The sequence below is a fragment of the Nicotiana tabacum genome, chromosome 19 (assembly GCF_000715075.1).
Source record: "Nicotiana tabacum cultivar K326 chromosome 19, ASM71507v2, whole genome shotgun sequence".
Taxonomy (NCBI): domain Eukaryota; kingdom Viridiplantae; phylum Streptophyta; class Magnoliopsida; order Solanales; family Solanaceae; genus Nicotiana; species Nicotiana tabacum.
This window is the reverse complement of record NC_134098.1, coordinates 147,457,618-147,601,796: the sequence shown is the minus strand read 5'-3', so window position 1 is coordinate 147,601,796 and position 144,179 is coordinate 147,457,618. Positions and strand designations below refer to the sequence as shown.

At 39.1% G+C, this 144,179-nt stretch overlaps 4 protein-coding genes and 1 long non-coding RNA gene across 5 annotated transcripts; 3 read left to right on the top strand and 2 right to left on the bottom strand.

Annotated features, from left to right (window-relative positions):
• Positions 1–22,353: 22,353 nt before the first annotated feature.
• Positions 22,354–24,123, bottom strand: LOC107831852 (xylulose 5-phosphate/phosphate translocator, chloroplastic). The gene has a single exon (XM_075238863.1). It carries the CDS (start codon positions 23,853–23,855, stop codon positions 22,584–22,586), a length of 1,272 nt encoding a protein of 423 aa, XP_075094964.1. The 5' UTR covers positions 23,856–24,123; the 3' UTR covers positions 22,354–22,583.
• A 52,515-nt stretch (positions 24,124–76,638) lies between these two features.
• LOC107817977 (AUGMIN subunit 7) lies at positions 76,639–87,236 on the top strand. Its single transcript, XM_075238862.1, has 9 exons — positions 76,639–76,943; positions 77,022–77,107; positions 77,795–77,856; positions 84,116–84,207; positions 84,339–84,464; positions 85,890–85,980; positions 86,106–86,213; positions 86,417–86,515; positions 86,850–87,236. Exons 1-9 carry the CDS (start codon positions 76,810–76,812, stop codon positions 87,045–87,047), a joined length of 996 nt encoding a protein of 331 aa, XP_075094963.1. The 5' UTR covers positions 76,639–76,809; the 3' UTR covers positions 87,048–87,236.
• An 809-nt stretch (positions 87,237–88,045) lies between these two features.
• Positions 88,046–89,353, top strand: LOC107817976 (aspartic proteinase CDR1-like). The gene has a single exon (XM_016643874.2). The coding sequence runs from the start codon at positions 88,046–88,048 to the stop codon at positions 89,351–89,353; it is 1,308 nt and encodes a 435-aa protein (XP_016499360.1).
• Positions 89,354–98,561: 9,208 nt separating this feature from the next.
• Positions 98,562–99,468, bottom strand: LOC107770698 (uncharacterized). The gene is made up of 2 exons (XR_001644670.2): positions 99,339–99,468; positions 98,562–99,106 (listed from the first exon to the last, which is right to left on the bottom strand). It is a non-coding gene; the product is annotated as an uncharacterized LOC107770698 (long non-coding RNA).
• A 1,261-nt stretch (positions 99,469–100,729) lies between these two features.
• LOC107770696 (aspartic proteinase CDR1-like) lies at positions 100,730–102,118 on the top strand. The gene has a single exon (XM_016590031.2). It carries the CDS (start codon positions 100,730–100,732, stop codon positions 102,032–102,034), a length of 1,305 nt encoding a protein of 434 aa, XP_016445517.2. The 3' UTR covers positions 102,035–102,118.
• The last annotated feature ends 42,061 nt before the right edge of the window (positions 102,119–144,179 follow it).

Here is a 144,179-nt window from a genome sequence, read left to right as displayed (position 1 = left end):
CTATTTGTGCTTTAACCTTCAAAACATTGCCTTGTTGATGATTCATGAGTGTGTGGGTAATTGTTGGTCCAAATTGATGTATGTTTGATTCACCTTAGCTTAGCTGGAATAGCTCTTTTCATGTGGAGGTGGGAATTACCTTATTTGCTTGAGGACAAGCAAAATCTTAAGTTTGGGGGAGTTGATAAGTGGAGATTTTGACTATTTATTTGAGCCTTTTGACTTTCATTTTAGTTCAGAAATGCTTAAAGTATTCCTGAAAACTGATGAAATATTCTTACTTGCAGGAGTATTGAAAAATAATCCAAACTGATGAAATTCAACTCAAGAAGGAGTGATTTTGAACTAGGACAAAAATCAAGCAAAAAGGGCTAAAGTGCGGACCGCAAAATTCTATCTGCGGCCACAGAACAAGAAGAAATTTTGACACTGCTGCAATGCAATGTGCGGCTGCAGAAGTCAAGGTTCAGAGAATTGGGAATTCAAGACAATCAAGATCTGCGGACCGCACTATAATTGTGCGACAGCAGAAATCAAGAAGTGTGGCCGCACCCAGAATTGTGCGGTCCGGAGAACTCAAGAAGTGCGGCCGCACCCAGAATTGTGCGGTCCACAAAACTCAAGAAGTGCGACTGCAGTTCAGAATTGTGCATCTGCAGAAACCACTCCTGTCAAGAGCTGCAGCAAAGTGCGGACCGCACACAAAATTGTGCAGCCGCAGAACCTCCGAAATGGTAATTTTGTCCGAAAATTTTAGCTGTGTATAAATAGTCTTTTTTGACGAAATTAGATTAAGTTTTGAATATCTGAAAGTTGGTAGCCGTTTTTATTTATTGTTTTAGGAAACCTTATCATAGCTTATCAATTTTACATTGGATTTTCATATATTTATTATTAAATATGAGTTTAATCATCTTTTCTTCTTTATTTTCTTCATCGCCCACTATGAGTAGCTAAATTTCTAGTTAGGGTTGTGACCCAACCCTAGTGTGGGTACATAATGGGTGTTTAATTTAGGGCTTGTTTATGGTTGGGTATGTAATATTTAGCCTAGTTTTTGCTAATATTGTAGAATTAATGGTTGCAAACATTGATTCAAGCCTATTTGACTTAGTCTTTACTTGAGAAAGAGAGACTTAGTCTAGAAAAACTTGGCTAACAAGAAATTGGGATGAACTCAAGAAATTGATAGTCCAAATTAAAGGGTTGAATCTAGAGATAGTAAAACCCGACTTGAGCATCTATCAACTGTTTTGTGCATTACCCATTTGGACTTGAGAAATCCAAATTGGGTAAAACTACTCTAATACCGAGAGGTATTGAGTGCGTAATTGTGTGTTGATTTCTATAATACACCCCGACCAACAAAACCCTCTCTAAAGCCCACAACCCGTTAGGCAAACACCTAGGTGGAAGTCACAACCCTAGATCTTTTACATACCTGAAAAACAATACCAAAAATATTATTCTCTAGCTTTACATTTACAAACCGTAGCATAATTTAGAAGTAGAATCAAAACATAATTTGTGAAAGTGCATCTTAGACACTTTACGCGCTTAGTCCGAATATATACCTAATCCCATCTACGCTCCATATGGATTTGATCCCGACTCCTAGTTGGTCATTATTATTGCAACCGACCGCTTTACAACCCCAAACTGAGGTGTGATTTGGGTGAGACCTATGTTTCGCAAAGGGAAAGTAGTCACCACGGCTATCAGGAGGCATTGGAAGTAGGGACTCAGCTTCCGAGTAGCAACTATGAGAGCTAAGGCCAGTTTCTCCAAATGTGGGTAGCGAGTTTCTGCTCCCGTTAAAATTTTAGTAACATAATAAATAGGTGATTGCGTACCTTCGTCCTCTCGGACTAAAACCACACTTACTGCAACTTCCGAGACCGCGATATAAACTAGCAACGTTTCACCTTCTTTTGGATTTGAAAGCAATGGGGGGCTTGACAAGTACTTCTTTAAATCCCTCAAAGCCTACTGGCACTCCGGGGTCCATTCAAAATTATTTTTCTTTTTGAGAAGTGCGAAGAAATAATAAAATTTTTTTGATGACCGGGAAATGAACCTGCTCAAAGCTGCTAATCTCCCCGTAAGCCTTTGGACTTCCTTCACGTTTGATAGTTGGTCCAGGATGTCTTCTATGGCCTTGATCTTATCGGGGTTTACCTCAATTCACCTTTGTGATATCAGAAATCCCAAAAACTTACTAGAGCTGACCCCGAATGTGCATTTCTTGGGATTAAGTTTCATATTATGCTTCCTTAGGATGTCGAAAGTTTCTTGTAGATGTTTAAGATGATCATCTGCATTTAAAGACTTAACGAGCATATCGTCTATATAAACTTCCATAGTTTTTCCTATTTGATTTTCAAACATCCTGTTCACGAGCCGTTGATAAGTGGCTCCAGCATTTTTCAACCCGAAGAGCATCATATTGTAGCAATATATACCGAAATTTGTTATAAACGAAGTCTTTTCCTGATCCTCAAGGTTCATATTAATTTGATTGTACCCGTAATAAGCATCGAGGAAACTCATTAACTCGTGCCCGGTCGTGGCATCAATCATTTAATCGATGTTTGGCAGTGGGAACGAGTCTTTCGGGCACTCCCTATTAAGATCTTTATAATCTATACATGCAAAACTTATTGTTCTTCTTAGGAACTACTACTGCATTGGCTAGCCAATCTGGATATCTTACCTCTCAGATCGAACCGATATTAAGTAAGCGGGTTACCTCTTCTTTGACGAATTTATTCCTGGCTTTGGCAATCGGGCGCTTCTTTTGTCTTACCAGAGGTATGTTGGGATTCAAGCTTAACTTGTGTACGGCTACCTCTATCGGGATACCTATCATATCCTCATGCGACCATGCAAAACAATCGGCATTAGATTTAAGGAATTTAATAAAGCCAGACCTGAGTTCTGGGTGTAGTCCTGTCCCCAAGTGGAATTTCCTTTCTAGGAATTCTTCAAACAATGCACTTACTCCAACTCTTCTGTTGTGGACTGCGTTGCATCCGTCTCTTCTGGAACTTGGAAATATCTCGGCACCTAATAATATTCTAACGCCTCTGCCCTAGGCTAATTTCATCTAGTTTGGGAGTAGGTGCTGGTCCCTTTAATTTCTATGCTACGTGTTCCTTTCCTTTTCTACTGGAGACCAAAATTGCATTCATCTCCCTTGCCGTCGGTTGATCACCCCTTATCTGCTTAATTCCTCCGGGCATTGGAAACTTCAGCAATTGATGGTATGTTGATGGTATAGCTTTCATCTCGTGCAACCATGGCCTTCCCAAAATGATGTTGTACCCCACATCACCATCTACCACTTCGAAAAGAGTTTTTTTCATTACTCCGACATTCATGAGTAATAAAATTTCTCCCCAGGTTGTCACGCTTGCGAGGTTGAATCCGGCGAGGAGCTTTGTGGACGGAATAATGCTTCCTGTGAGTTTAGCTTGCTCCAATACTCTCCATTGTATGATATTAGCCGAACTTCCTGGATCCACTAGAACACGTTTAATATTAAAATCTAGCATAATTAAAGAAATTACCAGTATGTCTTTGTGTGGTAGCAGCAATATGTCTGTGTTCTCCTCGGTAAAAGTGATATCGTCTTTCCCGAAGCCTTTGCTATGAGTTATTGATAATTTCATCTTTTTTGCTGATAAAAAGGTGACTCCGTTAATCTCGTTCCCTCCGAAGATCATGTTGATTGTTTGACACGGGGGATCTTCTTATGCTTTCGAGGGTTCTGCGTAATCCTGGTTACAACCATAATTGTTCTTAGCTCGGTCACTCAAGAATTCTCTAAGGTGACCATTCTTCAATAATGTTTCCACTTCTTCCCGGAGGTGTCGACAGTCCCCTGTCCGGTGGCCATTCGCCCCGTGATATTCACACTACAAGTTGAGATCCCTCTGGCTGGGATCAGATCTCATCGGTTTCAGGAACCGTGCTTCTTTGATATTTCTCATGGCCGACACCAATTCCACTATACTGACGTTGAAGTTGTATTCCGATAACTTGGGGTAAGAAGGATTTCGTGACCCTGGCGCTTCTTTATCCTGAAGCAATTAATTGTTCTGACCTCGATCAGTCCTCCTATCAACGGCGAACCTGTCCGCTGTCCGTAAATCTCTGCTGCGGCCTTCGGTCCATTCGTAAGGCAAAAACCGGCCCCTCAAAATCCGTCTGTCCATGTCATAATCATCCTTTGATTTTTCTTTGTTCTTTTTTCGTCCTTTGGTCGATGATGGTAAACTAACCTGATCATTTTCTATCCTTATTTTTGATTCTCACCGGTTGTAGACATCCGCCCAGGTCGTTGCTTGAAACTCGAGCAGTCTTTCCTTCAATTTTTGGGAAGCGTCTGAACTCCTCAAATTCAATCCCTTGGTGAATACTTTAGCCGCCCATTCATTAGGTACAGCCGAGAGCAACATTCTCTCCTTCTACAATCGGGTAACGAACTCTTGTAGAAGCTCGGACTCTCGTTACGCAATCCTGAATATGCTGGCCTTTCTGGCCTGTACTTTTCTAGCCTCAGCATGAGCCTTAATGAAAGAGTCTGCGAGTATTTCAAAGGAGTCTATGGAATGCTTGGATAACAGCGAATACCACGCCAAGGCTTCCCTCTTGAGGGTTTCCCCAAATTTCTTTAGCAACACAAATTCAATTTCATGAGGAGCTAAATCATTTCCATTCACCGTCATTTTTTAGGTGGTAATATGCTCCTGGGGGTCTATAGTTTCGTCATACTTTGGCACTTCAGGCATTTTGAACCGCTTAGGGATTAACTCTGGTGTCGCACTTAGCTTGTATGGAAATTGAGTATACGTTTTTGAGTCCGGACCTTTCAGCACTGGTGGCGTGCCCGGGATCTGGTCCATGCAGGCGTTCACTTCCCTCATAAATCGTTAAAGTTCATTCTTGAAAGGTTCATTCTCGTTATTAAGGTCGGATCCGCTCCCCCTGCCCCATCAGAGCAAATTTCACCCCTAGGACTGTTGTTGTCGACTCGCTGCGTTGTTTGATTCGTGGGAGCCCCAGCAGGAATCAGATCTCGTCTATTTGCATTATTCGAAGCTCCCGACAGCGCCTGCTTCAACTCTGTCATAACCTTATCCTGTCGCGTGGGGTGGCCTAGAATGATCGCTTGTTGCTCTTACAAGACCCTTACCGCGTCAATGACATATTTCTCATCAGCATCATCGGGAGTTGTCTTCTGAACATGTTGAGGATATTGCATGTCATGCACCAGTGTGGCGCCATTCCCCTCATTGTGGGTGTCACTGATTGAGTCCTCGAAATGAGGTTGATCCCCTCAAATCTCGGCGTTGTGCGTGCTGTTAACACTGTTATCTGCCATTTCTTATGATTTTTCCTAAGACAAAATAATCAAAATACGTTAGTAAAAAAGGTAAGGATCAATTTAATTGCACGGCTGTCTAGGCCCCACGGTGGGCGCCAAACTATTTACCCGTAAAACGGTATAGTTCAATTTATTTGTGGTTTCTAGACAACTGAATTAATTTGATCCTGAAATAATAAAATAATCAAAGAATTATGCAAAGTCTTAGGATGTAGATGAAATAGCAGAAGCAACAATTCCAGGAACGGGATTTTCGGGCACAACAACAACGAAATCCAAAAAGCAAGAAGATAAGATTGTATTAAGCTTTGTATAGAATATAGCGTAAGTTTGCCAGAAAATTCGTGTCCCTTTAGAATGATAACTGAGCTCACTATTTACAGCTATGTCTAGGGAAGGAGGTCCTAGGCTCGTGCACTTCTTTAATGTCAATTATGAGGATCATTGATGAAGATGTAACGGTGAACATAAATGCCAAAGTCTCTGTAACAGTTAATCGCTCTTAATGCCATGGAATATTCTCTATTAAATGCTACCGGGCGAAGAGCATTTATCACATCTTTATGAGTGTTATTCTTTCCGGTGACAAACGAAACAGTTGCCTTCGGTCTTTGACCATCCTCCCATCTTGGGTTCCACATGTCCCTTTTTTGGACGGCCACGTGTCATAGCATATTTTACCCTATACATTTTTCCTATTTGATTTTCAAACATCCTGTTCACGAGCTGTTGATAAGTCCCAAAGGGCATCACATTGCAGCAATATATATCGAAATTCATTATAAATGTAGTCTTTTCCTGATCCTCAAGGTTCATCCTAATTTTATTATACCCGGAATAAGCATCGAGGAAACTCATTAACTCATGCCCGTCAATCATTTGATCGATGTTTGGCAGTGGGAACGAGTCTTTCGGGCACGCCCTATTAATAAAATAACCAAAGAATTATGTAATACTTAGCCTTACTGTTTACCCGTAAAACGGTACAATTGTATTTATACGTGATTTCTAGACAAGTAAATTAATTTGATCTTGAAATAATAAAATAATCAAAGAATTATGCCATACTTAGCCTTAGGATGTAGACAAAACAGCATAAGCAACAGTTCCGGGAACGGGGTTTCCGGGCACAACAACAACGAAATCCAAAAAGCAGGAAGATAAGATTGTATTAAACTTTGTATAGAATGTAGCATATGTTTGCGAGAAAATTCGTGTCCCTTTACAATGATAACTGAGTTCACTATTTATAGTTATGTCTAGGGTAGGAGGTCCTAGAATCGTGTCCTTCTTTAATGTCAATTATTAGGGTGATTGATGAAGATGTACCGGTGAACATAAATGCCAAATTCTCTATAATGGGTAATCTCTCTTAATGCCATGGAATATTCTCTATTAAATGCTACCGGGCGAAGAGCATTTATCACATCTTTGTGAGCGTTATTCTTTTTGGTGACAAACAGAATAGTTACATTCGGTCTTTGACCATCCCCCGTCTTGGGTTTCACGTGTCCCTTTTTTGGACGACCACGTGTCAGCATATTTTACCCTATACAAGTATGTCCATATATCCATTTTCACATCCTCATTTCCGTTATTTTCAACTTCCAGACATGAGAGTTCTTTAACTATCTACACTTTGCCGCATGTAACATAGTCGGTCTAACCACCACTATATATAACTTACCTATAAGTCTTGGTGGTACCTTCTTATCACACAAGACACTGGAGGCAAGCCTCAATTTCATCCATCCTACTCCAATACGGTGTGTGACATTCTTATCAATCTCCCCGTCATCTTGGATTATCGACCCAAGGTACTTGGAACTACCCCACTTTGGGATGACTTGAGAATCAAGCCTCACCTCCCCTCATCCTTATGAGTTACACCACTGAACTTGCACTCTACATACTCTGTTTTAGTCCTGCTCAACTTGAACCCTTTAGATTTCAGAGTCTGCCTCCAAACCTCCAGCCTAACGTTAACCCCACCTCGCGTCTCGTCAATCAACACTATATCATCTGCAAATAACATGCACCATGGCACCTATCCTTGAATATGTCGCATCAATACATCTATCGCCAAGGCAAATAAGAATGAGCTAATAGCTTATCCATGGTGTAACCCCATAATGATCGGAAAGTATCACGAGCCCACTCCTAACGCTCTAACTTTGGTCTTAGCTCCATTATACATATCCTTAATCACCCTAATGTATGCGACAAGGACACCTCTTGCCTCCAAGCATCTCAATAAAACCTTTTGGGGACTTTGTCGTATGCTTTCTCCAGATCTACGAACACTATATGCAAGTCCCCCCTTCTTCTCCCTATACTGTTCCACCAACCTCCTTGTGTAGCCTTAGTAGAGGCAAAGATTTACACGACTTCCCACAATGTTTTAGACAATAATCAGTGTTAGGGATGTCCATATTTTCACAAAAATCAAATTATTGATGGAAACCAAAACTTTTAGTATTTTGGTTTTAATATTTCTATATTTGGTATGGTATTCGATATAACAACTTTTACTATGAATAATTCTTCAAATAAAATATCGAAATAGCTAATATCGTACTGAAATACATTGTTATGTACAAAATTACATAATAAGGCAAGCTAAAAATATAAACTAGTGCTTGATAAAATTAGTGTCTTAAACGTAAATTTTAATAGAAATGGTTGCAATTCGAGCTATTTTGTACGTATTTCTATCATTCACAACAAAACGTATTTTAGGAAAATTTTCAAGGTTAATATAATATTTTGTAAAATGGCTAGTGATATTTGTTATCCTAAATTTAATTTGTCGAATGGATACAAATTCGTTTTAAATTAGTCATTCATGACAAAGTGTTTACCCAAAAAACGGATAGAGTTGAATTTGTACGTAGTTCTAAGGATACGTGGTGCAACTCAATACAAATCGTAGAGATAAATAGAAATACCCAATATGGATCGCAAAGAATGCTAAATAGATAAGATTGCAAAGAAGATAAAATTTAGGACTAAACAAATGGAATCAATTTAAGACGCTTGAAAGAACAACTCTTCACTCTGGGAGAATATGCTATTTGGATTACAATATAAGCATAAAAACCTCCCTCTACCGAAATGATAACCATCCCTTTTATAGTAGAGGGATCTTACTTTAGATATAATTAAAAATACATAGTGGCAGACCCATGATAAATAAGCTTTTTCATAATTCCTGCCGAGATTCTCTCCTCTAGTAGGATTGCAACGGCTCTTGTCTATGAGCTCGATATTGACTTGAGTTTTTGGTCTTGACTCAAGCTCTCGATCTTGGCTTGAGATCGATTCTGACTTGGACCCTTGAATTGATTCGAGATCGATGTTGGTCGGCCTCTAGATCATGAGCTCGATAACTTCACTTTGCATCATAGCTTGATTTGGATTCGGGCTCGATAAGGATATCGGCCCCTCGGGCTCGAAGCTTGTTTGTACCATCTTCAGAACCTGTCTCGAAGTCTCGCTTCGATTGATTATGTTTCGAAGTCCATCGATCATACGAAGGCCGAAATCTATTTTGACCGTATACAGATAGTCCCCTCGTTTCTCAGGAAGAATATGGTGAGAAACGATATGATTCTTTAACGGCTCGATCGGATTACAAGCTGACGTTTATATTAGGCTCGACCATGACGCACGTGATAGCTGTCCTGTCGATTTAGTTTTTCAAGGTATTTAATGCATGTCAGACGGTGGTCGGCCACCGCTAAAACTGAACCGCCATTGCCTGAACCTATAAATATCCCTTTCTTTTATCATTTAGTACTTTTGCAACTCCAATCTTTCAAATTTCCCTATTTCTTTTTTGTATTCTCTGAGTTCATTCACAAATAAATGGTTTCTTTTGCAAAATTCTTCTTCCAAATTACCAAATCTTCGTCACCTTCTTTAAATCCAAAATGGTGAAGACATCCAAAACCTTCCCCCAAAATGAAAAAAGCTTTTTCTTCCCAATCCGCCGCCGATAAAACACCGGTGGATCCTCGTCCTGAGGAGTGCATTCCAGCGACGTGTGTTCTTACCTCTAATTTCAAACTCGATAAAGGTTTGCTGGTTCCTGGCCGATGTGAGCCCGTATCGAGATATATTTGTTCGATAACCCGGGAGCACATCGAGCAGATAAAAAAGGATTGTAACTGGGAGAACAAAGAGGTGGTAGTGCCATCTCCCGAAGAGGACATTACTACTCACGTGAGAGGGTTTTTAAGAGTGTATACTTACCCTTTCACATTGGGTCCCCTCGACCCTGTTATCATAGATTTTTGTCGTAAATACCTAATAACCCTAGGCCAGATACATCCTTTCTTTTGGCGGATCTTTATTTTGATCCGATATTTTGTAAGTAAAATCGAGGGGATGCCTTTCACACTTGATCATCTTGTCTGATTATACCTTCCTTGTCTTTTTCGAGGAGGGTTAATAAAACTCCAACGTCGAGCTACCAAGGCTCTATTCTCGAGTATAGACAATGATAAGGATCGAGGCTGGATGGGCCGGTTCGTTCGAGTGAGGACTTCGGACTTGATCCCAACCGAAAAAATGCCTTTCCCCGAGGAGTGGAACATGAAGCGTAAGTGTAATTCTGTTGTTATCTCCTATTATGTTGTTCTTTCATTTCTTTTTTCACCAATATTCCCTTTTTGTGATGCAGAGGTTCCCTGGATGCCCGGCGCAGTGCCCGATCTCAAGAATTGGGTACGTGATCTGGTTTCGACCTCCTCATATGCCGAGCGATCATGGTGCGACTTGTCAAAGGGCCGATGGGAGGCCAAAAATCACGGTGAGCACTTCTCTCATATCCTTTGGTAATTCGAATAAGATGCCTTTCGCATACTTCAGTAAAACTTTTTGCATGCAGGTATGGGAAAGGATGCGGTTTTGAGGCCCTCGTCTACCAAGAAAGAGGCTTCGGCCTCTGTCCCAAAGCCGGTGAAAGATAATAAGAGGAAAAGAGCCTCCGCCCTCGAAGATCAAAAACCGAAGAAGAGGACGACTCGTAAGCCAAACAAGAATGTCATTCCTTTGACCGTAGAATCAGTTCTACGTCTGAGGGATGAAGAAGAAGAAGAAGAAGAAGAAGAAGAAGAAGAAGAAGAAGAAGAAGAAGAAGAAGAATAGAACAATGGGTCTGCTCTGGGGACCCGAACAAAGAAGACCACCGACGTTCCACAGGCAGCTGGATCGATGGTGGTTCATAAGGCTCCACCTCGAATATAGGATATATCGAAGAGAGGTTCGGGCAAAGTCCCCGAGTTGCTGGAAATCGACGATGTTTCCCATCCAAGCCGACGGATGGGGGATATGTCTGAAGGGACTCTTCCCAAATCTTGTCGAACCGGAGAGAATGCCCAGATGACTCATTTGGGGAAGTAGCAATCGAAGGCTCGCCCACCTTCCCTGTTTTTTCCGCAGGGGCAATTCGGGAGGCCCAATCTTTGGGGGCCCTCGAATTAGATAGGCCTCATGATGGAAAGGACCATTTTCGTGACATGTTCATTGGCGTTGAAGACACTACCGATACAAGTGATGCATCAGATCTTTTTCACGGAGTACAGCAGGCCTTGAATCAGGTAGGCCAAAAATCATATGGCGTTACCTTTAAGTTTGCTTTTCTTTTCTGAATTCATTTCTTCTTTCTTTGTAGGTTGCGGCAGTTCATTGAGAATCATGTTCTCGGTCCCGAACCGAGCTGCGTCGATATGAGGCCGAGCTTCAACGGGTTACGGAGAAGAGGAACTCCTTAAAGCTCCTTTTGGGCCAAAAGGGAGAGGAAATAAAAGACCTCTGAGCTGAGTTGGCCAGGGCTCACCAAGATCAGATCGATTTCTTTGAGCAGGTAATAATGCTTTTAAAAGCCTATGGGCTTGATACCGGAATGATGGCTAATATTTCGGTCTCATAGCTGCAGCAAAAAATCGAGATGATCGGAAAACTCTGTGAAGAGTCGATGTGATAAGAGCAGAGTCTTTGAAGTGGAAATAAGGAATGGACAGCTTTGCTGCAGAGAAAGAAACTGCTCAAGCCCAATTGTCATCGGTTGAAAACCAACTTCAAAAAATGAAGGAGAAAGGCTCGGTCCAAGCAAGAAGGATAGAGGAGCTCGAGGCTCTATTGGCCTCTGTACTTGCCAAGGTCGAATCTGACGCCGAGAAGGCAAAGGCCGATGCGGATGCACTTGTGGCCATCTATCGGGCCGATGCTGAAGCTGCCCAGGTCCAAGCAAGAGAGGCAGCCGAGACCACTGATACTCGAGCACATTGGGTCGCTGAACTTGCTAAGTGCCGATCTCGGAGGGAGACCCTCGAGGAGATCCATGCTCGAGGTTTCGACCTCACCGAAGAAATAAAAAGGGCCAAAGAACTCGTAGCTGATGCGGAAGCCTTGGTTTCCGATGACGATGATGATGACAATGATGATGATGACGGGGGTAAGAGCGGTTCCGAGAACGGGGGGAGCCCAATAGAGAAGAGACTGTTCCTGGGGATGACCAGGAAGCTTAGTCCTTAATTTTTTACGTTGCAATCAATCATGTAAACAATTTTGTATATAAAAATATCCCCTTTTTTTTGCCGACTTGCTCCTGTTTTGTTTCCTATCTTGTGAAGACTTTATCCACACCTTATGAATATTTTCACAAGGATTTAAGCAACTTTAAACTTGAAATAAGGTAGCCCGTATGATCGAGTGAGTGCTTCGAACTCGAAATAAAAGTAGCACGTAGACTTAGTAGAGTGAATGATTCAAACTCAAAATAATGTAGCCCATAGGCGTAATGGTCAAATGAGTGCTTGCTCAAACTCGAAATAAAAGTAGCCCGTAGGTTTAGTAGTTGAGTGAATGATTCGAACTCAAAATATTGTAGCCCGTAGGCGTAATGGTCGAGTGAGTGCTTGCTCGTACTCGAAAATAAAGTATCCCGTAGGCTTAGTAGTCAAGTGAATGATTCGAACTCGAAATAATGTAGTTCGTAGGCGTAATGGTCGAGTGAGTTCTTGCTCGAACTCAAAATAAAAGTAGCAATTTTTAGTAGTCGAGTGAATGATTCGAACTCGAAATAATGTAGCCCGTAGGCGTAATGGTCGAGTGAGTGCTTGCTCGAACTCGAAATAAAAGTAGCCCGTAGGCTTAGTAGTCGAGTGAATGTTTTGAACTTGAAATAATGTAGCCCGTAGGCGTAATGGTCGAGTGAGTGCTTGCTCGAACTCGAAATAAAGGTAGCTCGTAGGCTTAGTAGTCGAGTGAATGATTCGAACTCGAAATAATGTAGCCTGTAGGCGTAATGGTCGAGTGTGTTTGCTCGAACTCGAAATAAAAGTAGCTTGTAGGCTTAGTAGTCGAGTGAATGATTCGAACTCGAAATAATGTAGCCCGTAGGCGTAATGGTCGAGTGAATACTTGCTCGAACTCGAAATAAAAGTAGCCCGTAGGCTTAGTATTCGAGTGAATGATTCGAACTCGAAATCGGAGATTTATCCTAATTTTGCTTACAAATAGAGGAATTTTTCTTGGATATAAGATATCAGAAAAGAGGAGAACTTTCTTTGCAAGTCATTATACATGTGTTCATGTTTTGCGTCAGGGCTTGGCCAACTACATGAGCATGGTTCGTTTGACCATTTGGCTCTTACAACATTTTCCTATTAGAACCCTGTTGTTGTGAAATAACTTTCTTGCATCAGAACTTGATATATTTAAGGGCTAATGCCCCCCAGTATTCGAGGTCGATTGCAAAGAGGCCTCGGATACTGTCGTGTTGTTTCCAAGTATAGCACGATCATTGGTTTCCTCATTAAAAACCTTGCCGAAAAACCCATTTGGGATAAAACTGGTCTAAGGAAAAAAGAGTGCAACGCGTGCTTTCAGACCTAAGGCTTCGTATTGAAGGATCCATCTTAGCTCCTGACCGGACTTCTGCAGGGGTTAGTTTTGAAATGTAAATGAATATGAGAGGGTCGTACCTTAACAGTAGTATCATTTTAGATGTGATACATTCCAATTGCTTGATAGTTGTTTGCCGTTTATAATACCGAGCTTGTATGATCCCTTTTCGATGCTCTCGAGAACCTGATATGGTCCTTCCCAGTTTGGTCCTAGTTTTCCTTCGTTTGAATTTCGGGTATTGAGGGTGACTTTCCTTAGCACTAACTCCCCGGGCTTAAAATGGCGGAGCTTGGTTCTTCAATTGTAGTATCTTTCGATTCGTTTCTTTTGGGCGGCCAATTGGACGAGAGCAGCTTCTCGTTTTTCATCCAATAATTCGAGGGTAGTGTTCATAGCCTCGTTATTTGATTCTTCTGTTGTGTATCAAAATCTGGCACTGGGTTCATCGACTTTGACTGGTATCAAGGCTTCGGACCCATCTACTAAGGAGAATAGGGTTGCCTCCGTACTAGATTTTGACGTTGTTCGATATGCCCAAAGGACTTCGGGTAGGATTTCTCTCCATTTTCCTTTAGCGTCGTTCAGCCTCTTCTTCAGGTTTTGAATGATAGTTTTGTTCGTTAATTCGGCCTGTCCGTTCCCACTGGGGTGATACTGTGTTGATAATATCCTTCTTATTTTGTGATCTTCGAAGAATTTCGTCACTTTGCTGCCAATAAATTGTTTCCCATTGTCACACACTATTTCGGCAGGTATCCCGAATCGACATACGATATGATCCCAGATAAAGTATATAAACTCTCTCTCTCTTACTTTCTCGAACGCATGTGCTTCAACCCATTTAGAGAAATAGTCAGTCATAAATAAAATAAATTTAGCTTTACCTGGGGTCGATGGCAGAGGGCCTACGATATCTATTCTCCATTTCATGAATGGCCATAGGGATAGGACTGAGTGAAGTTGCTCTCCGGGTTGATGGATCATTGGTGCAAACCTTTGACATTTGTCATATTTTCGAACAAATTCCTTCGCATCTTTGCCCATATCGATCCAATAATACCCTGCCCTGATTATTTTTCGGACTAACGGATCAGCACTGGAGTGATTCCCACAAGTGCCCTCGTGTACCTCACGTAGGATGTAATCGGTATCTCCTGGACCTAAACATACTGCCAATGGTCTATCGAATGTCCTTCGGTATAGCGTTCTATCTGAAGCCAACGTGAACCGAGCAGCTTTAGTCCGTAGGGCCCTTGAATCTTTAGGGTCCGATGGGAGCCTTCCGTTCTTTAAGTATTCAATATACTTATTTCTCCTATCCCAGGTTAAGCTCGTAGAATTTATATCGGCATGACCTTCTTCGATCACGGATCTCGAGAGTTGAACGACAGTCTCCGAGCTCAAGTCACCTTCATCGACCGATGATCCCAAATTCGCAAGTACATCAGCCTTACTGTTTTGCTCTCGTGGAACATGCTGTAAAGTCCATTGTTTGAAATCGTGCAAAGTGACATGTAGTTTGTCAAAATACCTTTGCATTCTATCTTCTCAAACTTTGAAGGTTTTGTTTACTTGACTTACTATCAGCAAAGAGTCACACTTAGCTTCAATGACTTCTGCTCCCAAGTTTTTAGCTGGCTCGAGACCTGCAATCATGGCCTCATACTCGGCCTCGTTGTTAGTCAACCTGGTAGTTTTAATAGATTGCCTAATAGTGTTACCCGTGGGTGGCTTTAAAACTATGCCTAGCCCGGACCCCTTCGCTTTCGAAGCCCCATCCGTAAAAAGGGTCCATACCCCCGATGAAGTACCCGATTTTAACATGAGTTCTTTTTCGACTTCGGGTACGAGGGTTGGCGTGAAATCGGCCATGAAGTCTGCTAAAATTTGAGACTTGATGGCCGTACGGTGTTGATATTTGATATCGTACCCACTAAGTTCGACGGCCCATTTGGCCAATCGGCCTGATAGTTCGGGCCTGTGCAAAATATTACGAAGCGGTTAAGTGGTTAATACGCATATGGGGTGACATTGAAAGTACGGTCTTAACTTTCTAGAGGCGCTTATCACTGCAAGTGCCAATTTTTCTAGGTGCGGATACCTAGTTTCTGCTTCTCCTAAGGTCCGACTTATATAATAAACAGGAAATTACGTACATTGCTCTTCTCGAACTAGGACACCGCTTACTGCGATTTCCGATACTGCCAAGTACAAGCAAAGTTTTTCGTCTGTTTTTGGAGTATGAAGTAGCAGTGGACTCGATTGATATCGTTTTAGTTCCTCTAATGCCTGTTGGCATTCTGGGGTCCAAGCAAAATCGTTCTTCTTTTTTAGTAGAGAGAAAAATTTGTGACTTCGATCTAATGATCTCGAAATGAATCGGCCTAAGGCTGCAATCCGTCCCGTTAGCCTCTGTACAGCTTTCATGCTGTCCACGATGGTGATGTCTTCGATGGCCTTGATTTTATCGGGGTTAATCATGATTCCCCGATTTGACACCATGAAGTCGAGGAACTTGCCCGAACCGACCCCAAAAGCACATTTTTTGGGGTTGAGCTTCATGTTGTATTTCCTCAAAATATCGAACGTTTCCTGCAAATGGGTCAAATGGTCCTCTACGCGCAGGGACTTAACTAGCATGTCATCAATATAAACTTCCATTGATTTACCTATTTGTTCTTCGAATATTTTATTTACTAGGCGTTGGTAAGTAGCCCCTGCATATTTTAGCCTGAAGGGCATCACATTATAACAATATGTTCCATATTTGGTGACAAATGAAGTCTTTTCCTGGTCCTCCGGGTTCATCTGGATTTGATTATACCCTGAATAGGCATCGAGAAAAGTGAGGATCTCGTGGCCGGCCGTGGCATCGATCATGCGATCGATGTTGGGCAGCAGAAAGGAATCTTTGGGGCATGCTTTGTTCAAATCCTTATAATCCACACACATTCTAAGTTTGTTCCCTTTTTAGGCACTACAACTACATTGGCTAACCATTCGGGATATTGCACCTCCCGAATGGACCCTATCTTGAGAAGTTTGGTTACCTCGTCCTTTATGAATGCGTGCTTTACCTTGGACGGGGGTCTCCTCTTTTGCTTCATCGGTCTGAACCTAGGGTCCAAGCTTAGCCGATGCATCGTTATGTCCGGTGGGATCCCTGTTATATCTAAATGGGACCAGGCAAAGCAATCATTGTTATTGATAAGGAATTGAATAAGTTTCTTCCTGAGTTCGGGGCTCAACCCCATTCCCAGGTATACCTTCCGTTCGGGCCAGTGCTCGATTAGTGTGACTTGCTCCAGTTCCTCAATCATTGATTTTGTGGTGTCAGAGTCATCGGAAATCACGAAGGATCGAGGGATCCTCTGATCATCATCTTCTTCGATCTTCTGGTTATCTGGTTGGGTCAAAGCCGATGTTTGTGATTGCTATTTGGTATCTCGCTCCCCTTCTGAGCCCGATGTCTTTATTGGCGAAGGAGAGGATATTGGTTTCGCTTCCTCGACGGTGAACATTTTTCTCGCGGCTGGTTGTTCTCCCTACATTGTTTTGACTCCTCTCGATGTTGGGAATTTGAGGACCTGGTGTAGGGTCGAAGGTACAGCTCTCATGTTGTGGATCCATGGCCTTCCGAAAAGGGCGTTGTATCTCATGTCGCCTTCGATTACGTGAAACTTCACTTCCTGGATGATTCCGGCCATGTTTATTGGTAGAATTATCTCGCCTTTGGTGGTTTCACATACCATATTGAATCCATTTAGAACCAGGTTTGCGGGTACGATCTGGTCCTGCAGGCCGAGCTGTTCTACGACCTTCAATCTGATGATGTTAGCCGAGCTACCTGGATCAATCAACACACGCTTAACTTTAGTTTTATTCATGAGTACAGATATTACCAGTGCATCGTTATGAGGTTGTATGAATCCTTCTTCATCTTCATCGTTGAAGGACAAAGTTCCTATGGGTGTGTATTCTTGAGTTCGAGATCACTTTTCTCTCACAATCGATGTCTTAGTGCGTTTAAGCACTGGTCCCTGAGGGGTATCGGCGACGCCGATGATCATATGAATGATGTGCTGTGGTTCTTCTTGTTCGTTTTGCTTGCCGAAATCCCTATTTTTAAAATGGTTCCTCGCCCTATCGCTCAAATATTCTCGAAGGTGCCCTTTGTTGAATAACCGGGCTACTTCCTCTCTTAGTTGCCTACAATCTTCCGTCTTGTGGCCATGGGTGCCATGATATTCGCACATTTGATTGGGATTCCTCTGAGCAGGATCGGTCTGCATAGGTCGAGGCCATTTAGTGTCTTTAATGTGTCCGATGGCCGAAACGATGGCGGATGTATCAATGCTGAAGTTATATTCCGATAACCGAGGTGCTTCCTTAGATCTGGCAGGCCTATCGAACCTACTTCTGTTCATCAGCCCCCGGGACCCTTGACCTCAATCACTTCTTTTGTTATTCTGCCCGATGTTATGTCTCGATTCACTAACTTTGTGGCTTCCGTTGTACGGTTGGTATCGATCCTCGATCGGACCTCGTTCTCAATTAGTATCCCTTCGAACAACGGGTTCAGACCCCAATTGATCATCTTCGACCCTAATTTTTTATTAGTACTGATTGTGCACGTCGGCCCACGTGATGGCTGGGTATTCGATTAGGTTATGCTTTAACCGCCATGAAGCCGTCGAACTTCATTCGTTCAAACCTTGAGTGAAAGCCTGAACAGCCCAATCGTCCGTGACTGGTGGCAAGTCCATTCGTTCCATTTGAAAACGAGATACGAACTCCCTCAGCATCTCGTTATCCTTTTGTCTTACCTTGAAGAGGTCCGATTTCCTTGTTGCAACTTTTATGGCGCCGGCATGTGCTTTCACAAAAGAATCTGCTAACATGGCAAATGAGTCGATGGAATTTGGTAGTAGGTTGTGATACCAAATCATTGCCCCCTTCGAGAGGGTCTCTCCAAATTTTTTTAACAACACGGATTCGATTTCACCGTCTTCTAAATCATTGCCCTTGATGGCACAGGTGTAAGAAGTGACGTGCTTGTTGGGATCGGTCGTTCCGTTATATTTGGGATTTCGGGGATACGGAATTTTTTGGGGATTGGTTTCGGGGCTGCGCTCGAGGGAAAAGGTTTTTGCACGAATTTTTTCGAATCCAACCCTTTTATCATTGGTGGAGCTCCCGGGATCTGATCGACCCTAGAGTTATAAGTTTCTACTTTTTTATCGTTGGCTTCGACTCGCTTTGTGAGTTCCTCGAGCAATTTAGCAATTTCGGGAGTAGTCCCCGATTATTGCTCATTTGACTTCACTATAGCTGGCTCCATTCTGTGGGTGATTTCTCGAGGTGGATTGGGCTTCGGCCTGCTTTGTAGCTGGGTTTGGCTCTGCAACTGAGCTATTGCTGCCTGTTGGGCTTGCAACATTTCGAAAATCATACGCAAGCTAACACCGTTTTCCTCGACGTTATGGGTATCTCGAGCTGCAGATCGAGTACCACCATGAATGCTATTCTCGGGTTCAGCATGTAGGTTCGCTTTAATGGCTACATGTGAATTGATATCTATTGGTGCTCCGATTCGAGCTCCAACGGCGTTTACAAGTGGTCTTTCGATACTGGGTGTCAAGTTGTTGTTTTCGTCCTGAAGACCGGCTTCGTTGTCGATTGGTGAAGCCATTTGATTGGTGGTCAGTCGTAGCTACTTCGAAATTCAAGATTTTTCCGGAAACAAGCGCAAAACACAATGGCGTATTTTTTCAGATTCGTATCAAATAACCACTGCTATCCTTAGCCCCACGGTGGGCACCAAACTGTTTACCCAAAAAATGGATAGAGTTGAATTTGTATGTAGTTCTAAGGATACGTGGTGCAACTCAATACAAATCGTAGAGATAAATAGAAATACCCAATATGGATCGCAAAGAATGCTAAATAGATAAGATTGCAAAGAAGATGAAATTTAGGACTAAACAAATGGAATCAATTTAAAACACTTGAAAGAACAACTCTTCACTATGGGAGAATATGGTATTTGGATTACAATATAAGCATAAAAACCTCCCTCTACCGAAATGATAACCATCCATTTTATAGTAGAGGGATCTTACTTTAGATATAATTAAAAATACATAGTGGCAGACCCATGATAAATCAACTTTTTCACAATTCCTGCCGAGATTCTCTCCTCTAGTGGGATTGCAATGACTCTTGTCTATGAGCTCGATATTGACTTGAGTTTTAGGTCTTGACTCGAGCTCTCGATCTTGGCTTGAGCTCGATTCTGACTTGGACCCTTGAATTGATTCGAGATCGATGTTGGTCGGCCTCTGGATCATGAGCTCGATAACTTCACTTTGCATCATAGCTCGATTTGGATTCGGGCTCGATAAGGATATCGGCCCCTCGGGCTCGAAGCTCGTTTGTACCATCTTCAGAACCCGTCTCGAAGTCTTGCTTCGATCGATTATGTTTCGAAGTCGATCGATCATACGAAGGCTGAAATCTATTTCGACCGTATACACATAGCTTCTCATAATATTATATTATATCTAATAATTTTTTTTACTTTCCTTTCCAAGCAAAGAACGTGAACCTAGTTTTAGAAAAAAACATCATTAACGTTTTGATTTAGTTTGCTCTCTTTTATTTTTTTCTTTTTTGCTTATCTGAAATATAATCACGATTACAAGTTTGGTTAATAGAATATAACTTTAACCCGTGAAAATCCAAAATATGAACTTAAATATTTCAAAACCGTTTCAAACCTACCCATAACACCCATGTAATCATTTTAACGCTAGATCAATAGGCCAATGTCTGAGCTTAACTTTCTATGCGCACAATCTGTATAGCTACTTGTGCAAAAACTGAAGAACCAATGCAAATTACTCCGCTCGTTGACCGACTGTAACACCTTTTGGACCAAGTTAGCATTTTGCTTTTAACTTTGCGCTGATCCAACACATTGTCTAGGTAAGAGAGGTAAACTCCAGAAATTTCTCGTTCTGGATCTTTAAGAGGAAAATGCCAAACATCAAATGTGACTCCTCATAATATGTTTAGTATTGGATCCAGAATTTTAAGTTTATGGGTTCCTTTAAGTTAATATACAATCATAACTGGATTACCGGACTGGGTTCCAAGCTAAATATTCTTATATATCTAATAAATTTTTTAATACAAATACCGGATCTAGACAAAAGTTACTGAGTTCACGGGAACCCATATCTAATTCACTGGATCCGCCCCTGCACTCGGGAGTCATTTGGTTTGAAGACAAGTTATGCTTGGATTAGTTATCCTAGTATTATATTTTATTGATTGTTTGGTATGTTGTATTAATCCTGAAATTGTCAATTTTACTGTTTTATCCGGGGTAACTTATCCTGTGATTACTATTCCACCCTCTGGCATGTATAAGTTGTTCTGGTGTTATTTTTAATCATGGGATAATTTATCCCATGATTAGTAACCAAACAAGGGATAAGGCGGTACTAACTTTTGATACAAGGACTATTTTTGCTAATCCATCATACCAAACAACCCCTTAGTAGTGATCTTCAGAGGCACTAAACATTGACTCAGGAATATTAGCTTAAGACCACTATAGTCAAATATTTTTTCTTGGAGCACTTAATCAAGGTAGTGAAATATTCATAAACTCTGCATCACAATTAACCTCAACCATAGTACCATTCCTTTCAGTAACCATAGTCAACCAAGCTAAAGACTGGATCTACAGCAGGCATCAGTTACTGGCTTACAAAACACTATCTTTGTTAAAATCACCAAGCAACTGCTTGCACTTAATGAAAGACAATTATTCATTCCAGAGCTATCTGATACTACAGGAAGTAAAATGACATTTTTTGATAAGTATTAGAGGCTGACAAATTTTAGACCATAATTCTCATAAATGTGATAATTGTTAAATATAGGGCTGGTTATTTGATGTTCAGAAGAACTGCTTTTCCCACTTCTTTCCTACCAGCCTATCTCTCAGGTAGCTAGAGAAGAGAGATATAACTCCTTCCTCTTTCTCATTGTCGCAAAGTATCTCCGACTATATCGTATACTTTCTTGACAAATCAAATGACATCATTTTTGGTTCAAAGATATCAAGTAATGTTGGAGGTTAAAGAAATCATGTCACAAAATGCCTACTACCAAAAGGTGAAAAAAGAAGAAGGCAATAGCACAATATAATAAGTTTGACGAATACCAGCCACTTGAAAGCGCTGCACTTAGAGATTTGAAATCTGCTAAATGTTCATGTCAATCATGGGACAGAAGTATGTTTCAAAAGGAGCTACAGGCTTAAGGTGCATATTTTTCACAGCAGAGAAGGAGTTCAAGAATCATTGAAAGCAATAACTAAATGGTTGAGATGTCACAACAGTAAAGTCATTTGTACTTAATTCTGACAAGAGCAAGCAATTATGCAATACAAATCAAATGCGAATTTATATAGATCATAGCACTTGCTATTACTAAATAACCTTTGTTTTTAATTCATTGTAGATAAGCTTATCACTGACATTATAACATCCATCCTCAGAGAAATATCTCTTTCATTGTTTATATTGCTAAAGCAACATAGCACCATCTTAGGTACAATAATCACATCATTTTTCTATGTCACATAATATACAATGACCTTGTAATAGAAACATAAACATCTATACATCTATGAGACTATGACTACTCAAATAAAACACACACAAACACACTCATACACAAAATTAATATGCTAAGTTGCTAACTTTGATATAATATTCACGAATCCATTCACAAATAAGTCGGTTCTACACGATTTAGTTGGGGTGCCGGGGAGGTAGAGGCATCCGCATGCATACTGTTTCAACAAATAAGGAACCCAATAAGACTAGCTGTAACCTAAAATTACACAAATTCAAGCATGCATTATGTCCTTTTGACATTAGTAATGTCTTATATGTGTTCATTTCTGCAGAACTGAGCCTACAATAATAATTGGAAACATGTAAGCAGGATAAGTTTGATAGAACAGCAAGGTATCCACCTAAACTCAATCAAAATCGATTTGGAACATCATCGCCGAAGTTTCAGAGAGATAGACTCAAGTATAAGCCACTAGATAAACCATGGAAACAAAAAGGCAATACAGTGAAAAGGAGGCATACATCAGACAGGAAATCCTGGAATTGATAAAGTTTCTTTTTTGAAGTAAGAAAAATCAATATCCATCGATCAAAAGTGCCTGAGTCCTACAGAAACAACCGTCTTCCTATTCCTTCTTTTCCACTGCCTCTTTCTTTGGTTTTTTAGCCGTTGCCTGTGAGTACAAGAAAGTTCCAAATATGGCAATAGCGGAGCCAAGTGCATTTAGAGGCCTGACTGGATTCCTGAATACCAACACAGTGGCGACAATCACCACCACTCTCTTCATTGTATTACCCACCGAAAACGTCAGGGGACTAATATCATCCAGCGCTTGGTAAGAAGATTGGTTATATAGATGGTAGAAAATTCCGGATAAGAGAACCCATATATAAAATGTAGAAGGTTTTCCTATAGTTGCAAGAGCTTTGTGATAACCTGTGACCCATTGGGAACCTTCCACAAACACTGCTACTGGAAATAGATAAAACAATGATATTATACTTATCCAACCATACAGGTTCAAGCCATCCACTTCCTTAAAATTCTGTAAGCTCCTTTTCGAATAAATGTTGCGAAGAACAAACCCGACATTACTGATCATAGCACCGGACAAGCCCCCAATATTGAAGGACACTTCAGTAACAGCAGCCAAAGAGCAACCAAAGACAATAGGAAGAATTGAAAGCCAGACTGCTAGAGGATATGTATCACCAAGAAATGACGAAAACACAACAGAGAAAACAGGTTCTGCAGACTTAATAACATGAGTGAAAGAAACAGCCACTTTAGAAAATGAAACACAAGCTGAGATATGGCCTATAGTGTGAAACAAGGCAGGTCCAAGAAGGGCAATGATGAATGATTTGTTTATCTTTGGACAAGGTTGCAGCTTAAAAGACCACAGAATTAACATCCAAACAGAACCACAAAATAGCTGGAAAGAAGCAAGAAGCCATGGATAAGGAAAGATGTTCAATACCTTCTTGTTATATATGTTAAACACAATGTTCTGAAAGTACCACAGACCAAAAATGAGAGCCAGTTTCATATTCACTTTAGGCTTTGAAGCTTCAATCTCCCCATCTGGGCTCACTTCTTCTGGGGTTCCAGAGGCTGCTTCAAGTATCTGAGTTTTATTTCTTGAAGAAAATCCAAATGGGTGTCTCAAGATTTTGGAAAAATCCAATCTTGATTGAGAGATCTGAGAACTGGGATTTGCAGAACACGTAAAAGGGTGGCCATTTCTAGAACCAGAGGGTTTGGTGAAAGGGAGAGCAGGAGAGCACAAATCTCTCAGCTTTTGGTTTCTGCTTACCAGATTTGGATCAAAAGAGTACTTGAGGAGGGATTTGGAGAGAGTGACATTAGTGGATGGAAGAAGATTTAAAGTGAGCATCTTTGAATGAACAAAGCAGATTATGGAACACAAAAAAGCAAGAAACTTTAAAGCAAATAAAGATATGGGACAAGATATTTGGGCAACAAAGGTACAAATAAACTCTCAAATGTTTACCTGGTGGCCGCCACCTACCACAACCTAGGGACACTGACAGTTGTGTTTGAACACAGATTCACAGTTTGTTCCGTGAAACGAAGTTCTAATTTACTTCTTTTTTTCCTCTCCCCTTTTTTGTCTTTTTCCTCCCACAATTTAACAAGTGTCTCGTTCTGTCCCAATATGTCTGCCCTTCTGAATAATAATTTTGTCCTCCAACAATACAACCATGACTAACTATTAATATTATTGTAATAATATTAAGATTATTTATCAAATATTTATAAATAATTAAATAATGCTTTATATATATATATATATATAATATATATATATATATATATATATATATGGAAAAAATTTATTGAGTTCACGTAAATTCATAGCGAAATCCTCTACATCTACCCCTAAATGAAATACTTTTGAATATTCTTGATTTCAAGCAATAGAATAGAAAGAGAGAAGAAAAAAAGAATTATTCTAGCATGAAAGTCAAAATTAGAGCTAATTTTATATATGTGATGACCCAAAAGGTTATTTTTAAATTGAATAATTAATTATGTGTTCTAAGATCTTGAAAAAACACTATTTATCATTCCTCGACTTGCGTGTGCAGTCCGTATAATTTTCCGAAAAGTTTTCATATGAAAAATTGATTAAAATGTGAAATAGAGCCTTAAAACTCAATCGAGTTGACTTTGGTCAATATTTTGAACAAACGGGCTCGGATCAGTATTTTAACAGTTCCAGTAGGTCTGTATCGTGATTTGGGACTTGAGCTTGCCCGAAATTTAATTTGGAGGTCCCTAGCTTAAATTATCGCCAGTTGGCGAAAACTAGAAGCCTAAAGGCTTAAAGATTTCAAAGTTTAACCACAAATTGACTTTTATTAATATTGGGGTCGGAATCCAGTTCTAAAAAATTTCATAGCTCCGTTATGTCATTTATGACTTGTGTGCAAAATTTGAGGTCAATCATACTTGATTTGATAGGTTTCGACATCGAATGTAAAAGTTGAAAATTCTTAAGTTTCATTAAGCTTGAATTGGGGTGTAATTTATGATTTTAGCATTGTTTGATGTGATTTGAGGTTTCAAATAAGTTCGTATGATGTTTTAGAACTTGTTGGTGTATTTGGTTGAGGTCCCGAGAGCCTCGGGTGAGTTTCGGATGGTTAACGGATCAAAAGTTGGACTTAAACAGCTGCTGCAATTTTTATTCTGCTGGAAATTCGGGGGCAGAAATCGAAGGCCGAGGACCGAAGGCCGAGGATCGAGGTCATGATCGAGGGCCATGATCGAGTCCGAGGATCGAGGGCCGAGGGTCGAGGCCGAGGATCGAGGGTCGAGGGCAGCGTGGACAAAACTGTAAGTTATAAAGCAGGGGATTTCGTCCCATTTTCCATTTTTGACAAATTTGAACTTGGGGAGAGGCGATTTTTGAGAGATATTCAGAGAAAACATCGGGGGTAAGTGTTCTTAACTCAAGATTACCCGAATCCATCATTTGTTTTCACCATTTAATTAGTGTTTTGAGATTGAAATTTGGAAATTTTTTAGAAATCTCATAGAAACGATTTTTTGGGATTTCAGTGTGGATTCGGAGTTGGATTTGAGTGAAACTGGTATGGTTGGACTCGTAATTGAATGGGTTGTCGGATTTTATAAGTTTCGTCGGATTTTGAGACATGGGTCCCACTGATAATTTTTTAGATAAATTTCGGATTTTAATCCAAAAAATAGTAAATTCATATGAAATTAATTCCTACGATTTATATTGAGTATATTGAATTGTTTATGACTAGATTTGAGGATTTCGGACACGAATTCGCGAGGCAAAGGTTTATTGAATTTTTGAATTAAGTTACAAAGCGAGGTAAGTGTCATGGTTAACCTTGACTTGAGGGAATAGAACCCTTAAATTATTTGCTATGTAAATTTCATATGTAATGATGTATAGGCAAGGTGATGAGTGACTATACTTTATCAAATTAATTATTTGCCTAATTATTTAAACATCTTAAATTGTTTTAAGACACGAATTAATTATTATAATAATTATTTCTCACATATTTCTTACAAATATTAATTCTTAAATTTCTGCAATAATTGTTACATGCTTATTTGATTTATATGTATTAATTGCTACTTGACATTTAGCATATTAAATATTAAACTGTCTATTTTCTCCCTGATTTCCTCAATAAATTGCTACTTGTCATTGTTTGTTTCATAAATAAATTATAATTATTGGTTGCTTGTTGTCTTATAATTTCATAATAATTGTTGTATTTATTGGAGTAAATTCTTTTATAAGAATTGGTAAATGAATATATTGGAGGAGCGGGTTGCACGCCGCAATGGAAATAAAAGTGAATATATATTAGAGGAGCGGGTTGCACGCCGCAACAGAATTGATGAAAATGAATATATTGGAGGAGCGGGTTGCACGCCGCAACATAATTGATTTAAAAGATATAATGGGATCGGGTTGCACGCCGCAACAGAATTGAATATGAATATATCATAGGATCGGGTTGCACGCCGCAACGAAAATTGATGGAAATAATAATTGGTTATGACTGATGAGTTAGCTTCAACTGTTAAAATGAGTTACCTAATTTATTTCTATTATTGTGGTTATTACTATTATTGTGTATAGGTTAATGTAAGTGGCCTGCCTTAGCCTTGTCACTATTTCGTCGAGGTTATGCTCGGCACTTACCAGTACATGGGGTCGGTTGTACTGATACTACACTCTGTACTTCTTGTGCAGATTTCGGAGTTGGTCCCAGCGGCGTACCACAGACTTGCTCGGATTTCAGCTATTCAGAGGAGACTTGAGGTATAACTGCACAGTGTCCGCAGTTCTGAAGTCCTCGTCTACTTTATTTTAGCTGTGTGTTTTCTTTCAGATAGCTTTATTTTATTCAGACCCTTATTTGTATCATTCTAGAAGCTCGTGCACTTGTGACTCCAGTTCTGGGATGGTATTTAGATATCACGATTATTATGGATTATTCACTTTACTTCAGACTTTATTTCCGCATTTGTTTCCTTGTTATTAATTAATTTAAAATTTTGTTAAAATGGCTAATTATATTCTAACGTTGGCTTGCCGAGCAAGTGAAATGTTAGGCGCCATCACGGTCCCGAAGGTGAGAATTTCGGGTCGTGACAGTTTGGTATCAGATCCCTAGGTTACAGAGGTTTCACGAGTCACGAGCAAACTTAGTAGAGTTTGAAGGATCGGTACGGAGACGTCTGTACTTATCTTTCAGAAGGTATGAAATTTAGGAATAATATCACTTCTTTCTTATCTTGTCATTCGATTTTATTTTATCATCGATGATTGAACCATTCTATTCTTATTCTCTCGCAGATGGCGAGGACATGTAATACATCTACCGACGGACAGGGACCAGAGCCCCCGGTGGCAACTATGGCCAGGGGTAGAGGTTGAGGCCGATGTCATACTATAGGCAGAGGCAGAGGTAGAGCTCAGTCTAGAGCTCGAACAGCAACACTTGTTGTAGAACCTCAGGTGGATCTTCAGGAGGAGGTTCTAGTTCAGACTGTACCAGCTGGACCAGTTCAGGTCCTGGAAGGATTCATAGCTACTCCAGTACTTCAGGACGCTCTAGTCTGTTTGGTAAGTCTTATGGAGGGTGTGGCCCAGAATGGTACATTTTCAGTGGCACCAGCCGTCTCACAGGCTGGGGAAGGAGCACAAACTCCTACTACTCCTGCTCCGGAGCAGATGGCTCCCCAGAATCAGGCTCCAGTAGTCCTGCCAGTTAGGGTAGTTCAGCCAGTTGTTGCGACACATGTCGGTGATAGGCCCTCCATGTCTTTTGAAGCCTTATTGAGACTAGATAAGTTTATTAAGTTCTTTCCAGTTCACTTCAGTGGTACACCTTCTGAGGACCCACAAGATTATCTTAGCCCCTGCCATGAGGTGCTGAGGAACATGGGTATAGTTGAGACCAATGGGGTCGATTTTGCTGTATTTCAGATGACGGGTTCCGCCAAGAGGTGGTGGAGATATTATACATTGACCAGACCAGTTGGATTGCCTAAACTTACCTGGAAGCAGTTCTCGCAGCTATTTCTGGAGAAGTTCCTTCCTATCACACCGAGAGAGGATTACCGCAAGCAATTTGAGCGTCTAAAGCAGGGCAGTATGACTGTTACTCGATATGAGTCCCGTTTTGTGGATTTAGCCCGTCATGCTCTCCTTTTACTACCTACCGAGGGAGAGAGAGTGAGGAGGTTTATTGAGGGACTCACTTACCCTATCAGGCTTCAGATGGATAAGGAGACCGGAAGTGAGATTTTCTTTCAGGCGGCTGCTAATGTCACAAGGAAGATCGAGATTGTTCTTACACAGGAGAGAGGGCAGAGGTTTGATAAGAGGCCTTGTCAGTTCGGTGGTTTCAGTGGTGCCTCGTCTGGAGGCAGGGGTAATTTTGGTAGAGGTCATCCTCCCAGACCGTTTCACTTGGCACTTCAGGCATCTCCTAGTGCTTCAGGGAGTCATGGTCCTACTATGCCTTACTCTGGGCAGCCAGCATTTAGTGCACATTCAGCTCCTATCAGTGCACCACCACTCCAGAGTCACTACAGTGGTTATCCGGCCCGTTCGTGTTAGCTTCAGCAGCCACGGCATCAGGATAGATGTTATGAGTGTGGGAACATTGGTCACATCAGGAGGTATTGCCCTAGGTTGTCGAGTAACAGATCTCGGCAAGATTCTCGTGCCATCATACCGGCACCGGTTGTTTCACCGCCTGCTCAGCCAGCTAGAGGTAGGGGTCAGGCAGTTAGATGTGGAGGTCAGGCCATTAAAGGTGGAGGTCAGACCGTTAGAGGTGGAGGCCAACCAGTTAGAGGCCGTCCCAAAGACGCAGTTCAGAGTAAAAGGGCCCAGCCCCGATTTTATGCTTTTCCAGCTAGGCCTGAGGCCGAGTCATCTGATGCTGTGATCACAGGTATTATTCCAGTTTGCCATAGAGATGCTTCAGTTCTATTTGATCCATGATCTACTTATTCATATGTGTCCTCCTATTTTGCTTCATATTTGGTTGTGCCTCGTGATTCTCTAAGTGCTTCTGTATATGTATCTACACCAGTGGGAGACTCTGTTGTAGTATACCATGTCCATCATTCGTGTGTGGTTACTATTGGTAGTCTTGAGACTAGTGTGGATCTTCTGCTTCTCGATATGGTAGATTTTGATGTCATCTTAGGTATGGATTGGTTGTTACCTTATCATGCTATATTGGATTGTCATGCCAAGACTATGACCCTATCCATGCCAGGGTTACCTCGGTTAGAGTTGAAAGGAACTCCTGGTCATTCTTCCAGCAGGGTTATTTCTTATATGAAGGCTCGACGTATGGTCGAGAAAGGGTGTCTAGCCTATTTGGCTTATATTCGCGATCCCAGCGCAGATGTTCCTTCTATGGACTAAGTACCAGTTGTTCGTGAATTTCCATAAATATTTCCTGCAGATTTTTTGGGGATGCCACCCGACAGAGATATTGACTTCTGTATTGATTTAGCTCCGGGCACTCAGCCCATTTCTATCCCACCATACCATATGGCCCCGCCGGAGTTGAAAGAATTGAAGGAGCAGTTACAAGACTTGCTTGATCAGGGATTCATTAGACCCAATGTCTCGCCCTGGGGTGCACCAGTATTATTTGTAAACAAGAAAGTTAGTTCCATACGAATGTGTATAGATTATCGACGGCTGAACAAAGCTACTGTCAAGAACAAGTATCCATTGCCAAGAATTGATGACTTATTCAACCAGCTTCAGGGCGCCAAGGTGTTTTCAAAGATCGACTTGAGTTCTGGTTACCATCAGTTGAAGATTAGGGCATCTCATGTCCCTAAGACAGCTTTTCAGACTCGGTATGGGCATTACGAATTCCTAGTGATGTCATTTGGGTTGACAAATGCCCCCAACAACATTTATGGATTTGATGAATCGGGTGTTCAAGCCCTATTTAGATTCTTTTGTGGTTGTATTCATTGATGATATCTTGATTTACTCCAGTAGTCGAGTTCGGAGTGTGCTTCAAACTTTGAAGAATAATCAGTTATATGCTAAATTTTCAAAATGTGAATTTTGGTTAGACTCAGTTGCCTTTTGGGGGCATGTTGTATCGGTAGAAGGCATAAAGATGGATCCTAAGAAGATTGAGGTTGTTTAGAATTGGCCTAGACCTACTTCAGTTACTAAGATCCGGAGTTTCCTGGGTTTGGCAGGTTATTATCGTCGGTTCGTGGAAGGGTTTTCATCTACAACAAGACCATTGACCAAACTAACCCAGAAAGGTGCCCCATTCAGATGGTCAGACGAGTGTGATTTGAGCTTTCAAAAGCTCAAGACTGCTTTGACTACGGCGCCAGTGTTGGTATTACCCATAGGTTCCGGATCTTATATGGTATATTGTGATGCATCTCACATTGGGCTTGGTGAAGTATTAATGCAAGATGGCAGGGTGATTGCATAAGCGTCGCGACAATTGAAAGTTCACGAGAAGAATTATCCTGTTCATGACTTAGAATTGGCATCCATTGTTCATGCGCTGAAGATTTGGAGGCATTACTTCTACGGTATCTCATGTGTGGTATTTACTGATCATCGTAGCCTTCAGTATCTGTTCAAATAAAAAGATCTTAATTTGAGGCAGAGAAGATGGTTGGAGTTGTTGAAAGACTATGATATCACCATTTTGTATCACCCCGGAAAGGCTAATATAGTGGCCGATGCTTTGAGTAAAAAGGCTGTGAGTATGGTCAGCATTGCTTATATTCCGGTTAGTGAGAGGCCGTTAGTTGTAGATGTCCAGACTTTGGCTAATCAGTTCGTGAGGTTAGATGTTTCAAAACCTAGTCGGGTTCTAGCTTGCATGGTCGCTCAGTCTTCTTTATATGAGCGCATAAGAGAGCGGCAATATGATGATCCTCATTTACTTGTCCTTAAGGACACGGTGCGGCACAGTGATGCCAAATAGGTTACTGTGGGGGAAGATGGAGTTCTGCGAATGCAGGGTCATATTTGTGTGCCTAATATGGACAGGCTTCGTGAATTAATTCTGGAAGAGGCCCACAGTTCCAGATATTCTATTCATCCAGGTACCGCCAAAACATATCAAGATTTGCGGCAACATTATTGGTGGAGGAGAATGAAAAAGGATAGTTGCATATGTATTTCGATGTCTGAATTGTCAGCAAGTTAAGTACGAGCATCAAAGACCTGGTGGTTTGCTTCAGAAGTTAGAAATTCCTGAGTGGAAGTGGGAGCGTATCACTATGGATTTTGTTGTTGGACTCCCACGGACTCAGAGAAAATTTGATGCAGTTTGGGTCATTGTGGACAGGTTGACCAAGTCAGCACATTTCATTCCAGTGGCAGTTACCTATTTTTCATAGCGGTTAGCTAAAATTTACATTCGTGAGATTGTCTGCCTTCACGGTGTGCCCATGTCTATTATTTCAGATCGAGGTACACAATTTACCTGGCACTTCTGGATGGCTGTACAACATGAGTTAGGCACGCGGGTTGAATTGAGCATAATATTTAATCCACAGACAGACGGACAGTCAGAGCGCACCATTCAAATATTGGAAGATATGTTTCACACTTGTGTTATAGACTTTGGAGGTTCTTGGGATTAGTTCTTGCCACTTGCGGAGTTTGCTTATAATAATAGCTACCAGTCAAGCATTCAGATGGCTCCATATGAGGCATTATACGGAAGGCGATGCCGATCGCCAGTTGGTTGGTTTGAACCGGGAGAGGCTCGGTTGTTGGGTACCGATTTGGTACAGGATGCCTTGGATAAGGTCAAGGTTATTCAGGATCGACTTCGCATAGCTCAGTCTAGTCAAAAGAGTTATGCCAACCGTAAAGTTCGAGATATTGCATTAATGGTTGGAGAAAGAGTATTGCTTCGGGTTTCACCTATGAAAGATGTAATGATGTTCGAGAAGAAGGGCAAGTTGAGCCCTAGGTACATAGGACCCTTCGAAATTCTTGAAAGGGTGGGAGAAGTAGCCTACAAGGTTGCAATACCACCTAGTTTACCAGTGGTTCATCCGAAAGTTTTCATATGAAAAATTGATTAAAATTTAAAATAGAGCCTTAAAACTCAACTGAGTTGACTTTGGTCAACATTTTGAGCAAACGGACTTGGATCAGTATTTTGACAGTTCCAGTAGATCCGTATCGTGATTTGGGACTTGGGCGTATGCCCAAAATTTAATTTGGAGGTCCCTAGCTTGAATTATCGCCAATTGGCGAAAACTAGAAGCCTAAAGGCTTAAAGATTTCAAAGTTTGACCACAAATTGACTTTTATTGTTATCGGGATCGGAATCCAGTTCTGAAAATTTTTATAGCTCCATTATATCATTTATGACTTGTGTGCAAAATTTGAGGTCAATCGGACTTGATTTGATAGGTTTCGACATCGAATGTAGAAGTTGGAAGTTCTTAAGTTTCATTAAGCTTGAATTGGGGTGTGATATGTGATTTTAGCGTTGTTTGATATGATTTGAGGTTTTAAATAAGTTCGTATGATATTTTAGGACTTGTTGGTATATTTGGTTGAGGTCCCGAGGGCCTCGGGTGAGTTTCGGATGGTTAACGGATCAAAAGTTGGACTTAAACAGCTCCTGCAATTTTTATTCTGTTGGAAATTCGGGGGCAGAAATCGAAGGCCGAGGACCGTTCGCCGAGAACCGAACGTCGAGGATCGAAGGCCGAGGATTGAAGGCCGAGGATTGAAGGCTGAGGATCTAAGGCCGAGGACCTAATACCGAGGGCCGAGGGCCGAGGATCTAGGCCGATGATCGAGGTCATGATCGAGGGCTAGGATCGAGGGCCAGGATCGAGTCCGAGGATCGAGGGCCGAGGGTCGAGGTCGAGGTCGAGGGCCGAGGATCGAGGGTAGCGTGGACAAAACTGTAAGTTATAAAGCAGGGGACTTCGTCCCATTTTCCATTTTTGACAAATTGGAGCTTGGGGAGAGGCGATTTTTGGGAGATTTTCAGAGAAAATATCGGGGTAAGTGTTCTTAACTCAATTATGGTTAGATTACCTGAATCCATCATTTGTGTTCACCATTTAATTAGTGCTTTGAGATTGAAATTTGGGAAAATTTTAGAAATCTCATAGAAACGATTTTTTGAGATTTCAGTGTGGATTAAGAGTCGGATTTGAGTGAAACTAGTATGTTGGACTCATAATTGAATGGGTTGTCGGATTTTGTGAGTTTCGCCGAATTTCGAGATATGGGTCCCACTGATGATTTTGGGATAAATTTTTTATTTTAATCCGAAAAATTAGTAAATTCATATGGAATTAATTCCTACAATTTATATTGAGTATATTGAATTGTTTATGACTAGATTTGAGGATTTCGGACACGAATTCGTGAGGCAAAGATTTATTGGATTCTTGAATTTGGTTGCAAAGCGAGGTAAGTGTCGTGGTTAACCTTGACTTGAGGGAATAGAACCCTTGAATTATTTGCTATGTGAATTTCATGTGTAACGATATATAGGCAAGGTGACGAGTGCCTATACTTTGTCAATTAATTATTTGCTTAATTATTTAAACATCTTAAATTATTTTACGACACGAATTAATTGTTATAATAATTATTTCTCACCTATTCCTTGTCAAATATTAATTCTTAAATTCCTGCAATAATTGTTACATGCTTATTTGGTTTATATGTATTAATTGCTACTTGACATTTAGCATATTAAATATTAAACTGTCTATTTTCTCCCTGATTTTCTCAATAAATTGCTACTTGTCATTGTTTGTTTCATAAATAAATTATAATTATTGGTTGCTTGTTGTCTTATAATTTCATATTAATTGTTGTATTTATTGGAGTAAATTCTTTTATAAGAATTGGTAAATGAATATATTGGAGGAGCGGGTTGCACGCCGCAATGAAAATGAAAGTGAATATATATTAGAGGAGCGGGTTGCACGCCACAACAGAATTGATTGAAATAAATATATTGGAGGAGCGGGTTGCACGCGCAACAGAATTGATTGAAAAGATATAATGGGATCGGGTTTCACAACGCAACAGAATTGATTGAAAAGATATAATGGGATCGGGTTTCACAACGCAACAGAATTGAATATGAATATATTATAGGATCGGGTTGCACGCCGCAAACAAATTGATGGAAATTATAATTGGTTATGACTGCTGAGTTGGCTTCAACTGTTAAAATGAGTTACCTGATTTATTTCTATTATTGTGGTTATTACTATTATTGTGTACATGTTAATGTAAGTGATCTGCTTTAGCCTCGTCACTACTTCGTCGAGGTTTGGCTCTGTCACGACCTAAAATCCCACCACAGGCGTCGTGATGGCACTTAATCTCTAAGATTAAGTAAGTCGATTTTAATTACAATTCAAGCTTAAAATTTTTTTTAAATAGAAACTAACAGCGAAAATAATTACAAATATAACAACCTTCTCAAGACTGGTAATACTGAGTCATGAACTCTAACTGGATACATGCAATGATCTCAAGGATCAAATATACCATACTGTTCGAATAAGAGTTGACAGTATAATAAAATGGAAAGACTCCAAGGGACTGCGACGACCAAGCAACTCTACCTTGAATAATTGTGATCACACTTTAACTTTGTCCGAGTCCGATATCTCAAACATGGCTCTGCACAAAAATATGCAGAAGTGTAGAATGAGTACACCACGGTCGGTACCTAGTAAGTATCAAGACTAACCTCAGTGGAGTAGAGACGAGGTGCAGTCAAGATACTCACTAGTCTAATAACCTGTGCAATATAGTATACAAAATAATAGAAAACAAATAACAATAAGGGCAACACAAATCAACCAGTGATATGCACAGCATGGCAACAAGAACACCATTAATATTACTCAACAAATAATAATTACAAATACACCCAATTAAATCAAGCCCTTCAAATATAAATCTTTCGCCTATATGCTTCTCAAATAATACTCTTCAGGATATAATACCATTTAATAAATATATCTCGAATTTACTCCCTTCAAATAAATACCTTTCAAATAAAATTCTTTCAAATAAATATCTTTCAAATATAATTCCTTCAATAAATATCTTTGAAATAAAATTCACCATGTGACAACTTATTTCAAAAACCATAAAGTACGGGTCTCAGCTCAATTTCATATTCCACAGTACCTCGTGCCAATTTTTCTATCACAACCGCACGGACAACTCACGTGCCAAATATCATTATTATTTAACCACAACACCTCGTGCCCACATTTCATATCACAACTGCACGGACAATTTATGTGCTAATATCCTCATTATTTACTCACGGTACCTCGTGCCCACATTTCATTTTATCACCCGTCTGGCAATAGCCACATGCTCCCAATTTCAACATAAATCAAATTGTTATCAATTTACTAACAACAAGACAATTTGCACAAGGTATAAAAAAATACAAGAAAATTCACAACATCATATGAAAATCACCAACACACTAACTCCACATCATCACATATCATCCCTGACAATAGTCACCCTTATCTCTCCCGTAGCCACCCTTATCACTCCTATAATAGCCTCCCTTATCCCTCCGCCCTAACAATATCAATAGCCATCCTTATCACTCCGCTCAGATAATATCCCAACACACATAACAACAATGAAATATCACCCTTATACCCACATAATATCAACAGTGAAATGCCACCCTTATATCCTCAAAATAACAACTCACACAACACAACAATTTACACGAAAAATTATCACGGCCACATAATAAAATCAATTCATATCACAATTTGCCCAATGGCCACAACCAATTTCAAAGATACAACAAATCAATTAATTTCAAAACAAATAGCTGAAGGCTCTACACAATGTGTATAAGACCTCAAAAACAATCAACATAGATAGAAATTACTCAACATAGGGCAAGCCTTCATTAATCTACATTCTCAATAATTATATAAACACATCTTCTTAAGCTTATTTAATTAATTCTTTACAGAGGAAAAATCCATAATGAGATTAAATTCCAAGAAATATCAAACCAATAAACTCACGGAATTACATAAATATTCAAATAACAATCACATCAAATTGTCATATAAAAACAAATTCAACAAACAAGGATTTAGGCATGGCAAATAGATGATTTAATAAATGCCAACGATTATTCAATTTACTACACAATAATGTCTAAGACTTTAACCCAATAAAATTTACACATATAAGCCCGAGTACGTACTCGTCACCTCGCGTACACGGCTTTTCACATTTCACAAATGGCACATAAGACTCAATGCCTAAGGGGTAATTTCCCCACTCGAGGTTAGGCAAGATACTTACCTTTTTGAAGTTATGCCGATATTCCAAAATCGCCTTCTTGCTTGAATTCACCTCCGGACCGCTCAAATCTATCAAAATTAATTGTATAACTTCATTAAAATTTATCGAAAAAAATTCTGGATAATAATGCGTCGATTTAAAAATTTATTCCAAAAAGTCAACAAACGTCAACACGGGCCCGACTCTCAAAACCCGACATAATTTTCATGAAATACAAAAACTCATTCCGATACGAGTTCAACCATACCAATTTTATCAAATTCCGATAACAACTCGACCTCCAAACCTTAAATTTTTGTTTTTGGAAGATTTTACAAAAATCTTGATTTTCTCCATTTAAATTCGAATTAAACGGTGAATATAACCATGGATTCATAAAATATAATTACTTTAGGATATAGAAAACTTACTTGAGTTGAAATCGTGAATAAATACTCAAAATCGCCCAAGAACCGAGCTCCAAATATTCCAAAACGAAATGGCAAAGTGACTGATTTTTAGTCCTTATGTTTCTGCCCAGTTCCGCTTCTGCGAGCACTGTTCATGCTTCTGCGGATACTGCTCACGCTTTTGCACTGCCTCCGCTTCTGCGAGAACTGTTCACGCTTCTGCTGGCACTATTCACGCTTCTGCGATCACTGTTCATGCTGCTGCCCAGAAATTCCAGCAACTTTTATTCAAGTCCGAATTGATCCGTTACCCTTCCGAAATCTACCTGAGGCCCTCGGAACCTCAATCAAATATACCAACACGTCCCAAAATACAATACGAACTTAGCCGAGGCTTCAAACCATGTCAAACAACACCGAAATTATGAATCGCGCATCGAAATAAATTATGAGTTTTCAACTCTTCCAACTTCTATATTTTGTGCCAAAACGTATCAAATCAATCCGGAATGACTTCAAATTTTGCACACAAGTCATAAATGATGAAATGGAGCTATTCAAATTTTTGGAATCGAAATCCGACCTCATTATCAAAAATTCAACCTTCGGTCGGACTTTCCTAAAAATCTTTCATTTTTCAACTTTCGCCAAAATACGTCGAATTGTCCTACGGGCTTCCAAATCTAAATCCGAACATACGCCTAAATCCAAAATTACCATACGAAGCTATTGACATCATAAAATTTTTATTCCGGGGTCGTTTGCTCAAAAGTCAACTCTCCGGTCAACTCTTTCCATTTAAACTTCTAAATAGAAATTGTTCTTTCAATTTAATTCTAAAATCTTCCGAAAATTAAACTCGACCACACCCGCGAGTCATAATACATATTACGAAATTGCTCGAGACCTTAAGTCACTGAACGGGGCGTTAATTCTTAAAACGACAAGTCGGGTCGTTACAGGCTCGGCACTTACCAGTACATGGGGTCGGTTGTACTGATACTACACTCTGCACTTCTTGTGCAGATTTTGGAGTTGGGCCCAGCGGTGTACCATAAACTTGCTCGGATTTCAGCTATTCAGAGAAGACTTGAGGTATAACTGCACAGCGTCCGCAGTTCTGAAGTCCCCGTCTACTTTATTTTAGCTGTGTGTTTGCTTTCAAACAGTTTTATTTTCTTCAGGCCCTTATTTGTATCATTCTAGAAGCTACTGCACTTGTGACTCCAGTTCTGGGATGATATTTAGATATCGCGATTATTATGGATTATTCACTTTACTTCAGACTTTATTTCCGCATTTGTTTCCTTGTTATTAATTGATTTAAAATTTTCTTAAAATGGTTAATTATATTCTAACGTTGGCTTGCCTAGCAAGTGAAATATTAGGCGCCATCACGGTCCCGAAGGTGAAAATTTCGGATCGTGACAATATAATAAGGAGGTTAAATTGGAAATACAATTGTCATTTGTCATTGTACAAGGTTGATATGCTAAAATCTCCCAACCTTGCTTATAAGTGAACTATTGTGCTTGACTAAGTAGTAGGATTTGAAGAGTTATCACAATCAACTTTAATACATGTGTAAATCCCCACATTATGAGACATTTATAAACTCATGGAAGTAATTAGACAATGCATATCAGATAAATATTTAACTCAACAAATACCATTTCTCCTTTATTATATTGCAAAATAACAAAATGTCTTAAAATATCACCATCCATTCTATATTAAGAATCTCTATGTAATTTACATATCTCATAATTATAACAACAAATGCCACACGAGAAAAAGGTTGAATAACATATTTAGTAGGCGTTTGAACATAAGAATTGTAAAATTCAAAAATTTGGTGAAAACGTTTTTCAAATGAAAATGGTATTTGAAATTTAGAGTTGTGTTTGGACATAAATTTCAGTTTGAATTATTTTTGAAGTTTTGTGAGTGATTTTAGTGAAAAATTTAAAAAATAACTTTTTGCAGTTTTTTAAATTTTCGAAAATTTCCAAAATGCATCTTCAAGTGAAAATTAGAAATTTTATGAACAAACGCTGATTTCGGAAAAAAGTAAATTTTTTTTTGGAAAAATCTTCCATCAAATTTTCTGTCCAAGCGGCCTCTTAATTCGTATATTCCTTTTCTTTCTTTTTCTCTTTAATTTGTTTTCTTTTTTTGTTGCTTTTTTCTCTTACTTTTCATGTACCCTATTTTTTAAAAATCCAAAAACTCTAAGTAAAACAAGTATAACACATGTGCAATACGTAGAGAATATAAATTATGTTGTGTGATCTAATGTGTTTGACCATATTATATCATATTGCTTAAATTTAGATTTTAATTCTATTTTTTTTATCCAGTAAAATATGCCCAATAAGAAAATCTTATGAAATTAGGAAAAATAATTATATGATCATCGGATAACTTTTCAGCTCCTCACTTTTCTTTATTACATAATCTACTATATTTAGTATTATTTCATTTTATATTATGATATTTTATTAGCTTATTACTTGACTTAATATTTTTGTTAATTCTCACATTTTAATATAATACATATATAGATTTGTTTTCACTCCTAAAAATTTTCTTGAAACTTTTTTTTCATTGTACATCTTCATTTGAATTTATCCAAATATAAATTAATTTTTTGTCTATTAGTTATAAATCTACCATTTGTTTTAATAATTGGTATTTTTGTATTATATGCCTAGAAATAAAAAAAAATCTCCTTTGATTTTTTTTTTTAAGATTTAGTTATTAAATTCAACTATCTTTTAAAATTATATTTTATTGCTTGGTATTCTTCCATTGCCTAATATTTTTAACTTTTTACTTTATCTATTAAGATTTAAGTTACGTGATATTTTACATATATATGATTTTTATCATTATAACTCAAATGCTTTCTGATTTGAAATTCTAATAAATCTTATCATCTTACATTTTATACTATTTTTCTCCTTCTGTTGCTCGATTATTGTTATTACTTTATTCGTTGCTAAGTATGATTGCACTATCATGTGAATTTTTTATTAATTTGCCTTTAGATTTAATGTTCTTGCTTATTACCTCCTTTAAAGAAAATATAGATTTCTTACTCCTGAGAAAGTTGATTATTATTATTACTCTTTTACTTGAAATTTATTCATTGTTCCATATCTTTTTATTTTTGACTTTATGTATTATGATTATAGTTATGTTTTATTATTTGTATGAATTTTCTCATCATAATTCAAAAGATATTTTCTCATCTCAAATTAAAATAAGTTTTATCTCTATAATTTTATTTTTCTTGTGAGTAAGTTTATTATTCGTTACTTAAAATTCTTTCATTGTTCAATATTATTTGGTTTTGATTTTATCAAGATTTTTATTACGTGGTATTATCTATTGTATGTTTTTCATTATAATTTAAAAACTACTTTTTCATATCAAATAAAAATAAGTCTCATCATTTTATATTTTTTTACTTTTTTAATATGCCACTTGGCTACATATCAAGTTTGACCACCATCCTTTTAATATAATTTAGCATTACAAATTGCATATACTTCACTACCATTCTTTTAATATAATATATGAAGTTATATTATCTATTGGCAACTTTACAATTTAAAATAGAATACATTTCAGAATAAACAATTTTCAATATATAAAAATTATTGTTTTCGTAAAAAAAAATAGTTAAGTTTGTTTAAATTCAAACAGAGTAACTAATTATTAACAAAACATAATTGTCACGACCCAAAATCCCACCACAGGCGTTGTGATGGTACATAATCTCTAAGACTAGGTAAGCAGATTATAATTACATTTCAAGCCATTTTTAAAAAAAATTAAATAAGTAATCAAAACTCATAGCGGAATAAATATGAATATAACAACCTCCCAAAACTGGTAGTACCGAGTCACGAACTCTAACTGAATACATGGGATGATCACGAGGATGAAATATACAATACTGTTTGATTAAAAATTAACAATACAATGTAATGAAAAGACTCCAAGGGACTGCGACGACCAAGCAACTCTACCTTGAATTCTTATGATCCCGCTTAAACTCTACCCAAGTCCTATATCTCCAATACCTGGCTCTGCACAAAAATGTGCAGAAGTATAGTATGAGTACACTACGGTCGGTACCCAGTAAGTATCAAGACTAACCTCAATGGAGTAGAGACGAGGTACAATCAAGACACTCACTAGTCTAATAACCTGTGCAATATGATATACAAAATAATAGGAAACAAATAACAATAAGGGCAACATAAAACAACTAGTGATATGCACAATAAGACAATAAAATCACCATTAATATCGCTCAACAATTGATAAATACAATCTGTGATGACCCAAAAGGTCATCTTATGTTTTAGAACTCGAATCTGCGCTCTTAAGCCTTAAAAATCTCATTTTTACTCTTCTCGATTTGCGTGCGCAGTCTGGGCAGGTTTTCGAAAAGCTTTTATGTTGAAAACTAATGAAAATAAGAATTTTTGCCTTAAAAGTTGATTTTAGTTGACTTCGGTCAATATTTTTGGTAAGCAGGCTCGTATCTGTACTTTGACGGTCCCGGTAGGTCCGTATCGAATTATGAGACCTGGGCGTATGCCTGAAATCGAATTCGGAAGTCCCTAGCTCAAGATATGAATTTTTGATGAAAATTAAAAGTTTGAAAATTATTTGTTTTTAAGAATTGATTGATATTTGGTATTGTTAGTATCGGGTCCGTATTTTAGTTTCGGAGCCCGATACAGTTTCATTATGATATTTAAGACTTGTCTGTAAAATTTGGTGAGAAACGGAGTTGATTTGACGTGATTCGGACGTCCAGTTAAGAAGTTATGAATTTTAAAGTGTTCTTGAGAATTTCATTTGATTTGATGCTAAATTCGTAGTTCTAGGTGTTAATTTGGCTATTTGATCACGCGATCAAGTTCGTATGATATTTTTAGACTTGTGTGCATGTTTGATTTGGAGTCCCGAGGGCTCGGGTGAGTTTCGGATAGGCCACGGGATGTTTTGGAATTTCAAAATCTGGTTTATTTTCTACAGAATCTGTGTTCTAGCATGTCCTTCTTCGCGTTCGCGAAGGTACTCTCGCGAATGCGAAGAGTAATCCAGTGAGGCTGAGAATTCTTCTTCGCGAACGTGAAGGCCTGGTCGCGAACGCGAAGTGATGGGGGGGATTTACCCTTCGCGAACGCGACCTGCTCATCGCGAACGCGAAGCACTTGGGGACCTAGGGGAGGGTTGGTCGTTCCTTCATCGCGAACGCGAGCAACGTCTCGCGAACGCGAAGGCCAGGGGGCGTAACCATCACGAATGCGAATTGGGTCTCGCGAACGCGAAGGCTTGGCAGCCAGTACCCCTCGCGAACGCGACAGTGGCCTCGCCAACGCGATGCATACTGTCGCCTAGTGCATAAAACAGAATCAAACATTGGTTTAAGCCATTTCTTCAACACTTTTCAAGAACCAAACGGGTAGAGGCGATTTTCAAGAGTCATTTTCTTTCCCAAAGTGTTGATAAGTGATTCTAAATCATTTTCTTTCAATTACCCATTACATTCCTTGAATTATCAACCAAAAATCTAGAGTTTTTATGGTAGAATTAGGGGTTAGGGTAGAAAATAGAAATTTCGGGAATTTGGGGGTTTAGGCCTTAATTTGTGGTCGGATTCCAAAACTAATTACATATTCGTGCTCGGGGGTGAATGGGTAAAAAGATTTTGGTCCGAACCTCGAGTTTTGACCAAGCGGGCCCGGGGTCAATTTAAATAGATACGAGTGGTTTGGATGTGAATTCCAAAGGAAAAGCCGTGATTGAGGATTTAGTGACCTTTGGAGCGAGGTAAGTGTTGTGTCTAACCCTAACTTGAGGGAATTAGGAACCTTCGATTATTTGCTAAGTAAAATTCATGTGAGCGAAGTATATGTGAGGTGACGAGTACCTATGTGCCACCAATTTACTTGTTTTTCCATGTTTCTCTGTTTTCTGATATTATCTCATTCCTATGCCAAATTGCTATGTGTAATACTAGTGTTGTTCAAATTATTGTTCTTATCATTTTTACGGAATTTTCTGGTGATAATTGAGTTTTTTTTTATTTCAAGTTAAGATTGATATTATGGAACCAAATGTTGAAGTAAGGTTTATACTTATTATTCTATCTCCATGTCCTTATTTATGAATTGCATTATGGTAAGGGAGAGTGTTAATGCATGAAGGGTGATGCCGTGCCATATTGTGAGTGTTAAGGCACGAAGGGTGATGTCGTGCCATATTGTGAGTGTTAATGCACGAAGGGTGATGTCGTGCCATGATATGAGAGTAAAAGCACGAAGGGTGATGCCGTGTCGTTTCTATTAATTTTATGGTGAGATTGAGAGTAAAAGCACGAAGGGTGATGTCGTGCATTTTTCCTTACTGTATTCACTATTCCTGTTGATTCATGGTATATTGACTGCTCCGGTGATCATTCTGTTGTAGTTCTTTATCTTGTATTCCCCTCAGTATGTCTCCCCTCCCAACATTTCCGGTTTAGTTCTTCATTCCTGTTATTTGCGTATACATTGTTAAATTGTAAAGGTTGATTGTAGGTGCCTTGCCTTAGCCTCGTCACTACTTTGTCGAGGTTAGGCTCGACACTTACCAGTACATAGGGTCGGTTGTACTGATGCTGCACTATGCACTTTCTGTGCAGATTTTGATACCGGCTCAGGTTGATCGAGATTTGCTATTGGTCTGATGTCTGAAGACTCAAGGTAGATCTGTCGATGTTCACAGACCTTGAAGTCCCCGTCTATCTTTTTATGTCCTACTGTTTTCTTTTATTCAGACAATTGTATTTCTTTCAGACTATTACTTATAGTAAATTCTAGAATACTCGTGAATTGTGACTCCAAATCCGGGTGGTAGTAGTTAAAACAGATTTATGATATTCCGCACTTGTTATATTTCATTGTAGTTAATTAATGTTAATTACGAAATGGAAATAAGAAATTGGTAAATGATTCTCTAACATTGGCTTGTCTGGCAAGTGAAATGTTAGGCGCCATCACGGTCCCGTCGGTGAAAAATTTCGGGTCGTGACACAATTACATCCAATTAAATCAAGTTCTTCAATTAAATATCTTTCGCATATAATTCTTACGAATAAAACTCTTTTTCAAATATAATTTCCTCAAATAAACATCTTTCGAATATAAAATTATTTCACTAAATCTCTTCAAATATAATTCTTTTTGAATAAAAATCCTTCCAAATAAATATTTTGAATATAATTCTTTTCAATTAAAAAGTCACCATGTGATACCTCATTTAATAATCATAAAAATACGGGTCTCAACCCATTTTCATATTTTCCGTAAACACGGGTCTCAGCCCATTTGCATATTTTCACGGCACTTCGGGCCCATAAATAAATCATCATATTTCCCTGGCATCTCGTATCCACTTTTCATATCACAGCTACACGGACAGTTCACATGCCAATATTATTATCATCATTGTATATAAGATCCGCAGGATCAATTTATTTTCAATAAAATAAGGTAAAAATCTTTAAATCAAGTAAGAAATCAACAAAAAGATAAGTTTATTTTAGAAATCGTTTGAGTGAAGAAAATGATATTTTTATTAAAATAAAGCATCAGATAAACTACTTATTTGGATATAAAATTTATATAATTAAAACATACTAAAATTTTTCTTTCACTTAAAACAACTCAATCATCAAAACAAGTACAACCCAAAAATACAAATCCTCAAAGTCTCGTATGAAAAAGTCAAGGTCAACACAATACATCAAGAAATACAAAACACTTAATATTAAGTGAAATAATATATCACGGAGAACACAAGAATTTACAAATTACGGAAAAACAAAATAACCAAAGGCAAGTACAGCCATAGAGAAATGTCAACAAAAGGGCACTCCCGAGGTACCGCCTCGTAGTCCCAAATCATAAATAAATTCACAATCTTTCATTTCCTTATATCACCGCGGGAGCCTTCAAATTAAATTTTTAAAGAAATTATTTTTTTCCCGAAATAGCATCCCGCGTTTTAGCCACCCTTATCACACCGCATGATTTCTAGTAGTTCCCCTACTAGCCACGCATTTCAAGCCACCCTTATCTCACCGCATGCGTTTCAACACCCTGACCTTATATCACCGCATGACTTCTAGTAGTTTTCCTACTAGCCACGCGTTTCAAGCCACACTTATCTCACCGCATGCGTATCAATATCACAATATTTCATAAATCGCACCTCAAGTGCCCAAATATCACATCATAATAATTTCGGATAATAATTCATCGACTTAAAAATTTATTCCAAAAAGTCAACAAAAGTCAACGCAGGGCCCGCCCCTCGGAACCCGACATAATTTTCATGAAATACGAACACCCATTTCGATACAAGTTCAACCATACCAATTTTATCGAATTTCAATAACAACCCGACCTCCAAATCTTAAATTTTTGTTTTTGGAAGATTTTACAAAAATCTTGATTTTCCTCCATTAAAATCCGAATTAAATGATGGATTCAAGCCATAATCATGGAAATTAATCAAAACTCGATAAGAATCACTTAAGCCAAATACCCACGCAAGAAACTCTCCAAAAATTGCCTTCTACAGAGCTCTCAATTTGATTTTTGTGTTATAAACTCAAATCCCCATTTTTGGGACTTTTAATTCTGCCCAGGCATTTTTCTTCTTCGCGAATGCGGCCCCCTCTCGCGTTCGCGTAGCACAAATCAGTCTGCTGCCTCAAGTCTTCTTCGCGAACTCGAGGCTTCACTTGCGAACGCGATGCCTATCTGGCCCTTAGCTTCGCGAACGTGTAACACATTCGCGAACGCGAAGACCAAATGCGCGGGGTCCCAGCTTCCTCTTCTTCCTCTTCACGAACGCGAGCTCCAACACGCGAACGCGATGTCCATCTTTCTACACCTTCGCGAATGCGGAACCTACATCGGGAACATGAAGGCCAAATTCCAACATCACTCTAACTTCCTCTACGCGAACGCGAGAGGACCTACGCGAACGCGTAGAAGGAAACCAGCACCAGCAAAATCTGATGCTTCAGCTATAACACCAAGCCCGATTCTAGTCCGTTAACAATCCGGAATACACCTGAGGCCCCCGGGACCTCAACAAAATACACCAACAAGTCCTAAAATATCATACGAACTTAGTCGAATCCTCAAATCACATCAAACAACATCAAAACAACGAATCGCGCCTCAAATCAAAATTTATGAACTTTGAACTTTCAAATTCTATAGCTTGTGCCGAAACACATTAAATCAATCCGGAATGACTTCGAATTTTTCACACAAGTCACAATTGACATAACGGAGGCATTCAAATTTTCAGAATCGGATTTCGAACCCGATAGCAAAAAGTCAACCCCCCGGTCAAACTTCCCAAAAATTCATCTTTCGCCATTTCAGGCCAAATTCCTTTACATCATCAAAATTCTATTCCGAAGTCGTTTGCTCAAAATTCTATTCTCCGGTCAACTCTTTCCATTTAAGCTTCTAAATAAGGATTGTTCTTTTAATTTAATTCTGAATCTTCAGTAAATCAAACTCGACCACACCCACAGGTCATAATACATATTGCAAAACTACTCGAGACCTTAAGTCACTGAATGAGGCGTTAATTCTTAAAACGACAAGTCGGGTTGTTACATTCTCCACCTCTTAAATAAACGTTCGTCCTCGAACGTGCTAAGAATTATTCTGAGGTTACCAAATCGATGATTTTACTTTTAAACATATACTCACGGTTGATCCTCCGTTACCGCATTTGAGATAAGCCCGACAACACCATCTCATTTGAGATTATTTCTTTTATCCATATTGTATGCTTTAAGATCAATTTCTTACACTCCAATATTTTTAAAAGGCTTGATTTTTCACAACAATGCACGGTATTAGTCTCAACTGGCTATAGCAACTCGTGCCACGCACACATCAATTTTCTTGATAGTGTTGAAGTACTTCAAAAAATTTCTGGGGTGTTACATTCTTCCCCACTTAGGATCATTCACCCTCAAATACATAACATAATTTATCTCTTCTTTCACACATATCAATCTCCCAAATTTTTCTAACTCCCAAATATTTTAGAAATTTCGGCCGAGTCTTCCCTGTAATTGGGCCTAAACACCTGCCAGAGTAATACTAAAATAACTCCTAACAACACATCCATAATCCAACAAAACACCACAATGTATATATCAATAACACTAATCTCAGCATTACAAGCACTACATTATCACAATGATATCAGGACATGAAGCACATCATATGTATGTGTTACGACCCGGCTGGTCGTTTTGAGAATTTGAGCCCCGATCCCCTAATATCTGCTTTCCCCATATTTGTTTCTGCTTTTGGGATTTTGCCGGAGTGTTTGGTTATGGAATTCGGAGAGTTTTGGGACACTTAGTCCCTAATTGTGAGTTTAAGCCTTAGAGTTTGGACCGTAGTCGGAGCTGTGTGAAGATGGATCCGGAATGGAATTTCGTTGACTTCGTTAGCTCCGTTGAGTGATTTTGGGGTTAGGAGCACATTTAGAATGTGTTTTGGGGGTCTGTAGTAGATTTAGGTTTGAATTGGCGAAAGTCAGTTTTTCGGCGATTTCGGCCGATAGTGAAAATTTTGATATCGAGCTCGGAATGGAATTCCGAAAGTGGTTGTAGGTTTGTAATGTTATTTTTGACTTGTGTGTAAAATTTGAGGTCATTCGGACTAGATTTGATGTGGTTCGGCGTCAGTTGTAGAATTTGGAAAACTTTAAATTCTTAGGCTTGAATCCGTACTTAAGTCATGATTTTGGTGTTGTTTGATATGGTTTGAAGATTCGACTAAGTTCGTATGGTGTTTTAGGATTAGTTGTCATGTTTGTTTGAGGTCCCGAGGGGCCTCGGGTATGTTTCGGATGTTTAACGGGTGAAAGCTTGGACTTAGAGGAATTTCTGATTTTTTTTGCTGGTTCTGGTGTTTTTGCATCTGCGGTGGGAAGTCCGCAGGTGCGGCCACGCAGAAGCGAGGATTGAAGCGCAGATGCGAGAAGTCGAGAGTTGTCCTGGCGTCGCAGGTGCGAGGAAGTTCCGCATCTGTGATGCCCGCAAATGCACAAGGCTGTTCGCAAATGCGCAGAAGCGTAAGGGATGTCCGCAGGCACGAGTGCACAGATGCAGCCCTTTAGTCGCAGGTGCAAAGGCAGAGAGAGCAAGTGAGTTGTGCAGATGCGCACGTTTTCCGCACAAGCGCACCCGCAGGTGCGAGCCTAGGTTCCGCAGGTGCGGAAATACCTGGGCAGTGATTAAAACCGAAGGGCTTTGCGATTTTTATCATTTTTGGCTTTGCAATCTCGGGTTAGGGCAATTTTTGAGAGCATTTTCGAGGCATTTATTGAGATTCGGGCCATTTGGAGTCGGACACTCATGGCAAGAATGTGATATCAGGTTGATTTGAGCGGTTCGAGGTAAGTGGCTTGCCTAACCTTGTGTTGGGGACTTTTCCCTTAAGGCGTTTGATATTAATTGATGTGTGGGCGCCATGTACGTGAGATGACGAGTACGTACACGGGCTATTATTGCAAAAATCCTGTTTTTCCTTTCTAAATCACAAATTGTTTTACCTTATTAAATTGCACTAATACGTTTAATTGTGAAACTTAGACTAGAGAAACATGCTTACGTGTTTTAACTGCCTAATTGACATTCTGTGCGTCATGTTTAGTTAAGTCCTTATTTTTTTATATGTGTCTAGTATAAACTGTATAACTCGATGCCATACCTGCCATTTTATCTTGCGTTGCATATTTAAATTGGGACTACGGACGTATTCCGGGAGATCCTCTTGTACTGCATATTTACTTTGGGACTACGGACGTATTCCGGGAGATCCCCTTGTACTGCATATTTACTTTGGGACTACAGACGTATTCCAGGAGATCCCCATGTACTGCATATTTACTTTAGGACTACGGACGTATTCTAGGAGATCCCCCAGCACTGCATATTTACTTTGAGACTACGGACGTATTCCGGGCGATCCCCCCTCTGTACTGCATATTCATTTGAAACTACGGGACGGTATCCCAAGAGATTTCCCACTGTGTTTACCTTGTTCTGAGCCGAGGGCTCCCTTAACTGTTAAATTATTTTGAGAATTTCTTTAACTGTGTTACCGTAAATTTTACTTATATCTTTTACTGTTTAATTTATTATATTTACTCTGGTAGGGCCTTGACCTGACCTCGTCACTACTCGACCGAGGTTAGGCTTGGCACTTACTAGGTACCATTGTGGTGTACTCATGCCCTTTCCTGTACATATTTTCGTGTGCAGATTCAGGTACGAGCTATCAGCCTTGGGGTTAGTGCGTGCTGCTGATTCTAGGAGACTTCAAGGTACTTCTGCTTGCGTCCACAGATCTTCGGAGTCCCCTTCTACTCCCTCGCCTAGAGACTTTCTTTATTATCTTCAGACTTTGTATAAAGCTACATAGATTATAGCAGCTTGTGACTTAGTGATATTCCGGGTCTTGGGAAATTATTTTGTATATGGCGAGTGGTACTACTCTTGGCTATTTAAAAATATGTTGTTTATCTTTAAAATGTTGTGTTTTCTTTATATTTTCCGCAATATTAGTCTTACCTAGTCCTAAAGACTAGGTGCCATCACGACACCTTACGGAGGGTTAATTTAGGCCGTGACAAGTTGGTATCAGAGTACTAGGTTCGTAGGAGTCGCGAGTCACAAGCCGGTTTATTAGAGTCTCGCGGTTTGGTGCGAAAACGTCCGTACTTATCTTCGGGAGGCTATGTAACTGTTAAGAACAATCACATTTCTTTGATTTCCTAGTCGTGCGAGTTATTGACACCAAATATTCTAAGATTCTACTCTATTCTTTCTCACAGATGGTGAGGACCCGCAATGGGAGGACCGACGATCAGGCACCCAAGCCCCATGCCAGAGCCTCCAGAGGCCGGGGTCGGGGTAGAGGACGATCACGCGGCACAGCCCGAGCGCCTGCGAGAGCTGCGTCAGAGGAGCCCCCTGCAGCTCCAGCTGGAGGGCCAGCACCAGAGATCCCTATTACTACTCCAGCCTTCCAGGAGACTTTAGCTCAGTTCTTGAGCATGTTCAGCACTCTGGCTCAGGCTGGACTATTTCCGATATCTCCTGCTACATCTTAGGCCGGGGGAGGGGCACAGACTCCTGCAACCCGCACTCTTGAGCAGAGGGTCCAGGTTGATCAGGGCCCAAAGTATATTCTTATGCCCCCAGTGGCTCCGGTTCAGCGTTAGAGTAGGGTAGCTGCTTTTGAGGCAGAGCAACTCAGACTTGAGAGGTACAAGAAGTACCACCCACCAACTTTCAGTGGACTAGCTTCAGATGATGATCTGGGTTTTCTTGAGGAGTGTCATCGTATTCTCCGCACTATGGGCATTGTGGAGACGAGTGGGGTTTCTTTCACTCCTTTCCAGCTGAGGGGAGCAACATATCAGTGGTGGCGTGCCTATGAGCTGATTAGTCCGGATGAGGCAGCCTCACTCACTTGGACTTAGTTTTCAGAGATGTTCTTGCGTGAGTATGTTCCTCAGAGTCTCAGGGATACTTGGCGCGCAGAGTTTGAGCGGTTGCGTCAGGGTTTGATGACTGTGTCGGAGTATGCAGTCCGTTTCAGTGAGTTAGCTCGCCATGCACCGGCTCTAGTTGCTACAGTTAGAGAGAGGGTTCGTCGCTTCATTGAGGGACTCCACCCCAGTATTCGGACCAGTATGGCCAGGGAGTTGGAGATAGACATCACTTATTAGCAGGCAGTGAGCATTGCCAGGAGAGTGGATGGCATGTTTGCCCGGGACAGAGAGGAGAGAGAGGCCAAGAGGTATCGAGAGACTGGTCATTATTCAGGAGCTCGTGCACCAGCAGCACGCTATGGTAGGGGTTTTGTGAGTCGCCTTGTTCATTCAGCTCTTTCAGCAGCCAGCGGTGTTCCAGCTCCTCCTAGACCTCAGGAGCCCTATTATGCACCGCCAGTATCCAGTATGCCTCCTACTCGAGGTGCTATTACCGGCCAGTACAACAGGCCAGGCCCGAGTTAGTCCCAGTCACCGCGTCCTCCGAGAGGTTGTTTTAAGTGTGGTGATACGCGTCACCTGGTTAGAGATTGCCCTAGATCCAGGAGGGGTGCACCTCCACAGACTTATCAGCCTCCACGTGCTCCGCCGGGTCCTCCGTCCATTCTTCCAGCACCAGCTGCTACCCCACCTCCTTAGACAGCTCGAGGTGGAGGTCGGGGAGGTTGAGGTCGCCCTAGAGGGGTAGGCCAGGCCAGATACTATGTTCTTCTAGCCCATTCAAAGGCCGTTGCTTCAGATTCAGTTATCACAGGTATCGTCCCTGTGTGTCATAGGGAAGTATCAGTGTTATTTGACCCAGGCTCTACGTATTCATATGTGTCTTCTTATTTTGCTCCACATTTGGCGATATCTCGGGATTCTTTGAGTTCCCATGTTTATGTATCTACTCCCGTGGGAGATTCTCTCGTTGTGGACCGCGTATATCGGTCGTGTTTGATTGCTCTTAGTGGTTTTGAGACCAGAGTCGATTTGTTATTACTGAGTATGGTAGATTTTGATGTTATCTTGGGCATGGACTGGTTGTCGCCTCATTATGCTATTCTTGATTTTCACGCTAAGACTGTGACGTTGGCTATGCCAGGCTTGCCGAGATTAGAGTGGAGAGGTACCTTAGAGTATACTCCCCGCAAGGCCATTTCATTTCTTAAGGCTCAGCAAATGGTTGATAAGGGGTGTGATGCGTATTTGGCCTATGTGAGAGATGTCAGTAATGTTACCTCTACAGTCGAGCAGCCCGACAGAGATATTAATTTTGGCATTGATTTGTGTCGGGCACTTAGCCCATCTCTATTCCTCCATATCGTATGGCTCTTCCTGAATTAAAGGAGTTGAAGGAGTTGCTTGATAAGCGCTTCATTTGGCCCAGTGTGTCACCTTGGGGTGCTCCGATCTTATTTGTGAGGAAGAAGGATGGTTCTATGCATATGTGTATTGATTAACGGTAGTTGAACAAAGTTACAGTGAAGAACATGTATCCATTGCCTCGTATTGATGATTTATTTGATCAATTACAGGTTTCCAGGGTGTTTTCCAAGATTGACTTGCGTTGTGGCTATCATCAGTTAAAGATTCGGGAGCCGGATATCCCGAAGACTGCTTTCAGGACCAGATATGCTCACTATGAGTTTCTTGTCATGTCATTTAGGCTGACCAATGCCCCAGCAGCCTTTATGTATTTGATGCACAGTGTGTTCCGGCCTTATCTTGATTCCTTTGTCATTGTGTTTATTGACGACATCCTGGTATATTCCCGATCTCGGGAAGATCATGAGCAGCACCTGAGGACCGTGCTTCAGACTTTGAGGGAGAAGAAAATGTATGCAAAATTTCTTAAGTGTGAATTCTGGCTTGATTCAGTGGCATTCTTTGGCCACATAGTGTCTTGTGATGGGATCAAGGTAGATCCGAAGAAGGTGGAGGCAGTGCAGAGTTGGCCTAGACTGTCCTCCGCTACGGAGATCCGGAGTTTTCTTGGTTTGACGGGGTATTAGCGTCGCTTTGTAGAGGGATTTTCATCCATTGCAGCACCTATGACCAGGCTGATCCAGAAGGGTGCTCCGTTCAGGTAGACCGAGGAGTGTGAGGAGAGCTTTCAAAAGCTCAACACAGCTTTGACTACAACCCCAGTATTAGTATTGCCTACAGGTTCGGGGTCCTACACTATCTATTGTGATGCCTCGAGGATTGGCCTTGGAGCGATATTGATGCAGGACGGTAGGGTGATTGCCTACGCGTCTAGACAGTTGAAGGTGCATGAGAAGAATTATCCGGTTCATGATCTCGAGTTAGCAGCTATTGTTCACGCCCTGAAGATCTGGCGTCATTATTTGTACGGTGTTCCCTGTGAGATTTACACTGACCACCGAAGTTTGCAGTACTTGTCCAGGCAGAAGGACCTTAATTTACGTCAGCGGAGGTGGTTGGAACAACTTAAAGACTATGATATCACTATATTGTACCACCCGGGGAAGGCCAATGTAGTGGCCGATGCCTTGAGTCACCGGGCAGAGAGTTTGGGGAGTTTGGCATATCTTCTGGCAGCTGAGAGGCCCTTAGCCTTGGATGTTCAGGCCTTAGCCAGCCAGTTGGTGAGATTGGATATTTCAGAGCCTAGCCGGGTATTAGCTTGTGTGGTTGCTCAGTCTTCTCTTTATGACTGTATCAGAGAGCGCCAGTATGATGATCCTCATCTTCTATTTCTTTAGGACAGGTTTCGGCGAGGTGATTTCAGAGATGTGACTATTGGTGATGACGATGTGATGAGGATGCAGGGCCGGATCTGTGTGCCCAATGTAGATGGGCTTCGGGAGTTGATTCTTGAGGAGGCCCATAGCTCGCGGTACTCCATTCACCCCGGTGCCGCGAAGATGTACCAGGATTTGAGACAGCACTATTATTGGAGGAGGATGAAGAAGGATATAGTTGGGTTTGTGGCCAAGTTTCTCAACTGTCAGCAGGTCAAATATGAGCACCAGAGGCCTGGTGGATTACTTCAGAGGTTAGAGATCCTAGAATGGAAGTGAGAGCGGATCACCATGGACTTTGTAGTTAGACTTCCATGGACTTTGAGAAGGTTCGATGCTATTTGGGTCGTGACAAAATGAAAAAGTCAAGGTCAACACAAATCATCAAGAAATACAAAACACTTAATATTAAGTGAAATAATACATCACGGAGAACACAAGAATTTACAAATTACGGAAAAACAAAATAGCCAAAGGCAAGTACAACCATAGAGAAATATCAACAAAAGGGCACTCCCAAGGTACCGCCTCGTAGTCCCAAATCATAAATAAATTCACAATCTTTCATTTCCTTATATCACCGCGGGAGCCTTCACATTAAGTTTTTAAAGAAATTATTTTTTTCCCGAAATAGCATCCCGCGTTTTAGCCACCCTTATCACACCGCATGACTTTTAGTAGTTCCCCTACTAGCCACATGTTTCAAGCTACCCTTATCTCACCGCATGCATTTCAACACCCTGGCCTTATATCACCGCATGACTTCTAGTAGTTCCCCTACTAGCCACGCATTTCAAGCCACCCTTATCTCACCTCATGCGTATCAATATCACAATATTTCACAAATCGCACCTCAAGTGCCCAAATATCACAGCATAATACAACTTGCACCTCAAGTGCCCAAATATTACAACATATCATAAATTGCACATCAAGTGCTCAAATATTACAACATATTACATATTGCACATCAAGTGCTCAAATATTACAACATATCACAAATTACACATCAAGTGCTCAAATATTACAACATATTATTTTTCCACAATAAGGAGCCACGACTCGATCATAATGTGCACAACATCTTAACAAAATGTTTGGGAGTGAACAACTCAACCGAATAATATTTCACAATTTAGCACTTTGCCTCAATATGATTCACGGCCTTTATAATTCAATACCAAATTTTCAACAATGTGAACTAAAAAGTAATTCATCTTATTAACTAAATTTTCCATTTAAATTATCTGTAGGTAAAATCAATAATGAAAGTGTTTTCCATAGAAATGGCAACTCAAACAAACACAAAGTTCACATAAAAGTCAAGTGGCAATCACACCAAATTATCATATAAAAACAACCTCGGCAAATAAGGAATGAGACATTACAAATAAGGGATTTAATAAGTTACAACAATTTTCTAACTTAATACTTAAGGGCGTCTACGAATTTCAACCGATATAATTTGCACATATAAACCAAGTACGTACTCGTCACCTCGCGAACATGGTTTTCAATTACACAATATGGCACATAAGACTCGATGCCTAAGGGGTAATTCTCCCACTCGAGGTTAGGCAAGACACTTACCTTTTTGAAGTTATGTCGAAACTCCAAAATCGCCTTCTTGCTTGAATTGACCTCCGGACAGCTCAAAACTATCCAAATTAATTGCATAACTTCATTAAAATTCATCGAAAATAATTCCGGATAATAATACGTCGACTTAAAAATTTATTCCAAAAAAGTCAATAAACGTCAATGCGGGGTTCGCCCCTCGGAACTCGATATAATTTTCATAAATTCCGAACACCCATTCCGATACGAGTTCAATCATACCAATTTTATCGAATTCCAATAACAACTCGACCTCCAAATCTTAAATTTTTGTTTTTGGAAGATTTTACAAATATCTTGATTTTTCTCCATTAAAATCCGAATTAAATGATGGATTCAAGGCATAATCTTGGAAATTAATCAAAACTGGATAAGAATCACTTATCCCAAACACCCACGCAAGAATCTCTCCAAATATCGCCTTCTACCGAGCTCCCAATTTGATTTTTGTGTTATGAACTCAAACCCCCTTTTTGGGACTTTTAATTGTGCCCAGGCATTTTTCTTCTTCGCGAACGCGGCCCCCCTCTCGGGTTCGCGTAGCACAAATCAGTCTGCTGCCTCAAGTCTTCTTCACGAACGCAAGGCTTCACTCGCGTACACGAAGCCTATCTGGCCCTTAACTTCGTGAACGCGTAACACATTTGCGAATGCGAAGACCAAATGCGCGGGGTCCCAGCTGCCTCTTCTTCCTCTTCGCGAACGCGAGCTCCAACACGCGAATACGATGCCCATCTTTCTACACCTTCGTGAACGCGGAACCTACATTGCGAATGCGAAGGCCAAATTCCAACATCACTCAAACTTCCTCTCCGCGAATGCGTGAGGACCTACGTGAACGCGTAGAAGGAAACCAGCACTAGCAAAATCTGATGCTTCAGCTATAACACCAAGTCCGATTCTAGTCCGTTAACAATCCGGAATACACCCGAGGCCCCCGGGACCTCAACAAAATACATCAACAAGTCCTAAAACATCATACAAACTTAGTTGAATCCTCAAATCACATCAAAACGACGAATCGCGCTTCAAATCAAAATTTATGAATTTTGAGCTTTCAAATTCTATATCTTGGGCCGAAACACATCAAATCAATCCAAAATGACTTTAAATTTTTCACACAAGTCATAATTGACATAACGGAGGTATTCAAAGTTTCAGAATTGGATTTCAACCCCGATATCAAAAGGTCAACCCCCGGTCAAACTTCCCAACAATTCATCTTTCGCCATTTCAGGCCAAATTCCTTTACAGACCTCCAAATAATTTTCCGGACATGATCCTAAGACCAAAATTATCTTACGAAACTATTGAATCATCAAAATTTCATTCCGGAGTCGTTTATTCAAAAGTCAACTCTCCGGTCAATTCTTTCCATTTAAGCTTCTAAATAAGGATTGTTCTTTTAATTTAATTCCGAAAATTTAGTAAATCAAACTCGACCATACCTGCGGGTCATAATACATATTGTGAAGCTACTCGAGACCTTAAGTCACCGAATGAGGCATTAATTCTTAAAATAACAAGTCAGATCTTTACAATAATGCATAATATATATTTTTAAAATTTAATTTCAAAACATTAATTATTACCTAACCTAACTAACTTTGTCCTAAACTGCCAAGTGGCTTACTGTTAGGTTGCCACTTAGCTTAATGTGGATGCTTTTTCCCTCCTTTTAATAATTTAGATAACTTTTAATATATTATCTTCATATCGAGCTTGACTACCACTTGACTTCACTTTCAAGCTTGTTTAATTCTTTAATTGTCTAAATTTATCAATAATATATTGAGTTATGTGTCACACCTCCTTTTTCCCGAGGGGATAGGGAGTTTTTCCAATTAAAGTGACATTGTTCAAAATGAGATTATTTATTTAATTAGAGCCGCCACTTGGGATAATTATTATGGTGTCACAAGTCGCCGGTTTATTTTAAATCCCAAATCGAGAAAATTGACTCTATTTATGATCTGCGAATACAGAAAACCGGGTAAGGAATTCTGTTAACCCGGGAGAAGGTGTGAGGCACTTCCAAATTCCGTGATTTTAGCACAGTCGCTTTTAATCATACCTGGCTTAGTTAATTATTTAATTTCGTATTTTTAGAACCTATGTGCATTTTAACTTATAACGCTTTTAATTATGGCGTTATGAATTTATCTTCGAAACGGATCGCATGTGTGTAAATCTACTTTATTTAGTGTGCTAAAATCATGTCACGCGTACGTGTACATAATTAATCGCACTTTATTGATTATTAAGATTATTTTTGCCAAAGTCGTGTAACGACTCGGCCGTTCGTTTTGAGTATTACAATCATGTTTCCATACGTACTACTCAATTTATGCTTACGGTTGTTATGTGACTCGCCGGGGTGTTTGGTTCGGGTCCGGTGAGGTTTTGAAATGAATTGGAACACTTAGTTTCAAGGTTTAAAGCTTAAGTTAAAATAGTGACCGGATGTTGACTTATGTGAAAACGACCCCGGAATGGAGTTTTGATAATTCCAATAGCTCCGTATGGTAATTTTTGGACTTAGGAGCATCTCCAAAAAATTATTTGGAAGTCCGTAGTGGAATTTGGCTTGAAATGTCGAAAATTGAATTTTTTGAAAGTTTGACCAGGGAGTTGACTTTTTGATATCGGGGGTCGGAATCTAATTCTGAAAATATGTATAGGTCCGTTATGTCATTTATGACTTGTGTGCAAAATTTGAGGCTAATCGGACGTGATTTGATAGGTTTTGGCATTGAGTGTAGAAGATGGAATTTCTTAGTTTCATTATGCTTGAATTGGGGTATGATTCGTGGTTCTAGCATTGTTTGATGTAATTTGAAGTTTCGACTAAGTCCGTATGATGATTTAGTACTTGTTGGTATGATTTGACAGGTCCCGAGGGGCTTGGGTGTATTTTTGGATCATTGGTTGAGAGACTAGTAAAGTTAAGAAATTTAGGAGTTTGACCATGGTCAATATCGGGTCAAGACGACCTCTTTTCAGTGTTTTGAGTGCGCGAGCAGGTCTGTAGCATGTTTTATGATTGAAATTCATATATGATTTGTGTTCGGGAGGTTCCGGATGAGTTTAGTTGAGTCTTGCGGATCGGTACGGAGACGTCTGTACTTATCTTCGAGAGGCTACAGAGCTAGTAGGAAAATCTCCACCCCTTTCATTCCTTATCGTATGGCATTTATTTACCTTGAAACATATATCTTATGTTCTTTTGCATCCACTCGTGCATGAATTTGCGCACTCAGTATCAACTATGCGCCAACGGTTCGTGATACTACAAAGGGGTTATAAGGGAGCCAGGGTTGCTCAACCATTGTTACCACGTGTCGTCCAGATCGAGGATGCGGAAGTATTGAGAGATCATTCAGTTGTGCGCATGGGGGTGTAACAGGTTCTAATACCTGGTTGATAAGTACGATCTTAAGAAGGTTTAATTAGTTGCCCAATCGTCATAATCGTGGTAGGGTCACGAGGTGGATGTAGATCTGAAGATAGTTGGTGGTATTAGAGACTATGTGGTTCGTATGGGATTTCTATTTAGCGAAGGGTACATACTAGCAGCCAAGACACAGGAGGAAGCGAGTTTAACTATCACGAGGATGACATGCGCCAAATAAATAGCTTGAGGTGTATTATGACAGGTGTCGTACGAGCGATGAAGGTTGGTATTGTGGATCATCGGAATGTGTCCTATGGCTTCGCGCCAAGTGAAGGGAGTCCACTATCAACTATCAGATTGCGGGGTCATGTGTTATACCAGTTTTGGCCTGAGATGTATTTATGTGGTATTGAAAGATTCTCCGAAACTTGTATATGATTAAGAGCTCAGATTTGTATGGGATGATGCCAGGACTTGCGGTATTCCCGTGTCCTTAATAATTCTACATTTTAGTATCAACGGGGTCATGAAAATAATTTTAGAATATTCGGAGTGCTCCAGTAAGTTCTTTTAATGCACCACTGGCATAAGGTTTCTATAATGGTTATTCCAGTTATCTGGCATAGACTCAGTATGAGCAATCGAACCTACAGAGGGTTTGTTATTAGTGTGGTGATACTAGGCACATCATGAGAGATTGTCCCAGACTTGGGAGAGGCAGATTTCATCAGAATACTCAGGCTAGAAGCTCTATTCCAGTTACTAGACCGCATGCACAGTCAGTTAGGGGTAGAGGACATGCGGGTAGAGGGCGCCCTAGAGGGAGAGGCCCGACCCATTGACATAATTGATATGGTATGGTTGGGGCTTCTATACCAGATGATGTCGTTACAGTTACGATCCTGATTTGTTATACAGGAATATTTTCCTTAGTTTGATTCGGTTCTGAGTATCGAGGCGAGTCCTCCTATTATACTCCACTTATGGGTGAGCTTCGTAATTCCGAAATCTATTTATGTGTTTATCCCTGTTGGGAGATTTGATGGTGATAGCTCATGTCTATCATGTTTATTTTGTACACCATTGAGGACTATAAGTCCAAAAGTGACTTTATAATACTCTCTACAATGGGTTTTGATGTGATTTCGGAATAATTGGTTTTATTTTTATGAATTATATGCCCTATTGGAATGGGGATTCATTATGTGTTGAGAAAATTGTTTACGACATTTATTGAAAAGAAGAAAGAAATGAAATTAAAAATTTCAGTTGGAACAATGTGCAAAATACTTGTGATTTGGAGTTGAGGACGAGATCCTCGCATTTTTATATGATGTGAAATAATCTCCACTGAGATGATATTTTCGGACTCCTGTTAAATTTGCGGTGACGTAGAATCACCCGCGAGTATGTGTGAAATAATGCACTAAGTAATTTAATGTCATCAGAATAATTCTTGGCACGTTCGAGGACGAACATATGTTTAAGAGGGGGAGAATGTAACGACCTGACCGTTCGTTTTGAGTATTACAATCATGTTTCCACACTTACTGCTCGATTTATGATTTACAGTTGTTATGTGACCCACCGGGGTGATTGGTTCGGGTCCGGTAAGGTTTTGGAATGAATTGAAATACTTAGTTTTAAGGTTTAAAACTTAAGTTAAAATAGTGACCGGATATCGACTTATGTATAAACGAACCCGAAATAGAATTTTGATGATTCCAATAGCTCTGTATGATGATTCTGGACTTAGGAGCGTGTCCGAAAAATTATTTGAAAGTTCGTAGTGGAATTTGGCTTGAAATGGCAAAATTAAATTTTTGAGAATTTTGACCGGGGAATTGACTTTTTGATATCGGGGTCGGAATCCAGTTCTGAAAATTTGTTTAGGTCCATTATGTCATTTATGACTTGTGTGCAAAATTTGAGGTCAATCGAACGTGATTTGATAGGTTTCGGCATTGAATGTATAAGTTGGAATTTCTTAGTTTCATTAAGCTTAAATTGGGGTATGATTCGTGATTCTAGCATTGTTTGATGTAATTTGAAGTTTAGACTAAGTTCGTATGATGATTTAGGACTTGTTGGTATGATTTAACGGGTCCCGAGGAGGCTTGGGTGTATTTTTGGATCATTGGTTGAGAGACTAGTAAAGTTAAGAAATTTGGGAGTTTGGACATAGTCAATATCGGGTAAAGACGATCTCTTTTCAGTGTTTTGAGTGCACGAACAGGTCCATAGAATGTTTTATGATTGAAATTCATATATGGTTTGTGTCCAGGAGGTTCCAGATGAGTTTTAGGGTGGTTTCAGATCATTTCGGAGAAGTTTGAGTTTGCTGGTTTCTGGTGAGGTACTGTTCATTCGCAATTGCGAACCATTTATCGCAATTGCGAAAACATTGTTCATTAGCAATTGCGAACCATTTATCGCAATTGCGAACAATTTGTCGCAAATTGCAAACACTGTCCGTGGGAGGTACTGTTCATTCGTAAATGCGAAGTTTTTGTCCGCAAATGCGAACCTGGGCAGAAACTTAAGGATTGAAAATCTGTTATTTCTTCATTTTCAATTGGGATTTTTGGTGCTCGATTTTTGGGAGATTTTGAGGATTTCTTCACGACTTCGACTGGGGTAAGTGTTCTATATCCTAAAGTGATTATATTTCATGAATCTATGGTTATATTCATCATTTAATTCGGATTTAAATGGAAGAAATCAAGATTTTTGAAAAATCTTCCAAAAACAAAAATTTAAGATTTGGAGGACGATTTGTTATTGGAATTTGATAAAATTGGTATATTTGAACTCATATCGGAATGGGTGATCGAATTTCGTAAACGTTATGTCGGGTTCTGAGAGGCGAGCCCCGCGTTGACTTTTGTTGACTTTTTAGAATAAATTTTTAAGCCGGCGTTTTATTATCCAGAATTATTTCCGATAAATTTTAATGAAGTTATACAATTAATTTGGATAGATTTGAGCGGTCCGGAGGTCAATTCAAGCAAGAAGGCGATTTTGGAATATCAGCATAATTTCAAAAAATGTAAGTATCTTGCCTAACCTTGAGTGGGGGAATTACCCCTTAGGCATTGAGTCTTATGTGGAAATTGTGTAATTGAAACCATGTACGCGAGGTGACGAGTACGTACTTGGTTTATACGTGCAAATTATATTGGTTGAAATTCGTAGACGCCTTTATGTATTAAATTGGAAAATTATTGGAAAGTAGTAAATCCTTATTTGTTGAATTTATTTTTATATGATAATTTGGTGTGATTGCCACTTTGATTTTTATGTGAATTCCGTGTTTTTGTTAAGTTGATATTTTCTGGAGATAATTTCATTATGGATTATTCATTTGCAAATAATTTATTATGTAAGTTTAAAAGGAGGCATTAATCTATTTGCCAAAAATTTGGATTAAAGAAGGCGTTGTTCCTTTATGAATTACTTTCCAGTTCATGTTGTTGCAATTGGTATTGAGTTATAAAGGTCGTAAATGATATTTGAGGCAAAGTGTTAAAATGTGAAATATTATTTTGTTGAGTTGTTCGCTCCCGGACATATTTGTTAGGATTTTCTTGCAAATTATGGTCGAACCATGAGCTCCTTATTGTGGAAGATGATATATTGTTGATTTCTGTGGCAAGTTAAAATATTTGAGCACTTGAGGTGCAATTTGCGATATGTTTTGATATTTGAGCACTCGATGTGTAATTTGTGATATGTTGTAATATTTGAGCACTTGAGGTGCAATTTATGAGATGTTGTGATATTAGCACATGATATTGTTGGGAGGATTGTTCGGGTGTTTGCACGAGGTTTCTGCCGTGCTATTGTTACTATTGATATATTCACATGTGGCGTGACAAGGCGGTCTATATATGTGGGTTTGCGCATGTGGCGAGACAAGGTGGGAATATTATTATGCACATACGGCGTGACAAGGCGGGCTATATATGTGGGTTTGCGCATGTGGGGAGACAAGGTGGGAATATTATTATGCGCGTGCGGCGATACAAGGTGGGCATTTACTTTATTATTGTGCACGTGGCGAGACAAGGTGGGCTATGTCGGGGATTGATTTGTAATGACTTGTGATGGCCTGGGGCATTGTTGTTGTTGAAATTTATTTATGATTTGGGACTACGATGCGGTACCTCGGGAGTGCCCTTTGTTGATATTTTTCTATGGTTGCACTTGCCTTTGTGTAACGACCCGGCCGGTCATTTTGAGTATTACAGTCTCGTTCCCCCATTTACTGCTTAATTTATGCCTTATAGTTGATTTATGACTTATCAGGTTAGTTGGTTTGGGTCCGGAACAATTTCGGAATAAATTGAGACACTTAGTCTCATAATGGAAAGCTTAAGTTGGAAAAGTTATCCGGATGTTAACTTATGAGTAAACGACCTCAGAATTTAATTTTGATGATTCCTATAGCTCCGTATGGTGATTTTGGACTTAGGAGCGTGTCCGAAAAATTATTTGAAGGTCCGTAGTGGAATTAAGCTTGAAATTATTTGAAATCATAGTTGTTCCCCTCAATTAAATAGCAAAAGATGGAGTTTACAAAATACGTAATAATATCTTTAAAAATTTTCAATAAAGTGCAACCCATAATCATCCTAAAACCCGACGTCATAAGTGCATGAGCATTTATTAAGAATGTAAAATAAAATACAACAGTTGTCCGGAATACAAATTGAACAGGAAAAATGTAAGTACTCTGAAGGAGACTCTATTGACTGCGGAGCGTCGTATAGAATGCCGTTCACCTAAGTTCCTGCCATAATCACACCTCTGCGCCCACAAGGAGACTAAACATATGTGTACCTGCACAAAAATGTGCAGCAAGTATAGCATGATTACGTAAATCAACACGTGCCCAGTAAGTATCCCGCCTAACCTCGAAGAAGTAGTGACGAGGGGTCGACTCGGACACTTACTATGGGCTATAATTAATATACCAATGATATGATTAAGCATGGATCACGTAGAATGGCTATAAGCCCGATATCATGAAATAAGTAAACAATTCTTTTGTTAACAAGAAATTTCCCAAATTCATTTTCATCATTTTAACAGTTTATATCTCAGGCCAATGAGGCAATTTCAATTATTATAACTTCCGAAGCAATTAATACAATCATGCGCAAGTCATGCCGAGGTCGTACATCCCGATCCAACAATAAAAATAAATTGTGCACTGCCGAGGGTCGAACGACGTGAACCATAGATGCATCTATTACCCCGCTTGCGAATCATTCACGCGACGCGGTCCCCGCTCGCGAATCATACATGTGACGCGGTCAAATATAAATTTATGGAAATACCCCGCTCGCGAATCATACCTGCGACGCGGCCAAATATAAGTTTAACATTTAAATCATATTTCTTTCTTTATTCTTTTCAAAATAAGGGAAATTCAACTTGAAGCTTTTTAAGGAAAATTACCCCGCTTGCGAATCATACATGCGATGCGGTTACACATAGATTTCTTAAGCTATTATAATATTCCTCAATTCTTTTCGAAATTTCGAAGTTCAAATGAAACCTTTTAAATCTTAAATTTCTTCAAATTTCCATTCTTTCAAGACAATTATCACTCAACCTCAATCTTGCTTCTTCTCAAGGCAAACAATAACATAAATCGACAGCAATGTCAACAAGGTATGATGTAAACCTAGACTACTCGGACATAGGCATAGCTAGTAGCTACGTACGGACTCTCGTCACCTCGTGCGTACGTAGCCCCCACAATTAGAAGCATATATTAATTTATTTCACCTATGGGGTTAATTCCCTCTTATAAGGTTAGAAATGAGACTTACCTCGCTCCGAAATTCTATAACCGACTCCAAAGCCTTTCCAACCACTCAAACTGATGCCCAACGCTCCAAACCTAGTCAATAATTATGATAACCCATTAATATATACTCGAATACTCATTATAATCCTATTTACAACAATTCCCAACTCCGCTTGAAAAGTCGATAAAATCACCCTCGGGCCCACGTGCTCGGATTTCGAAAATTTTCGAAGATAATCATTACCCATAACCTTATGAACTTAAACATATAATTTCTATCCAAATTCCATAACCATTTTCGTGGTTAAAAAATCTCATTTTTATAAAAATCTAGGTTTTTCATCTAAACCCTTGATTTCCAAGATTTACCTATTATAATCTATCCATGATCTATGAATTTAACTCAAAGTGTAAAGAACTAACTTACCATCAAGTTGCTAATTGAAATCTCTTCTCAAAATTCTCCACAATCACCCAAAACATGAAGAAAATGGGCTAAGCATACATAACTCCGGACTTAAATGAAGGTTCTGCCTTCTGCGATTTTCGCACATGCGGAGTTACACTCGCACCTGCGGTTCCGCACTTGGGGAAAATTCCTCACAGGTGCACATTTCCCCCTTTTGGCCTTGCACCGCACCTGCGGACAATGGCTCGTTTCTGCGCAAACACAGGTGCGCCTGTCCCTTCGCTCCTGCGCATCCATCCGCTTTTGCGCGCCAATCCTTCGCACCTGCGTGTTCGCAGGTGCGCTAAAATACCTCGCATCTGCGATTGTTGGACAGCTCCTCCCCTTCGCACCTGCGACTGGTGGCTCGCACCTGCGGCTGCCCATGCGCAGGTGCGATCATACCAGAAGCTGGAAGCTTCAGCTCTTCCTCCAATTTCCAAAATTGGTCCGAGCCTTATTCGGTTAACACTCGGGGCCCCTGTGGCCGTGCTCGAACATACCCATAAGTTTAAAATCATAAAATGGACTCGCTCGAACTCCCGGAATGTGTAAAACAATATCAAAACTAAGAATCATATCCCAAACCCAATTGATTCAACTTAGAAATTCAAATTCTTCAAACTTACTCCGAACGCGCCAAAATATACTTATACTACTCGGAGTGATACCAAATTTTGTGTGCAAGTCTTAAATCACTATACGGACCTACTCCAACTTTCAAAATTGGAATCCGACCCCGATATAAAAAAAAAGTCCACTCCCGGTCAAACTTCTCAAAAACCTTCAAATTTCTAACTTTAGCCAAATGACTTCAAAATGACCTACGGACCTCCAAATCCACTTCCGGACACGCTACCAACACCGAAATCACTATACGGAGCTATTCCCAGACTCGGAATTCCAAACGGACATCGATAACATCAAAATGCACTTCAACCCAAATTTATGGAATTCTTCCAAAATGCTAACTTCCACAATAGGTGCCGAAATGCTCCCGGGGAATCCAAAACCTGATCTGAACATACCCCCAAGTCCGAAATCATCATACGAATCTGATGGAACCTTCAAATCTCGATTCTAAGGCCGTTTACTATAAAATCCAATCTTAGTCAATTCTTCCAACTAAAAACTTTCGAAATGAGAATTTTCTTTCCAAATCAACTCCGAACTTCCCGAAATTAAATTCCGACCACGCGTACAAGTCATTATACTTGAAGTGAAACTATTCAAGGCCTCAAACCACCGGAAGATGCCCTGGAGCTCAAAACGACCGGTCGGGTTGTTATAGGAAATTTGACCGAATGGTTGACTTTTTAATACCGGGGTCGGAATATAATTTTGGAAATTGGAATAGGTTTGTAATATGAAATGTGACTTGTGTGCAAAATTTGAGGTCAATCGGACATGATTTGATAGGTTTTGGCATCGGTTGAGGAAGTTGCAGTTTCAAAGTTTATTCGGCTTGAATCCGTGTGTAATTCGTGTTTTTGATGTTATTTCAGATGGTTTGAGGATTCGACTAAGTTCGTATTGGGATTTAAGACTTGTTGGTATGTTTGGTCGAGGTACCGGGGGCCTCGAGTTGATTTCGGGGGGTTAACAGACCAAAGTTCGAAGTTGAAGAATTTATGAAGATTTGCTGGTTCTGGTGTGATTGCACCTACGGAAAAGGGCTCGCAGGTATGATGGTCGCAGAAGCGACAGTACATACGTAGAAGCGATGGTCTTCACAGATGCAGTGCCTGTTGCGCAAAAGCGCGACCTCAGGTGCGGTCCTAGGCATCGCATAAGTGATCATGGCTGGCCAAGTTGTTCTCGCAGAAGCGAGGGTCGCAGGTGCGACCTCTTGACCGCATCTGCGAAAGTGCTGGACAGAACCCTTTAAGTTCAGGGTTTCGCTATTTTTCACCATTTTTGGATTTTCGAGCTCGACTTGGGCGATTTTGGAGAGAAATATTTCCACACAACTTTGGGGCAAGTGTTCTTGACTCCTTTGAGATTATATTTCATGAATTAATCTTCATTTTTTGTGTAAGATTATCGAATCTTCAAGAGAAATCGAAGGAAATTTCTATAATTTCATAAAACAAAATTTTGAGTTTTGAACATCGATTTGGAGTCGGAATTGAGTGAAATTAGTATGGTTGAACTTGTAATTGGATGAGTTGTTGGATTTTGTGAGTTTCGTCGGATTCCGAGATGTGGGCCTCACGGATAATTTTTGAGCTAAATTTCGAATTTTTATGGAAAACTTGCATCTTCTTATGGAATTAATTCCAATAGATTTTATTGACTGAATCGAATTATTTGTGACTAGATTCGAGGCGTTTGGAGGCCAATTCACGAGGCAAAGGCTTAGCGGAATAAGAATTTCACGGTTTGAGGTAAGTAACAGTTATAAATCTGGTCCTGAAGGTATGAAACCCCGGATTTTTGTATCATGTGATTATTTTGGAGGTGACGCACATGCTAGGTGACGGGCGTGTGGGCGTGCACCGAGGCGATTGTAACTTGGTCCGTCCCATGAAACTGTAAAGTTGAATAACTTGTTGTTAGTTATATGCTCTCTATGTATTAAAGAAATTTGACTGTAAATCATGTTAGGAATCATGCTTAGGCTATGTGATAGTACTATTGGGACTCGTAGAGGTCGCGTACTTGTTGAATTATTTGTTAATTGCTATCTTGTACTCAGTCATGATTTTACTTGCGTATCATACCTTAGTCTTTCTTGATTTTGTTGATAGACTATGTTATTTTTGTTTGGGATGATCTTTGTGATTTCTGAGAGCCGAGAAACTAGGGAGGTTGAGGACTGAGTAAGACCGAAGGCCTGTCGATGAGGTAAGGATACTATGGCATGCGAGTTGTCCGTGCGGATTATAGCGCTTGGGCTGTAGAAGCCCCTCCGGAGTCTGTACACCCCCAGTGCGCGCGGGTACCCATTGAGTGTGAGTGCTGAGGGCTGGGAGCCCAGTGAGTGATTGTTGTCCTGAGAGGTTGTACTTGCTTTTAATTTGTTATTGCGCTTAGTTTCTATCTGCCATTGTTGTGAAATTTTCTGAAAGATTTTATATCCGGAATACATGAACTTGAACTGTATAGAATTGATTTGACTTAAAATGCTGGATTTGAAAGCATGCCTATTCTTTGCTGGAATTACTGAAAATGAACTATAATTAAGTAGCTCGTCACTATCTTCAGTTCCTTATTTATTATTGTTGCTTGCTGAGTTGGTTGTACTCATACTACATCCTGCACTTCATGTGCAGATCCAGGTATTCCCGGACATAGCGGGTGTTGATTCTCTCGCACAGTTGATTTTTTGGAGATTCAGAGGTAACTGTCGTGTTTCGCAGACCTTGTCTCTCCTTCCCTCTCTTCTTATTTATAGTATTTGGTCTTAGACTATTATGGACCGTATTATCCAGACTTGTATTCATATTAGATGCTCATGTACTCAGTGACACCGAGTTTTGGGAGTGTTTATATATGTATTTATGAATTTTCTTTCGTTGAATTTAATCATTTTATTTTTAAACATAAAAGATATGGGATTTTATTGAGATTGTCGGCTTGCCTAGTAATGAGATAGGCGCCATCACGACAGGTGAGATTTTGGGTCGTGACAAGTTGGTATCAGAGCCCTAGGTAACATAGGTCTCACGAATCATGAGCAGGTTTAGTAGAGTCTTGCGGATCAGTATGGAGACGTCTGCACTTATCTTTGAGAGGCTGCCGAACCCTTAGGAAAATTTCACTTTATTGTGTTCTATCATGCAGGATTGATTCAGCTTGAAACATAACTCTTTGAATTCGTATGCGCATGTGAGCGCTCGGTATCAGTTGTGCATCGCCGACTTGGGATTCTATGAACGAGGTTCAAGATGTGTATTCTGTGTTTTGGTGATGGGCCAGTCTGGAGGACTTGAGGCCAGGTTTAGACCGCAGCTTAGGCTCGGTAGCTTCAGTTGTAACCTGTACATTTGGACTCATATGTCCGATAATGTCCCTGCGAGTGGAATTTATGGCTCGATGAGCGGTGGAATGACTTTGTGATGAGTATGATGTAACTGCAGGATGTGTTGAGACGATTTGAATGTTCTTTTATTCCAGCTCAGTATCTGTATTGTTTTTTATGATTTCAAGACTGTGCACGGGTTGTTACGATGGCTATGCGTTATTATCGCACAATATTGGTGTAATGGTAAGGTGCTCGTTATGTGTTGAGGTGGCGAATGGATCGAAGAGAGGATTTCTTAGTACATGATTAAGGGCTTCACCAATTAATTCCAGTGGAGGAAAGGCAATCAGACTATAAATATCCAAGTTTGGTTGTTAAAGTAACAAGACTTGGCATTTGCGAGCATGGTCGAATTTTCATTGTGATGTTGTGTCGCCGTCCTTGTTGAAACGCATTATGGTCCGCCGGTGTTACGATCTTCTTAGATTTCGCCTTCGGGGTAGGGTGTTATGAAATGGTGCATGAGTGGAGGTTGCCAGAGATAGCTGTGTGCAGCGGTTCAGAATCGAATGGGTATTTCTAATGTTGATGGCTTGAGAAAGATGATCTTCGAAGAGGCTTAGGGTCGGTAACATTTTATTGGTTTATGTGCTACAGAGATGCATTTTGATTTGATGCAATAGTTGGGTAGCAACTTATGAGGAAAGACATGACGGGAAGTGTTTCGCGGTGGTTGAAGTACTAGCAGGTCAAGTTGGAGAAGTAGAGGTTGAGAAGTTTCTTAAAATAGATGGTTTAACAGAAGTAAGAGTGGCAGATTAGCATATGGATTCTGTGGTAGGGTAGTCGCGCGCCTTGAGAAAGTGTAGAACGGTTTGGAATGTGATTTGGCCTACGGACTTTATTTGGAGTGATGGTTACTGTACGAAGAAAGATTGAATATGGCAGAAAGGAGTTTGTTTGAAATGAAGAGGGATGTGAAGATCTGATTATCGTTTCAGGCGCAATATGACTTGAGTTCGGAAGGTATTGTTGAACTCTCAGTTGATGTCAAAAGGGAAAGTGAAGACTTATACAAATGGTGGGCGAGCATAAGCTCAGGAGAATTTACTGATTACGTGGTCGTTGCACCCAGTGCAGTGTCGTTGGAAGATGTCGGTAAGGAATTCCACGGGTGGGTTATCTCTTGTGAGTAGTTAGCGGTGACATGATATTGATGAAGCTTCTGCGAGGAATATTACTTGCTACCCGGTAAGAGGTCGAGTGTGTGACTGTGGCTGGTGATTCATAATGTTCATGAAAAGCTTAACAAAAGACTTCGAGAAGTCTGGCGGGTTAACGGTGCGAGATCATGGTAATTGAGAAGGAGAAATCCTTGCGGGTTCTAAGTTTATATAGTTGCAGCTTAAAGCTAAGTGGGGGAGCCTGCTATTGACAATTTGATTTCAGGGTTGTGTTAAATTTTAGTTTTGGTCGGAGTCATACTTGTGGATCAGTTATGACTTACAGAAATGGAGATTGAGGATGACTTGAGTAAGGAAATTCCTGAATATGGGTTATATGGCACTTTATAGAAATACGGAAACCATGGAATGATAATATTGTTATTTTGAAGAATGCAGTGCGCACGAAGTATGAATTTGATTGGTGGTGTTAAGACATGGTTACTTCTTTGGGGGTTGTTGTGCTAATGGGACTTGTGCCTTTCGACCCCTGTTTGGGAGGAGCAAATTAGATTTGAGCATAGTGGATGACTCTCGAGAGAGTTCTAATGGATTTAAAATGTATATGTGGCAATTGAAAATGTTTCAAATTTGTATATCACTAGAATTGGTTACTTACATTGGATGGTATCGGGACGTACGGTAATTCTGTATGACTATGGATTTTACATTTCAGTGTAAGAAGGGTAAGAAGAACAATTTTAAATTCACATAAGCTATTTTCAGAGTAGACGTTTTGGTTGTGTTACTTATGGAGGTGCTTAAGAAGACTATAGGAACTTATGGGCATTAGGGCAAAGCGATTTTATGTTAGGACGTCTGGTAGTGAGCTTTGGGTAAGGATCGTGGGGTTATGATAAGGAGAAGTATCAAATTGAAGATAATTCAGAAGAAACTCAAGTAAACAGGACCACTGGGTAGTAGGCTAGACCAGTATGGTAATGGCATGTTCGCCTCTTTTGGGATAATTATGATGTGGTGAGACTCTACAGATGTTTTGGTGGCAATGTTCTTGGGTTTGGTAACCTACGTAGCTTGGCCGAGTTCGAGGAATTCAGTTTTGATAGATTGGTTATGTGCAAACAGATTTCAAAGTGTTCTTGATTGTTTCTATCATGGTTTGAACCAGATATTTTCTACCGGTGTGGGGAACATGTTGTGTATTGTGATTTCCTCCTGGAAAGAAGCAAGAGAGAGGTTTCTAACTAATAGGGTATGTAATTTGCTGGTGACTCAGAGTTGATAATGGGGTTCTTGTGCTTGTCACGTGATGACATAATAGTTGTGGTGTGTTTTGCGGGATTAGGATTTACATGTACAAGGTGAAAGTTCATTCTTGAAAGGAAGATCACGAATTTTGGACAGAATGGTCAATTTCAGATAATTAGATGAATGTTATAACTGGTCGATAATCCCTAAGAAGGGTGCACATTTCAAAAGGCGTATTGTGTTTTGACTTACGGGTGTTCATTGGTATTGCAGTACTCACTTGGTTGAAAGACTGCTGATATTCAAATTGTTGCTAAGAGGCACGGAAGAATTCTAAAAGTATTCCTTATGGGAAGATTGTGAATGGAAGGTGTGTTAGTCATTCTAGTGCTGGAGTTGGGATCAGTTACGGTGATTCATATGTTTGATGAATTTGGAGACTGGAGTTCTCAGAAGTATATTGTTTCGGGTTGCGACCTATTTGAGGTGACTATTTTATTTAAAACTCGGTGGAGGCACTAGATGCGTTAATTATTTGTGATAGCTATGCGCTATAAGTGCGCATATATGTGAGGTTTGAGCAAGTATTCATACTCGGAAGAGTGCTTAGGCTATAATATGCCTAGAGTTGACTATTAAGCGTAAAGTTATAACGTTTCCCGTATTCGTACCTTTGTTGAGAACTATCTGGGCTATACTTGAGGTTACAAAGAAGATGATTCCCTAAATAAATCGGGTAGTTACTAATTCTGTGTTAAAAATTGCCGATTTGAAGTGCGATAACTGGAGGCCTATGACCATGCCGGGCGATTCATATTATTGGCACGTGAGTTGTCCGTGCCATGTGTGGGAATTTTATTTCTATAATAATTCATCTGATTTATTAATTTACTTCTTCTACAATTATGCATATGCGCCTACAGTTATCCTCTTTACGAAATTTGAAGAGTTGGTTTTAACATTGCGGTTGTAATGGTGCTTGTTGAACTTGCAATACGGTTCTCTTCCTTGAGACATATCCCATATTTGGGTACACAGATTGTGCAGTTGTGGCTTGAGTTATATTGATGTGGCATGTCTATGGTATAGTTGCGTTTAATAATATAAGATCATTGGACCTAGAATGGGTACTATCAGGTTTGATTACGGTATATTCGAGAGGATAATATTGAAAGTCGGTTTAAAAAGTGATTATGGTTCTGGTTGGGGCGAGAAAGCTCCATGACCTGTTGCTCTGATAAGGGGTCATGAGATTTCTGCATGTTTCTTTTATTATCAATAGTGTACGAAGGTTTGGCTTGATATGAGGTTTTATACTAGTACTTGGTTGGTTTTGAGTAGTTACTGTGATAAAATATTGTGTTACGAGTATGCGAGTTGTGTAGTATGTTATGCGATTATATCTGGGATTATGGTTATGACTGGATACAACTTGTTTAGACTCATACAGTGTGTAAATGTAAGATTCGTGTCTTGAAAAGAAATCCTGAAGGTTGGGAATTGAATTCCAAGGTTTTTGGGCTAAGGCTAAATTAAGGATTTCCAGTTGTATTGTGTTGTCAGGCCTATATGGAATAGGGTGACGTGGGATCACCCCCCGGGGTACGCGAGTGGTAAGATGGAATAGTGATTTGATGGCTTGGAACAACTCTTGGCACGTTCGAGGACGAACGTATGTTTAAGTGGGAGAGAATGTAATGACCCGGCCAGTCGTTTTGAGTATTACAGCCCCGTTCCCCCATTTACTGCTCAATGACTTACAGTTGATTTATTATCGGGTTAGTTAGTTCGGGTCCGGAAAGATTTCGGAATGAATTGAGACACTTAGTCTCTTAATGGAAAGCTCAAGTTGGAAAAGTTAACCGGATATTGACTTATGAGTAAACGACCTCAGAATTTAATTCTGATGATTTCTATAGCTCCGTATGGTGATTTTGGACTTGGGAGCGTGTACGAAAAATTATTTGGAGGTCCGTAGTGGAATTAGGCTTGAAATGACGAAAGTTGAATTTTGGAAAGTTTGACCGAAGGGTTGATTTTTTAATATCGGGGTCGGAATCCGATTTTGGAAATTGAAATAGGTCCGTATTTTAAAATATGACTTGTGTGCAAAATTTGAGGCCAATCGAACGTGATTTAATAGGTTTCGGCATCAGTTGTGGAAGTTGAAGTTTCAAAGTTCATTAGGCTTGAATCCGTATTTTTGATGTTGTTTGAGATGGTTTGAGGATTCGACTAAGTTTGTATTGGGATATAAGACTTCTTGGTATGTTTGGTCGAGGTTCCGGGGACCTCGGGTTGATTTCGGGAGGTTAACGAACCAAAATTCGAAGTTGAAGAATTTCTGAAGATTTGCTGGTTCTGGTGTGATCGCACATGCGGAAAATGGTCGCAGAAGCGAAAATACACACGTAGAAGTGAGGGTCTTTACAGGTGCGGTGCCTGTTGCGCAAAAGCGCGACCGCAGGTGCGGTCCTAGGCATCGCATAAGCGATCATGGCTGGCCAAGTTGTTCTCGCAGAAGCGAGATTTTTCCGCAGAAGCGAGGGTCGCAGGTGCAACCTCTTGACCGCATCTGCGAAAGTGCTGGACAAAACCCTTTAAGTTCGGGGTTTCGCTATTTTTCACCATTTTTGAATTTTGGAGCTTGGCTTAGGCGATTTTGGAGAAGAACTTTTCCACACAACTTTGGGGTAAGTGTTCTTGACTCCCTTGGGATTATATTTCATGAATTAATCTTCATTTTTGGTGTAAGATTATCGAATCTTCAAGAGAAATTGAAGGAAATTTCTATAATTTCATAAAACGAATTTTCGAGTTTTGAACATCGATTTGGAGTCGGAATTGAGTGAAATTAGTATGGTTGAACTTGTAATTGGATGTGTTGTCGGATTTTGTGAGTTTTATCGGATTCCGAGACGTGAGCCCCACAGGCAATTTTTGAGCTAATTTTCGGATTTTTATGAAAAACTTGTATTTTCTTATGGAATTAATTCCAATAAATTTTATTGACTGAATCAAATTATTTGTGACTAGATTCGAGGCGTTTGGAGGCCAATTCACGAGGCAAAGACATTGCAGACTAAAGAATTACATGGCTTTTCCATTTTATTGTACTGTCACCTCTTATTCGAACAGTATTGTATATTCGATCTTTGAGATCATTGCATGTATTTAGTTAGAGTTTCTGACTCAGTATTACCAGTCTTGGGAAGGTGTTATAATTATTTCCGCTGTTGGTTTCGACACGTGTATTAAATTATATGTTTAAAAAAAAGGCTTGAATAGTAATTGTAATCGGCTTACCTAGTCTTAGAGACTAAGTGCCATCACGACACCTGTGGTGGGATTTTGGGTCATGACAAGTCGTGCGAACGCGTACTTCGATTTATTTTGGAATCCTAATTATGTCACGTGAACGTGTACACAATCACAATGATTGATTAGTTAACACAAGCCTAAAGCACACTAGTGTATTCAAAGTATTTCATTATATATATATATATATATATATATATATATATATATATATATATATATATATATATTTTTTTTATTATTATTATTTTTACTAAATACAACGAATCTTGAATTAGATCCTAACTTATCTCGCTCTCTCATAATTTTTTTTATCACTCTTTTTATTTCTTGCAACGGTTTTGAATTAATTCGTAACCCGGATCTCTTCCTCACTTATCATTATTTTATTTTTTTACTAATAGGCATTAATTAAAAAAAAGTGTCTAAGCCTAATTAATATATTCTCCGGGAGCCCTATTTCAACATATGTAAAGATATCCCAATCTTAACACAAATATTTAAATATGGCATTGGTAAATATTAAAGAAGACAAAAACTAGGATATAACCATTTTTGCATTATACTAATTGAAGCTTTGATATAGAACTAAATTTACACCAATGTGTAGTTCGTCTAAGTGTATCGTGATTCCAACTATAAAGTATTTATCAGACTCAAAATTAATTTCCTCAGATGCTCCAAACATATTAATATTATTATATTTTTATTTAGAGAAACAAGAAATAAATATTGACTAACTATAACATTGTGATTTTAAAGTCTTTAAAAATAAAATATGACTAAGAGAAAAATAATTAGCAGGGAAGATAAATTCAAAATGACGAATCTTTCCTATTGATATGCTTCAATTTAAACCAAACCTACTTTATAATAAATTATTATTTTTTAATCTAGAAACTTTAAAGAAGTACTTATGCAAACATTCGTCACTGGAACTTAATAAAATAAAGCAAAAAGAATTAGCCATCATATTATTTATGTAAATAACTTGTAAAATTTACAACTACACAAAAATTATGCTCCCTATTCATGTTGCTTGTCCAGAATATATTTCACCATGAAAAAATGCTTTCCTTTTCTTTCAATTTTCGTTCCCCTTTCTTGATTTGTGAAATGTCTCTTATAGAGATGTGTGTGCTGTCCGTTTTTTTTTCCGAAGTGGGATGTGGGAGAGAATTTTATGAGGGGAGAGTGGGGGCATGGAGTGGGGGACAAGGAGTGGGAAAGTAAAGTGGGAAATTGAAGCAGGGGACATGAGTGTGGAATAAGTGGAGAGTGAGTGGGAAAGTGGAGTGGGGATATACGTGGGAAAAATGGGAGCGGGAAAGATGGAGTGAGAAGTGAGGTATTAGTGAGATAAGTGAAAAACATTCAAGCATAGTCAAAACTTAGGTGCTCATATTAAATATTATTTACTTATTTTCTTTTAATTCTTAAATTTAGTATTTTATCTATAATCTATAACTATAGTTAATACTAATTTTTAATTTTATTTAAATAAATGGAGTATTATTTTTCAGTTATATTTAAAAAAGTTTAATTTCTTATCCTCGAAAAATTGGTATAAGAGCGAGGCTTACTCGCTTAGGACAAGTTAGGTTATTGATGTCTTTAAGCTCCTTTTTAGAAATATGTTAGATTCTCCTATAAAATATTTAGTTATTGAATATAAAGTGTTGCTACAACATTTTGCTTAGATTGTTTTTTTTTGGTAAGAGGGGAAACCCGCAGCCGCTACAACCTTTTTTTTTTGCTTAGATTGTTGTTTGAATAATTCTTTCTTGTTAAGTTACCTGAATAACTGGTGTCATATTTATTATTTCTATCAGTAAGATACCTCCTCCAAAATATATGTTCTTTTACTATTTTGTATAAAATGTATCAATATTTTTAGAATTTTTTCTACATTATATGGAATAAGCAATTAGACTTTTCTTCTATTTTATTTTCAATATAAAGTTTTAATTTTTTCATTTTTTACTGTGTTGCTAATAATTATTTTTTTATTTTGTATAAATTGATAATGACATGCAAGACCAATATAATTAGGGGAAGAAAAATAATGTATTTTATTTTTTAAATTAATTTAAATATCTTACTGCACATGACTTGTATAAATCCCCACGTTATGAGACAAGTAACTACACAATGCATATCAGATAAATATTTAACTCAACAAATACTTTTTCTCTTTTATTATATTGCAAAATAACAAAATATCTTAGAATATCACTTTCCATTCTATATTAAGAATCTCTATATAATTTATATATCTCATAATTATAACAACAAATGCCACATGAGAAAAAGGTCGAATAACATATTTAATTCTTCTATTCTTTTTCTTTTTTCTCTTTAATTCGTTTTCTTTTTATATTGCTTTTTTCTCTTATTTTCCATTTACCCTATTTTAAAAAAATCCAAAGTCTCAATAATAATTAACTTCCGCCTTCATATGATTGTTCGCTTTTTCAATTTTAACTCCAGATGACTTTCTTTTCAACTTACAAAGTTCATTTCCTCATCTCTTCTTCAAACTCAGTAAAACCTCACCAAGTTCAAACTCTCTGTCTCGTCTTTGAATTTCTGCAGTAAATCCCAAAGCCCAATTTTGCAGCACGATCGAAATTGGGAGGAATGGCAGCGAAGCAAATGGAAGAAATACAGAAGAAATTGGGAACATTGAATTACCCAAGAGCCAATGCCCCTTCTCAGTCCCTTCTCTTTGCCGGCATGGAACGCTACGCCCTCCTTGAATGGCTCTTCTTCAAGTATATTTTTTTTCTCCGTTAAATACAAATATTACGTATAAATGCGCGACCTTTATTCTCTTTAATCGTCATTTACAGGTTATTAGGGGACAAGTCACCATTTTCTCAACAAAATCTACAAGGGGATGCCGTGGATCGCGATGAAGAGACTTCTCGCATTCAGTGTATTACATTTTCTCTAATACCCTTGTTAAACCCTTTTAATTTGATGTTGGAAGTTAGTGTACTTGGATCCATTTAAGAAAACGAAGCTTATAGCAACTGGAGTCCTATTTGTTTTCTAATTGGATCATAGGGCCTAAAGTAGAAAGACTAAGATCAGAATTCCAGTTTTGGTGCATTTATTTGGCAATGCGGTGTATCTTGCTTGATTGTTCTTATTGAAGTTTTGATCTTAGTATGGCACTTTCTTTTAAGAATTTCTGGGGATCCATGCAGACTTAGCAAAAGATACGGCACGATGGAAGAAAAGATCTGTATAGGTGACACATTTTAGTTGATAATATGTTTTAAATGTTAGCACTTTTACTGTAGATCCTAAAATATACACAAATTCTAATACCACTTTTATTTATGTTCGCATAATATTGGCATGAGATGAGTTTAAATGGAGTTACGCAGTAGTGAGGATTCATATAGCCGACCCAATTTGTTTGGGCTTGAGGTGTCGTTGTTGTTGTAGTAAAGAGGTTTCTTTTTTTTTCCCCTGCGAAAGTCCTAATCGAATATTTCAATTGGAATAATCAAAAAGTCCTTGAAAATGTTCATTTTAGGGTAGGTCCTGCGTAGTTGGAGGAACATGTTGCTTCTTATGTCTCCTTTGATCAGGTACATTTTTGTCGTTTTGGCAGATTTAGCAGAGATTGCAAAGTTTCTAGGCATTACTACTACTGTTGATCCAGAAGCCATCCAAGTGCGTTCTATTGCCTCTTTCTTTTCTTCCTTTTAGATGCATAGTATACTTCATTGTATGTAATGTGCCATTGGTAGATGTATTTGGATTCTTGGCATCTTGTAAATGAAATGCTGAATCATATTTAGTCATTTTTCTCGTTAAGATTTGCTCATTTCAACCTTTTGCAGTTTTACATTTGGTTTTCAGTCAGGTTGACAAGTTTGCCACTGATCCCTACTGATCGTAGGCCTATACTAGGATGTTGGAAGAATTTGCAATTTGAATCTTTTAGGCTTGTGGACTGTGAAGTATTGACATGAAATTCACATAATTTATGATTAAAGGCTAAACTAATTGGATCGACTCAAACAAAGAGATAAAATATGACATCGATCCTTTTGTTGAAAGTGTTTTACTTTATTTACTTGCTAAAGGCTAAGTTCTGCCCCTTTGACTCTTCATCTCAGTTTTTGCTGTTAATTTTTAGGGTTGTAAAAGGACTTTATATTTTTTATAGAAAAAAGAATATTCAACAAAATTAATGGTAAAATATGTAAAAGAAACTTGCAGTTTTCTCATTAGATGTGGGAGACAACTTGTGATGGCAATATCCTTCGGATTGCTCATCATGTCTGGTTAGGATGTTTCTGATACCCGGAATCCCCTTTTGACTGGGCCAATAAATCTCATTTAACAGCCTATACATGGACGAACACAATGAAAACTTAAAATTTATTTGGATCCTCCTTATAAAATGAAAATTTGGACTTCTCCCCATCTAGCTCAGTCTTGGTGGGCGGAGTTACTTGGCACTCAGATTGGTGGAGGTAGCTGGAGGTAGCAGGTACTCATGGAATAGTTGAGGGCATGCAAGCCGGCATGGGCACCACCAGTATAAAACAAAGAAACAAAGAAAGAAAGATCTGAATATCTCAATCACGATAGCACATTATTATCTAGTAGTGTAGGGATCAACCTTTCTATATGTTGATGATAACTTAAATTTGGGTGGTAAATTCTGTGATCTCAGGTCAATATTTAGATATGGCACTTTATATGCTCTCAAAGGTTCAAAGCTAGGGTTCATCTGTCCTTAATTAGTTCATGGAGACTTGATAGAAATAGAATTACTATTAATTCTGAATCATTTTAAGCTATAGTTTGCAGTTACCTCAGGAAGTGCAGGGGTTATTGTATTTCCTTTGGCTCTTATGACACCCACACTTATAAGCTTTTGTCCACTTTAATGTCATAATATGTCACGACCCAAAATCCCACCACAGGCGTCGTGATGACACCTAGTCTTAGGGACTAGGTAAGCCTAACATTAATTGAAACAACATTATTTAAGTAACATCTAACAATTTGAAATAGAAATATCTTAAACTTTACGATTCCCAAAACCCGGTAGTACAAGTCATAAGCTCTACAGAGTGTTTGCTAGAAAGCTTCTAAATATAACTGTCCAGAAATAACAATAAACAGTGCAAAATAAAAATTTGAAGGTGACTCCGAAACCTGCGAACGCAGCAGCAGGTTTACCTTAAGTCTCCACAACAACGACCCACACAGCTACTAACGAACAATACTTGGATCTGCACAAAAATGTGCAGAAGTGTAGAATGAGCACACCACAGTGGTGCCCAATAAGTATCAAGACTAACCATAGTGGAGTAGTGACGAGGTACAGTCGAGACACTCACTAGTCAAATAACCTGTGTCATACTAAAATAATCGAGAACAAATAGCAGTGATATAAACAGTAAGGCAGCAAGAACACCACAATTATTACTCCGGCAAATAAGAAAGAACACAAGTACAACCAATTAAACAAGTCTTTCACATAAGAACCCTTCAAATAAAATACCCTTCAAATATATATTTCTTCAAATAAGTATCTTTCGAATATAAAACTCTTTCAAATAAATATCTTTAAAATTATAATTCTTCAATTTAAAAGTCACCCTGTGACACCTCATTTCATAATCATCAAATACGGGTCTCAACCCACCTTTATATTTCCACGGCACCTCGTGCCCATATTTCTATCACAACTGCACGGACTACTCATGTGCCAATAATATCAATATATGTAAGATCCACATGATCAATTTATTCCAAATAAGGTAAGTTTAAAATTTTTAAATCAAGTAGGAAATCAACAAAAGAATGAATTTATTTTAGAAATTATTTGGGCGGAGAAAATAACATTTCAATAAAAACGAAACACCTGATAGTTGCTGATTTGGATGTGAAACTTATAAGAATTAAGGTGTACAACAATTCCTTTTATTCAAAACAACTTAACCTTAAAAATTAGTAAAAACTAGAAACACAAATCCTCAGAGTCTCGTACAAGAGCCAAAGCCAACACATTACAACAAGGAATACAAACACACAATAAAATCAAATAATACATCACGGAAGAACACAAGAATTTACATATCACGGAAAAAAAAAATAACCAAAGGCAAGTGCATCCATAGAAAAATATCAACAAAGGGCACTCCCGAGGTACCGCCTCGTAGGCCCAAAAGTAAATATGCAAGACAGGGGGATCTCCCGAGATACCGCCTCGTAGTCCCAAAAGTAAATATGCAAGACAGGAGGATCCCCCGGAATACCGTTCCGTAGTCCCAAAGTAAATATGCAGGGCAGGGGGATCTCCCGGAATACCGTTCCGTAGTCCCAAAGTAAATATGCAAGGCAGGGGGATCTCCCGGAATACCGTTCCGTAGTCCCAAGGTAAATGTGCAAGACATGGGGATCTCCCGGAATACCGTTCCGTAGTCCCAAAGTAAATATGCAGGGCAGGGGGATCTCCCGGAATACCGTTCCGTAGTCCCAAAGTAAATATAATTTCAACAACTGCACATCAAGTGCTCACATATCATAAATGGCTCATCAAGTGCTCAAATATTTCAACTTGCTACGGAAACCAACAATACATCATTTTCCACAATAAGGAGCCCATGGCTCGACCATAATGTGCACAAAAATCTTAACAAAAATATCCGGGAGTGAACAACTCAACAAAATAATATTTCACATAAATTCAAGGTGGCAATCACACCAAATCATCATATAAAAACAATTTCAACAAACAGGGATCTAGGCATGACAAATAGAGGATTTAATAAGTGCCAATAATTTCCAACTTAATATATAAGGGCGTCTAAGGATTTTAATCAACGGAATTTGCACATATAAACCAAGTACGTACTCGTCACCTCGCGTACATGATTTTCAATTTACACAATTTGCACATAATACTCAATGTCGAAGGGGTATTTTCCCCACTCAAGGTTAAGCAAGACACTTACCTCAAACTGCGCTCAATCAGTCAAGTAGTATGCCCTTTCCTCGATTTTCCGACTCTGATCGGCTCGAATCTAGTCATAATTAATTAGATTCAATCAATACAAATTGTAGGAATAAATTCCATATGAAAATACAAATTTTCTACAAAAATACGAAATTTAACCCAAAAATCGCCCGTGAGGCCCACGTCTCCGAACCAGACAAAAGTTACAAAATATAAACGCCCATTCCGATACGAGTTCAACCATATAAATTTTCTCCAATTCTGATAACACTAGACCTCCAAATCTTAAATTGAACCAAGAGGGTTTTCATAATTTTTTTCCAACTTAATTCACCGATTAAATGTTAAAAATAATCATGGATTCGGGTAATTTAACCAATATTGAGTTAAGAACACTTACCCCGTTGTTTCGTCTGAAAATCTCCCAAAAATCGCCTCATCCCGAGCTCCAATCCGTCAAAAGTAGAAGTCCCATTTTCAGAAATTAAACTCACTGCCCAGGCTTTCCTTCTTCGCGTTCGCGTGACCAGTGTCGCGTTCGCGACGGCCTGACCATGCACAGCATCGCGTTCGCGTTCAAGCTCTCGTGTTCGCGGTAGCCAACTGCCCTCCTTCTTCGAAGTCCAAGCTTCGCGTTCGCGAAGGGTTAATGGCTCAGGGTCCCGGCTCCCCTTCCTTCTTCGCGTTCGCGACCACTGCGTCGCATTCGCGTAAGCTTGACCAGACCTTGCCTCGCGTTTGCGTCCACTGCTTCGCGTTCGCGAAGGTCAAATCCAGCACCCCCAAAATTTCTTCTTCGCGAACGCGGGACTTCCTTCGCGTTCGCGAAGAAGGAAACCAGACACCAGAATCAGCAGTTCCAAAACAGCTCCAAATGATTCGAAACCACCCCGAAACACACCCGAGGCCCCCGGGGCCTCAACCAATCATACCAACCAGTCCCATAACACATTACGAACTTGCTCGAGGCCTTAAATCGCATCGAACAATATAAAAACGATGAATCACACTTCAAATCAAAAATTCATGAACTTTGAACTTTCAAATTCTATATGTTGTGCCGAAACATGTCAAATCAATTCGGAAAGACTTCAAATTTTGCACACAATTCATAAATGACATAACGGACCTATTCCAATTTCCAGAATCGGATTCCGTCCCCGATATCAAAAAGTCAACCCCCCAGTCAAACTTCCCAAAAATTCATCTTTCGCCATTTCAAGCCTAATTCCACTACAGACCTCCAAATAATTTTTCGGACGCGTTCCTAAGTCCATAATCACCATACGGAGCTATTGACAACATCAAAATTCCATTCCGGAGTCGTTTGCTCAAAAGTCAACTCTCCGGTCAACTCTTTCCATTTAAGCTTCTAAATAAGGATTGTTCTTTTAATTTAATTCTGAATCTTCAGTAAATCAAACTCGACCACACCCGCGGGTCATAATACATATTGCGAAGCTACTCGAGACCTTAAGTCACTGAACGGGGCGTAAATTCTTAAAACGACAATTCGGGTTGTCACATAATAGAACCTTTAGGCATCTAATGGCATGATAGATGTTATTTGTAATTGTTATGCGTCATATTTCTTTCAGCACTTGAGAGAGATAAAGAAAGTGCGGAACTTGTGAATTTCTTGGTGGACACTTAGACTTGTGTCAATGTTTGAACTATTAATATTATGATCCTTCTACAATTAGAAGGTTGATATACATGTCTCAGTGGTGTTAAGTTTGTGTTAAGTTACAACATGTGTTGGTAAATTGAATTAGAGAAGTTGAAGACTAGGCGATCACCAAAATGTTTATCTTAATTTGCACAAACCTGTGGAAAAGGACAATCTCTTAGTCGATATGAAAAAATAACAAATGTCCTTAACAGTGCAAACAACGACTAGTTTCGTAATGGAAAAAAAAGAGAGAGAGATCTTGTTGTTTGCACTTGTTGTTGCTGGCTCCTTCAGCAAGTTGTGCTTATACTTTGTTAAACTTCCTATTCTTATTAAAGTTTAGAGGTATTCCTTTTTAGCCATTTGTCATCAGGATATCTACATTGCGTTTCAGTAAACTTTCAATCTCATTTTTGTCGACATAGCATATTCGTGATATTTTAGAAGATAGTGATCTCTGTGGAAAGACTTGGGTTTCCCTGGGTTGAGTAATGACCAACACCTCACCCTCAAGTGAACTGAAAGCTTCTCCGATGGTGTATAGCTATAGGTCAGAGTGCGACCTTGGAGCTTAAAAGGCTTCTTTCTTTTGTCTTAATTGGTTTTGGCACATAACAAATTTTCTCCCTTTGAGCTTCAACATATGCAAACATGGAGCCAGTTGAAGAAATATCCACTTGATGAAAAATCCACTACAGAATCACACAAAGATCCATGACACATGCCTCTAATATAAGTAGCAATATTAGTAAGAGGAATGGAAATAAATACGCCGATCTGGATTCATGCTTGAAAAATATAAATATGCTTCTATATGAAGCATGATGGAAGAACTTGTCATGATAGCTATCATTTAAAATTCCCTTTTAGGTCTTACATCGTATTCTTGCTTTTTAACTTTGCTTCAGTTAGTTAGTTGGTGAGGGAATGGAAATCTTTATGGTGTCACCAGTGGTTGGTAGGCCACCCCAAGTGGAGAGGATATGAGCATTATCTGCCCCAGGAAAAGCATATACTTCTTGATGTTATCTATTCAGTATAAGGACATGCGTTGGGAGGTGAAAAGTCAACTTTGCAAGTGGGCTTGTAGGTTTTTATGGGGTTTGGTTGATGGGATATTCCAATGTTTAAAACATAAGGATTACTTCTTTTGATGCTCCAGAAAATGTATTCTGTAGCATCTTTGTACTGTTAGGCTTGGAATGTTCTAATGCTTCCAATAGTTTTGAGGTTTTTTGATGATTTCTAAGATAAAAAATGCTATGCTGATTCTGTGGCAGGGACGGGGTAGTTACGAAGATCGTATGGAAATGCTACGCCTTATTGTGGATCTTGTGGAGGCAAGCATTTATGCCGATAACCCTGAATGGAGGTTAACTGTTTGACTGCACCTTAATGTTTGTGGAGATTTTATCCTAAAGATGCATTGAGCACACATTTCATCTCAAGTTTTGGTTATTAATTTATATTTGAAATACCTTTATTGCTTTTTTCTCCTCATAGTGTTGATGAGCAGGTAGCAAAGGATATTCAATTGATCGACGCCATAGCTGAAAAGCAGGGTCAAATTTTCTCAGAAGAATGCAAACTGTTTCCTGCCGATGTTCAGATCCAGTCTATCTATCCTTTGTAAGGAAAACTTCTTTTTCTCATTCAAATTGTACGATCAATTTGTTTACTTACTGAATATGTTATGTTCTTCCAAAGGGAACTGATAAAGTCATCATATTGGGCTTCGGAAAAGGGGAAAAAGAGGAAAAGTTACCCATATGAAAAATTGTATTCAACTGAAGAACCTAAAGTGAGAACCATTTGAATTGCTGCTGCTTCTGCACCTGCAATTTAGTGGGGGCCATACTTGAGGTCTTGGCTTCAAGTTCCATGACCAACTGTCCCTGAAAGTTCAAAAAGGTCTTGACCAACAAAAGATTCCTCAAAGGGCACACGACAGTGTAAACCAAGTGAAAGAGTGTTTGTTCGCTGCTTGGTTTCTAAGGTTTCTAGTGTAATCTTTTTTTTTAATTCCAATTCTGGAAAGTTTTACCAGCTAATCGGAAAAAAAGGTAAACTATGGCCTCTGGTGTAGATGCAATCCATTTCTTTTTCCTTATCAAAAAGATCCATTCACTGTATCTATGGTTGGATACAGTATAATAGCAAAATTGATTTGGAACTTGGAAAAAGGTTTAGTAAAAGCCTTCAGAATTTACTCAAGGGCACGAGTTTTAAGTTGTGGGCCTGCTGCTGATTAGCTGGTGAAAGTTATCATTCCAGGCCTCAGTTGTTTGGATCCTTCAGGAAGACTTAGCATACTTGCAATTCCTGTGTGGAACACTAATCTTCTTCTATTGCAAAACTATCCTAGCCGAAAGTAGCAGTGCGATATTGATTCAGAGGTCTATATGGATGAAGCCTGAACCACCCTAGCCAAAATTAGTTGTGGGATATCAATGCCGAGGTCCATATGGACTTCTATCTCTTACCGCAGGCTCCTTCATTCCTACATGGGATCTTGGTTATTCCTGGAGTTCTGTAGAGGCTAGACAGTGAAGACTAGAGGCAAGCTGAAAAAGTTGAAGAAGAAGAAAAAAAGGAGGTTGTGGGGGTGGGCTGTTGAATTGGTGGGGCAGATTGGTTCAATAGGTTGGTGCACTTGGCTGATTAAGGTGCTATTTAAGGATCTGTATAATCAATTCCTGGGTGGAGCAAATGGTCAATTGGTAAAAGGAAGAACGACTGGAAAGTATTAGAGAACTTGAAAGAAAAAGAATAAAGAAACAGAAAGAATACTGAAAACAAGGATTGATTTGTAATCTTTCCTTTTGTTTGAAACTGCTTATGTTTATATAAATATTATTCTGGGTTCTATTCTTCAATATTAACTGTAATGGTCATGTCCACTTTTGACTTGTTAGCCAGCAGTTAGTGATGAGATATCATCCTTTTTGAAAACAAGGTTACATATCCTGCTTGCTTGAAGAAACATGGTATATGATTTGCTATATTTCCTAGATATGGTAACTTTCTATTGATTTAATAGAAGTTCACTTGCAGGCCAGACATATCTGATTTGGAGAAGCAACTTTCAGATCAATCAAATAGGCTTCTGAGTCTTCAGGAAATGGTTGATGATTTAGCATCAAAGGTTTATCCTCTTAGCACTCACTGCTTTCTTTCCCTTGTATTTAGTTTCAGCTAGTATCTATATTAGCTTCTAATTGGTTATATTTTGTGTTCAACTGGACGTAATGGTTAATTCTTCTGTTATAGCATCCATACAACCCAGATGAGGAATATGTAGAGGTTGAAGCGAAACTACGGGGACATTTGGAATCTTTTTTAGACACCGCAAGAACCTTCAACACAATCTACACAAAGGTTATATTTTCTCCATATTCATCTATTATGACTCCTGTGGTTATCTTCATTGATTGCATTCTATAGGGAGGCTGGTATTTTGTGATGGAACCCCAAACCAAATCCTCCCTTCCCTACCCTTTGGCTCACTGTCTTTATATGTCCCTTCTAACTTTTGTGTTGTATATTCTCTTCATGACCTATTGGAGATGTTATAACTGTAGGAAATTCGTCCGTGGACCCACATGATGGAAGTACCACAACTGCATGGTTTTGGGCCAGCTGCCAATAGACTATTGGAAGCATATAAAATGCTCTGGAAGGTACTTTATATGAAATATATGTTTGTTCAGGATAGGTATTTAGTGTTTTATGGACAAAAAGCCTATTTTATTAAATTTTGAAAGGTTTGAGCCAGTTCGAAGGTGACAAAAGAGGTTCTACATATGTTACATGCTTTGCTGATAACGCCTCGAATTCAGATAAGAGTATAGATGACATTGGTTCTCTTTTAGTTGTCCATCCTTCTATAAGGAAGAGATTGTTTGGCATTATTGAGTGTGGTCGTTCAGTCTTGTTTATTGCCTTATGATTTGCTAATGCCATTTTCAAGAGGATATACATTGAGACATTGCTTTGTCTTGACATCTTTGACAGTTCCTAGGGAACTTGAAGAATCTTCGGGATTCACATGCAGCTGTAGCTGTTGGTTCATCGGAAACAGTGGCTGGCGAGCCATCTTCAGTGACGAGAATAATCTCCGAATGTGAAACTGCTCTTACACTCTTGAATCGCGATCTTGCAATTCTTTCAGCTTCTATTGCGCGTGAGCAAGGTGAGGATACATCTTTGTAATTTTTCATGTGACCTAGAGACTAAAGTTGGAGCAAAATTGAGAATACACTGTTTTGTTGTTCGTGTAAAATCACCCTACACTGGTTGTTAGATCATTGGTCATTTGCATTAAAGAGGAGTTTTCAATTAGATTGTGCGTAAGTACCAAAATTGATTTTTGTATCAAAACTAATCAAGGAGTTTTCAATTTGTGCATAAGTACCAAAGGTCTATAATTTTTGTATCAAAACTAATCAAGGAGTTTTCAATTTGTGCATAAGTACCAAAGGTCTATGATTTTTGTATCTAAACTGATCAATTAGCAAGGGAACTGTATTCTGTTTTTGTATCCTCTCTTGCAACCAAAGCAAAATAGTAAGAAAAAATCACATTGCTTTGGTTTGTACAACACAACCAAAAAAAAAAAAAAAAAAAAAGGGAAAAGATCAGAAACCTGGCATTATCTAAACTTGGCTGGAGTTGGTATATTCAGTATGGCGATATAGATTGATGAGATGACTCTTTTCTTGGTGATATCCGGTTCTATTGATTTAGACGGGTAATTTAAGTTTTTTTTTGGTGTTCTGCTAAATTTTGTTATTATTCTATATACTTAAAAATAAAAAAATAAAATTGAAGTACAGTACCAAAAGTTAACTATACCAAACTGACATTGAAGTCAAATTAAAAAGAACTGGACAATTCCAAAAATAGTTGAATTTTTGTTATATACAATAGATTAGTTAGAAAGTATGAGTTTGAAAAATAGCTGATTCTACCCAGGAATTGGCATCATCAGACGTCAAACAAAGCTTGGCATATCAGACAAGAAAAATATTAAATAGTAGAAATCGAAATAGAATTTCAGATTACATCATTATATTTCCGGATAAATATAATCTCCTTAATCTAATTAAAGAAAAACTTTAATCTCTTCATTTTGAATATATGTCCCACCAATATAAATCACATCACACAGTCAATTGCTAACAAAGCAAATGCCTGAAATGACTAAAACCATGGCAAATTGTGTAACACATTATTCATTTTTTATCATCTCTGCTATTCTAGCTTCAATATTTTCATTCACAAAAGCTATGAACAATGGTTTTAGCCTTGATCTCATTCATAGAGATTCACCAAATTCCCCCTTTTATGATCCTTCCTTAAGTTACACAAAGCATATGAGCAATTCATTTCATCGCTCTTTCAATCGTTCTAAAGATTTTGGTTCAAGATCCTCGATCATTGTTGCTTCTAACAATGGAGAGTATCTCATGAAATTCTCCTTAGGTACACCCCCTGTACATACCTTAGGAGTTGCTGATACTGGTAGTGATCTTACTTGGACACAGTGTTTGCCTTGTAAAAATTGTTTCAAGCAACAACCTCGTCTCTTCAACCCTAAAAAATCCTCGACCTATAAATCCTTACCTTGCGATTCCAAAATGTGTCATGCACCATTTTCAACTTCTTGCAACAGAAAAAAAAGGACTTGTGATTATCAAGTCATGTATGGAGATCAATCTTATAGTGTTGGTGATTTAGCAACTGAGACTATACGATTTGGTTCGTCAAAAAATACACACGTCTCCTTAAAAAACACCGTTATTGGGTGTGGACACAATAATGCAGGTACGTTCAGTGGTGACAAAGAGTCAGGCATTGTAGGATTAGGAGGTGGGAATTTTTCACTAATTTCCCAAATGGGATCCTCAATTGGAGGTAAATTCTCGTATTGTTTAGCTCCGTTGTCTCAACACAATCATGTTTCCAAAAGCAGAATACATTTTGGTACTAATGCTATTGTTTTGGGTAATAAAGTTGTGACAACACCTTTAGCTAAAAAATCTCCAGCAACCTTCTATTTTCTCACACTAGAAGGTGTAAGTGTGGGTAAAAAAAGATTGGATTTTCGAAAAGTGTCCTTTTCTTTTGGAGAGGGAAATATTATTTTGGACTCAGGGACTGTGTTAACATTGTTTTCGCCCGAAATATACGTTAAATTAGAAGCAATGATGAAGGAGAAAATTAAACTGCCAACAGTAACAGATCCAACAAGAACACTGAGTTTGTGCTACAAATCTTTGTCAGTTGAAAAAATTCCAATCATAACTATGCATTTTAAAGGTGCAGATGTGAAGTTGGGTCCATTAAATACATTTGTTGAGACAAGTGAAAGCTCTATGTGCTTTGCTTTTGCTGCATCATATGGTGTTTCAATTTATGGGAATATTGCACAAATGAATTTCTTGGTTGGTTATGACTTAAAGAGGAGAAGTATATCTTTCAAAGCTGCTGATTGCACTAAACCGTTGCATAATTGAGAGTTTATAGAAAGCAATTGATGCAAAATCTTATGGTTTTTGTATTAACTTATTATCTTTAAGAATTTTGAAAGTGCAAACAATTGAACTTCAATAGTAGAAAAATGTTTTGGTCCCAACATGCTAGATTATGATTATTGACATACTCAAGCTATTGCAATTCTTTTTTGTTTCCTTAAATTGATTTCTTGTCTTTTTTTTTTTTTGGCATAAATTTAGTAGCTCAATGATTTTAAAAGTGAAAAGCGCAAGAAAAAAACTGACTATACTCAGAGGGCTTGAAGCAAAAAGCAAGCAACGAAACGCATTTATTCACAGATTTATGTAATTTGAAGTAATGCTTTATACGACTTAATAAGTACCATAGATGGTTTTTTTTTTCCAGTTATAAAGACTCACCATTTATTACTCTGCGGACAAAAATATTGAATTTTAAAAATCATGCAATAAATGAAATACAAAGGAGTCAATTTGAATTAGAAGATATTAGTGTTGGCTCTCTAAACAACGAAAGAAAACTTTATCGATGTTGGACTCAACCACAATCAATAATTCACAAACATTGCCTATACGTCTTTCTTCGTATTATAAATTATACCAGTTAAAATTCAGAAATACATATTTTTTCACCCAATTTTGTCTCAAAATGTTTTTACACACTTAAATTTTACGGGCTAATAGAAAGAGTTTAAATATCTTTGTTTATGGATTCGCTTGATCAGTTACAACAATCAAACTAAAGCCATTTGGATCCGATTGATCAATTACCGGAACAAAATTGAAGCCATCTGAATTTAATTGATCAGTTTCAGGAATCAACTCCATCTGGATTTAATGGGTTTAGGAACTACTATAATATACTATGAAGTAAATAAGAAGTACATTGAAAAAGGCTAATCTGAGAATTGCATTTAACAAACATGCATGCCTGTTAGTATATATTCTTCTATTCAAGCCAAGAATTTGTGACTCAATGCAATATAAGGTGAAACAAATTATTTCCAGAATATAGAATCAATCGTAAAAAAAAAAAACCTATTCTCTTTAACCTCGTAGAAGAAGAGGAGGTGAAGAAATTACGTATATTATGTTGAGGTTTTTGTTTTTAAGATGAAATATTCTTAAAATGAGGGTGAATGGGAAATGGAGGGAAAATGAAATTTTGAGTAAAATTTTAAGTTTCCTCCTCTTGACAATGAGACATTGTCCCATATTGGAAGAAGAAGACATTTTTGGTGGGTATATATATAATTGCTCTTCTTGTAGCTCTTAAAGAGTTAAGAAGAAAGCAAGCCTCGCGCCGTCGTCGTCGCTCGGCTTCGGCTTGATTAATTTTTTGGACCAAATTTATTTGTTAATAGTAAATATTAACGTAAGATTATCCGCATTTATAACGGATATTTTTCAATCCGTGTATTGACCATTTGGCAGCCGCCTAATGCTCTTCCCAATATTTTGCTTCTATATATATGTGCAGCAGATGTTGAAGAAAGACACTCAACACACAACACACAATTCGCTCAACAAATTGGCTATACATTTGCACTCCTTCCTCTCAGCATTTCCATACGATTTTCTGAGTTTATACTCATTCGTTCTGCATTGTTTTTAACTTCAAACAAAGCAACTGTAAGTGTGATTTGCTACCGAACTTTGTGTTCGCTGAAACACTGGGGTTTGAAGTACCGCTACACCAGTGTGTTATTCGTTTTATCCTGGGAGGAAATAATCCATTACCTTGGGTACTAGGAGGGGATTAAATTCCTTAAGGAAACACTGTGAATTCAGTGGGCTCGAATTTATTATTGTTTCATTACGTTAACTTATATTTTGCAGAATTATTATTTACAAATACAGCAATATTGACGGGAATAACAATCTTAAGGAATTTAATATTTATTTCTGTATTTGTGTTATTCTTATTATTCTGCAAACTAAAACCTTTGTGGTTTGTGTACTCCCGTTTTGGAGAGTTAAGCCTTCGTGGCATTTTGTTGGATATTAAAATCTACGTGATTTTTACTCCAGTTTGAAAACGTGTATTAAACGTTTATTTGTGTCATTCTTTTACAGAAAAAATGATGACTGAAATCGAAAACCAAGCTATGCCGATGGTAACTGCCAACGCATCGACAAGCCGAACACCGGCGTTGGCACCGGCAGAAAAATCCGGAAAATTTTCCGAGATTGATTTCAAGCGCTGGCAGCAGAAGATGTTCTTCTACTTAACTACGTTATGTCTATAGAAGTTCATCAAAGAAGATGTTCCTGATCTGCCAGATAAAACTCCATATAATGAACGCTTTCTCGTGATTGAAGCGTGGAAGCATTCTGATTTTTTATGCAAGAATTATATTCTTAGCGGACTGGATGATAATCTGTATAATGTATACAGTAGCGTGGAGACGTCAAAAGAATTGTGGAATGCACTTGAAAAGAAATATAAAACTGAAGATGCCGGGATAAAGAAATTCGTTGCCGCAAAATTTTTGGACTACAAAATGGTAGATAGCAAATCTGTTATTACCCAAGTCCAGGAATTGCAAGTGATTATTCATGATCTACTTGCTGAAGGTCTTGTCATCAACGAAGCATTCCAAGTAGCAGCAATGATTGAGAAGTTGCCTCAATTGTGGAAGGACTTCAAAAATTATTTGAAACACAAATGAAAGGAAATGTCCCTTGAAGATCTCATTGTTCGGTTGAGAATCGAAGAGGACAATAAAGCTGCTGAAAGGAGAGGCCGTGGAAATTCAACAATAATGGGAGCAAATATTGTTGAAGCTAACAAAAAAGAGGAAGAAGGCTTCTGGTCCGAAATACAACCCAAGCAAGAAGCGGTTCAGTGGAAACTGCTACAACTGTGGGAAAACCGGACACAAATCTACGGAGTGTCGTACTCCGAAGAAAGACAAGAAAAGAGGTCAAGCAAACATGGTAGTAAACCATGATGATGTTGATAACTTGTGTGCCATACTTTCTGAATGTAACTTGGTGGGAAATCCTAAACTGTGGTAGTTTGATTCAGGAGCCACTCGCCATGTTTGTGCAGTTAGAGAGGCTTTTGCTACCTATGCTCTTGCTGAACCCGGAGAGACAGTTTATATGGGAAATGCTTCAACAGCAAAAGTTGAAGGATATGGAAAGATATTTCTGAAAATGACTTCTGGCAAGGTCATGACTTTGAACAATGTCCTTCATGTTCCCGAAATGAGAAAGAATTTAGTCTCTACTGGACTTCTTGTTAAGCACGGTTTTAAGTGCGTTTTTGTGTCAAACAAGGTTGTAATTAGTAAGAATGAAATATTTATAGGAAAAGGTTACCTCACCGAGGGCCTTTTCAATCTAAATGTAATGGTTGTGGAAAATAATAATAATATTTCAGCTTCTTCTTACTTACTTGAGTCAAATAATTTATGGCATGTACGTTTGGGTCATGTCAATTATAAAACCTTTCGGAAAATAATTAACTTGAAAGTACTGCCCAAGTTTGAATGCGAAAAATCAAAATGTCAAACATGTGTGGAATCTAAGTATGTTAAACATCCTTATAAGTCAGTTGAAAGGAATTCAAATCCTTTAGACTTAATTCATACAGATATTTGTGACATGAAGTCAATACCATCTCGCGGTGGAAAGAAGTATTTCATAACTTTTATTGACGATGGTACTCGATATTGCTATGTTTACTTACTGAATAGTAAAGATGAAGCAATAGACGCATTCAGGCAATACAAAAATAAAGTTGAAACGCAACTTAACAAGAAAGTAAAAATGATAATAAGTGATAGGGGTGGTGAATATGAATCTCCTTTTGAAGAAATATGTTTAAAATATGGAATTATTCATCAAACAACAGCCCCTTACACGCCCCAATCTAATGGGATTGCGGAAAGAAAGAATCGCACATTAAAGGAAATGATGAATGCGTTGTTGATAAGTTCTGGTTTGCCACAGAACTTGTGGGGGGAAGCCATTCTTACGGCTAATCGAATATTAAATCGAGTGCCCCATAGCAAAACACAATCCATTCCATATGAAAAATGGAAAGGAAGGAAGCCCAACTTGAATTACTTTAAAGTGTGGGGGTGTTTGGCAAAAGTGCAAGTTCCTAAACCCAAAAGGGTAAAGATAGGACCGAAAACCGTTGATTGTGTTTTCATAGGATATGCGACAAATAGTAAAACATATCGATTTCTGGTTCATAAATCAGAAAATCCCGATATTCATAATAATACGGTTATAGAATCAGATAATGCTGAGTTTTTTGAAAATATATATCCGTATAAAAAGGAATGTGATTCGTTTGGTGAAGGATCTAAACGACCTCGGGAAGAAACAAAAGAAAGTACATGTAATCAGGAGAATCCAAGACGTAGTAAACGTCAAAGAATGTCTACTTCATTTGGACCAGATTTTGTGACTTTCTTATTGGAGAATGAACCTCAAACATTTAAAGAAGCTATGACTTCTTCAGAATCATTGTTTTGGAAAGAGGCAGTCAATAGTGAAATAGAATCCATATTGAACAACCATACATGGGAATTGGTTGATCTTCCTTCTGGAAATAAACCTTTGGGTTCTAAATGGATTTTTAAGAGAAAAATCAAAGATGATGGCACTATTGATAAATTCAAGGCAAGGCTCGTAGTCAAAGGGTATAGACAACGAGAAGGTCTAGACTACTTTGATACATACTCTCCAGTTACAAGAATTACGTCCATATGGATGTTAGTAGCATTAGCTGCAGTGTATGGTCTTGAAATTCATCAAATGGATGTTAAGACTGCCTTCTTAAATGGAGAGTTGGAGGAAGAAATTTACATGGAACAACCTGAAGGGTTTGTGATTCCAGGTAAAGAAAAGAAGGTATGTAGACTTGTTAAGTCTCTTTACGGACTAAAACAAGCACCCAAACAATGGCATGCAAAATTTGACCAAACAATGTTGTCAAATGGTTTTAAGATAAATGAATGTGATAAATGTGTATACATTAAAAATGTTCCAAATCACATAGTCATTGTTTGCCTATATGTGGATGATATGCTGATAATGAGTAATGACATTGCCAACATAAATGCTACTAAGCGTATGCTCAATAGCAAGTTTGATATGAAAGACTTGGGAGTTGCTGATTTAATTCTGGGAATTAAGATCCATAAGACTCCTCAAGGTCTGGCATTGTCACAATCTCATTATATTAAGACAGTACTTGAAAAATTCAAGCACTTAGGCTTTTAAAGTTGCAAAGACTCCAATTGACGTGAATCTTGCATTAGCAAAGAACAAAGGCCAAAGCATATCACAATTGGATTATGCTCGTGTATTGGGATGCTTAATGTATATCATGAATTGTACACGACCAGATATAGCTTGTGCTATAAGTAAACTGAGTCGATATACGAGCAATCCAGGCCAATCTCATTGGATGGCAATGAAACGAGTTTTGGGATATTTAGAACATACCCAGAACTTTGAATTGCACTACAGTAATTTCCCTGCGGTGATTGAGGGATACTGTGATGCAAATTGGATCACCGGTTCAACTGATTCTAAGTCCACAAGTGGATATGTATTCACTATTGGTGGAGGAGCGGTATCTTGGAAGTCTTCCAAACAAACATGTATTGCCCGCTCTACAATGGAGGCTGAATTCATAGCCTTAGATAAAGTCGGTGAAGAAGCTGAATGGCTCCGGAATTTCTTGGAAGACATTCCATTTTGGCCCAAACCGTTGGCACCAATATGCATACATTGTGATAGTCAAGCGGCAATTGGAAGGGCTGGGAGCGTTATGTATAACGGTAAATCTCGTCATATACGACGAAGACATAAAACCGTTAGGCAATTACTCTCTAGAGGAATTATCACGATTGACTATGTAAAGTCAAGCGATAATGTGTCGGATCCACTTACAAAAGGCCTAACTAGAGAGGTAGTTGAGAAATCATCAAGGGGAATGGGGCTATGGCCGAGAACAAATCATTGTGGCGGTAACTCTACCTAGAAGACTGGAGATCCCAAGATCTAGGTTCAAGGAGATCAAACAAAGTCATTAATGACGGTTCAACATTGTCAAATAAAATTTTAGTCCGTTCTCATGATGAGACAATGTTCAGTACCAAGGATAAAGCATTAAGGCTTTTTAATAATTTCTAAATTTGATACGGGGTATATCAAATAGTGTATCTACAGGATGACACGTTTAGGAATCACCTATGTAAGTGTGAAGTGTTAGCCGCTTCAAGGAGAACTTTGTAAGGCCAGTTCTCTACGCACTTATGAAACCAGGCAGTGTTCATGGCTGAAACGAACACAACAATGAGAACCAAAGACGGTTAAGGGTTGATTGTGTGACTTATGGTTGTCTAGGTATACACCAAAGATCGACGGTTCAAAGATATCAAATCTACCGATTGACCGAGTATATCCGACATAAGTTTACTACGGAAAGTTCAAAGAGAAACCTACTTATCCAGATGCGATTAATCCTTACTTGTAAATCATACAGTTTTTCCATGCATACTTCCGTGATATAGCCATTCCCCATTCATGTGGGGGATTGTTGAGGTTTTTGTTTTTAAGATGAAATATTCTTAAAATGAGGGTGAATGGGAAATGGAGGGAAAATAAAATTTTGAGTAAAATTTTAAGTTTTCCCCTCTTGACAATGAGACATTGTCCCATATTGGAAGAGTAAGATATTTTTGGTGGGTATATATATAATTGCTCTTCTTGTAGCTCTTAAAGAGTTAAGAAGAAAGCAAGCCTCGCGCCGTCATCGTCGTCGCTCGCTCGGCTACGGCTACGGCTACGGCTTCGGCTTCGGCTTCGGCTTCGGATTCGGATTCGGATTCGGATTTGGATTTGGATTTGGATTTGGATTTGGATTTGGATTTGGTCAAATGATCGATTGATTGATTAATTTTTTGGACCAAATTTATTTGTTAATAGTAAGTATTAATGTAAGATTATCCGCATTTGTAACGAATATTTTCCAATCCGTGTATTGACCATTTGGCAGCCGCCTAATGCTCTTCCCACCATGAAGTGCTTGCTCCACAAACATGAAGTACTTGCTCCACAAACATGTAATGCTTGCTCCACCATGGAGGGTGGACGTTTGGTCTTCTTCAACATTTTGCTGCTATATATATGTTGTGTGACTTATGGTTGTCTAGGTATACACCAAAGATCGACGGTTCAAAGATATTAAATCTACCGATTGACCGAGTATATCCGACATAAGTTTACTACGAAAAGTTCAAAGGGAAACCTACTTATCCAGATGCGATTAATCCTTACTTGTAAATCATACAGTTTTTCCATGCATACTTCCGTGATATAGCCATTCCCCATTCATGTGGGGGATTGTTGAGGTTTTTGTTTTTAAGATGAAATATTCTTAAAATGAGGGTGAATGGGAAATGGAGGAAAAATAAAATTTTGAGTAAAATTTTAAGTTTCCCCCTCTTGACAATGAGACATTGTCCCATATTGGAAGAGTAAGATATTTTTGGTGGGTATATATATAATTGCTCTTCTTGTAGCTCTTAAAGAGTTAAGAAGAAAGCAAGCCTCGCGCCGTCGTCGTCGTCGCTCGCTCGGCTATGGCTACGGCTACGGCTTCGGCTTCGGCTTCGGCTTCGGCTTCGGCTTCGGATTCGGATTCGGATTCGGATTCGGATTCGGATTTGGATTTGGATTTGGATTTGGTCAAACGATTGATTGATTAATTTTTTGGACCAAATTTATTTGTTAATAGTAAATATTAACGTAAGATTATCCGCATTTGTAACGGATATTTTTCAATCCGTGTATTGACCATTTGGCAGCCGCCTAATGCTCTTCCCACCATGAAGTGCTTGCTCCACAAACATGAAGTGCTTGCTCCACAAACATGTAATGCTTGCTCCACCATGGAGGGTGGACGTTTGGTCTTCTTCAACATTTTGCTGCTATATATATGTGCAGCAGATGTTGAAGAAAGACACTCAACACACAACACACAATTCGCTCAACAAATTGGCTATACATTTGCACTCCTTCCTCTCAGCATTTCCATATGATTTTCTGAGTTTATACTCATTCGTTCTGCATTATTTTTAACTTCAAACAAAGCAACTGTAAGTGTGATTTGCTACCGAACTTTGTGTTCGCTGAAACACTGGGGTTTGAAGTACCGCTACACCAGTGTATTATTCGTTCTATCCTGGGAGGAAATAATCCATTACCTTGGGTACTAGGAGGGGATTAAATTCCTTAAGGAAACACTGTGAATTCAGTGGGCTCGAATTTATTATTGTTTCATTACGTTAACTTATATTTTGCAGAATTATTATTTACAAATACAGCAATATTGACGGGAATAACATATTACTAGCTTTTCGAGCAGTACTGGACCAAGCTTAGTGTTCATATGAGGGCTTATTTAAAGAAGGGAAGCAAGTTTTAATTACATTGACATTTAAGATTATCAACTAAATTAGCATTTAATTGTTAAATTTAAAACAAAAAAACTGATGTGAGGACAAGAAAGTCCACATTTTAGACAAGAAACGTAACACTCCTTAGTTGTCATGATAAGTTTATATACGTCCTCTAAGAAAATATTAATGAGTAATTTTATTAATTTATCCTTATTAATTTTTTAATCTTTGACCACATTAAATTTATTTTCAAGAAATAAGTTAACTGTATTTATGTGTCTCTAAATTTTAGAATATTTAATGCTAAAGTAAAATATTTAATTCTCTTTTGATTGTCTAAAATGATAAGTATCTAGGAGTAAATGGCGACGGAAGAAGTACATTTAACATAATCAGGACTTCGCTATTTAAAGAACTTTAAGAATACTTGAAAACATGTAATAAACCAATCAACATCCCCATTGGAGATACTCAAATCTGAAACCTAAGGGATCAAAGGCTACAATGCCATTGTTTATTGAGTACTTAATAGAGTGACCTACTTACGAATATTGCAATAAATTGGTAATGCAAAATTGTTATTTAGCAGTTTAGTGAATCATTCCCTAATATATTAAAGAACCCTATGAAGCTTGAATAAAGCGTAAATATATGTTTCGAGATAGTAATGAATTGCATGATAAATATTTTAGACGCAGGCTCATTTTTGTTACTCGTTTTCTAGCCAATACACAAATCTTGACATCTTAGTAAGACCCAAGAGTGGAGGAGGAATTCAGTCTGGAATGCAAATGGGGTAGAATTATATTAGATGAATATAATTATCTAGATGGGTGAATGAAACAAGCTAGCCAGAGAAAAATAATGAGGAGATGAGAAGGGACAGATAATTTAATTTTTGTTCTCTTATTTTGCAACCAAAAAGAAAAAACTTATAATCTACGTAGTAGAGAGTCTCTTCCTCTCTCTCGATTAATCTATAGGATCATCACTATAGTCATATGAATTTGATTCATCGATTATTGGAGTTTGATCAATGCCAATTGGGTATTGATTCGATTGATCAATCTGAGTAGAATCTTGATTTCCGTCAAAAAGTGGCTCACCCTGGCATAATATATCCGGTGAAGGCGGCGGCGGCGGAGGAGGAATTTGAATGGTATCTGTTTCAGGGAAACCAAAAATGCCCCCAGGGAATCCGAATGGACCGAATCCTAAGAAACCCCCAAATAATTTTCTACTATAACTCCCTTCACCTTTGATTCCGCAAACGAGAGCAACCACAAGAGCAACAACCATTATTAATCTTGCACTCATATTTTCACTGCAAATGTTTCAAAAAAAAAAAAAACGTTAATGGGTTTGGGTTTAGGAGCTACAATAAACTATGAATTAAATAAATAGTACATTGAAAAAGGCTAAACAATTCTGAAATTACAACACGCGTGCATTTTATATATTCATCTTTCAAGTACATCAACCAAAAATACAAATTATTTCCAGAATATACAAGGAAGAAAAAGTACTAAAACAAATAATGGAAGGAAATTACATACATATTTAGCAGCTCCGATCAGTGAATCAACCTTGGTGTCCATCGGAGGGCTTTATAATTTGTTCTGAAATAAAGAAGGAGAATCAAAATTTAATAACATTGACATTTATATTAGCTATATTAATTAGCATTTAATGGTTAAATTTATAATGAAAAACTGATGTCAGGCAAGGAAATCCACATTTAGACATGAAACGTAAAGCATTTGATCAAATCTGGACCTGCAGGTCGCAGCCATAGTGCTAAATTTAAAATCTCTTAATATACATGATCGGGACACTGACTTCTATATGAAATTTTAGAGTTCTATTTATAATGAATTTTTATCATTTTATCCGTGCAATATCTTGGGATTAGTAATGCATGAATTGTTTCTTTCGGATATTTAGTCTAAAATATTGAAAATTTGTATACAATATATAATTTGAAATATGTGTGCAAAATGAGAATTTGTTTACAATAATGAGGTTTGTTTTGTCGTAGTGTTTTTAATCCACGTATTACTAATACTTTGTTATTCTACATTTGATCCCCGTATAACTTAAACATAAACTATTATTTATGAAAGAAATAATATTATTTTTCAACCAAATACTGCACTAAATAATGTTAAGTATCTCCTCCTTAGATGAAACGAAACGACGACCTCTTAGCAGATCGTTTGGCAGGTGTGGAAGAGAGTATCATAAATCATTAATATATATATATATGTAAGTCCCTGAGAACTATTTTTTCCTTTTTTGTTTCATAAATAAGATTTATTTACTCGGTAGGATAGTCCATAATATAGAGTAAAAAGAGAAAAAAACTATAATATTAAAAAAGTATTAAACAAAGATAAATGTTAATAATTTAAAGGATAAAATAGGTATTTGACCACTTAAAGTTTGAAAAATCTAGTTGAGTGACCTCTTTTTTTTTTTTTTAGTAGATGAGGATTTGACATCGACCCATTGCCTTGTAGATTAATAACCAAACGATAAAGATATAAAGGATGGGGACATTAGAGTACTATAAAAATAGTTAAATGACCTTGTTATAAGCAAAAAAAAAAAAAGCATAGCTTTACCGGATTATTTCAAATAATTAGGTGGTCATTTGAGTAATTGGTGCATTCATTATTTTGAAAGATTATCAAATTTCATAAATTTAATCACAGATTTATGCAATTTGCTATTTGGTGCTTTTTCAATATGAACTAATCCATACAATAATTGAAATCTAGTACAGTCAAACGTAAAATTCGAACTTACTAGAGTTATAGATCTCTTAACCACGAAGGAAAACTATATTAATGTTCCACTCAAATCACAGGCGCATTGTATCTACATTTTTCTTCACATTTCATAAATTGAACCTGTTAAATTTCTGAAACTCCATTATAAAAAAATTATGAAACTCCATTATTTCATTTTATTCTTTCTTGTAGCATCAATATCAATTTTCTCCCATTTCGCACAATCTGAAAATGGTAATTTTAGCATTGAACTCATTCACCCCGATTCACCAAAATCACCATTCTATAACCCTGCCTTAAATCAAAGGCAACTAATGATAAACGCTTTACAGCGTTCCATCAATCGGGCAAATCTCTTCACGTCAAATTCTCAACTATCAACTTCTATAATTCCTGATATAAAAGGATTATATCTGACCAAAATTTCAATTGGCACGAAACCAAGTGTCAAACTAGCTGTTGTTGACACAGGTAGTGATATTATATGGATACAATGCCAACCTTGTATCCATTGCTTCCAGCAAAAAACTCCGATTTTTAATCCAAAAAGTTCTTCCACATACAAATCAATTTCTTGCAACTCCACTCGATGCAAGAATCTTCCTGGAAGTTCTTGCGATCTCGCGAAAAATACTTGCTTATATTCTGCCAGGTATAACGATCAGTCGTTCAGTTTTGGTGATTTAGCGACTGAGACATTCACATTTGACGATTCAACAAATATTACTCGTAAAAGGAGATTGTCCCTCTCGAATATAACTTTTGGTTGTGGAAGGAGAAATAATCTCACTATAGGGGATGTTGAACTATCTGGAATTATTGGTCTTGGAGCTTCACCATTTTCACTTGTGTCCCAAATTAAATCTACATTTGGCCGTAGATTTTCATATTGTTTAGTCCCATTCTATCAATTGAATGTGTCCAGCAGATTAAATTTTGGAGAAAAAGCTTTGCTTTCAGGTAAGCAAGTGGTTTCAACACCATTATTCTTAAAACCTCCAAAAGTTTATTATTTCTTGAAATTATTAGGAATTTCCATAGGCAATAAAACCATTGGATTTCATAACTCATCAAAAATTGGTCACGAGGGGAACATTGCCATAGATTCAGGAACTACAATTACTTTCTTACCAACGCAATTATACTTAGAGATGGAAACAATAGTGAAGAATGAAATAAAATTGAAGCCTCTAAGAAGCAATGAAACACAAATTTTGAAGTTGTGTTATCGAGGCTTGGGAGTTTCAGATGTTCATTTTATAAGATTTCAATTTCAAAGTGCAGGTGTGAAATTGAACGCGATAAATAGTTTTGTTAATATTGGAGATGGCATTGTTTGTCTTGCTTTCGCCCCAACAGAATTTTTGCCTATATTTGGCAATGTAGCGCAAACAAACTTCTTGGTTGGGTATGATCTTGACAAGATGATTGTTTCTTTCGAACCCACAAATTGCGCCTAATTATGACAAGGTTATTTGTATCATGTGGATGTTCGATATCCAACGTATATTATTTGAGCTTCAAATATTGATTTGTTATTTTATTTCTTCTTCTTTATTTGTTTTGTTGAGCATCATTTTGTGGTTCTTCTTTTGATGTTCTGACTTGATATATGTTAAAAGATTATTACAAGTGTTGTGATTTGAGTTACCAGGAAATTAAAGTTCTTACTCGTTTTAGAAAAACGTGTTTAGTATCGTGGTGGCTGTAAAGTTTTAGGAGAATTCCACGTGTGTTATTACAGTAAGAATTGACCATCAAATACTGTTATTACTACAGTAATTAACAGGAAGAGAATCACAAAAAGAGAGATAGAAATAAAATATTTCGGTGCTACAGCTGATTTTTTGACTCCGGTAACAGAACTTTGGGAAAAAAGCTTCGCGCTGGAACTTTAAAATTCACTTGCCAAGATTTTCTTGATGCTAGAATTTTAAAGCACGCAGTAGTTATGGTGATTGTAAGAATTTTGCTGCAAATCTTGACGGATTACCATAAATTTTGGTGCTTCAAAATTCTGGCGATCGTTAGTATTTTTAGAGTTTCAAAATTCTGGCGAATGCTTTAAAATTGTGCCTTAATTTCTGACACGAGACTATTTTTCTAAAACTTTTCTTAACGGGGTCAAAATATAATCAATGAATAAAAGAGATCCACCAAGGTAATTTTTAATCTTCTGCGTACGTTACTTTAATCAATGGTTACAATCATTTCTTAGTCAAATTCATGTTTTGAAAGCTTTCAATCCACTTACAATCATCACAAAAAAGGTCCTTCCCTCTTCTCATTCGTCTTCCATCTTTTGCTATTCAATTTTTGCTTCTGCTGTTTTTGGGATGAGATGGTATTTTTGTCCGATTAATATTGATTAAACCTAACCGAGGCTATTTTTAAGACTTTTTTTACTTGGGTCAAAAAATCAATAGTGACATGAAAGTGTCCTATTCCTGTTATTCACCCCTCACCTATTGTGATTTGCGACATATTCTCTAAGCGATTGCGGTTTGCACCAGAATAATTCAGGCACCGTCACTCTTTTAAGTCCAAAACTAATTCAAACATTATCCAAACCTTTTGAGACTCAACCAAACCATTATTCCAACTTCATAAATAGTGATATCAACTTATGAGCATGCTCAAAATATAAATTGGAATGCAAATACACAAAAGGCGGACTCTACTTTTTTACTTGCTTTTATTTCATCTCATTATAATTATATATATAACTATCATCATACATATTTGATTGTCTTTAGTTCTTATCTATTACATGCTAGCTTGTTGTGTGATCGTACATATATCACCTCCTCACTAGGAATAGTAAGATAAGATCTATCTGTTTACCCAAAAAACAGATAGAGTTGAATTTGTACGTAGTTCTAAGGGTATGTGGTATAACTTGACACAAATCGTAAGAGTAAATAAAAATATCGAATATTGACAGTAAAGAATGAAAAATACGCAAAGTTGAGAAGATGATGATTTATGAGTTAAATAAGATAAATCAATCTATGAAGCTAAAAAAGGAAGGACAATTCTTCAATAGGGGAGTGTATGATATCTGAGTTACAATGTATGTCAAAACTTAATCCTTTACAGAAATATAGCCATCCCTTTTATAGTGGGGGATCCTACTTTAGATATAATTAAAAATACATAGTGGGGAACCCATGATAAATCAGTTTTTCCCTAATTCCCATCGAGATTTTCTCCCTTAGTGCGGCTGTAACGGCTCTTGTCTATGAGCTTGATCTTGATCGGACTCGGTATTGGTCGGTTTCCAGTTTTAGAGCTCGATATGGGTTTGGGCTTGATGCCGACTCAGGGTCCGGTAGTGACTTGGGCTCGGTATTGGTTGGCCTCTGGCCCTTAAGCTCGATTCCATCATAGTTCGATTCGGACCCGAGCTCGATAATGACTTCGAACTCGGTATTTGACCTGTCCCTGAAACTTGAAGCTCGTTTGTGCCTTCTTCAGATCCCATCTCGATATTATGAAGACTTTCTTCGGTCCATTATGCTCCCATCTCGATTAGACATACAGAGGCTGAAATCAGTTTCGACCGTATACAGATAGTCCCCTCGTTTATCGGGAAGGATGTGGCGAGAAACGATATGATTTCCCAACGGCTCGATCAGATATAAGCTGACGTTTACATCGGGCTCGATCATGACGCACGTGATAGCTGTCCCATCGGTTTAGTTTTCCAATGCATTTAATGCGTGTCAGACGATGGTCGGCCACTGTTGATACTGAACAAACGTTGCTTAATCTATAAATAACCCATTTCGTTACCATTTACTACTTTTGCGTCTTCAATCTCCAAATTTTATAAAGTTCTTTCTTGCATCTTCTGAGTTTATCTGTAAATCTGTGATTTTTCACTGCAAAATCTCTCTTTAAAAACACCAAATCTTTGTTACCTCCTTCTATTTTCGATCTTTAAATCAAAAAATGGCGAAAACATCCAAAATCATTCCTCAGAAAGAAAAATCTTCTTCTTCACAGCCTGCCGCCGACAAAACACCGGTGGAGCCACGGCCTGAGGAGTGCGTTCCTGGGGCGTGTGTTCTTACCTCTGATTTTAAGGTCGATAAAGGCTCATCGGTTCCCGGTCGATATGAGCCAGTATCGAGGTATATGTATTTGATAATCGAGGGGCACCTCGAATAACTAAAGAAAGATTGCAATTGGGAGAACAAAGAAATAGTAATCCCGTCTTCCGAAGAAGACATCACCACTTACGTGAAAAGGGTTTTTAAGTGTGTATACTTACCCTTTCACGTTAGGTCCCCTCGACCTTGTTATTATTGATTTCTGCTGTCAATACCAAATAACCCTAGGCCAGATCCATCCTTCTTTTGACGGATCGTTATTTTGATCCGTTACTTCGTGAACAAAATCGAGGGGATGCCTTTCACCCTCGACCATCTCATTCGATTGTACTGCCCTCACCTATTTCGAGGCGGATTAATAAAACTTCAGCACCGGGCTACCAAGGTTCTGTTCTCGAGCATAAACGAGGATAAGGATCAAGGCTTGATGGGCAGGTTCATTTTAGTGAAGACTTCAGACCTGATTTCGACTAAAAAGATGCCATTTCCTGAGGAGTGGAACATGAAGCGTAAGTGTAATTCTGCTGTTATCTCCTTATATTTTTCCCCTTTATTTCTTTTTTCACCGATATCCCCTTTTTGTGATGCGGCGGTTCCTTGGATGCCCGGTGCAGTTCCCGACCTCAAGAAATGGGTGCGGGATCTAGCTTCGACCTCCACATATGCCGAGCGCTCATGATGTGATTTGTCAAAGGGCCGATGGGAGGCCAAAAATCATGGTAAGCCTCTTTCTCGTATCTTTGGTAGTTCGAACGAGATGCTTTCCATATACTTAAATCAATTTTCCTGTATGTAGGTGTGGGCAAAGATGCGGTTTTGAGGCCCCCGCTCGGCGAGTAAGAGGCTTCGATCTCTATTCCAAAACCGATGAAGGATAATAAGAGAAAAATGGCCTCTGCTTCCGAAGATCCAAAACCGAAGACGAGGATGGCTCGTAAGCCTAGAAAGAATACCATCCCTTTAACCATGGAATCAATTCTGCGTCTAAGGGATGAAGATGAGGAAGAAGAAGAAAATGATGGGTCCGTGCTGGTGGCCCGAATGAAGAAAACCATCGATGCCCCAAAGGCTGCTGCATCGATGGTGATTTATAAAGCTCCGCCTCGGACTGGGGAGATATCGGAGGAAGGTTCGGGCAGAGTCCCCTAATCATTAGAGATCGAGGATGCTTCCCACCGAAGTCAACAAATGGTAGGTATATCAGAAGAGTCCGGTCCTGAAGCTCTCCGAATTGAGGAGAACGCCTTAAGCGAGTCGCTTGGGGCAATAGTAATCGGAGACTCGCCCAATCTCCTTGCCTTTTCTGAAGGGGCGATTCGTGAAGCCCAAGCTTTGGGGGCCCTCGAGATAAATCGATCTCATGAAGGGGAGGAACCCTTCTGTGATTTGTTTACTGGTGTCGAGGATGTTGCTGGCCCTAGTAATGTGTCAGGCCTTTTCCGTGAAGTGCAACAAGATCTAAATCAGGCAAGCTCTAACTCCCTTCGTTGATACCACTTTCATGTTTGCTATTATTTTATAACTTCTTTTCTTCTTTCTTCGTAGGCCACTTTGGTTCATCGAGAAGTTCTCGGTCTCGAGCTGAGCTGCGTCGGTATGAGGCCGACAGGAGAGGAACTTCCTTAGACTCCTCTTCGGACAAAGGGAAGAAGAAATCAAGGACCTCCGAGCCGAATTGGCAAAGTCTCAATAAGACCAGACCGACCTGGCCGAGCAGGTAATGGTAATCTTAAAAATCCATGTGCTCGATTCTGGAACGGTGGCTAATATTTCGATCTCACAGTTGCAACAGAAGCTTGAAGTTATTGGGAAGCTTCTTGAGGAGGTCGATATGATAAGGGCAGAGAACTTGGGATGGAAAGATGGCATGTACCGTCTTGCCGCTGCAAAAGAAACTGCTCGAGCCCAATTGTCATTGGCCAAAAACCAACTTCAAAGCATGAAGTAGAAAAGCTCGGTTCAAGAAAGAAGAGTAGAGGAGATCGAGGCTCGGTTGGCCTCCGAACTTGCCAAGGCCAAATCTGATGCCGAAAAGGCAAAGGCCGATGCGGACACATTCGTGGTCATCTATCGGGCCGATGCTGAAGCTGCTCAGGTACAAGCAAGAAAGGTAGTCGAAACCGCCAACACTCGAGCACATTGGGTTGCTAGACTTGCTAAGTACCAATCTCGGAGGGAGACCCTCGAGGAGATCCATGCTCGAGGTTTCGATCTCACCGAAGAGATAAAAAAGGCTAAAGAGCTCATAACCGATACTGAAGCCTTGGCTTCCGATGATGAAGATGGTGATGATGATGATGATGGAGATGATGGGAGCAAGAGTGGGTCTGAGAGCGGGGAGGAGCCCGATGGAGAAGAGACTGCCCCGGTAGATAACCAAAAAACATAGCCCTTAGTTTTCATTTTGGTTTTTTGTGTAGGGTCCTATTCGGACATTGTAAACATTTTTGTATATATATAAAGATCTTTTATTTTCCCGACTTTCCTCTATTTTATTCTTTGCCTTGTGAGGATTTTGTTTCATTCATGCCTTATGAAGATTTTCATAAGGCTTTAGGCAATTTGATCGTATTTGGACCTTGTAGGCTTTATAACCGAGTGAGTGCTTGCTCGAACTCAAAATAAGGTAGCCCGTAGGCTTAGTAGTCGAGTGAGTGCTTGCTCGAACTCGAAGTGATGTAGCCCGTATGCTTATTAGACAAGTGAGTGATTCGAACTCGAAGTAATGTAGCCCGTAGGCTTAATGGTCGAGTGAGTATTTGCTCGAACTTGAAACAAGAGTAGCCCGTAGGCTTAGTAGTCGAGTGAGTGCTTGCTCGAACTCGAAGTGATGTAGCCCGTAGGCTTTATTAGTCGAGTGAGTGATTCGAACTCAAAGTAAACCCGTAGACTTAATGGTCTAGTGAGTATTTTCTCAAACTCGAAATAAAAGTAGCTCGTAGAATTAGTAATCGAGTGAGTGCTTGCTCAAGCTCGAAGTAATGTAGCCCGTAGGCTTAATGGTCGAGTGAGTATTTGCTCGAACTCGAAATAAGAGTAGCCCGTAGGCTTAGTAGTTGAGTGAGTACTTGCTCGAACTTGAAGTGATGTAGCCCGTAGGCTTAATGGTCGAGTGAGTATTTGCTCGAACTTGAAATAAAAGTAGCCCATAGGCTTAGTGGTTGAGTGATTGCTTGATCGAACTCGAAGTGATATAGCCCGTAGGCTTTATTAGTCCAGTGAGTGATTCTAACTCGAAGTAATGTAGTCCGTAGGCTTAATGGTCGAGTGAGTATTTGCTCGAACTCAAAATAAGAGTAGCCCGTAGGCTTAATATCGAGTGAGTGCTTGCTCGAACTCGAAGTGATGTAGCTCGTAGGCTTTATTAGTCGAGTGAGTGATTCAAACTCGAAGTAATGTAGCTCATAGGCTTAATGGTCGAGTGAGTATTTGCTTGAACTCGAAATAATATTAGCCCGTAGGCTTAGTAGTCGAGTGAGTGCTTGCTCGAACTCGAAGTAATGTAGCCCGTAGGCTTAATGGTTGAGTGAGTATTTTCTCGAACTAGAAATTAGAGTAGCCGTAGGCTTAGTAGTCGAGTGAGTGCTTGCTCAAACTCGAAGTAATGTAGTCCGTAGGCTTAATGGTTGAGTGAGTATTTGCTTGAACTCGAAATAAGAGTAGCCCGTAGGCTTAGTAGTCGAGTGAGTGCTTGCTCGAACTCGAAGGCTTTATTAGTCGAGTGAGTGATTCGAACTCGAAGTAATGTAGCCCGTTGGCTTAGTGGCAGTCCCCGATTTGTGGGGGTAATGGTCGGCCCTTGAGCCTATTTGAGTAATAGATCATGAAATAGAGGATGGGTTGTGAGACATGAGATATGGGCAAAGAAGTTTCTTTTCATGTCGTTATACATGTGTTTATATTTTGTACTAGGGATCGAACAATCTACACGAGCATGGTTCGTTTTGACCATTTGGCTCTTACAATTTTTCCTATCGGAACTGTGTTGTTATGAAGTAACTTTCTTGCATTGAACTTGATATATTTGAGGGTAATGCCCCACCAGTATTTGAGGTTGATTACAAAGAGGCCTCGGATACTGTTGAATTGTTATAAGTTAGCACGATCAATAATTTCCTCATTAAAAACCTTACCGAAAAACCCATTTAGGATAAAACCGGTCTAAGGGAAAAAGAGTGCAACGCGTGCTTTCAGACCTAAGGCTTCGTGTTGAATGATCCATCCTTGTTCTTGATTGAACTCTTGCAAGGGTTAGTTTCGAAATATAAACGAACATGGGAGGGTCATACCTTAGTAGTAGTATCATTTTAGGTATGACACATTCCAGTTGCTTGGTAGTTGTTTGCCGTTTATAATACCGAGTTTGTAGGATCCTTTACCGACGTTTTCAAGTACTTGATACGGTTCTTCCCAGTTCGGACCCAGTTTTCCTTCGTTTGGATTTCGGGTGCTGAGGGTGACTTTCCTTAGCACTAAGTCCCCGATTTTAAAATGGCAAAGATTGGTTCTTCGATTATAGTATCTTTCGATCCGCTGCTTTTGGGCGGCCAATTAGACGAGAGCGGCTTCTCATTTTTCATCCAATAATTCGAGGCTAGTATTCATAGCCTCGTGATTTGACTCTTCTGTTGTATATCGACACCTGGCACTGGGTCCCCGACTTCGAATGGAATCAAGGCTTCGGAGCCATATACTAAGGAGAACGGGGTTGCCCCTGTACTGGATTTTAATGTTGTTCGATATGCCCAAAGAATTTTGGGTAGGATTTCTCTCCATTTTCCCTTAGCGTCGTTCAACCTTTTCTTTAGGTTTTGAATGATAGTCTTGTTCGTTGATTCAGACTGTCCGTTCCCACTAGGGTGATACGGTATCGATAATATCCTTTTTATTTTGTTTTCTTGGAGGAATTTCGTCACTTTGCTGCCGATAAATTGTTTCCCATTGTCACACACTATTTCGGCGGGTATCCAAAATCGACATACAACATGATCCCAGATGAAGTCTATAACCTCTTTCTCTCTTACTTTCTCGAACGCCTGTGCTTCGACCCATTTAGAGAAATAGTCAGTCATAAATAAAATGAACATAGCTTTACCTGGGGCCGATGACAGAGGGCCGACGATATCCATTCCCCATTTCATGAATGGCCATGGGGATATGACTGAGTGAAGTTGCTCTCCGGGATGATGGATCATCGGCGCAAACCTTTGACATTTGTCACATTTTCGAACGAACTCCTTTGCATCTTTGTCCATATCGATCCAATAATATCCTGCTATGATTATTTTTCGGACTAATGAATCGGCACCGGAATAATTTCCACAAGTACCCTCATGAATCTCACGTAGGATGTAGTCGGTGTCTCCTGGACCTAAACATACTTCCAATGGTCCATCAAATGTTCTTTGGTATAATGTTTCATCTACAGTCAATGTGAATCAAGCAGCTTTGGTTCGTAGGGCCCTCGAAATTTTAGGATCCGATGGGAGTTTTCCGTTCTCCAAGTATTCAATATACTTATTCCTCCAATCCCAGGTTAAGCTTATAGAATTTATCTCGGCATGGCCTTCCTCGATCACGGACCTCGAGAGTTGAACGACAGTCCCCAAGCTGATCTCATCTTCCTCGACCGATGATCCCAAATTTTCAAGTGCATCGGCCTTACTGTTTTGTTCTCGAGGTATATGCTGTAAAATCCATTCTTTGAAATGGTGCAAAGTTACCTGTAGTTTGTCCAAATACCTTTGCATTTTATCCTCTCGAACTTCGAAGGTTTTGTTTACTTGATTTATCACCAGTAAAGAGTCACACTTGGCTTCAATGACTTCTTCTCCCAAGCTTTTAGCTAGCTCGAAACCTGCATCATGGCCTCATTCTCGACCCCGTTGTTAGTCAACCTAATAGTTTTGATAGATTGCCTAATAGTGCTACCCGTAGGCGGCTTTAAGATGATGCCTAGCCCGGACCCCTTCATGTTCGAAGCCCCATCTGTGAATAGGATCCATACCCCCGATGATGTACCCGATTTCAATGAGAGTTCCTTTTCGACTTCGGGTACGAGGGTTGGCATGAAGTCAACCACGAAGTTCGCTAAACTTTGAGACTTGATGTCCGTCTGGGGTTGATATTCGATATTGTACCCACTGAGTTCGACGGCCCATTTGGCCAATCGGCCTGATAGTTCGGGTTTGTGCAAAATATTACGAAGTGGATAAGTGGTTAATACGCATATGGGGTGATATTGAAAGTATGGTCTTAACTTTCTAGAGGCGCTTATTAGTGCAAGTGCCAATTTCTCTAAGTGTGGATATCTAGTTTCTAATTCCCCTAAGGTTCGACTTACATAATAAACGGGAAATTGCGTATCTCGCTCTTCTCGAACTATGACACCACTTACCGCAATTTCCGATACTGCCAAGTATAAGCAAAGTTTCTCGTCTGCCTTTGGAGTGTGAAGCAGTGGTGGGCTCGATAGGTATCGCTTCAATTACTCTAATGCCTGTTGGCATTCCGGGGTTCATGCGAAATCGTTCTTCTTTTCGAGTAGAGAGAAAAATCTGTGACTTCGATCTGACAACCTTGAAATGAATCGCCCTAAGGCAGCAGTCTGTCCCATTAGCCTCTGCACGGCTTTTATGCTGTCCACGATGGCTATGTCTTCGATGGCCTTGATTTTATCGTGGTTGATTTTGATCCCCCGATTTGATACCATGAAGCCCAGGAACTTGCCCGAACCGACCCCGAAAGTACATTTCTCAGGGTTGAGCTTCATGTTGTATTTCTTTAAAATCTCGAATGTTTCCTGCAAATGAGCCAAATGGTCCTTTGCGCGCAGGGACATAACTAGCATGTCATCAATATAAACTTCCATTGATTTACCTATTTGTTCCTCGAACATTTTATTCACTAGGCGTTGGTAAGTAACTCTTGCACTTTTTTAGCCCGAAGGGCATCACATTATAACAATATGTTCCATACTTGGTGGCAAATGAAGTTTTTTCCCGGTCTTCCGGGTTCATTTGGATTTGATTATACCCAGAATAGGCATCAAGAAAAGTAAGGACCTCGTGGCCAGCCATGGCATCGATCATGCGATCGATATTGGGCAGCAGAAAAGAATCTTTGGGGCACGCCTTGTTTAAATCCTTATAATCTACACACATTCTAAGTTTGTTCCCTTTTTTAGGGACTACAACTACATTGGCTAACCATTTGGGGTATCTCACCTCCCGAATGGACCCTATTTTGAGAAGTTTAGTTACCTCGTCCTTTATGAATGCGTGCTTTATCTCGGACTGGGGTCTTCTCTTTTGCTTCACCAGTTTGAACCTAGGGTCCAAGCTTAGCCGATGCATCGTTATATCCGGTGGGATCCCTGTTATGTCTAAATGGGACCAATTAAAACAATCTATGTTATCGATAAGAAATTGAATAAGCGTTTTCCTGAGTTCAGGGGTTAATCTCGTTCCCAGGTATACATTTTGTTCAGGCAAATGCTCGATTAGTATGACTTGCTCCAGTTCTTCAATCGTTGATTGGGTAGCGTCGGAATCATAGGGGACCATGAAGGATCGAGAGATCCTTTAATCATTATCTCCGTCAATCTTCTGATTTTCTAGTTGGGTTGAAGCTGACGTCTGTGATTTCTATTTGGCATCTCGTTCCCCTTTTGAGTCCGACCCCTTTGCTGATGAAGGTAAGGATATCAGAATTGCTTCTTCGACGGTAAACATTTCTCTTGCATCCGGTTGTTCTCCGTACACTATTTTGACTCCCTCTGATGTAGGTAATTTAAGAACCTAGTGGAGGGTCGAAGGTATAGCTCTCATATTGTGGATCCATGGCCTTCCAAAAAGGGCGTTGTACCTCATGTCGCCTTCGATTACGTGGAATTTCTTTTCCTGGATGGTCCCGGCCATGTTTATCGGCAGAATTATATCGCCTTTGGTGGTTTTACATGCCATATTGAATCCGTTTAGAACCAGGGTTGCAGGTACGACCTAGTCTTGTAGACCGAGCTGTTCTACAACCTTCGATCTAATAATGTTGGCCGAGCTACCTAGATCAATTAACACACGCTTAACTTTAGTTTTATTCATAAGTACGGATATTACCAGTGCATCATTATGAGGTTGCATAACTCCTTCTGCATCTTCATCATTAAAGGACAAGGTTCCTATGGGTGCGTAATCCTGAGTTCGAGGTCGCTTTTCTCCCTTAACCGATGTCTTAGTACGTTTAAGCACCGGCCCTTGAGGGGTATCGATTTCACCGATGATCATGTGGATGATGTGCTGTGGTTCTTCCTGTTCATTTTATTTACCGAAATCCATATTTTTGAAATGGTTTTTGGCCCTGTTGCTTAAAAATTCTCGAAGGTGCCCTTTATTGAATAACCGGGCTACCTCCTCTCTTTGTTTCCTGCAATCTTCCGTTCTGTGGCCATGGGTGCCATGATATTCACACATTTGATTGGGATTCCTATGGGCAGGATTGGTCTGCATGGGTCGAGGCCATTTAGTGTCTTTGATGCGTCCGATAGTTGACATGATGGCGGATGCATCAATGCTGAAGTTATAATCCGATAACCGTGGTGCTTACTTAGGTCCGGTAGGCCTGTAGAACCCATTCCTGTTCATCAGCCCCTGAGACCCTTGACCTCAATCACTTCTTTTATTGCCTTGTCCGGGGTTATGTATCGATTCATTAATCCTGTGGTTCCCACTATATGGTCGGTATCAGTCCCTGATCGGACCTTGTTCTCGATTGATGTCCCTTCTAGCGGCAGGTTCAGAACCCAACTGATAGTCTTCGACTCTAATTTTTGATTGGTACCGATTATGCACATTGGCCCAAGTAATAGCTGGATACTCGATCAGGTTATGATTCAACCGCTGTGAAGCCGTCAAACTTCGTTCGTTCAAACCTTGAGTGAAAGCCTGAACAACTTAATCGTCTGTGACTGGTGGCAGATCCATTCGTTCCATTTAAAAATGATATACGAACTCCCTTAGCATCTCGTTATCCTTTTGTCTTACCTTGAACAGGTCCGACTTCCTGGTCTCGACCTTTATAGCCCCAACATGCGCTTTTACGAAGGAATCTGCAAGCATAGCAAAAGAATCGATAGAATTAGATGGTAAGTTATGATACCATATCATTGCTCCCTTTGACAGGGTTTTACCAAATTTCTTCAATAATACGGATTCGATTTCATCATCCTCTAGGTCATTCCCTTTAATGGTGCATCTGTAAGAGGTGACATGTTCGTTGGGGTCAGTAGTACCATTATATTTAGGAATATCGGGCATGCGGAATTTTTTTGGGATCGGTTTAGGAGCCGCGCTTGGGGGGAAAGGCTTTTATATAAATGTTTTGGAATTTAAGCCCTTCATTATCGGTGGTGCCCCCGGGATCTGATCAACCCTGGAGTTATATGTTTTTACTTTTTTGTCGTTTGCGTGGATCCTCATTTCCCCTGATTCTATTCGTTTGGTCAGTTCTTCGAACATCTTAGTAATTTCGAGATTAGTCCCTGACTCTTGCTCATTTGACCTTACTACAACTGGTTCCGTTATGTGGGAGATTTCTCAGAGTGGACTGGGCTCTGACCTACTTGGTATCTGGGTTTGACTCTACAACTGAGCTATTGCTGCCTGTTGAGCTTGCAACATTTCGAAAATCATACGCAAGCTGATGCCTTTTTTCTCGATGTTATGGGTATCTCGAGTTGCAGATCGAGTGCCACCATGAATGCTATTTTCAGGTTCAGAATGTAGTTTTGCTTCAATGGCCATATGCGAATTAATGTCTAGTGGAATTTCGTCTCGAGCTCCAACAGCGTCGACAAATGGCCTTTCGATACCGGGTGTTAAGTTATTATTCCTACCTTGAAGACCAACTTCGTTGTCAATAGGTAAGGCCATTTAATAGATAGCTCGTCGTTGCTAATACGAAATCAAAGACACTTCCGGAAACAAGCGTAAAATGGCGTGTTTTGCGAATTCGTATTAAATAACCACTGTTATCCTTAGGCCCACTGTGAGCGCCAAACTGTTTACCCGAAAAACAGATAGAGTTGAATTTGTACGTAGTTCTAAGGGTATGTGGTATAACTTGACATAAATCGTAAAAGTAAGTAGAAATATCGAATATTGACTGTAAAGAAGAAATATCGAATATTGAATGTAAAGAATGAAAAATACGCAAAGTTGAGAAGAGGATGATTTATGGGTTAAACAAGATGAATCAATCTATGAAGCTAAAAAAGGAAGGACAATTCTTCAATAGGGAAGTGTATGGTATCTGAGTTACAATGTATGCCAAAACTTGATCCTTTACAGATGGGATCCTACTTTAGATATAATTAAAAATACATAGTGGGGAACCCATGATAAATCAGCTTTTTCCTAATTTTCGTCGAGATTCTCTCCCTTAGTGAGGCTGTAACGGCTCTTGTCTATGAGCTCGATCTTGATCGGACTCGGTATTGGTCGATTTCCAGTTTTAGACCTTGATTTGGGTTTGGTCTTGATGCCGACTCGGGGTCCGGTAGTGACTTGGGCTCGGTATTGGTTGGCCTCTGGCCCTTAAGCTCGATTCCATCATATCTCATCATAGTTCGATTCGGACCTGAGCTCGATAATGACTTCGAGCTCGGTATTTGACGTGTCCCTGAAACTTGAAGCTCGTTTGTACCTTCTTTGGATCCCATCTCGATATTATGAAGATTTTCTTCGGTCCATTATGCTCCCATCTCGATCAGACGCACGAAAGCCGAAATTAGTTTCGACCGTATACACTATCCCCTTTATTTATACTTTTATTTTGAGGTGATTTATAATTAATAATAAAAGTTTTTATAGGTATCATGTCTTGGTGGTATAAGTAAAGAAGAATATTACTGAACTATAATTATTTGGATTTAATCCTCTAGACATGTACATTTCGATGGTACATTTTGGTTTGATAGAGTTATAAAACGTGCACTTTGGCTGCACAATATAATTTTTTAATTGTGAATGTAACCTATTCGATATAACTGCAAGCTAATATATAAGATTTTTAGAAATTCAATGTTCATTGCTGAGAGGTGGATATACTGTCATCTTAGTTTTTTAACAACATTATTGTTTAACCAAAGAATTAGATTCTCAGTCAAAGCCTATTTTTAGAAGTACTCGGGTTACTGATAATCAGAAAATTCAATATTCTCTCAGAAATAAGAAAGAAAATTAGAATATGAAATAATAAAATAATCAATAGAAAGAACAAGAAAGTAATTATATTCTAATAATAATCAGAGTGTGTCTGTACAAGTGACATCTCCTTCCCTTATATGGGAGTCTATAAGTACAACGTCTTTTCCCTTTTATGACCGAATCATTATGATCATTAATTATATTAATGAGACGTTATAATTGGTAATCTTAACTGTTCATGAAGATTCTGTAACACTTGTGATCATTCATGCTCATTAATTGACGATTCATGAATCTTCCCTCTTTACTGTCTTGATTCATTCCACCGGTGCCTTTTCATTTAACTACTTAGACTCGAGCGACCATATCCTTTTATCTCGTGGGTGATTTTCTCGTATCTGTTATGACTCGTGTCTCTTTTAATGCATCTCTCCAGCTGTCATTTTTTTAGTGATCCACGTGTCTTGCCATATTAGCCACATATTTAATTTCATGTATAATATTTATTTTTACCAATACAGATAGGCCCCCCACTTACCAATTATTCAGCAATTGAATATTTGGGAAGTAGATCACATTTATGGCGGGATTGTTTTCCCGCCGTTTCTCATGTATCATTGTGTCTTCTTCAGAACCAACGCATCGTATGTCACTTCCATTTAATGCATGTGACATGTGGCATTCATTGATTGACTCTGCAACTCTTCAGCGGGTTTTAGGGACTTTTTTCGACTGCGTCAGTCATAGAGTGACTATTTCATTATGACGTTTCCAGCATGACCCCCTTTACATGACGATTGCTTCTTCGTATAAATACCTCATTTGCCTTTGTTTTTACGAAAAAACTTTCTACAGTGTTCTTCGTTCATAAGTACATATTACTTTCTTATACAACTATGTCTTCTGCAAATCCTGATCCTCGTAAAGTAGTTATAGTAGATGAACTTCCCCCTTCATCTGCTCCTATCCGAAGTAGAAGAGGTGGCAGGTTACGTAGTTTAGGGTCTATATCTATCCATGGTTCTTCTTCTCAACCCAGTATTATTACCCCTTCGTCTTCTAGAACTAGGACTTCTTCTTCTCATATATCTTCTGCTAGAAATAGGGATTCTAGTGAAACCGCTTCGTGAACCCACTGGTTATGAGATTATTCCCGCTGAACTTTCCTTCTTTACTGATAGAGAATCGATTAGAAATCAAGTTACTTCCACGACTTCTCATGATCATGCAGATGTTTACCCTTCCTAGAATACTGAGGGCTTGATTTCTCTTGTGCGAAAGAGAATGTCATTGGAAATTTGATTTCCCAACTTTAGTCCCTAATGCAAATCAAAGGATCACTTCATACAATTGTGCGAGCAAAACATCGCATTTGCGGACTCCACTCGCCTGCCCAGATTCTGCTTCTGCGTGCATCCATCTGCATCTGCGCTCACGCATGTGCAGAATTTTTCCTCGCACCTGCGACCAATGCCTCACAGCCCTCTGCCCGCATTTGCGCTCCTTCTCATGCAGGTGCGATTCCGCGCCTACGAAGCATTTTCTGCACCTGCGCACCTCGCTTCAGCGCACCCCTGCTCGCACTTGCGAGCTTGCAACTGCGACTACTTTTCCGCAGGTGCGATTACACCAGAAGGCTTCAGTTCCAGTAGTCTTCCAAATTCAAAAATCAATCTGTTAACCATCCGAAACTCACCCAAGGCCCTCGGGTCCCCGTCCGTACATACCAACAAGTTCCATAACATAACAAGGACCCACTCGAGGCCTCAAATCATACCTAACAACCTAAAAAATACAAACTACACACGGATTCAAGCCTAATAAATTTTCAAATTTCCAAATTCTACAAACGACGTCGAAACCTATCAAATCACGTCCGATTGACCTCAAATTTTACACACAAGTCACATTTCACATTACAGACCTATTCAAATTTCCGGAATGAGACTCCGACCTCGATATCAGACAGTTAACCCCCGATCAAACTTCCAAAAAATTCATCTTTCGGCATTTTAAGCCTAATTGCACTACGGACCTCCAAATAATTTTTCGGACACGCTCCTAAGTCCAAACTCACCATACGGAGCTATTGGAATCATCAAAATTCGAATCCGAGATCGTTTACCCATAAGTACGCATCCAGTCAATATTTTAACTTAAGCTTTAAACCTTGAAACTAAATATTCCAATTCCTCCAAAACCTCAATGGACCCGAACCAATTACTCCGGCAATTCACACAACAATTATAAAGTACAATTTGAGAAGCAAATGGGGAAACGGGGTTGTAATACTCAAAACGACCGGCCGGGTCGTTACATCTTTTCTCGTGGGTTTGATAATGAAGACTTCGGCTTTGTTTCTGAGGAAACGCCTCTTGCACATTTTTCTGTATCTGTTCCAGTTGATCCGCAGTTCCTCGCACCTGTTGCTGCTACCACTGCTTCGCCTGTGGCTATTTTGACTCCCTCAACTGCCCCTACTATTACAACTTCTCATGTTGAAGTTGGTTCTTCCAGTAACAATAGGGTAATGAAAAGAGTTACCATCGAGGTTCCTGATGATGGTAATCTTCTGAAGAAATCTGGCCAAGCTGATGTATGGCTGAAACCATTGATTGGCCGAGTTGAGAAGTCCAAATTGGAAATCCACAGTTCTTTAACGTGGATGAATGATATTGTACATTCATCTTTAAAGGTACAAGCCTTAGCTTTTTATTTTGCATGTGATTTCCTTTTCATATATATTTGATAATCACATTTTACTTTTCATTGTGTAGATCTACCTAATTGGTACGGAGATGATGAAGATGATCGTCCATACTGAGCAGTTAATGAATGACTATCGCACCAAAGCGGACAACTGGAAGGAACAGTTCGAAGGTCTTCAACTTGAGAAAGAAGTCTTAGAGGAAGAAAAGTGTACCATGGAGTAGTAGGTGAAGGTAATGGCAGCAGAGTTGGCAGTTGATAAAGCCTCATCCAGTCAAGTAGGCAAAGATAAAGACCTTCTCGAGTCTTCATTTGCTGAGCAGCTTTCCAAAATCCACTGAAGAAATTAGGGGTTTGAAGGAACTGCTGAACCAAAAAGAAGTTTACACTAGGGAGCTTGTTCAAACGCTCACCCAAACTCAAAAAGATCTCCGTGCGTCTTCTAACCAAGTTCAGTTCTTAGAGAGGTCTCTTGCCCCCTTACAAGCTTCTTATGATGCTGCTTTGAATGAGAAGGAGGAGCTAAGAACTGAGATTGAGCAGTGGGAGAGGGATTATGAAGCCATTGAAGACAAGGCTATTGTTGACGTTAGTTGACCTTTCTTGAACACGCGCCTCAAAAATTTAATAGAGGCAAGCCGGGAAGGCTTTGACTTAGCTGCTGAAATTGCAAAAACTAAAGAAACTATTGAGAAAACTCATCAGAGTCAAAGCTTTTCTTCACTCGAGGTCGGCATTCCCTAGGGCGATGAACTTACTCCTGGTGAAACTATTGTTCAACCCTCCTCTGCTCAAGTCGTTCCCTCTGCTATTGATGATGCTAACTTGAATCCTTCTGATAATACTGGTTCAGATCCTGGTCCATTTTGTGGTTTTGTATTCGGTTGGAACTAAGTTTATACTTAGTTTTAACCAAGTTATTATAATATTACTTTCCGAGTTTTTGTTCAACTCTTATAATATCTTATTTTGAGTTTCTGTACTACTCTCTTATTATGCATTTCAAAATGCTTCAATACTCCGTGACTTTTTGAACAGGCACGAATTATAAAAGAGGGCTCTTTTATAAACGATACTTAATGAAGAAAACGTCTCAACTTCATATTGGTGTAAATATACGAAAGAAGGAATAGGAACACACATGTTTCTTTGAATAATTTGAGGAAGTTTTGTATTGTTTGATCTTCCAAACCGTATAATACTTTACACATATTCAAGTAACATCTACAACTCTTTCGTAACTGTTTTCCTTATAACAGATTTTACAAAATTCAAAGGTATATCTTACAACCCATGACTAAATATTGCCTTTAACCTACATATTCGTAAGATTTTGTAATTTACATCCACGAGTGTATTCCTTATCATAGGTTTTTTGAATCAGGCTTATGTTTATCAGGCTTGTGTTTTTACTCTTAACTTTCAATTTCCTGGGTAGATTGCCTCAGGCTTGACTCGAATTCTAACTTTTCCAGTCTTCTTTGCCTTTCATATATATAGTCCCCCAAGTGTTAGAGCTTTGAAGTATGAAATCTCGAGCACTTGATTATTCCTTCCATGTGGTCCATTTCCTGAAAAGGAAAAATATACGGGACTCGGAGGTATATATAATTTAGATGATGACTGCTTAACCCTTTATATTTCCATCAGAAAGGCTGCAACCCTAGACCAGGAATAATGTTGCTTTTACGTGTCTTTCAGGTCTAATATTATCATTTGGTGTGGGCTAACTTTTTTCCTATCATCTAAAATTATTAGTATAATTTTAACTGTACAAAACAAAAATCGTAATTGAACAATACCTGACCGTGGGTATTTCTTTTGCTCCGAAATAGTATTTCTTTAAATGAAAAGCATTCCAACTCGAGGGTAAAACCTTGCCATCCATGGTTTCTAACTCGTAGGAACCTCTTCCAGCGATACCTCGAACTTTATAGGGTCTTTCCCTATTTTGATTTAACTTTCGTGCTCCGATTGTTTTCATTGATTGGAAAACCTTTTTAAGAACGAAGTCTACAATTTTGAAGTACCTGAGGTGAGCCTTTCTGTTGTAGTATCGTTCTATGATTTGCTTTTGTCCTGCCATCCGTATTAAAGCTGCTTCTCGTCTTTGTTCGAGTAAGTCCAAGTTTGTTCTTAATTCTTCATCGTTCGACTCTTTCGTTGCCAATGTGAATCTCGTGCTTGGTTCTCCTATTTCAACTAGGATTAAAGCTTTTGAACCGTACACAAGAGAAAATGGAGTTTCTCCCGTGGCTATTTTTGTTGTGGTTCTATAAGCCCATAATACTCCTGGTAATTCTCCAGGCCAATTCCCTTTTGATTTTTCTAGTTTCTTCTTCAAATTATTAAAGATAATCTTATTTGTTGACTCAGCTTGTCCATTTGCCACGGGATGGTAAGGTGAAGAGGTTATTCATTTGATTTTCCAACTTTGAAAGAACTCCGTAATTTTCGAGCCTATAAATTGTGGGCCATTATCACATACGATTTATTTTGGAACTCCAAACCGGCATATAATATTTCACCAAATGAAGTCTTTCACCTCCTTTTCTCGTACCTGTTTGAAAGATCCTGCCTCTACCCATTTTGAAAAGTAATATGTTAACACTAATAAGAACCGTACCTTTCCTTTAGCTTGTGGTAAAGGCCCTACTATATCCATTTCCCATTTCATAAATGGCCACAGGGAAATATCTGTATGTAATAACTCTGCAGGTCGATGCATATTGTTCGCATATCGTTGACACTTATCACATTTGGCTACAAAACTTTCCGCATCTTCTTCCATTTTAGGCCAGTAGTATCCTGTCCTGATTAGTGTTTTAACTAAAGATCTTCCACCTGCGTGATTTCCGCAATGTTCTTCATGTACTTCCCTTATCACGTACTCCATTTGATTGGGTCCAAGGCACCTTGCTAAAGGACTGCCAAATATTTTTCGATATAAGTTATCTTGAATTAGGCAGTAACGAGCAGCTTTTTATCGAAGCACTTGAGATTCTTTCTTGCCTTCAGATATGATCCCGTACTGCAAAATATTAACAACCTCGTTTCTCCAATCCCAGGTTAAATTATTAAAGGTTACCTCATGTTTATCCTGGTCGAGTGCTGAATGAAATAAATATATTACAATAACATTTTCTTTACTCGTTACTTCTGCAACTGAAGCAAGGTTAGCCAACGCATTTTCTTCTGCGTTTTCTTCCCAGGGTATTTGCACGATCTTCCATGATTGGAATTGCCTGACCAGTTCTCGTGCCTTTCCAAGTATTGTTGCATTCCTGCCTCTCTAGCAGTGTAAGTCCCCTGCATCTGATTGACTACCAGTTGAGAGTCACTTTTAATCATGATTTTCTCTATAGAGAGTTCTCGTGCTAGTTCCAAACCTGCAATTACAGCTTCATACTTTGCTTCATTGTTAGTAATAGGGTAACATTTAATTGCTTGTCTTATACTTTCACCTGAGGGTGGGATTAAGACAATACCTAAACCGGCTCCTTTGACATTTGAAGAGACATCAGTAAATAAAGTCCACATACCTGGATTAGCTCCAGTAAAAATTTGTAATTCCTTTTCTACTTCGGGAATTATTTTTATATTAAAAACTGCGATGAAATCTGCTAAAACTTGAGACTTTATTGCTGTTCTAGGTTGATAAATAATGTCATATTCACTTAGTTCTATTGCCCACTTGGCTAGTCTGCCTGACAATTCTTGTTTATGCAAAATATTCCTTAATGGATATGCAGTTACTACGGAGATAGGATGACATTGAAAATATGGTCTTAATTTTCTAGCTGCCATGACTAATGCTAAAGCTAGTTTCTCTAGATGGGGATATCTAGTTTCAGCATCTAATAAAGATTTACTAACATAATAAATAGGAGATTGTTTACCTTTGTCCTCCCTTACTAAAACTGTACTTATAGCTACTTCTGCAACTGCAAGATATACAAATAGTCTTTCTCCATCCTTTGGTTTAGACAATAGGGGAGGATTTGTTAAGTGTGCCTTCAAATCTTTGAGGGATAGTCGGCATTCCTCGGTCCATTCAAACTGATTTTGCTTCTTCAATACTGAAAAGAATTTAACGCTTTTCTCTGAAGATCTTGAAATGAATCTTCCCAAAGCTTCAATCCTACCTGTCAATATTTTTACCCTTTTTCTGCTTGTGAGTATATCAGGTATTTCTTCAATAACTTTAATCTGTGCAGGATTTACTTCAATTCCTCTATTAGATACGAGAAAGCTAGAAACTTACTTGAAGCTACGCCAAAAGCGCACTTTTCTAGGTTCAGTTTCATATTATATATGCGGAGGATCTCGAAGGTAGTTGAAAGATGTTGAAAATGATCTTCCGCTTATGTAGATTTAACCAAAATATCATTAATGTACACTTCCATCGTCTTCCCCAGGTTTTTTTGGAACATCCTGGTCACCAACCTCTGATACGTGGCTCCAGCATTTTTCAAGCCAAAAGGCATGACTTTGTAACAATAAGTCCTCCTGTTTGTAATAAATGAAGTTTTTGCTTCGTCTAAGGGGTCCATTTTTATTTGATTATAACCAGAATACGCATCTAGAAACCTTAATAATTTGTGGCCTGCGGTAGCATCAATCAATTGATCTATATGCGGTAAATGGAATGAATCCTTCGGGCATGCTTTATTTAAGTCAGTGTAATCCACACAAACTCTCTATTTACCATTCTTTTTCGGAACTACCACAGTATTAGCTAACCAATTAGGATATTTTACCTCGCATATTGAATCAATCTTTAAGAGTTTCTGTACCTCTTCATCGATCACTTGATTTTTGAATGATCCTTGCTTCCTCTTCTTTTATTTGACAGGTATGAATGATGGATCTTCATTTAATTTATGAGTCATCACCTCCGGAGGTATATCTGTCATATCTGAATGGGACCATGCAAAACAATCCGCATTAGTTTTTAAATATTCAATTAACTTACCTCTCCTATCTGGGTTTAACCTTGCTCCGATATAAATTCTTCGATCTGGCCATTGCTTCGATATGAATTCTTTGATTTGGCCATTGTTCGAATAGTGGAACAACTTCAAGCTCCTCCATCGTTGTTTTAATGTTTACGTTCTCCTTTGGCTCTTGAATTACATCTGGTCTGGAGCCCACGTTTGTTTGTTTTGATACAATTTCTGTTGAAATTTGATTTACCACATCTTTCTCACTTGCACCCGTATATTTTTGACTTGCACTCGTATCTTTTTGACTTGCATTCGTATCTTTTTGACTTGGATGTATCACCAAATTGATACTCCTTGAATTTTTTTAATCTCTTCGAATCTGTTGAATTCCCCATTTTGAAGGGAATTTGATAACCTGATGTAATATGGATGGCACAACATCCATATCATGAATCCACGGCCTCCCAAGAATCACATTATAGGCCATATCCGTGTCTATCACTTGATATTTTGTTTCTTTGATGACCCCTTCTGCGTATGTTCTTAGTTCAATCTCGCCCTTTGTAATAACGGTTGAGTTATCAAACCCATATAAGGAACATGCTTTTGGAACTACACGATCGCCCATCAGCATTTCATTCACCACTCATAATAGAATGATATTCACAGAGCTACCTGGGTCAATCAAAACTCGTTTTACATTAGTATCATGTATAAGTAAAGATATTACCAGTGCATCATTATGAGGAATCATTAATCCATCAGCATCTGCATCATCAAAGGTTATTCTCGCGGCTGTATAGGTTATGTCGTTGACTTCTTCTCCGCCGTTTATCACATTTACTGTTCTCTTTGGAGACTGAGGTTTTGGGGGCTCTTTCCTATTTTTCATGTAAGCTTGTTTGCCTTTCTCTCTGAACAATTCCTTCAGATAGCACAGCTTCAATAAATGTTCCACCTCACCTTGTAATAATCTGCAGTCTGATGTTCTATGGCCGTGGTCATTATGGACCTCGCACCAAAAGTCTGGGTTTCTTTTATTTGGATTTGATCTCATCTCCTTAGGTCATCGTACCTTATCCCCCATGCTTCTTAAAACAGGAACCAATTCGGAGGTACTCACGTTAAAATTATAGTCCCCAATCCTTGCGTTTGTATTAGTATCTATGTTACGTTCACCTCGATCTTTTTTGAATCTCGACGATGACGAACCTGAATCTCTATTTGCAAACCTATGATCAGCCCTCACTTTTTCAAATTTGGAACGAGCTTCTCGCCCCGAAGGTCCCATATAAGGCTCGTACATATTCTTATCGGACCTCTTCTCAGATTCTGACCGCCTCGAACCTGGTTTTTCTTCAACCCTTGACTGAGCTACGATATATTCTTCGATCCGTAATTTTGTACTGTACCTATTATAGACATCATTCCATGTCGTGGCAGGGAATTCTCGTAGGCTCTCTTTAAGCCTCCTCATAACTTCTGAACTTTTCTAGTTTAAATTGTTTGCAAATGCCATGGCTGCCCAATTGTCAGGTACTATTGGTAGCAACGTTCTTTCACGTTGGAATCTGTCTACGAATTCTTGAAGCAATTCTGTATCTCCTTGTTTTACTTTAAATATATCCACCATTCTCTTTTCAACTTTTTGTGCACCCGAGTGTGCTTTTATAAATAGATCTGCAAGCTCAGCAAAAGAGTCAATAGAATTTTCAGGTAAAAGAGAGTACCATGTTAATGCTCCTTTAGTAAGTGTTTCCCCAAACGTTGCAGTATTGTTTGGTGGAGGTATGGGTGGAACAACTGGTAGTCCCCTCACGAAAGCCTGGAGAGCATCATTCACGTACTCAGTAATTAACTGCTTCACAGCATCCTGCTCGACAGTTTGTTCATTTTCATGTTGTTCATTGTTATGAGTAGTGGATCTTTATGGTGATGCTCCTATTGAATTGCGTGGGGTTCCTTGAGGTGACGGAACTGGAGTTCCTTCCACCTGTTGGTTGTTGTCATTGACATTCGACATAATTTAGTTGAGAGAGAGTGATTTTGAAAGTAAGAGAATATTATCAGATTCCTGGTAACGGAACCAATTTGTTTAACCAAAGAATTAGATTCTCAGTCAAAGCCTATTTTTAGAAGTACTCGGGTTACTGATAATCAAGAAATTCAATATTCTCTCAGAAATAAGAAAGGAAATTAGAATAAGAAATGACAAAATAATCAATATTCTAATAATAATCAGAGAGTGTCTGTACAAGTGATATCTCCTTCCCTTATATAGGAGTCTATAAGTACAACGTCTTTTCCCTTTTATGACCGAATCATTATGAGCATTAATGATATTAATGAGACGTTATAATTGGTAATCATAACTGTTCATGAAAATTCTGTAACGTTTGTGATCATTCATGCTCATTAATTGACGATTCATGAATCTTCCTTGTTTACTGTCTTGATTTATTCTGCCGGTGCCTCTTCATTTAACTACTTAGACTCGAGCGACCATCTCCTTTCATCTCGTGGGTGATTTGCTCGTATCTGTTATGACTCGTGTCTCTTTTAATGCATCTGTCCAGCTGTCGTTTTTTTAGTGATCCACGTGTCTTGTCATATTAGCCACATATTTAATTCCACGTGTAATATTTATTTTTACCAATACAATTGTAACATAAATTATTAGCTATGAGTATGACATACTGTTATGGTCTATATAACTGTAATCATCCCACGACTAATTAATTATCTCAGCAGACTACCAATATTTGTTATAGCATACTATCAGGCAATAAATAAGTATATGTTGTTAATTAGCTATAAATGGAATTGGCTGTAAGAGGCCTATTTCTAGCAATGGAACCTAGCTATTTGCTAGCCCTTAGAATATCGTATTTAAGAATCTTAATTGAACATTGATGTACCTAAAGCTTTCCCAATATTCCTCTATGATTTTAAAATTTTGTGGTCTGCTCGTGACTGGTTTTCCTCTCACAGGAAAACAGTAAAAAGGAAAAGAAAGGATATGTGATTATTTGCAAGTGAAGGAGTGATAGAGATGTGTAACAGATTTGGTTTAATGGAAGGATGGGGTGGAATAGAATTAATTTACAAGAAACCAAATTGTAAAAGACCGATATAATTTTAATTTGAAATCATTTAATTACATCTATATGGATGTGTCTCTGATAAAAAGAGAGATCTCACTGTTGTCGATTTTAAAGTTCTATTTATAATGAATTCGTTTAGTTTTATTTTCAGATTAATAATGCCCTTGGACTTTAAGTCAAGCTAGGTCATCGAAAAGTTTAGGCACGTGACTTCTTAATGTTCGTGTGCGCGCACGCGTGTGTATCAAAAGGGTAATATAATGTGACTAGTCACTTAGATCAAAATTACTTTGTAGAGGATAAATCTAATTTTCCAGAAGATATAATCAAGGATGAATTCTTCATTGGTCATAATGTTGTAAATCAAAGGGGCTTAAATCTCTTTCTATGGAGTTGATTAATCAGTTACAGGAATCAAACGAAATCCATTGTATAGATGCGAATTTGATTGATCATGTACGGGAATCAAACTAATGTCAAAATGGATATTGATTCGATTGATCAGTGTATACGGTAGAAACCGAGCACATATGTTGCATGATAAATCGGGGATGAAACATAATAGATTGGAAATCGACCCTGGATTCCATCGAACCTAGGCACGAGGTTAGAGCATGCGTTTTTAAGATTGTCGAGTTCGTGTCCCCGGAACTGACCCCGACTCCGAATTAGCTCGAGAAAGCATTATAGAACCAAAATAATGGAATGCCTAAATATCCGTTACCGGTCGGATATCACGACGGGGATCTCGACATGTATCAATGAAACCGATTAATTAGCAAATCATGAGATTTTTTACTTTATATAGATTTGTACTTAAAGTAGGACTCCTCTACTATATAAAGAGGGGTCTGATTATTTGTAAAGGACATTGTAACACGCATCTCAAAGCAATAAACTGTCATTTTCTAGTTATTATTATCTCATTACTCTGTTCCGGGACCGATTGTAGCATTTTTGACTCGAGGGTGATCAACCTTCAAGGCCAAGATTATTCAACTTGTGTGGTTTGCATTTACTTTTCTTATCATTAATTTCAATTGTAATCTGATTTCTCAATTTGTATCAAGTTAGATCATGTATCCTTAAAATCGCGTATAAATTCAATTGTTATCCAATTTTGAGGGTAAACAGTTTGGCGCCCACCGTGGGGCTAAGGATAATAGTGGTTATTTGATACAAATCTACATAACGCACACTGCTTTATACTTGCTCTTTGGAGTGTCTTTGACTCCAGGCTAAAATACAAAAATGTCAAACTCTCAATTAGCACCTCTGCATGTTGACAACGAGTCTGGTCACTAAGGTGAAAATAACAACATAGTGCCCGGTAACGAGATACCACTTGCTGATCCCGCTGGAATTCCAATCGCAGATCCTATTGACGCTAATTCGCATGTGGCTATCGATGCAAACTTACCTACCGACCCCCAAAATAACATTCGTGGTGGAGCCCGATTGGCAACTCAAAATACGCAAAACGTTAAAGGAGACGGGATCAGTCTACGAGTGATCTTTGAAATGTTGCAGGCTCAACAATCGGCGATAGTTCAGTTACAGAACCAAAGCCATTTACCGAGCAGGGTTGAGCCCGACCCTCCCCGGGAAGTCATTCGCAGGGATGAATCGGTTGTCAGAAAGGTCGAACGAACCCAAATCGGGGGCTGGCCCTGAGATCATAAAGATGCTCGAGGAGCTGACAAAACGAATAGAATCGGGGGAGAAGAAGATTGAGGCTAACGACAAAAAGGTGGAAACCTACAATTTTAGGGTAGACCAAATCCCAGGATCACCTTCGATATTGAAAGGCCAGGATTCCAAGAAGTTCGTGCAAAAACTTTTCCTACCGAAAGCGGCTCCGAAGACGATCCCTAAGAAATTCCGTATGCCCGAAATACCCAAGTATAACGGAACGACCGACCCAAACGAGCATGTAACCTGTTATACATGTGCTATCAAAGGGAACGACCTAGAAGACGACGAGATCGAGTATGTTTTGTTGAAAATATTTGGGGAGACCCTATCAAAGGGAGCTATGATATGGTATCACAACTTACCTCCTAATTCTATTGACTCATTTGCTATGCTTGCAGATTCTTTCGTAAAAGCACACGCAGGTGCCATCAAGGTCGAGACTAGGAAATCAGACCTTTTCAAAGTTAAACAGAAGGATAACGAGATGCTCAAGGAGTTCGTGTCCCGGTTTCAAATGGAACGAATGGATCTGCTACCGTTCGCTGATGATTGGGTCGTTTAAGCTTTCACTCAGGGACTTAATATTTGAAGCTCAGTGGCTTCACAGCAGCTGAAGCAGAACATAATAGAATACCTGGCTGTTACATGGGCCGACGTGCATAACCGGTATCAGTGAAAATTAGAGTCAAAGATGATCAACTCGGGGTCCCTTCGGGGTCTGTCTATCCAGTCAGAACCTTCGATAGAGTCAAGAGAGAGATCGATCGTGAACCGAGGCCAAATAGGGATCGGTATCAGCCATATAACGGGGATCGGAGAAGCAGCGGGTCCGAGCAAAACTTCATGATAAACGAAAGGAGAAATGACCGAGGTCAAAGTAGCCGGGGACTAATGACCAAAAAATGGCTTCGACAGGTCTATCAGAATACAACTTTAATGTCGATGTTGCCGCCATTGTATCAGCTATCGGGCGCATCAAAGATACCAAATGGCCTCGACCTCTACAGTACAATCCAACCCAAATGGATCCTAACCAGATGTGCAAATATCATGCCACTTACGGTCACATAACGGAAGATTGTCGACATCTGAGAGGAAGTAACTCGTCTATTCAACAATGTGCAAATATCATGGCACTCACGGTCACAAGACGGAAGATTGTCGACAGCTGAGAGAAGAAGTAGCCCGACTATTCAACAATGGTCACTTTCGAGAATTCTTGGTGGGGTTGATATCCCACAGGGGCCTATGTTGAAACGCACCAAAGTATCCATCACTAGGGAGAAACAGACTCGAGATTACATACCTGAATGCCGGAAGGAACTTTATCTTTCAACGACGAGGACGCAGAAGGGATTGTACAATCCCACAATGATGCACTAGTAATATCTGTACTCGTAAATAAAACTCGGGTTAAGCGTGTGTTAATTGTTCTAGGTAGCTCGGCCAACATCATTCGATCAAGGGTCGTGGAGCAGCTCGGTCCACAAAACTAAATCGTGCCTACAGTTCGAGTTCTAAACGGATTCAACATGGCGTGTGAGACCACTAATGGCAAAATAATGTTACTGGTAAACACCGTCGGGACCATCCATAAGACTAAATTTTATGTGATCGAAGGGGACATGAGATACAACGCTCTATTCAGAAAGCCATGGATCTACAACATGAGGGCAGTGCCTTCGACACTGCATTAAGCATTGAAATTCCCAACACCAGGCGGAGTTAAAATAGTCTATGGTGAACAACCGGCCGCAAAGGAAATATTCGCGGTCGAGGAGGTGATACCGGTGTCTATAGTTTTAATATCGAAGGGCACAAACCAGATGGTAAAAAACGGGGTCAAATAGCAATCACTGATACCATCTTCAGCATATTCGGACAAACAAAAGGAAGTCGAGGATGATGATTATGGGGTTCCCAAATCTTTTATAGTCCCCGATGATTCCGACGCCACTAAGTTGACAGTGAGGAACTGGAACAAGTCATATTGCGAGAAAGCTTGCCCGATCGAAAGGTATACCTGGGCACGGGGATAAGCTTCGAGCTCAGGGAAAAACTCATTCAATTTCTTATAACTAACGAAGATTGTTTCGCTTGGTCCCACCTCGATATGACAGGTATCCCACCGGAGATAACCACTCACAAGCTGAGCCTGGACCCGAAGTTTCATCCGGTTAAACAGAAGAGGAGACCCCAGTCCGAGATCAAGCATGCTTTCATCAAGGATGAGGTATCTAAACTTCTTAGAATAAGGTATATTCGGGAGGGAAAAATACCCGGATTGGTTAGCAAATGTAGTGGTAGTCCCTAAAAAAGGGAATAAACTGAGAATATGTGTAGACTGCAAAGATTTGAATAAAACATGCCCCAAAGACTCTTTTACTTTGCCCAACATCGACCGTATGATTGATGCCACAGCCGGCCACGAGACCCTAAGTTTTCTCGATGCCTATTCCGGTTACAACCAAATACAGATGGACCCGGGTGATTTAGAAAAAACTTCCTTCATCACTAAATACGGCACATACTGTTATAACGTAATGCCGTTTGGATTAAAAAATGCTGGTGCCATATACCAACGCTTAGTAAATCGGATGTTCGAGGAACAAATAGGAAAATCAATGGAGGTTTACATTGACGACATGTTAGTTAAGTCCTTGCGAGCAGAGGACCATTTAAGACATTTGCAGGGAACCTTCAGCATACTGAAGCAGTACAACAAGAAGCTGAACCCAGAAAAATATGCGTTTGGAGTGGGGTCGGGTAAGTTCCTCATATTCATGGTATCTAATCGGGGAATCGAGATCAATCCCCAAAAAAACAAAGCCATCAAAGATATCACGGTCGTGGATAACGTAAAGGCCATGCAAAGGTTAACCAGATGACTAGCCGCCCTGGGGCGATTTATTTTGAGGTTGTCTGACAAGAGCCACCGATTCTTCATACTGTTGAAAAAGAAGAACAACTTCTCTTCGACCTCGGAATGCCAACGAGCTTTAGAGGAACTCAAGAGGTATTTATCGAGCCCTCCCTTGCTTCACACACCGAAGACAGACGAGCAACTGTATTTGTACTTGGCGGTCTCTGAGATAGTGGTAAGTGGAGTCCTAGTTCGGGAAGAGCAAGGTACATAATTTCCAATTTACTATGTTAGTAGAACTTTAGGTGAGGCCTAAACTAGATACCCTCACCTGGAAAAACCGACGCTCGCTTTGCTAAGCGCCTCTAGGAAGCTAAAACCATACTTTCAATGTCACCCCATATGTGTCGTAACTACTTACCCATTGAGGAACGTTATGCATAAGCCCGAACTCTTGGGTCGATTGACCAAATGGGCCGTAGAACTAAGTGGGTACGATATTGAGTATCGACCTCGGACTGCCATTAAGTCTCAAATTTTGGCAGACTTTGTGGCCGACTTTACACCGGCCCTAATACCCGAGGTCGAAAGAGAGTAATTGGTTAACTGAGGAACTTCCTCGGGAATCTGGACCCTCTTCACGAATGGCGCCTCAAACGCAAAAGGGTTCGGACTTGGCATCGTACTAAAACCATCAACATATAATATAATTAGACAATCTATTAAGACTGTAAAATTGACTAACAACGAGGCCGAATATGAGGCCATGATTATAGGCCTTGAATTAGCCAAGAGCTTAAGGGCGGAGGTGATCGAAGCCAAGTGCGACTCCCTCCTCGTGGTAAACCAAGGCAATGGAACATTCGAGGTCAGAGAAGAACGAATGCAAAGATACTTGGACACATCGGTTGAAAGAATGGATTTTGCAACACGTACCTCGGGATCAAAACAGCGAGGCCGATGCCCTCGCTAACTTGGGGTCGTTGGTCGAAGATGACGAGTTTAACTCGGGAGAAGTCATACAACTTATGAGATCGGTGGTGGACGAAGGCCACACCGAGATCAAATCGACGAGCCTAACTTGAGACTAGAGGAATAAATAGGTGAAATATCTCAAGTCCGGTAAACTGCCCTCAAATCTAAAAGAGTCGAGGGCCCCGCATACAAAAGCGGCCCGATTTAGCCTGTCCGAGGACAAAACCTTGTTTAGAAGAACATTTGATGGCCCACTCGTAATATGTCTAGGGCCGGGGGATACTGAGTATGTTTTGAAGTAAATCCATGAAGGTACCTATGGAAATCATTCTGGCACCGAATTGATAGTTCGAAAAATAATCACAGTCGGTTATTACTGGATTGACATGGAAAAAGACGCAAAGGAGTTCGTTCGAAAATGTGATGAATGCCAAAGACACGATCTGATGATCCATCAACCCGGGGAGCTGTTGCACTCGGTGTTATCTCCATGGCCGTTCATGAAGTGGGGAATGGACATTGTTGGCCCCCTTCCTTGGGTACCAGGTAAATCTCAGTGTATATTGTTTGTAACTGATTATTTTTCTAAGTGGGTGGAAGCCCAGGTATATGAGAAGGTCAGAGAGAAGTAGGTCATAGATTTCATTTGGGACCATAACATATGCTGATTCGAAATGCCAGCCGAGATCGTATGCGATAATGGGAAACAATTCATCGGAATCAAAGTAACCAAATTCCTCGAAGATCACAAGATCAAAAGGATCTTATTGACACCATATCACCCTAGTGGGAATGGACAAGCTGAATATACCAACAAAACCATACTCCAAAACCTTAAAAAGAGGTTAACCGACGCCAAAAGAAGATGGAAATAAATATTACCTGAAGTCTTGTAGGCATACTGTACAACCTCGAAGTCCAGTACCGGAGCTACCTTATTTTCTTTGGTTTATGGCACCAAAGTTTTGATACGGGTCGAGGTCAGGGAACCAAGTATCAGATTCTGATATGCGACAAAGGAATAGAACGACGAAGCTATGAGTACGAACCTGGAGCTATTAGATGAAAAGCGCGAGGCCGCCCTTGTCTGGTTGGCCGCCCAAAAACAGCGGATCGAAAGATATTATAATCGAAGGGTCAACCTTAGACACTTTAATACCGGGGAATTGGTACTAAGAAAGGTCACTCTAAATACCTAAAACCCGAACAAAGGGAAATTGGGGCCGAATTGGGAAGGACAATACCAAATTATCAAGATCACCGAGAAAGGATCCTACAAGCTCGGAATAATGAACGATGAGCTACTACCAAACAACTGGAATGTAACTCACCTGGAATGATATTACTGCTAAGGTACGATCCTATCCATTTTCTTTTACTTATATTTTGGACCAACTCTTGCAAGTGATCGATAAGGAAAAGTACGGGATTTTAGGTCGGAAAGCATGCGTTGCACTCTTTTTCCCTTGAACCGGTTTTGTCCCAAATGATTTTTTCAGCAAGGTTTTTAACGAGGCAATAAGTAAATCGTGCTATCATAGAATCGAAGGCTGGCAGTGAACCGGTGACAGTGATCAAAACAGTATTCGAGGTCACTCTTCTATCAACCTCAAACACTAGAGGGCATTACCCTACGATATCGACTTTAGCATGGAGAGAGATTTCGGTATTGAAGGGTCTCGATCGATAGGATTAAATAAGGGCCAAATGGTTAAATGAATCGTGCCCACATAGACTGCTCGAACCCTGACACAAAGCATGTACACATACATCATTATTATGCATAAGAATAAAGAGAAGTCTCTTCCTTGCAAACATCTTATCTTTTAAAATCTTTTCCTTTACATTTCTTAAGGAATTCCCCGCTACTGATCCCCTAAAGGAAACGTTCCCATGGGCCACCTTAACCGGAGTTTGAATAATCACTCTCTCACTCGGGGACTGTCGTCCGAAAACAAACTCGGACAGTCCATGCTATTAGACCTCGGGGGTATAAGACCTATTAGGCAACCCCCGAATTTTATAGGCTAAGCCACCCCCACTTGGGGATTGCCATCTTAGACAGCCCCGAATAACTCGGGATAATGATATTAACATGGGACAACACCCAAACTATAAAGGCTACGTCCATATAAACACGGCTCGGAGACGTCTGAGGCCCGTAACAAAAACAACAAGGCCTTAAAATTTCTTAACCGGTTCCAAAGTCTACCCTCGACAGACTATGACTTAAAAAAGTCTAAGTACTTTGGGGGAAAGAAAACTTTCGGTCACACCGAACCCCCACGATGCCTTAAAATGAAATAGTTGAAGGCAAGGTTTCTTTGAGTCTTTTTTTTATGTCAAAGCACTTAGATCTTTGCAAATAAAACTAACAAGGCAAAGGGAAAACTTAAAAGCTGTTGAAGGGCAAAGGCCTTATATTGATAATAAAAAATTTCTTTTACAAGGGCTGAACTGTCCGATGAAAATCTTTACAAGGGCCAAAAACGGCCTTAACAAAAAGATGGTACAAAAAACAAAAGGCAAAGACGCCTAAAAAGATCCTAAACGGCCTAATCTTCATCGGGGGCCGCGTCATTATCTACGAGGTCTTCGCCACCATTGGACTAACCCAACTCTTTAGAGCCCTCGGAATCTTCCTCAGGGTAAGCGAGCTTCCTGGACTTGGCTTCGTATATCTTGGTTGTCTCGATTTTAGCCAATAAGTCAAAATTCTGAGCATGGACTCCCTCGAGGGCCTCCCTTCGGGATTGCCACTTCGCATCCTTCACTATGTATTTTGTTTGGTCCTGAATCGCCTCGGCATTAGCCTTGTGCTGATCCACCTTATCATCGGCCTCGGCCCTGACTACGACAACCTCTAACTTGGTCGCCTCAAGCTCCTTGGCCAGATTCTCTTGACCGAAGACAATCGAGTTCAGTTGAGATTGGATCCCTTCGGTATTTTTTGCCTGCACCAAGTTTTTCTCCTTTGCAGTCCGAAGCTGAACCTCAGCCGAATTCAACTATGCCCGGGCAGTCTCCTTCTCCGAGGCCTGGCAATCCATATTCTTCTTCCATTCTTCGACATCGACTCTGACCGTATCCACCTCCCCCCGGAGCTGCTCAAATCTAGTCAAGCTTCTTTTGAACCTGCGGGTTCGAATCGTTAGCCATTATGTCTGACTCATTATTACTAACTTTAAAAACTCTTCTTACCTTCTCGACTAGGTCGGCATGCTCCTTCCGAGCCGCTGCTAGCTCAGCTTGGGATTTCTCACTAAGAAGCTTGTAAGCATCCTTCTTCTCAATAAGCTCCCGAGTCTTGACCTCGTGACGTTTGAACTCTTCCAGGTATAGGAGAAAAGCCTCATGATGAAGTACCGAGGCATGCAAGAACAAAGGAAAATGTTACGATTATTTATGACTAAATCTAAGAACATAATAAAGGAACATTTGAAGTTACCCGATTCAATGCATGTTGAGCTTCGTTGAACAGGTAGGGCGCTTCCACCTCATTCATTTTGGCCTAATCTTCTTCGGTCACCAAGCACCGAAGGTAATCGACAATTCCCATGGGGTAGAGAGAACTCGAGCATCTTCCGAAATGTACATAAAGATTGCTCACTTCCGGGTAGGATCAGCACTCGAAGCTGGGAACCGTTTCATTAATTTTGGGCTCGAAGAAGACCCGCCCGCTCCCGGAGACGGTGTCTTCTTCGGTACTGGTAAGTCACCCAACCCGGTGACATCTTCCGAGGTGGTAGAATCCAAGCCATCGAATAAGTTGTGAAAAGAATATGCTGTTCCTTGGGGCCCCTCACTGAGGAGACCTTTTAGCATCTGAGCCTTGTTTATCATAAACAAGGGCGACCCGGAGAGATCTATCACCCAAGTGCATCTTTCGGTATATTATCTTATGATCGGGGAGTACCGGCCATGGTTTCTTTGTCATCCTCCTCAGCTCGGGTCAAAACAGCCTCGACCCTCCCTAGTTCGGAGGCTTCGGCCATTGCTTCTTTGTCGGACTCCCTGGTTTGAGGCAGTTCGGAACCGCTTCTCACACAGGCCACCAAGTTAGAATCTTCTTCTTCTTCTTCTTCTTCTTCAGACTCATCCCTCAACCGATGAAGTGAGTCCGATGGGAGTTCTCTTGTGCTTGTATTTTCTTTAGGTTTGCGCGCCAGCCGCTTTCTCGTTTTCTTTTTTTCGTGGCTCGAGAAACTCAGAGCTTTTCTTATTTTCTTCTTTTTATCCTGCTTCGGAGTAGAGGGCTAGGTGAATATGTCATCATTACCTAACGGAGGCCTCATCTCAACATCTTTTGATAAACCTGCAAAAGGAAAGTAAAACAAGTTAGAGATCGACAGCGTAAAAATGAGGTCGAATGTAACTTAAAGAAAACTTTCACTATGAGAACGGGCCTCCCAACGGCCCTTCGAAAGTTCGCACCGCACACGCTCGGAGCAGGGCTTTTGCGACACGATGCCCTCAACCCACTCGTTGAGTTGAGGTACTACATCCGACATCCGAGCAACAACTGCACCACAAAGAATCGATAAGAAGAGGGTCAAAATAAAAATGATGAACAAAACATCAAAGGCAAGGTTATACTTACACTTCATGTTCCATTTATCAAGAAATAGCATGTCCTCAGCCGGAATTAAGTCCGAGGCCGGCCCAACCAGCCTCGGTCCCGATCCTCATCAATGCTAGAGAATGTGGACTTAGTGGCCTGACGTGCAAGCTTGATTAATCCCCCTCGGTATAGTCTGGGGCTATACAGGCGCATAAAGTGGTCGATGGTAAAGGGGCACCCTCGAGTTTGCTCATGAAGAAACAAAGTAGAATTATAATCCTCCAAAACGAAGAATGAATCTGCCCGAGAGTCACCTCATACCTTTTGGAAGAGTCTATAATAAATGGATCTAAAGGACCCGGCGTAAAAGGGTAAGTGTAAACACATAGAAAACCCTCCACGTGGGTGGTGATCGATTCCTCGAGGGTAGGGACCACTACAAGCTTATCGGCCCAGTTGCATTCCTCCTTAACCTTCTCGAGGACACTGTTGGTAATCGAACATATGTATCTCAAGGTCGGCTCGCATCGAACCGGTACCGAGGAGGTTTTCTCAACCTTGAAGTCAGCTCCGTTTGGGCACCCCACAGGGACGAACGACTTTAGATGGGGTTCCGGTATCAGTTCCTCAGTAGCAACATGCAAAGCATTCTCAAACGGTCTCGAGGAAGAAGGGGTTTCTTTTTGGGGAACAAACTTAGAAGTCTTAGACATTGTTTGATGAAGATGAAGAGGAAGGAGGTCAAGGAGCACGCTTGAATAAGTTCAGGCAAAGGAGGAACCCTTACAAAGCTTACAAGAAATTGGGGTAAGCACTAGAAAATGCAAAGGTTCTTTAAGGATAAGAGTAGGAAAAGATTGGAGGTAAAGTTTGAATGAATGAAGGAGGAAGTATTTATAGTTTGTAAATGACGGTTCAAAACGTGTAGTGGACGACCAGAAACTGACGGACATTTAATGCTATTATGATGTGACTGACGAGACATTTCACACATTTTGTCATTTTTGGTGCAAAGTATCGAACAAGGATCAAGGGCTCATATCGTTCCTCGTCGTTTACTCTCCAAAAAATGAGAGGACTATCTGTATACGGTAGAAACTGAGCTCATCTGTTGCATGACAAATTGGGGATGAAACATAATGGATTGGAGATCGACCCTGGATTCCATCGAACCTAGGCACGAGGTTAGAGCAAGCATCTTCAAGATTGTCGAGTTTGTGCCCCCGGAACTGACCTCGACTCCGAATTAGCTCGAGAAAACATTATTGAACCAAAATAACGGAATGCCAAAATATTCGTAACCGGTCGGATATCTCGACGGGGATCTCAGCATGTATCAATGAAACCGATTAATTAGCAAAGCATGAGGTTTTTTTTACCCTATATAGAATTGTACCTAGGGTAGGACTCCTCTACTATATAAAGGGACCTGATTATTTATAAAGGACATTGTAACACGTATCCCAAAGCAATAAACTATCATTTTCTAGTTATTATTATCTCATTACTTTGTTCCGGCACCGTTTGTAGCATTTTTGATTCGAGAGTGATCAACCTTCAAGGCCAAGATTGTTCAACTTGTGTGGTTTGCATTTACTTTTCTTATCATTAATTTCAATTGTAATATGATTTCTCAATTTGTATCAAGTTAGATCACGTATCCTTAAAACCGTGTATCAATTCAATTGTTATCCAATTTTGAGAGTAAACAATCAGTTTGAGCATTAGTTTCCTCACTTTAAGTAAGTTTCCGTGAAGATTGTTTAACTAACGAGTTTATGTTATATATATCGTTGGTATAAAGAATTTTTATATCATTAGGTCAATTTTGCAGGTCGCATGTAGAGGAACACTTGTAGATATTCTTTATCCATCTAACAGTGTAAAAATTCTTATATTGACGATGTATATAACTTAAGTTCATTGACGTGGAAGCAACCACTAATAATTGCATTAGGGCAGGAGGTTGTCTATACATCACACTTCTTAAGGTGCGGCCCTTCTCCGTACCCTGTATGAATGCGAGATGCTTTATGCACCGACTGTCTTTTCTTTATAACTTAATCTTATTATTAATTGAAACGGTCCCCACAGACTTGATCTTTGAAGTGCTAAATAACGTATTGTAGGACAATTCTTGTATAACGGGGTTACTATATGTGACCTTTGCTTTCTAAAATTGGAGCAGTGTGTTTATCCTAAAAATCGGATAACAATTGAATTTAAACGCGGTTTTAAAGATACGTGATATAACTTGATACAAATTAAGAAAGCAGATTTATATTGGAATCGACGATAAAAGAATAAATACAAACCACGCAAATTAAACAGCCTTGGCCCTCGAGTTCGATCACCCTTGAACCAAAAAATGCCTCAACTGATGTATGAACAGAATAACAAGATGATAAAAGTTAGAAATGATAGTATATTGCTTTGTGATGCGTGTCGCTTTTTGTTACAAATGATTAGGCCCCTTTTATATAGTAGGGGAGTCCTACTCTTAATACAATTCTATACAAGGTAAAAAATCTCATTATTTGCTAATTAATCGGCATATCCTTGATACGTGCCGAGATTTTCGCCGTGATCTACAACCGATCGCGAATATTTCGGCCTTCTGTTATTCGGCTCGGCAAATTTCCCTCGATCTCGTCTGATCTCGATTTTGTTCGGTCCCGGGGTCTCGAGCTTAACGATATAACTTCGCACCTCGGTTCCATAAAATTCGAGGTCGAACTTTAACCTATCATATTCCAGTTTCGATTAGTCACACAAGAGGAGAACCCAGTTTTGACCGTATTCGCAATGTATATAAAATCCTCATGATAGGGAATTTGGTTTTGGTTCAGTAGGCCTTATGGCCAATTGGCCATTCCATAGGAATTTAATGTTCATAGATTGGAGGAATTGGAGTTTAACAATAAATTTTACCATAAACTACGAGTAAGGCACATGCATGTAAGGCCTATAAATGTCGTTCGATTACTTTCTTTCTGTCATAGTGGACTAACTAATTAACTATATATGAGTATGACATTTGTTGACACTAGATTAATATATAGACTGAAATAAATTTTACCATAAACTACGAGTAAAGCACATGCATGTAAGGTCTATAAATGTAGTCCGATTAATTTCTTTCTGCCTTAGTAATCTATCTAATTGGATATATATGAGTACGACATTTGTTGGCACTAGATTAATATATAGACTTAGTCCGACGAAGAAGGTTTCTTAGATAGGATTGTACAAACATATTTGGCGTGCTAAATAAACCACTAATGTTTATTTATAGATGGGATGGCCCTCTTTAGCCTTATAGGTGGGCGTGCGCATGAATACTTTTGGTAAGCTCAGAAAGAAGAACAAATTAACGAAAGATTAATATCGATAATTTGTTGGGTATGAAGTGTCTTAAACCTGCGTGAATAAGGCTAAAAATATATCGGCTTTTACATACACCAAACCGCGACTCAGAAACATCTCTTTTTTTCAGAGAATATATGAAAGACTCAAAAATATAAAGTTCCGTGTAGGTACGTAGTTATCGAGTATTGAGAACCCTCGACCTCTCTATATAAAATGAACCGAGTGATGTCTGCTGTCAAGAAGTGTCATTAGATAGATATATATATATATTAATATGATTAGTACAATTAAATGATATTAGAGCAAAATAGGAAACAGTAACGAATTCCTGAAAGAGAAAAAAGAGCTCTTTTGATCCCTTAATTCTTTCCTGTTGGTTTTCTTTATATTACTCACTTGAAGTCACTTTCCATGAACATGAAGATTATTAGATTAATGATAATCATCATTAAGTGGTTATCCTTTAATTATCCACTAGCTAATATGAGAGAAGAAGTGTGCCTATAAATATTGGGCCTTAAACACATCGATCACACACAATTAACCAGCTAGCTAGCTTAATTTCTATAGAGAAACCATCGATCATGGCAACCAAAATTACTCTCACTAATCTCTTCCCCTTAGCAATCTCCCTCACTACTCTCTTCTCTTCATCAGCTGAAGCAAAAACTACTGGCAGTGGATTTAGCATTCAGCTTATCCACCGTTCTTCAAAATTGTCTCCTCTATCTTCTCCAAATTCAAGGTGAATAAGCTGAATGCTAAATCCACGGCCAGTAGTATTAGTAGTTTTTGCTTCTGATGAAGAGAAGAGAGTAGTGAGGGAGATTGCTAAGAGGAAGATATTAGTGAGATTAATTTTGGTTGCCATGATCGATGGTTTCTCTATAGAAAGCTAGCTAGCTGGTTAATTGTGTCAAGATCATACCCATCCCGGTGAAATGCTACGCATCACGTCAGAAAAGTAAAAGAAGAGATAAGAAGTGATGCACCTCGGTGAAACAACTAAAGAAGAAGAAATAAAATAACATATCAATATTTGAGGGTAAGTGATAAATGATGAAAAGTGCATATTTTTGAGTATATTTGCATATTAATTCTTGTGTGAGTCACGGGAGATTACGTGATTTTTGAAGTGAAATATGCTCATTATGTATTTCTTATGTGTAGGAACGAGTTTGGATGATAAATAATCAAATGATGACAATTTGACACAAAAAGGAAGAGATGGAAAGAATTGGGAGTTCGTCTAATCTCGTGCGTGGCACGAAAACGGACGCAAAAAAGGAGAAAACTGAAGGCACAAAACATCGAAGTGAAGGGAAGGCAGGGATCACTTCGCGAACTGAAAAATTGCAAAAGCTGAGTCCGCGTCCATGGGCGCGCGACGCGCGAAGGCAGACACAGATTCCAGCTGTCCTATCCGAGATTGGATTGTATTGTACGACCCTCCACCATACTAGGTCATATAAATACACGCTAAGCATGATTTTTACGGAACTTTGGAGGAGGAGACACTATTTTAGGGTTACACAATATTTTTAAAGGCAAGAACAAGCAAGGACCAAGGCGGAAGATTCAGAAACGAGTTTTTATCTTTCTTCTTCCATTTTCTATTATTGGTGATGAATTCTTATATTGTAGTTGTGCAAATAATTATGAGTAGAGAAACTCTTTATTCTAGGGTTTGATGGAACTTCTTGGAGGATGAATTTTTGTTGCGTTTAATATAAGTTTGCCATTTGGATTTTCTCTACTTGTTCAACTACGTGATAATTATGGTTGATTGAAGGGCCCTCAATTGATTATGGCTATTTAGCATGTATTACTTCAAAAAGGGTACATATTTAGGTAGTTGTTGAACAACATCACTTCTAACGTATATGAGAAATCAATACGGAGGGTTTAAAAGTGGGATTAGGAATAATTAAACCTTGGTGTGAATTTTAGTGAGCGGTGAATTAATGCTAGCTAGCGTAGTTCGGAAGAATACGTTTAGTAAATTATTATAGTTTCTCGGAAGAGAATTACGATACCTAAAGTGCTCACGATCGGTAGAGAATATCTAGGCGAATTTATAGGAGACGTAGCTGGGAGAATTCTGATAAGAGGGAAAATCGTAACCCTAGACCTTTCCAATCTTGTTTACAGTATTTGCTTTGTTAGTAATAAAATTACAGTTTTTTAATTACCTTGCATTTAGTTAGTAAACACTCAACTCATTATTCAATATTTTTGGAAGTTGATTACTTGAGTTCTTGCGAAACTAGCAGTTGTGATTAGTAGGTTAATTCCCTGTGGGATTCGACTCCGTACTTATAAACCGGATTATGTTTGCAACGACCGCTTAGTTCTTTTTATAAGGCATAGTTGGCGTGATGTGTAAGTGACAAAAGAGTAGATAAATAACTTTTTGTGAGATTGAGAATTAGTTTGATTACCATAGGTGAAATTAACCCCAATATTTGACGATCAAATAATATATATACGGTAGACATCAAAATTTTATCGGATCAAATCCATATGAAATTTGGGCAAAATCTTAAATTTAAGATACTACAAGTAGAGTCCATCGATATTTTTGAAGGCAACTCTATTTGAAACCCTAACTTGGAAGCTACTGTACCTGAAACCCTAGCTTGGAGGGTACTCTACCCAAAACCCTAACTACACCTATAAAAGGAGGCCACGTATTCCCTTTTAAAAATATCTCGAAATTCCATAAAGAATTCATGGATTATTCACAAAGAGATCAAAGACATCAAACATTGTATTTCTCAAAACCACTGAAGTGATCAACGAATGTTATTCCTTTTCCTGAAGATCAAATACATCCTAAGAAAGTTCGCACCATCCTATGTTTGAGAAATATGCTGGTTAAGCCCTCGAATCCCGGAGAACTATCTAAAGAGAAGAATCAAGGGAACAAACAAAATTATACCCACATCATTTTATCAATAAAATTAGTTTTCTTCATATTTATATTAAGGTTGCAATTTATTTTTGTGTCACAAATAATTTGTTGCAAATAAATTGGCACGCCCAGAGGGACCAAATCTGCCCTTCATCTCTTCTCTCGCAATGCAAAGAATGTTGTGTCATCTTTGCTAGTACTTCAAGTCTCGTCTACGACGATCTTGTAAATCTACGCCCCGACAAGCCTTGAAGTAGGGTGCATTTGTCGACCTCAAAATTTTATCGGATCAAATCCATATGAAATTTGGGCAAAATCTTAAATTTAATATACTAAAAGTAGAGTCCATCGAGGTTTCTTGGAGGCAACTCTATCTGATTCCTTAACTTGGAGGCCACTATACCTGAAACCCTAACTTGAAAGTCACTCTACCCAAAATCTTTACACCTATAAAAGGGGGCCACATATTCCCTTTAAAAGCATCTCGAAATTCCATAAATAATTCATGAAATATTCACAAAGAGATCAAAGATATCAAATATTGTCTTTCTCAAAACCACCGAAATGATCAACGTATCTTCCTCCTTTTCCTGGAGATCAAATACATCCTAAGGAAGTTTGCATCATCCTACGTTCGAGATATACGCTGGTTAATCCCTCGAATCACGGAGAACAATCTAAAGAAAAAAATCAAGAAAACAAAAAGAATTATACCCGCATTATTTTATCAATAAAATTATGTTTCTTCATATTTATATTGTGATTGCAATTTATTTTTGTATCACAAATAATTTGTTGGAAACACTTACTTTAGATATCAAACATCCACATGATAGAGACAACAATTGTGTCAATTTGGCGCAATTTGTGGGTTTAAAAGAAACAGTCATCTTTGTCAAGATCATACCCAACCAAGAAGCAAGACAAACAATGCCATCTCCAATATCAACAAAACTATTTATCGAATTCAACTTTACCTCTGCATTTTGAAATTGAAATCTTATAAAAGGAACATCTGAAACACGCAAGCCTCGATAACACAATTAATTGTGTTTCATTGTTTCCTAGAGGATTCAACTTTATTTCACTCTCTCATTACTATTTTCATCTCCGAGAAAAATTGTGTTGATTAGAAAGTAATCTATGGCAGTGT

Coding starts and splice junctions, on each gene's coding strand:
- LOC107831852 (XM_075238863.1), bottom strand. CDS start 23,855: ATGCTCACTTTAAATCTTCTTCCATCCACTAATGTCACTCTCTCCAAA.
- LOC107817977 (XM_075238862.1), top strand. CDS start 76,810: ATGGCAGCGAAGCAAATGGAAGAAATACAGAAGAAATTGGGAACATTG. Junction 77,108..77,794: donor AGAGACTTCTCGCATTCAGT/GTATTACATTTT, acceptor TCGTTTTGGCAG/ATTTAGCAGAGATTGCAAAG. Junction 86,516..86,849: donor CATATAAAATGCTCTGGAAG/GTACTTTATATG, acceptor CATCTTTGACAG/TTCCTAGGGAACTTGAAGAA.
- LOC107817976 (XM_016643874.2), top strand. CDS start 88,046: ATGGCAAATTGTGTAACACATTATTCATTTTTTATCATCTCTGCTATT.
- LOC107770696 (XM_016590031.2), top strand. CDS start 100,730: ATGAAACTCCATTATTTCATTTTATTCTTTCTTGTAGCATCAATATCA.